Source organism: Cyprinodon tularosa, unplaced genomic scaffold, assembly GCF_016077235.1.
Source record: "Cyprinodon tularosa strain WSP-4 unplaced genomic scaffold, ASM1607723v1 ctg585, whole genome shotgun sequence".
Lineage (NCBI taxonomy): Eukaryota > Metazoa > Chordata > Actinopteri > Cyprinodontiformes > Cyprinodontidae > Cyprinodon > Cyprinodon tularosa.
This window is the reverse complement of record NW_024039324.1, coordinates 245,716-389,894: the sequence shown is the minus strand read 5'-3', so window position 1 is coordinate 389,894 and position 144,179 is coordinate 245,716. Positions and strand designations below refer to the sequence as shown.

Genomic DNA, 144,179 nt, shown 5'->3' with positions numbered 1-144,179 from the left:
AGCCCTGAGGAATCAGCCCATCACTTCAATCAGCCACAACAGCACACAATGAATTTGTAATAGCTGGATCTGAGTGAGGAATGAAATCAGATGGAAACTGCGAGTGAGGGGGAGAAGAAAGGATGGGGCTGAAGCGAAGAGGCAAATGACGATTGAATTTCAGTTTATGTCAATGACCACTGTTGTGGGGGAGAGGGTTGTTTGTTTGTGGTCTGAAACAAACAAGAGATAGTTGAGGAAAGAGGAGATGAACTGTGACTTTGTTTGACAGTAAACTGTACAGTATTGGTGAGGCTTCATATTTGTACCGTATTTCTTTTTTGTTTGTTTTGTATGCGCCCTAAATCCATTTAGCACTGGTTCACATGCATTTAAGCTGACAATAAAAAAAAAACTTTACATTTTAAAAAGCATTCACTCTCCTTAAACTTTTTGAGATTTTGACAAACAAACACCAACAACTCTGTGTCTCTTAATTGAAATTTATGTGAGAGAACCTGACAGAGACATACTGTGGAACGTGTGGAAACATGCTGCCATCTTGGGTTTTTTTAAGATAGCAGCGCCTAAAGGCAGCAGCTAATAACTAAGTAATTATCAAGTGTAATGTGTAATGTAAATGAATTATGATTACCAAGCATTTGAAGAAAACAAAACTCTGAGCAGTGTGTCATACTTTTATATTTGCCTTTCCTTTACCCTCATACCCTGAAATTAGAACCATCATTCCAAAATTAAAAGATTATGGCACAGTTCTGGTTACAGTCCAATGCAGGAGGCTATTTGCTATAAGTAATATAGCAGGGGACATCTTTCTAAAAATGTCCTCTTAATGTGTAGTACATGTTAGGTGTAACATCATGCTGTGAGGCTGTTGTTCTTCAACAGAGGGAGGCAAACTTGCAAACTTAAACCTGATTAATGGTTCACCTTTTAAAGAGGAAAAACTTTATAAAGAATGGTTCTAAGAAATGCTATAATGATCTAGTCAAAATCCTGGTCTTATTTAACTGAAAACTTTCAGCAATAATTAAAATTGATGTCCACAAAACTCTGCTAAACTGAGTTAGGAGCAGCTATTTTGCAAAGATGACAGTGCAAAGGATTTAAAATCTGGATTTAGAAAACTGGCATTGATTTCTAACCATCTGTTATTTTTTCCCACTAGAGTGCAATACTAACTGAAAAATAGGCCGACAGCCTAGAGCATCACTAAAATACACTGAAGTTTGCATTTGTAAGATGACAAACTCTACAAAGGTCCAAGGGTTCTGAATGCTTCTATAAAGAGATGTGTGTGGATCCTTAGGTTTGTGTTCTTAAGTGTATTTATTGCCCTCTCTGTGAAGAGGAACAGTAATCTTATCATCATTCAGAGGGTAAGTACATGTGACAATATATATACAAACTCCTGATCCATATCTTGTTAGATTGTCAGGTAATGACTTTCCATGCTGATAGTTACTTTAGTTTTCTTGGCTTGTGTGCAGACATGTTGACAGTTCAAAAGTTGCTCATACTCCAGTTTGAGCTGGGATTCACTGACTAAACTCCCTCCTCTGTGCTCCGCTCCCAGTGCACAGCCTCTGACCTTTGACCACATTAACTGGTGCAATCAGACTCATCTCTCTGTCTTACCTTATCACCTGAAATCAAACATTAAAAGAGGGAGGGTGCCAGAGTCGCTCATAAAGTTGTAGAAGCAAAGGCACAGAAGAAGGGAAAGAAAAGATGGACAAAATCAGTAAAGAAAGCCCAACAAGGCTTATATAAGACAAATACTGATAACTGAAAAAAAAAAAAAAGGATGGAAAAGAATGAGAAAGAGGGGTGAAAACAGATTAAGGGACCAATTATGGCACTGTGGACGTTTGGTAGTTTCCCCAAGTTTGGTGCTTAAAAGATGATGGGCGGAGCCCAGCTGTTAGCAAACATGCCGTTTTACGAGTACCATTCTGCAATTACCTGTTACCTTGACTGTCAGGGTTTTAAGACCGGCCTGGCCTTGGAGTTACCTGGATACACCTGGAGGGGAGCGATACAACGAGCAGCGGGTGTTAGAAACGCGATGGGACTGATCTCATATCTATGTGGCCGCAGTCTGCACCCGAAACTCCATCTGTCTGACTGGCGCCCACTGACACACACCCTGTCTGTGTGTCTGTCTGCCTTGATGTCTGCACATCTGTCTGTCTCAGTGTGCACAGATTCATAAACTAAACCCGAATCCATGCCCCCCCAGCATGCAAACACTCACACACACAAATGAGAGTTCAGGATTTCAGAGGGTTTGCAGACAGTGATGGGTAGGAAAATATTTGATGTCCCCAGCTTACCCATTTAAAATTCTCAACTCATGCTCTGACCTTAAAGACTGCGCATACATGCATACAGTGTGCATGACCCTGTAGGTGTGTGTGTGTTTGTTCACTTAGCTTTTAGCCCTCAGTTAGCCTGCCAGCCTTTTACAAACAGATACAAAGACACACAGCAACCTATTACGAGGACTTATCAAGGCCCATTTGACCTCCACCTTCTCCCTGACCTCCAGCCCCATCCCTTGGGAGATCTATGGTCAGTGGGGAGAAAGTGTGTGAGTGCATATGTGTGGGATGGAGGGGTTGCTATACCGTCTGACCGTGAGCAAACACTGATGGTCAAACACACTTCCTCCACCCATTGTGTTTTCACTTCCACTGCCATCTCCCTGAATCCAACATTGGTGATGTGATTTGTATCACGGTCATGTTCCCATTTTCTGTTCACATGCAGAATAGCAAAAATTGTTTAAAACGATGCAAAAATGATTTGAATGCAGAAGAATGTAATATATCCCCCTGCAGGCTTACAGAGTGTTTAACTTTATCTAATTGCTGAATGAGGATTTTTTTGTTTTTAGGTCAAAAACCCTAATCATTCCTGCTCACAGACTTAGACAAATTAGGTAACACCTCAGGTAATGGTGTGAAAAAATCACAAAAAACTGCATTTATCCTTAAACTAGATGAAATAAGCTCACAATAAAAAGATGAAAGTACTCACATTTTTATTGTTTAATAATAAAAAAATCTAAATACACTCCTGCTCAATCAAACAGAAACTTACTTTTGTCCATCCGTGTTCCCTCTAATATTATCTCCTCCTTAAGTCATCCTTTAGGTTTTAGTACACAACATAGATCAGGAGACTAAGTATTCCATAAGGGGGTAGATTTTGTATATGGTAAAACACTGTTGTGTTAATTTGTCCAAATCCTGTTTATGACAAATGAGCCACATGGACTTTGAAAATGCTTTAAAAATGTATTACATTTCTTTTGACATTTCAAGTTCACAATTTCATGCACTCTAAACATTTTCCCAGGTGCTTTTAAAGAAAACCCACAACATGACAATACTGGATAGGTTTGAGGTGTTGTTCTATAAATTTTATACATTATTTTATACCAAGCTCACCTGGACTGTTTGTTGCAGAAAGGTGACGCATTTTCCACATGTTACCATTTTGCATTGTTTTAGAGATAAAAGGGAAATGTAATTTGATGTCCCTCTGATGCCAATGATGTATGTTGCCCTTTAACCTCATCTGACCAAAGCATGAGGAGATTTGTGATGGTAGGACAGGATATACTTTTTCCATTTAGCATGTAAATGCTGTCTACAGGGTGTTGTTATATCTTGTTGACTCAAAGATGCCACTCCTCTCTATAGTTAACTTTTTTTTTTTTTTTTACTCACTAAAGACCCTGGTCATTGTCTATGGCAGTGCAGATAATTATGGATCCTGTTCAAGCTGTAGGAAATCATATTCATATCTCATTACCACAAAGTCATAGGTTATTTATTAGAAATGTGCAAAAATTCAAATAAATTTAGACAGCAAATAAATAAATGAATCACTTGTTTCAATCTACCTTAAAGGTATAGGATGTTGTTTTTCCTGGTGGATCATCAAAATAAGTGGTCCACCTAATTGTCAATCATTCTGGTGATATGTTTACAGAAGGCCGTCCTACGTGCTCATCCCCATTTTCTTTTTTTTTTTAATAACATTTTTATTGAGTGCATTTCAAAGATCTTATACATTCAACACATCCATTTCCGACATAGACTTAACATAACCAAGTTAAATTCACAACCATTCCATGGATGAATTAGATGACAATTATATTCTTGGTAATCTTACCATTTTATCCTAACACACGTGCCTTCATGTGAGAAGGAAAGAACACCTCCTTTCCTCCTTATTCATATCTACAAGTGTCCACTCCAATAGAAATACACTTTTTTTTTTTTTTAACAAAAAAGAAAAAAAAAAAAAAACAAAGAACAACAAAAACAGATAAAAGAAACAAAAACTATACAACACTGTGTGGCAATAGGAGGTTCTCAGCCCTAATTTTAATCATACAACAAAGTCTGATCTCACTGGTGATATGAATTTCACCCAGTTTTCCCAATTTTTCTTGAACTTGCCAGATTCTAACCTCAAGGAAAAAGTTAGCCTTTCCATTATATAAATATCATGCATTACTTCAACCCAATCATTCCTTGTTGGAGCCTCTGTTTTCAGCCACTTCCTAGTTATAGCTTTCTTACTGGCTACCAACATGATCCTGAAGATATATTTGTCCTCTGAGGTTGTCAGCTTATCAATTCCTCTTCCCATGAATAAAGTGTCGAATGTTGGAGGAAGTTTCACTTTCAGGACTTTCTCCATACATTCCTTTAGGTCCTGCCAGTATATATCAATACTAGCACAACCCCAAAATACATGAAGGTGATTGGCTCTTTCTTCTCCACAGCCTCTCCAACATCTAGCATCTTGGTTTTTCTTTTGCGCTGGAGAAAAGAAATATCTCACAATGCACTTCCAGCCGAATTCTCTCCACGATGGGGAACATGATGTTTTCCAGTTTTGCCTAAGTATCCCCTCCCATGTCTCCACCGTCCACCTCCCTCCCGTCTCTTTTTCCCATCGTTCTTTTATATATAACGTATTTCTTCCTTTCAGGTTCTCCACTCCTGAATATAATTTTGATATTACTTTTTTGCCCAAATTTGATTCATATGCTCTGATAAACATCTGAATTATCCCTGTTTCCAATTCTTCAAAGCTTATCTTTTTTTTAATTTCCTCAATAACATGCCTTACTTGCAAATACCTAAAGAGGTTTTTATTTTCAAGGCCAAATTTTCTCTTTATATCTTCGAAGCTTATTACTTTCCCTTTTTCAATCAGTTCCCAATATGATTTCGGACCCCTCGCCCACTCTCCAAATGTTTTGTCCATTGTGTTCGGTTTAAAATCTGAATCATGGGCTATCCATCTTAATAGACTAGTCTGCTCTGTCAAGCCGTGCTTTGATATCATTTCATGCCATGTACTAATTGACAGTTCTGTCCATGGATTCATACCCTTCTCTAATTGTTGTTTCAATTTGCTGTCGTTGATTATGGCTTGTAGAGGTATTTTGGGTGACATAGCACATTCTATGTCTTTCCACTTTGATTTATATTGAGGATCACATATATTCAGAAGAGGTTTTAGCTGTGCCGCCTGGTAATAACTTTTCAGACAAGGAAGGGCTAAGCCCCCACGATCCTTGGCCAGCTGTAATGTTCTAAATTTAACCCTTGGTCTTTTCCCTTGCCAAATGAATCTCGAAATTAATTTATCCCATTCTATAAACTCTTTATCTGTCACCCCAACCGGAAGAGTGGTAAAAAGAAACATTAATCTTGGTAACACATTTGTCTTAATCATTTCTATTCTGGAGGAAAAGCTTGTAAATGGGATTAAATTCCATTTCCCCATGTCTGATTTTATTTTGGTAATTAGGGGGTTGTAGTTGCAACTTTTTAAGTCAGATAGGTTACGGGGCAGTTCTACTCCTAAATATCTCAGAGACTTTGATGACCAGTCCCAGTTACAATTCTTTTTGATCACTTCGTCCGGAGTGTAGTTCCAACATAGAACCTGGGTTTTCTTTACATTAAGTTTGTAGCCCGACAAGAGGCCAAACTCGTCCAAGATCTTTTTTAGGGCTGGGAGCGAGCTGTCTGGCTGAGAGAGGTATATTAGTACATCATCCGCAAACAAAGCTATGTTTTGTTCCCCCCCTTCCATATGTATACCCTTTATATTTCTATCCTGTTTTATCCATTGGCTTAGAGGTTCCAAATATATTGCAAATAAGAGTGGACTGATGGAGCAGCCTTGGCGACAACCTCGTTCTAACATGAAGTGGCTAGATAAACTCCCATTAATTTTTATCCTAGCTGTGGGTTGGTGGTATAACGATTGTATTGTCTTGATAAAAATTTCACTGAAACCAAGTTTTTTCATTACCGCAAACAGAAAGACCCACCTGACGGAGTCAAAAGCCTTTTCTGCATCCAAACCTAATATAACCCCCTCAGTTTTCATTTTAATTATATTTTCTATCACTAGTAATGTGCGTCTAACATTATCTTGTGTTTGTCTCTGTTTTATGAAGCCTGTTTGGTCTAGATTTATTATGTCTGGCAAGATTTCTTCCAGGCGTCTAGCCATTATTGCAGTGAATAACCTATAATCTAAATTTAACACACTAATTGGTCTATAGTTGGCACATTCCAGTTTATCTTTTCCATCCTTAGGAATAACAGATATATAAGCTTCTTTCCAGGAGATCGGTACCTCCCCACTCTTCAATACCCAATTAAAAGTATTTTTTAACAGTGGGATCAGTGGTTTTCTAAGTAATTTATAAAATTCCGAAGTGTATCCATCCGTTCCAGGAGCTTTATTGGTCTTCAATCTTGAGATTTCTGAGTTTAATTCTTCTTCTGTAATTTCCCCTGTCAACATTCGATTTTGCTCCTCTGTTATCCTAGGTAACTTTAATTTCCCTAACAATGTTTGGATTTGGTCTTCATTTTTAATCTGTGTTTGCGAATATAATTTTTTGTAATATTTTTCAAAACACTTATGAATCTCTACTGTCTTATATTTTACAAGATTTGATGCCGGGTCCCTTATTCCTTTGATATTACTATTAGCCTCCTGCTTTCTCATTCTATACGCGAGATACTTAACTGATTTACTTCCGCCTTCATAAAACCTTTGTTTTGTATATAACAATTTCTTTTTAATCTCTTCATCTAAGATGCCATTTATCTCAGTCTTAATTCTTTTAATTTCTTTATTTTTCCCGTCATCCAAATTATTTTTATGTTCCTTTTCTAACCTCTCTAGCTCTGATTTCAGTTGAGTTAGTTTTCCTTGTTTTAGCTTTTTTAGATACGCCGATTTGGCGATTAACTTCCCTCGGATAACTGCTTTACATGCATCCCACAGTACAGTGGGAGAAACCTCACCGTTATCATTCTCATTCACATAAGTATTTATTTCTTCCTTAAATTCCTCCAATGTATTCCCCTGTAGTATTCCTGCATTGATCCTCCAGAGGGTTGACCTTACTTCCTGAGATATTTCCAACGTCAGATATACTGGGCTGTGATCCGATATATCCCTTATTCCAATATCACATTTTTCCACCCTGTGTCTATCCTTATTAGACATTAGAAAATAATCGAGCCTAGAATAAACAGAGTGAGGTGAGGAGAAGTAAGTGTAATCTCTTCCTTTAGGATTTAGTTCTCTCCAAACATCCATTATACCAAGTTCTACCATTAATTTCCTAATCTTTTTACCAATTATAGATTTTTTCCACCCTCGATCTGAACAATCAAGTTGTGGGTTCAGCCTTAAATTTAAATCTCCACCACATATTATAATTCCCTCTCCCTCTATCGCCAATAGGTCCAACATCTTTCTATAAAATGCCCAGTTAGATCCAGGGGGTGCGTATATATTCAGGATGGTGGCCAGCTCACCTTCCAGTCTGCCCTTAACCAATACAAACCTCCCATCTTTATCTATAATTTCTGAGGACCTCTCAAATCGGGTTCCACCTGAGATGAGGATGGCTACTCCTCTCCTATGTCCACTTCTATATGATGAATGAAATACTTGATTAAAGCCTTGTCTCTGAAGCTTGGCATGTTCTTTGTCCGTCAGGTGGGTCTCTTGTAGCATTGCCACCCCCACACCTTCCTTTTTCAACTTCCCCAACACTTTTGACCTTTTTATTGGGTTGAGCAGACCATTCACATTAAATGACACTAGTTTTGTTAACCTTTTCTTGGTATTCATTTCCTTGTTTCTCTCTGCTATCCCCGCTCTTCTGAGAACCTCTGTGCCACTGATCTCCCAAAACTGGGTTGAACACATAAACAAACAAACCAACTTTCACTAAAGAACTAGTGAATAACAAAAACAAAATAACCTCCTCATATGGGGTCCTTGTTTTGACCCTTTTTGAGATACGATGGTAAGTCTGATCATAGGGATGGCCTCTCCCTTCCAGAGGTGGAGGGCCCTTGATGTTGGAGCAAATTTTTTTCATGCGTTTTTCATAGATCAAAAACCAAACAATAGTGCTCAAACACATATATAAAGAAAAAAAGTGCTTAACCTGTGGGAATGCCCCGACCATTTATTTATAACAGGGAAAATTACCTCGAACAGTCAGGAAAAAAAAAAAAAAAAAAAAAAGAGAAGGAGCCCGAATTGTATTCATCCTGGTTCATCCTTTTAACTCAAACACGAGAATCAAAGTTTTTCAACAAAAATCTTTAAACAGTTTTTTTCTTTTTTTTACTTTTTTATAACTTGGATCAATATTCCCAGCCATGAAACGGAGTAACACCACTTTTACCTTACAGATGTTCATTCCTAATCCTGACCTCTCCTAAAAGACTGCAAGCGTTGTTTGTATCCAGGCAACGCGTCTTTAGTTGTTGATCCCTTCTGGGCTCCGCTGGTCTTCCATGTCAGGCGTCTGATCTTCTCCAGGCTGCCCTCCGTTGGTTTTATCACTGACACAGGGAGTCCCCTCTCTGCCATATCCTTAGTCGCCTCCTCTGCTGAGTTGTAGACTCTCGTTTCTCCCTCGTAGAACACACGCATTTTGGCTGGGAATGGTGTCTGGAACCTTATATTTTTCTCTCTCAAAACTCTTTTGGCCTCTGCGTATTCCCTCCGTTTCTTTAGCACCTCCGGAGCATAATCATGGTCCAGAAACACTTTATTTCCCTCGTACAGAAATCCCTTCTTCTCCCATGCTTTTTTCAGGATCTCTTCTTTAATTCTGAAGCTTGTAAACTTTACCACGACGGACCTCACTCGCGTTCCCGGGGAGGGACGCACCGCCAGAGCCCGGTGAGCTCTCTCTATCTGGATGGGAAGCGATGGCGGCAACTCCAGCTTTTCTCTCAAAAGGCTCTCAATAAAATCCGCCACTGACCCCGCGCCGTCCTCCGCTCCCTCTTTGAGACCATGGATCCTAATATTGTCTCTCCTCGAACGTCCCTCCTGGTCCACGAGTCGTGCCTCCAGGCGTTTCTGTAACTCAATCAGCTCCACAGACGCCCGCTCCACAAGCTGCAGACGGTCCTCCGCTTCCTGAATCCGGTTTTCGGCATGGTCGATTCTGTTGTTGGCGACTTTAATCTCGTTCTTTATTTCTTTGAGGTTCTCTGAGTTTTCCTGCCGAAAGTCCCGCAGCTCGGTCAGAATCGTTTCCAAATTTGCCATATTCAGGGGAGACTGGGACTCGTCGTCTCGACTTTTCAGGCTTGATTCCGCGCCCTCTGCTGTACGTTTTGGCTCTCTGTCCAGGGTAGCTAGCTCTGCATCTAGCTTCACCGTTTCGGGGCTCGCTCTGTCGTATCGGTCCGATTTTTGAGATTTTCTGGCGCTTTTCCCTTTTGACATAATTAAACGCCCTATATCGGTTAGTGTTTATCTGTTTTTCGTTCCTTAATTGACAAGAAAGGGCTGAAAAAAAAAACTTCGGTCGGGAGCTCGCACTCTATGCTGCCTCCATGTTGGAGTCACCGGAAGTCTCCCTCATCCCCATTTTCACTTACCGGTGGTGAGTCTGACATAGTGGAAAAATTGCAAATCATCTTTTGGAAAGTAAGATTATATAGGTGCAAACAGCAACTTTTAAACAGAGCGAGCATGAGGAGAAATGGGTTAGTGCAAGCTCTCACACCTGGTTAATAGACGTTCCCTCTTAGGATTGTGCATGTGAATTTTTTTATTAAGTGGGGAGGGCAGATCTTTTCAAAAATTAGCGAAAATCATCCATTATACCTTTAAAGAAATGTTTAGTCCAACAAGAAATGGTGCCATTGATTTTGAAAAGTTAAATAAATATATAATCAAAACGTTCATTTTTTGGTGGAGATTAAGTCACTACAGTAAAATAAAACAGCTTCTAAAACATTTTACAGTATACATTAAGTAATGTCAGTGTTTCGCTAACAAACATACCAATGTTATATTTTCCTTATAAATCAGTCATTAACCGCCTCTAATTACAGTTTCTAAGTGGTTGATTTAGCTCTGACATTTCTTATTAGAGGTTTGAATCTTAAGCGTAAAATAAAAGCACATTTCATAAATATCCTGAATTAAAGGTAAGAAGTGATTGCTTCTATTTAAGTCTATCACTCCTGCAAGCAGAGGCCTAGCCAGCACATTTTAATAGGGGTGTTAATAACCAATGTACACTGAGGGGTGGCCAAAAGGGGATAGGCACCAGAACCTCAGCCAATCTACTCTGTTCCAACAGGAACGGAGACAACTTCAATATTTTCTAAATAAAGACAAGCTATACTTTCCTACAGCCTTTGCCAACAAATATACTTAAACATCCATGCTGTCTAAATAAAATGTATAGTGGACAGGATTTCTGGGGCAAACATCTTTTCCATTGTCATTACTTTTATTGTCATTACTACTTTTATCAAAAAATTGTTCTGCATAAAATTAATATAACATGTGCTAATATCTACATTAACATATCAAATAATATATAATCTCATAATATATTAATATATATAATATCTAATATTAACATAACCAGTGCTAATACCTACATTAAATGTCTTTTAATGTTATTATTAAAGTAGTTATTTATCTATGATTTCACTTCACCTTGATACACTTTCAGAGACACATAATTTTCTACCCCATATAACACAAAATCTAGTTATGAAAAGAGCATGAATTCTGAATGTATCAACTTTAATGTTAGTATTTTTATGTGCATAATCAATCACAATGTTTTAGTTGTCAAGTAATTTTTTGATATATGAAAAATTTAAATGTTGTGAATTTTCTCCTTTCGAGTATTACTGCTGCCACCGTCTGTGTTAGAGGGGGAAAAATATGATAGGGGTGGTCACAGGGGTGGCCAATGATTGGCTAAGGGTGGCCATGGCCACCTCTGGCCCCCATCTAGCTCCACCCCTGCCTGCAAGTGTTTTCACCAACTTGACATTTGGGGTGTTGCTGGAGCCTTTTTTTAGACCTGTTGAGTTTAAGATTCCAGACTGTAAATTTCTAATTAGGAAAACATTTAAGTTTCTGCAAAGAGTCTTGTCTGAGTTTAAGCAACACAGTTAGTCCTCTCTCTCTCCCTCTTTTTTCCCCACATCATTCACTTCTGCATTTAGGCAAAATCGGGAACAATAAGGATCTTAATCACAGGACTTTACACCTTTGCTTTTTTCTGGGATCAACTGATGGCACATAATGGTTTCTAGCAGGTAAACAACATAAAAATATGTTTATGAAAAGAAGAATTAATCACAGTGGGTATCTTTGGATAAAGTCATATTTGTTTTTTACACCCTTTCCCCCAACCGTGTCTAGGAGGGCTTTCATGTGGCTGTAATTACCATATTTCATTAGCGCATGGAGTGTCACCGCTGGAGCATCAAAGCAGTTGGCTCTTGGTATATATGTGCAGAAACCGCTGCCAGGGAAGTACACAACTATCTGTTTTTCTCTCCCCCCAGAATAAATTCGTCCTCGCCTGTTTTTGAGTGCACTCTCTCCCTCAAGCTGCTGTCGATATCAAAGAGAACCCATTCCGCATGTGAAGTGCCCCTTGTGCAGAATAATAAAGCAGTGCATCATGGCAAAAAACTGTGAAACACAACACTCTGGCCATCATCCCTCAATGCACAACCCAAGGACACACATGTGTACACATGGACTCACAAGCACACATGGTATTCCTTTCACCTTTGTAGCATCTTTACACTCCTTGGTACACATTCACTTTTTCTGGCCCGCTAGTCAAAAACATGCTATCTTGTCTTGCCGGGTGTTCTATAGAGAACCCCATGTATGGCTGTTTACCTTTGTCATGGACTGCAGCTATATTGCCAACAAAAGGTTATTATTCTATTTGTTAAAATATCAAAAAGTAATTTACTATTTATTTTTTTAATCATCACAATTTTTTTTTTAATCACTGGCAGCTTTTTTGCCCTTTGATGAACTGGGCATTATATCTCTATAATGTGCAACGTCTACCTTTTCTGACTGAGATTATGCAAAATTAATCAACTATTACATTTTTAAGTAAAATTAACCAAATGCTTTTCTAAATGTGTCCTATAAAATTAAATACAATTGCATTTTTTTTATCATAATTTCCTTCTGAAATACAAATTTGTTACTATACTATAGTTTAGAAACCTGACCTGTGTTTAGGCACTAAAAGGCCATTGGGCTCAATTTAGCAGCTTAAAGCCACAAAACCTTCAATAGGATTTGGACAATGGGAGAAAATAATATCTCACCCAACACAAACAGAGATGAGCTTCGAGTTTGCTAAACCCTCCAAACAGCCCTGCTTCACACCGCTATCAGAGGGATTATCTAAAAAGGGGAACAGCTATCTGCCCTAGGGCTAAACACACGTTTTGTTTTCCCAAAGCTTTATGGCTTCCCTCTCGGCTAGACAGACCATCAGAGCTCTCCTTGGTACGCAGGACAGGGTAGAAAGGCTGTCACCGAGAGGTTTAAGGATGCATTGTTTAATTAATAAATGAAACCTTATCATTCATTTTTCAGCAGCAGTCTCTGAGAACTACAATGTGGCGCTTTGATAGACATGATTTACTAAGAGGAAATAGAGAAGGGAACCGACACTTGTTGTGGGGACTGTGATAGCAAAGTCCTCTGGAGAATATTGCTGTCATCAGTGTGTATGCTGCAGCTCAACAGTCAAACCAACACACTCTTGAAATGCTCTTAACAGCTACAGCTACCTGAAATCGATGCTCTCCTTGGCTCTAGTGACACTTTATCAGGTATTGATCCTGTTTTAAGCTATGCCACTTGTTCCATCTGCTACTTTGCATTTTTCATCACTGTGTCCTTTACACCATATGCAAAGCCAGGCAGACAAACTATGTATACAGCTACACAATTTTTTAACAATTCCCTTTCTTCATTTTGTTAAAATAAATTCAACACCAAACCAACCAAAATCTTTTTTTATTATTCAAAATAAAAAATAAAAATTCAAAAGTAGATACTAAACTTTGCTAAAGCACAGCTGGAATTTGAAGTGTAATAAAAGCCAAACATAAAGAAAACCCTATTTGAAATATAGTGAAGAAAAGCTAAGTTCCACTTTTGTTGCAGTTTCCTGCATAGATCACGACAATGCAGACAGGACATTGGCTGCAGCTTAGGCCGGGCACACACTGCAATAATTTCAATCGCACAGTGTATGCCCTTCAGAACAGCAGGGGGGCCACCAAATTCACACACAAAAATTTATTGCAAAATCAGCTTTATTTTTTGAAAGTTCTCTTCCACTTTCTAATACTAAATAAAAAGTTTAACTGCTGATTTTAGTAAGAAATTCGCCTTTTTTTTTTTTTTTTTTCAGAAACTGAAAAATTTCCTACTTTTAATGATCCCAGCAAAGTGTTATAGGACCTGTTATGAAATGAAAAATTATCCCCAAATGGAAATATCCACCGGCTTCTTATGTGAAACACTTGTAGGGAAAAAGGGACTCTTATATAGTTCCTTGAAGGGTTTAGAAATTTTATATAAATTTAGTGCCCATTTAATACTACCTTAGACCAAAGCAGAGTGCCTATTGTTTTTTTCTTTCTTTTATACATTTATTTATTTCCATAAGAAGGAACACATTTTTAGTTGGGATTATATATTTTGGCTTATATATAAAAGAAAATGCTGACACTTTTGTAATAGCATTTATAGTTATAATTCGATGCTAAAAGGTTTTTTCATTATGTTTAGAAGATGTATTTTATTGTTATATTCCATTATTATATTTCTTGTATTCCTTTTATTATGATGTTAAGATTAGTGAGTTAGAAAGCCTCTAAACATTGCATTTTAATTCCTAATCCTTTTAAAAAGGTGATCTTAAACAACTTCCTGGTCTCCTTAAAGTGAAATTAAAGCTTGATCCCTATTAGGTTTCGCAAGGCCCACAAAGCCTTAACCTTGGAGTGACAGACTCCCCCCACCCCCCACCCCCCCACCCCCCTCCATGGAAGTGGATATGGAGAAGGAGGTGCTTTGGTAGGTGGGTGGATGGGGTCTTTAGACTTGCCCGTGTCTGGGGTGTACCAGAAAAAACCAAGGACCTGCCACATTATATGCTCCAACATGACTAGCAAATCCACCACGGTTAAACAAACTTAACCTTAATTTGTGAAATGGTGCAAATCAAAGGGCAAAAACGACTTGTGCAAGTAATTACCATGGGGGAGCAACAGGGTAAAGGAAGGATGGAGGAGAGGCAGGAGGGGAGGGAAAGGGTTGAACAAGGTAGGTGGTGGGGATGTAAGTGTGGATGGTCTCGGGAACAGCTTGCCGTTAACAGGTTGAATGCAAGGAAATGGGAATCATTTAAGGTGAGGGGCATTTTTAATGAGTTTACTCAGAAATTGATTTTCCACTGTAATCTTTTATTTATATGCGGCCAGCGTTGTGTCCCCAGTGGAGGGAGGGTCAGCCCTCAGAGCCCCCTGTCAAGGCCCTGCTCCCTCAAACAACACCCCAAAGCCCAGGGAAAATGGTATTCTAGCTAAGGTAAATATTGCCCTGTCTTGGCTTTAGGGGCTGTTTGCTCTATAAAAGAAAAGTTACTCTGCTCCTGTTTTTTCCAGTTTAACAGAAAGAAAACCTCTGCTGAGACATTAAATGTTAATGCATCAGTCATAATATATTGGAATTTTGATATTATTTAAATAAAACAATATCGATAGGATTTGAACATTATCATTGTAAGGTAAAACAAAGCTTAATCTATAACATAGTTTGAACTTTTTATTTATCTTGCTGGATTACAATGGTTACAAGAACTGCTTAAATGTTTTTTTTATATATATTTTATATATATTTGTTTATTTATATATGTTTGTTTATTGGAATTATTAAATTTTCAATTAGGTTAAATATTTAATTAAATCTGTTTTTAAGGCTCTAATTCACAAAAAAAATCTTCTTAAAGCACGTTATGAATAGTTAAATTAAATCCTATCATACAGAAATATTTCAAAATACTTTTAAACATTAAAAGTAATTTGAAATATATTTGTACACTTTCAATATTAAAAAAGTACAATAGTCACTACACAGCACGGTTCAGTTAATTTCATTATTCATATCATTTATTAAAGTTTTCTACTAAAGGAAATCCAGTAGAATTTATTAAGTCTTGCAGTATTACTTACCAACTCAAACTAATTGATGGTTTTTGAAAACTGATTCATATTTTGGCTGTAATATTTATTCAATATTATCGTGTATGCACATCCTTGTTTTTATTATTGTCTAATATTTCAATATAAAAATGCATGTTAAAAGTTATGATTTATCAACAATCTAAGCATTTGAGATTGCAATGTAAATTGACAATACAGTAAAAAAATAAAGCAGATATCAAACTAAAAATAACATTCTATGAATCTTTTCTAATTCCCCTTTTTAAATTCTTTCTATTTTTTCTAATGAGATTTCATAACACTTTTTTATGTATAATGTATTTTCAATTGTCTTATGGTTGAAAAAAAAAAACTTTAAAATTAATTCTGTATTTTGCAAATACCTAAGCTTAAAAAGAAAACTCCAAACAACCTCCAAATTAGGTGTTTATAGCTTTCTCTGTGCGCGAGGCCTCCAGCTTAGTGGCTGCTTGTTTCTGCAATGTTATTTCTAGACTACAATGACATCTACTGGCGAAGATTATAACTACAACAGGAGTTGCTGTGGGACAGGTGTTTTCAGTGATGATGGACTAAGTGTGTTTGAATTGTTAATGTAGAGATTAGAAAGGCGATATTTAAGCCGTTATTAATATGGCTGCTGTTTTTTTCAATTTTCATCATATATAGAAAATTTTAATTAATAATAAATTAAATTGTTGTTTAGAATGTGTGAATTGACTGAGTCTCTTATATATGTCTCTTATACATCATTGTAAATTAACTATAAGAACATTTGTTACCTAAACTCAGTTTTCTACAGATTGTTAAATTAATTTTCAGTTTCACATCTTGACTGAACATCATAAATCTACTCTATCAATAGACCTGGACTGGGTTCATTTTAGACACACATGTATTTCATTCATTTGTTGCACTGGATGTGTGAGACAAAGGTAAATCTTAGTCTCACTCTTAAATCATACATATGATATACACACACACACACACACATATATATATAAATTTTTAATGTTTGTCAATGAAGCCCTGATTTGAGGAAAATGCATTTAAATGGGTGGTTGTGATGTAACAAAATTTAAATGAGTTGAAGAGCCAGTGGTAAACACTTAACCATTAGTACTATGGTAGGCTTAGCTTTGTGTGTGCAGATTTGTGGAGAACATGACTAATTGTTCTCCAAATCCTTTCACCATGAGCTGTTAAACCCTGCAGCTCCTTCATAAATACAGGTGCTGGTCATAAAATTAGAATATCATGAAAAAGTAGATTGATTTCAGTAATTCCATTTAAAAAGTGAAACTTGTATATTATATTCATACATTACATACAAACTCATATATTTCAGATGTTTATTTTGTTTAATTTTGATGATTACAAATGACGACAAATGAAAATCTCAAATTCATCATATCAGAAAATTAGAATATTGTGAAAAGGTTCAAAATTGATGGCCCCTGGTGCCACACTCTAATCAGCTAATTAACTCAAACCACCTGCAAAAGCCTTTAAATGGTCTTTCAGTCTAGTTCTATAGGCTACACAATCATGGGGAAGACTGCTGACTTGACAGTTGTCCAAAAGACGACCATCGACACCTTGCACAAGGAGGGCAAGACACAAAAGGTCATCGCTAAAGAGGCTGGCTGTTCACAGAGCTCAGTGTCCAAGCACATTAATAGAGAGGCGAAGGGAAGGAAAAGATGTGGTCGAAAAAAGTGTACAAGCAAGAGAGATAACCGCACCCTGGAGAGGATTGTGAAACAAAACCCATTCAAAAATGTGGGGGAGATTCACAAAGAGTGGACTGCAGCTGGAGTGAGTGCTTCAAGAACCACCACACACAGACGTATGAAAGACATGGGTTTCTGCTGTCGCATTCCTTGTGTCAAGCCACTCTTGAACCACAGACAGCGTCAGAAGCGTCTAAAGAGAAACAGGACTGGACTGCTGGTGAGTGGTCCAAAGTCATGTTCTCTGATGAAAGTAAATTTTGCATTTCCTTTGGAAATCAAGGTCCCAGAGTCTGGAGGAAAAGAAGAGAGGCACTTCATCCACGTTGCTTGAAGTCCAGTGTAAAGTTTCCACAGTCAGTGATGGTTTGGGGTCCCATGTCATCTGCTGGTGTTGGTCCATTGTGTTTTCTGAGGTCCAGGGTCAACGCAGCCACATACCAGGAAGTTTTAGAGCACTTCATGCTTCCTGCAGCTGACCAACTTTTTGGAGATGCAGATTTCATTTTCCAACAGGACTTGGCACCTGCACACAGTGCCAAAGCTACCAGTACCTGGTTGAAGGACCATGGTATCCCTGTTCTTAATTGGCCAGCAAACACTCCTGACCTTAACCCCATAGAAAATCTATGGGGTATTGTGAAGAAGAAGATGCAATACACCAGACCCAACAATTCAGAAGAGCTAAAAGCCACTATTAGAGCAACCTGGGCTATCATAACACCTGAGCAGTGCCACAGACTGATCGACTCCATGCCACGCCGCATTGCTGCAGTAATACAGGCCAAAGGAGGCCCAACTAAATACTGAGTGCTGTACATGCTCATACTTTTCATGTTCATACTTTTCAGTTGGCCAACATTTCTATAAATCCTTTGTTTTTATTGGTCTTCAGTAATATTCTAATTTTCTGATATGATGAATTTGAGATTTTCATTTGTTGTCATTTGTAATCATCAAAATTAAACAAAATAAACATCTGAAATATGAGTTTGTATGTAATGTATGAATATAATATACAAGTTTCACTTTTTAAATGGAATTACTGAAATCAATCTACTTTTTCATGATATTCTAATTTTATGACCAGCACCTGTACAATGTTCCTCTTGGCTGCTTCTCTAAATAATGCTTTCGTGTTTTGGGGCACAGCCACGTCATAGTGGGTTCATTGTTGGATTAGGCTATTTCTATTTTCATCATCCAACGATCATAGAAGACTGCTCCATGAGATGTTTAACACTAGAAGACCCAGAGAATTTCAGTTTTCCTGCAAGCCCCCCTCCCCTCTTCAAGTTTGTGTATTCACTCTACCTTCCTAAATGTCCCTATTGTAATGCAAATAGCCTGTGATATGACCAGCCCTTCTACATGAGACTGGATGAAGGCTGAAACAAACTGGCATCAGAACCAGAGCATGCTCCAAACACTTTTCATTACCTTCCCCATCAACATCAGACCTTTTTGCAGGAATAACTTGGTAATTCATATCTAAATCTTTTATTTAGGCAAACCTATTGAACAACCAGATATCATACGGGTCCTAGTTCCTATGCTGAGAACAGGTCATAACCATGCTTTTCCAACAAGGCAAGGCAGAGCCTATTTATATTGTCCATTCACCAACAGACTCAATTATATTGCAAAGCTCACTATGTGAAAGAAAGAACGACTTAGAGAATAATTGTATTTTGTCTTGTCTCTCCTTTTCGCCTTTCGTTCAACATTTCGACTTAGATAATACAATTGTCCCATTTAGCAGTTTGCACAAACCCAAGGTGAGTTATATTCACAACTTATATTCACCAAAGACATAAATCTATCCAGATAAACATTTTAGAACAACTGTTTTCCCTTCATGACGTCAACTGTCTGGAGCTCACAACAGAAGGAGGATCTGAGAACCTTGAACACATTAAGGACATGTTTATCCTTGTCTAGAGTAGACGGGCAACTGCTTTTTATCACCCCTGCTTCAACTGCCTACATTGCAGCAGACACTGGAACGTTACTTTTATTTAGGCAAGGACAAGCAGCCAAACAGGAACAGACGAGATAAAGCTACCATTGAGAGAACGTGCAGATTTATTTATTTATCTTTTTATATAAGCACATTCCTAGGCAGACACAGCCCAATTAGCCACCCAGAAGAACAAGGGATGGTTCTTGGAATGATCCTAGTAGGATGGACCTTCATGCTACTTAAATACATTAGCAGTCCAACTACTGATTGCTCTGTTGCAAGCCGACCAAAATGTCTAAAGCCGGGCATACACTGTATGATTTTCAGGGCGATTTTCCAGTCGTGCGAGAATCTTTCGATTGGGTAGACTTTCAGCTTCATCGTGTGTCGTGAGTTGGTAGTGTACAGGGGGTAACGAGGGGCGATAAGCCTCTCACAACCACCTCCCGATCAGGAATCGTGAGGTCAGGTGAAAATCAAACATGTTTGATTTTCTCCCGACCGTCGTGGGCGAATCGCTCAGTGTGCATGCGAAAACAAGGATTCTTCTGTAAACACAGAAACATGGCAGGGATGCAATGAGTGAAATGGAGTTATGTCTGTAAAATTGACAGACCATAGTAGCCACGTTTGCTCAGTCATGTCTTTTTCCCAAACATTTCGCCGCCTTTTCTTTTTAGGGCTTTCAGCACAAAATTGCACGATTAGCTAAGGCAGCGCCTTTCACTATGGTGACCTTCATATTCCCCTTTTATTTGTTTGGCTTCCAGATAGACTAGTCAGAGCAGCTCCATGTCACTGCGGAGCTGAGTCCAACGTGCTTTTTAGTCATGCAGTGTGAGCAGGTAGATCATATGAGAGGGTCGTGCTGCACATATATCGTGAGCTGTGAACTCAGATTGTACGACGAAGCCCGCACAGTGTATGCCCGGCTAAAGACTCCTGGATAGATGTTGAAATGTCTTCAAATAACTTAGTGAAAGCCAGGTTGCTGTCTGATTTAAGCTTGCTTTGTAATTCAGCACTTGGCTTTACTCATTAACAGCTACCCAATCATTTATACTGGAAAATTCATATATGGAATGTTTAGAAGCCTTTTGTGTAATTTTATAATATTTTTAGAGAGATTACTAAAAATAAAACTAATGTAAAGGACAACTCTTTCCCTCAAGATGTTAAAAAAAAATGTTACACCAGTATGAATATTATCTTGATAACTGAAACCAAATTCTCTTCTTGACATAACCCTCTCCTTTTATCTGGGCTTGGGACCAGCACCAGGAGCACATTAGGACTGTGGGCCCCTTGTGGCAGGATTATTATGTGTGTGTGTGTGTGTGGGTGGGTGGGTGTGTGTGGGTATGTGAAGTGTAATGGAGGTATGCGTAAAGGTGTTTTGTATTTTTTTTTAGAATTTTTTAAAATACATTTTTGTTTTCATCATCAATAAATGTTTGTATTTATAATAAATAGATATTTTTTGTGTAAAAACATTTGAGTGTGACGTAAGAAGACAAAGTAAGGGTGGGCTAGCCGGAGCACCCGGAGAGAACCCACACAGGCACGGGAGAGTATGGCAGCTCCATGCAGAAAGGTCTCCTCCTTCTACAAGGGAACAGCACTGACCACTGCTCCACCGTGCAGCCCCACTCTGTTTACCAGGATCTAATCAATACCAAGGTAGGAATCTACCTCAGAAAAAGACCCTGGTATGGAGGCAGTGCTTTTTTATTTAAAGGGAACCATAGAGTTTTATGGAGGGTGAGGGCTAAATATTGTGGACTGGATTATGGATTTAGTGAATGGGTCTGGGGAGTTAAGGGTTAAAGGAAGGGTTATGGAAGTTAAGGGTAACGGTTATAGGGAAGGGGGGTGGGGGTGTTGGGGGGGTAATTGTAAAGCGTGTAGGTGATAAAGGTTTGAGATCTGGGGCTCAGTAAATATTTTTTCAGTTTCTTGAGGTTTAGCAGAAATTATTTTTCTGACTGATGGCTTTTAAAGAGGTTGAAAATTCTTTTCCGTAAAGATTTCTTTTTCGGTTTTCTTTCTTGGGATCTTTCAATCTCCTGTTGCAGATTTTTGAACTCCTCCATAAGGCTCTCTGTTGATCTTTTCTTCTCCTCCTCCATCTCTGTCAGAGCCTTCTTAGCGTTTGCCACTGTCTCTTGAAGGCAGGACTTCTCTGTTTGCCACAGCTGCCTTTCACAATGCAGAACCTCCTGAAGGTGTTTCATAGCTGCTTCCATATCTCTAAGAGTGTTCTGCTGCTCTGTCAGGAGACTGGACTTTTCCTGGGCCCAGAGCTGTGTTTGGTTCTTCACATCTTGTTCCATCTTGAGCAAAACAGCTTTTATGTCATTGGTTTCCTGCTCTTTCTCAGCTAAGCAGATCTCAGCCTCCTTTGTTCTGGCTCTCTCAGCAAGCAGACTAATTTCCAGATCCATGACTTTTCTTGCAGAAGCTTTCCCCTGCTCTAACTCAGCTTCCTGTAACTCCAACTGCTTTTTCAGCTGCTCACACTCATCTCTTTGTTGTTGGTTGGACATAAAATGGGATTTTTCTTCCTCCAACTGCTGCCGCTGTTCCTCCAGATCTTTCTGCGTTTTTTCCATTGCAGCCTTGATTTCACTGGTTTCCTGCACTTGTTGGGCTAAGCAGATCTCAGCCTCCTTTGCATTTGCCGTCTCAGCAAGAACAGCTGCCTCCGTTTTCTGAGGCAAGACAGTGAGATTCTTAATTTGTTCTAATAATTTGGTGTTTTCTTCTTGAAGTGTTGCTACCCTCTCTCTTGTGAACCTTAACTTGAGCTCAGCATTCCTTAACCATTGAGCTGATAGTTCAGTCTTCTCACTAAGTGCTGCGATCTCCTCATCTTTTAAGCTCATGCAGATCTCAGCTTCCTCCACACTTTGCTTGAGAGCAGTTACCGTGGACTCCAGCTCTCTAGCTTCCTCGTCGTTATATTTTGGCATTGTTTCGTGCTCAGCATGCGTCTTCTGGTTTGTTGATAATTTGATGTTTTCTTGTTTAAGTGCTGCGATCTCCTTATCTTTTGAGCTTATGCAGATAGCAGCTTCCTGCAACCTTTGCTTCAAAGCAGTTGCCGCAATCTCCAGATGCCAGGCTTTTTCGTTGGCATCTCTAAGCACTACCTCCATGTTGTGAAGATCAGCAGCTTGTCTCTGCAAGTAATTTGATAATTTAGCATTTTCTTGTTGAAGTGCGGCGATCTCCTGATCTTTAGAGTTAATGCAGAAACCAGCTTCCTGCAGCCTTTGCATATTAGCATTTAGCACAGACTCCAGCTGCCAGGTTTTCTCGTTGCCATTTTTACACACTGCCTCCATGTTGTGAAGATCAGCAGCTTGTCTCTGGCAGATTTCTAATAATTTAATATTTTCTTGTTGAAGCACTGCAATCTTCTCATCTTTAGAGTTTAAGTAGATTTCATTTTCCTGGGCCTTTTTTCTTTGAGCGGTTAGCTCAGATTCCAGCTGCCTAGTTTTTTCGTGGGTATTCTGATGCGCTGCCTCCATTTTCTGAGGCAAGGCAACAATACTTTGGATTGTTTCTGATAACTTGAGGTTTTCTTGTTCCAGTGCTGTGATCATCTCATCTTTTGAGCGTAAGTGGGTCTCTGCTTCCTGCACCTTTTTCTTTTCAGCAGTTAGCTCCGACTCCAGCTGCCTAGCTTTCTCATTGGTATATCCAAACCCTGCATCCATTTTCTGAGGCACAACAACATTTTTCTTAGTTGTTTCTGATAACTTGATGATTTCTTGTTGCAGTGCTGTGATCATCTCATCTTTTGAGCATAAGTAGGTCTCTGCTTCCTGCACCTTTTTCCTTTCAGCAGTTAGCTCCGACTCCAGCTGCCTAGCTTTCTCATCGGTATATCCAAACCCTGCATCCAAAGACACAGCAACATTTTTCTTAATTGTTTCTGATAACTTGATGATTTCTTGTAGCGAAGCTATGATCCTCAAATCTTTTGAGCTTAAACAGATCCCAGCCTTCTGACCCTTTTTCCTTTTGGGAGTTAGCTCAGACTCCAGCTGCCTAGCTTTCTCATTGGTATGTTGACGAGCTTCCTCTAATTTGTTGAGCTCAGCAGTGAGATCATTGATATGTTGGGCTAAACTCCTGTTTTGATGTTGAAGTTCTGTGATCAACCAGTCTCTGGAGCTTAAGGCTCTGTGAAACTCAATCTTAGAAATCATATTACGTCCGGTCTTTTTGTCAGCTCCATGTCCTCCATGAACAGCTTTCTCACTTTGAAGTTGTAAAAGTGGATTTCTTCCTGGATTTTCAGGCTTTGCAGCTTTAGCTGGTCCCTCAACACGAGCTGGGGCTGGTTGCAATGGCTTAGAAGCACAAACTTGACTCAAAGTGGGTCCCGCTGCTATTTTTGGAGCATTTTCTGGCTTTTTCTTACTTGTAAGAACTTGAGCCCAAGTCACATTTCCAGAAGGGTTTGTAGCTGTGCTACCAGATGTAACTCCCATAGTATTACCTGATTTAGATATGGTTGACATGGCGGCTATAACGTTTAATTCACCTGATTTGCAAATGAAAAAGGACGAATTGGTCAATTCCAGCCTTAGTTGCTGATTCAAGTCAGCCTCCTAAGGAAAACAATAAAATTGTTGGTTGGATTAAAACACAAAGCTTTTTTTTAAACTAAAAGCTTCTTTTTCTGATAACTGGGCAGATTTGTTCTGTGGAAAAGTCTTTACTTTTCTAATTACAAGGAGTTAACTCAAGAGATGCACACACTACAGGAGACTTCCGGAAATGGAATGCTTGGTAGTATTCTCATGTATGTGATGATGTCATGGGTCATGTGATCAGAATTCTAAACTATGTGGGCGGGGACTATAAACTCCGCCCACATAAGTCAAGCCTGGCTGTAGGTTTTTTACAGTTCCCTGTCTGGCAATGTGGCAATAAGAATAATTGTCTTGATGCCAAAAAGAGCAGTATAGCAGTATGGCAATTGCCATATAGCTCCACTTGTTTCATGCATATAAATTGCTTTATTATAATTATGCAGGGAGATTTACAGATTATATTGACACTGCAATGTAAGTAGAACAGAAGAGGAAAAACAGAAAAAAAGGAGAAAAGATGAAAGAAAGAGGAGATAAAAGGGAGATAATGATAATTATGATGATGATATTTATAATTTTTAAAAACAAACTGGAGTGTCTATGACGTCATCCGCAAAGCGGAGTGTGTATGACGTCATCCGTGCGTGCCGGCTACCGTTCATTCATCTTGTCCGCTGAACTTCTGCTAGTTTTACTCACATGCCTGGAAGATGTCTAGTGCTGCTACCACAGATGATCACGCTCTCGAGATGGAATTGAACGATTCAGATTAGCTAGAATGAATAGAAGGGGTAGAGCGTAGCCGGCTGTTGCCCGGGCTGCCTGTCACAACTCCAGTCTGGCGCGAGGATGACGTCATACATGCACCGCTTTGTTTTTAAAAGATATAAATATAAAAAATATAACCGCGGATGTCTGGGGGACAGTGATTCGCCGACATGTTATTAAGGCAGGCGTACCATAAAGAATAAATTCTGAGCAGTTTAGTTTGTGCCTTACAGTCGTTGCCCATAGGAAGATGTTACTTGGATATAACAAAACCTAATGTCTTCAGAACAGCTCCAAATGACACAAAACTCATATGGATGAGTAAAACATGATGTAATAATGTCAAATCAAGGGGCCAATGTAAAAAAAAAAAAAAAAAAAACGCTGTTCCCCTTTAAGACCAAAGCTTTCACTTCGATAAGTGGGATCAATTTCATTCAACACAGATGAAATAACTATTCAGCTTTTAAAAGACTCTGTTCCACAGAAAATAACTGTTGTTGTGTCCACATTGAAAAAGCAGAACGTTTAGTCTTCAGTTTAAATCCATTAATGCAATGAGTTAGGTTCATCACAATTGAGGTAATATATATATATATATACACTATATTGCCAAAAGTATTTGCTCACCCATCCAAATTATTGGAATCAGGTGTTCCAATCACTTCCATGGCCACAGGTGTATAAATTCAAGCACCCAGGCATGCAGACTGTTTTTACAAACATTTGTGAAAGAATGGGTCGCTCTCAGGAGCTCAGTGAATTCCAGCGTGGAACTGTGATAGGATGCCACCTGTGCAACAAATCCAGTCGTGAAATTTCCTCGCTCCTAAATATTCCACAGTCAACTGTCAGCTGTATTATAAGAAAATGGAAGTGTTTGGGAACGACAGCAACTCAGCCACGAAGTGGTAGGCCACGTAAACTGACGGAGCGGGGTCAGCGGATGCTGACGCGCATAGTGCGAAGAGGTCGCCAACTTTCTGCAGAGTCGATCACTACAGACCTCCAAACTTCATGTGGCCTTCAGATTAGCTCAAGAACAGTGTGCAGAGAGCTTCACGGAATGGGTTTCCATGGTCGAGCAGCTGCATCCAAGCCATACATCACCAAGTGCAATGCAAAGCGTCAGATGCAGTGGTGTAAAGCACGCCGCCACTGGACTCTAGAGCAGTGGAGACGCGTTCTCTGGAGTGACGAATCGCGCTTCTCCATCTGGCAATCTGATGGACGGGTCTGGGTTTGGCGGTTGCCAGGAGAACGGTACTTGTCTGACTGCATTGTGCCAAGTGTAAAGTTTGTTGGAGGGGGGATTATGGTGTGGGGTTGTTTTTCAGGAGCTGGGCTTGGCCCCTTAGTTCCAGTGAAAGGAACTCTGAATGCTTCAGCATCCCAAGACATTTTGGACAATTCCATGCTCCCAACTTTGTGGGAACAGTTTGGAGCTGGCCCCTTCCTCTTCCAACATGACTGTGCACCAGTGCACAAAGCAAGGTCCATAAAGACATGGATGACAGAGTCTGGTGTGGATGAACTTGACTGGCCTGCACAGAGTCCTGACCTCAACCCGATAGAACACCTTTGGGATGAATTAGAGCGGAGACTGAGAGCCAGGCCTTCTCGTCCAACATCAGTGTGCAACCTCACAAATGCGCTTCTGGAAGAATGGTCAAAAATTCCCATAAACACACTCCTAAACCTTGTGGACAGCCTTCCCAGAAGAGTTGAAGCTGTTCTAGCTGCAAAGGGTGGACCGACGTCATATTGAACCCTATGGATTAGGAACGGGATGTCACTTAAGCTCATATGTGAGTCAAGGCAGGTGAGCAAATACTTTTGGCAATATAGTGTATATATATATATATATATATATATATATATATATATATATATATATATATATATATATATATATATATATATATACATATATATATATTTATTAGGGATGGAACAGTTTATGAAAACCGTCCGAACCGTTCGGTTCGACTGTCTCGGTTTGATTCGCGTGTGTTTCGTTCGGTTCATGCGCTGCTCCTTTTTCTCATAGGCGAAGCGTTTACACTCCCGAGCAGAAGGTGGCGGTACTGCGACCAAAGCCAACCACCAGTACAAAACAAAAAGAAGAAGAAGCGAAGCAGCGTAGCTGAACGTAGCAGAAAAAATCAGTTGTTGTGGAGAATTGTGTCGGTATGGCGAGTGGGAAAGAACAGGAGTTGGAAGTAGGGTGGCCAGATGTCCAGCTTTAGGGCGGACAGTCCGGATTTTCATTGCACTGTCTGGCGTCCGGCGCCGCATCCAGCCGGACGTGTATTTGTCTTTCTTTACCCCCAGATTCCACATACTCCGTCAGCGCTCCACTCCGCTCACGTACGTTGTGCGGAGTACTTGTCTGTCATGTAAATCAATGACATCTGTTCCACATCCTCCGCTACTCCTCCGCACGTCTCTGTCCACGTAAGTCTTCTCCGTCCTTCACCGTCAAAATATGGAACTGAGCTATTTTTTTGCTCCGCTCCGGTCAGTCCAGATCAAGACCCGCAATTGGTCTCCGCCAAGTGACATCAATTGTTTACCTCGGGCGCGGTACACTATGCCTTTTCCACTTAAAATGGCGTCTTAGCAACAAATGTCACGTGACTGGCGGAGACCGACTTTCCTAAATCCGCCCCTGTTTTCAGGCTTATGTTAACTGTAATGACTTATCTTGGACAGGCTGCTATGTAAACAGGCCTTTAGTCCTTCGTTTAGCTATGCTGCGGTTGTTTACACTACACCTTTTCCAACTAAAATGGCGTCTTAGCAACAAAAGTCACGTGACTGGCGGAGACCGATTGCAATCACACCAAACAGGAAAAAGAATGTACAGAAGACCCGGTTTGTCAAATTAAGGATGCAGCAGTTAAACGTTCCTACTATAGCTGTTTGTTGCTGTTCTTTATTATGTATGTAGGGTGAAGTCAGATGTCTCGGCACTATATGTATTTAGAGAAATAATTAGTTAAATGCTTTCATGTGCAGAACAGCTCGTAAAAAAGTCATTATGGTTGTAACTTATGCAAAGCTGGTCCTTTCAATGCAATTTCACTTCAGTTTATTTTTATAGCTCCAACTGACAACTATGTCATCTCAAGGCACTTTACAGTTCACCAGATCATCCAGTCAGATTGATTCAAAGTTTTCTAAGTAAAACCAGTTGACTGAATCAATTCATTGACTCAAGCATGCTTGTAGCGACAGTGGAGAGGAAAAACTTGTCATGGAACGCGGACAGAAGGACCCAGTATTCAAGGAGAGTCAGTAGGATGAGGTTGGTTTTTCTTTTCGGATTAGTTTTTCGTCCCAGTTCTGGCATGCGGGAGACTCTGTGTTTTGGGTCTGTGTCTCCCGATGTCAGAAGCCCGTGTTGTGTTTTATTTTTTTTTTGTTCAAACGTTTATTAAACAAAAACTAAAGTGGAGCTGTGGCTCGCGGACACTGCAGGCGGGGGGGCAGACACTCTGGTTTAACAGTCCAGACCACGAATGTCACCAGTGCTGCAGTACCAGAGGTCATGCTTGAAGCCGATCCTGGTCAGGGATCCAGAACAGACAGGAACAGACAGAACAGGCAGGATCCAGATCAGGCAGGAACAGAAACAGGTGGCAGGATCCAGACTTCCAGGCATCCACAGGCTCCCAGGAGGGACCAGAAGCATGACCAGGTGGTCACGCACAGGAGCAGACAGGATCAGGTGCAGACAGGCAGGCTCAGTGGAAGAGGGTAGCCAAGACAGGACGTGGAACCAGAACTTGATGCAGGACTTTAAACTGGTCTCCTCCCTGGAGCCAGGCTTACTGGATAAAAACTGAACCTCCCCACATATAGAGCCAAAAAACCCAGAGGACTCCGCGGGGGAGGAACAGTGGACGATCAGGAGACGAGACAAACACAGGACACAAACCAAGGAACAAAACTAACAGACAGGCTAACAGAAAGACAAGTAATGATCTGGCACTGAATGCTCAGGCTGAACTGAATATAAACCAGAGGAAACAGGTGAGAGGAATAAATTATAATTGAGGCAGGGAGCGAAAAATCACAGGTGAAAGGAATGACTAATTAAGGGAGAGCAAACAGGCCAGATCATGACAAAACTCCCTTTTAACAGGAAGAAGCCAGGCTCAGTGTGAGCGGCCATCTGCTGAGGCCGACTGGGGTTCAAGGAGACAGATGCAAACATACAAAAGGCAACTGTGAAAGGCGGCCACTGGCTGCCATTCGGCTGGCGTTTGACTGGGAAGGGCCATTTTGATTGGCTGCTACCGTTAATCATTACATCTGAGTTCTGAGGTTATTGAAACTAAGGCCGCCCTAACCCCTAAATCCCTCCATCACTATATAAAAAGGGACTATATAGTGGGCTTTATAGTGAACTCAGTTCACTTACTGTTCGGATTGATGATCACTACTTTTCCCTCCGTGTTGGTCACACAACTCCGCCTCCCTGCAGGCTGATTGCGCCATCTTTGTTATTTGTTGCCGTCACATAAAATCCCATGATACTTTGCCAGAATAGCTCTTGCAAAGCATTCTGGGATATTTCTGCTTGTCTAATAAGCTAGGATGATTGCAAATTTTCTACCTAAATTGCGGGAAATTTCGAGTCCACTACTTTTCATCCACTCATTCAAAATGGCGTAACCACTATATAGTGATCAGGGCGGACATTCGGACACACCCTAAGCCACCCGAGTTCACTTCTCCTCAGCTGTTCCTCATTATCCTCCACACAATATTTAAGTTCACCATTGGCCCTTGTTCTCCCGCCATCCCGTCATTATTCATCTAACTCACCATGCTGCTCCTGAGTTCCAGTTTGATGCAAAAACAAACCCTCCCAAACTGACATCCTGCAGTCATTCTCTTTTTATCCAAATCCCAGAGGCTTTGCAGTTGTGTCATGTTATCTGTAAACTTCTTAGATCTTCCTACAGTAACATTTTATTATTCGTAGTTTTAATTTCTATTTCAAGTACAGAAATAAAAGTATTCACACAATATTCATTGCATTTGTCAAGTATACTTACTATATAAATTGCATATCTTATCCTAAAATATCTTTAAAGAAGAAAATATTCTTCTTCCTATTTAAAGCATCACATATTATTTTATACTCCTACCTGCTTTTAAAAACACTTGTGTTCTCCCTAAAATCCTTGGTGCCTTTTACAGATGACTGCATGATTGAATGACAGACAGGTTCAGTGTTACTGACAAGGATCCACCTGTGTGTCTTCACAGATAAAAGTGCATTATTAGATGTGGATCCTATAAGGCTGAAAAAGATTTTATTAAGTAGCAGGATCTGAATGCAAATGCCTCCCACACTTTTCAGTATAAAATAAGATGTTGAACCAAGTATAACTTTTTAAACCATTGTAGTCAGGAAAACCAATTTCATATCAAATCCCTTCATAATATTTTGATATGAGTGCTCATTTTCATTTACTTACTTTATAAAAGTATTCACTCAGGCTGTCTCACACCTGCAAGGCTCCGCAGTGTCTGGGTTGGAGGAGATGTTTTATACAGAACCGAAGACAATAGAACAGAAGGTATATTTTCCAATCACAGTTTAGACTCCTAACTCTCAAGCTTTATTTAATATTTTACTGTTTTTGTCCACCATCTGTAACTTGTTGATTAATTGTATGTTAATGTATGCAGGCTTTAAGTAGTTAGTGAAATCCTGTTTGACCAGAACAGGCAGGAACATTGGCAACAATTCTATCTGTTTTCCCTTGCAAGGTTTAATAAATGTTGGCTTGAACGAAGAAACACAAAATCTTAATTTCTTGTTAAATAAGACTCAGACTTTTTTTGTCAACACCACTGAACAATATTTCACACTGTTTGATGTTCTGTCAGTCGATATCTTTATAACTCTATATGATATGTTTATAACCTGATAGAACTAAAACTCTATGCTACTTTTCAAGGAAAGTACGATTTTATTGTTTTTTTTTTTTATTAATAGCCCCCAGTTATTTCTGATGCCTTTGCAGGTATCAAAAACAAACCAAAAAATGTTTCAAATGTCAATATTTGTCTCAACCCTAACCAGCAGAGGGCAGACCGTGACCAACTTTTCCACAAGTTTTCCTTTTCAATTTGAATAGGCTAATAGCTCTCAGTCTCTCTTTGGTTAATCTTTTTGCACTAATGAACTATATCCAAATCACTAGACAAAGAGTATTTTCTGTATCCTGAAAAAAACAAAACAAAAAAAAAAGCCTGAAGCTTCAGAAATCTGTAGTGATCATTTTCTTGTATCTTAAAAAAATATAATATATTTAGAAATCAATCAGGAGGCATGTTTGCTTTTGTTAGGATCCCATTTGTGAAACAGGCTTTTATGTATTCTTTTATATAAAAATTTCCATTCACAATTTGTACATCCACTGTAAAGAAGAGCCCACACTTCATTAGTGTTTTGTTTTCTATTTATGAAATACCAAGAAAATATACTCTGCTTTTAAGAATTAATAAATACAATGCAATTTTTCTGTATAAACACATTCACAATTTACAAAGCGATCCCTCATGCACACCACTGTATGCAATGAAGTTATTCAGCACAGCGCTGCAACTGTCTCTGATCTGTTCAGATCTCATTGTTAAAGTAAATAATTTCTACTCAATATTACAATTTTATTAGCTTTAATATTCCAATTCTTTAAGTTAGTTCACCCTTCTATTTATTATTCAAATAGTTCAAGAGGCTTGTAGACATTTTCTACGGTCCATTCATTGATTGTGACATCATTAACAACTTCTTTCCTTGTATTGGACGTTGATCACTGTGGTGAAGGCTCTCTGAAGACCAGGCTGGAACTTCTCTTCATCTCTTGTCTTTACTTGCTGATGATGACCATCCTTGTTTGCCTTTATCAGGTACATTTGTCTGCTCCGCTATGGATGTAGTGGTTTCTTGATTGTCTGTCTGTGAGATAACTGTTTTATGGTCAGGAGGTGAGTAGCATGTGTGATAAAAACCAGGCTAAAATACAAGACAGGGTGAGTGACGTGTGAGCCAGCGGGGCTGTACTGAAGTTGTGCTCTTTGTCAGCGTGTTGCTCTGTAGAGTAGACATCCAACTGCCTCTGCTGTTCTTGACGGGTGAGCGGAGGCTCCACCGTTATATACCCGTTGATTATCCTCACATTAGGTGGTGGTGTGCTGGTGGAAGGATAAAAGAAACAGCTCATTAAGTCATTTGTTTAAAGATTTGTTTTTTACATTTCTTGCCAAAAATAAATATAAAATAATGGTTAATCTTTTGGAGTTTTACAAAAAATATACCACTTAATGATGTACATGTGCAACTACAATGGGCTGTTGTCTGTATTATAACAAACATTTAGTAAATGTTTGAAAAGACAGAGTTTTTTTTGTGCTGTCTATACACTGTGTGCAGAATTATTAGGCAAGTTGTATTTTTGAGGATTATTTTTATTATTGGGCCACAATCGTGTTCTCAATCAACCCAAAATACACCTTAATATCAAAGTTTCATATTTTTGGAAGTTGATGTGTTTTTTTTTTTAAGATTTGGTCATTTTATGAGGATGTCTGTGTGTGCAGGTAAATATTACTGTAGACAATTATTAGGCAACGTAATAAAAAACTAAATTTCTACCCATCTCACTTGTATTTTTTCACCAGGTAAACCAATATAACAACTCAAAATTCAGAAATAATTCAACATTTGCAACATTCAAAAACAAAACAAATCGGTGACCATATATAGCCACCTTTCTTCACCATGACGCTCAAAAGCCTTCCATCCATAGATTCTGTCAGTGTCTTGATCTGTTTGCGATCCACATTGCGTGCAGCAGCCACCACAGCCTCCCAGACTGTGTTCAGAGAGGTGTACTGTTTTCCCTCCCTGTAGATCTTACATGTCATGAAGGACCACAGGTTCTCGATGGGGTTCAGATCAGGTGAAGGGGACCATGTCATTATTTTTTCTCCTTTTAGACTTCTTCTGGCCAGCCACGCTGTGGTGTATTTTGATGTTTGCGACCGAGCATTGTCCTGCATTAATATCATGTTTCTCTTGAATGATGCCGACTTCTTCTTGTACCGCTGTTTGAAGAAGGCATCTTCCAGAAACTGCCAGAAGGTCTGGGAGTTGATCTTGACTCCATCATCAACCCGAAAAGGTCCCACAAGCTCATCTTTGATGATACCAGGCCATACCAGTACCCCACCTCCACCTTGCTGGTGTCTGAGTCGATAAGGAAGTTGCTGCCCTTTACTGATCCAGCCTGATGCCCATCAAGACTCACTCTCATTTCATCAGACCAAAACATCTTGGAGAAATCAGTGTTCAGATATTTCTTGGCCCAATCTTGACGTTTTGTCTTGTGTGTTTTGTTCAAGGGTGGCCTTTTTTCGGCTTGTGATGACCTTGTGCTTCTCGGCACTCCAGACATGTTGCAGCTCTGAAATATAACACAACTGGTGGCTAATGGCTTCCTGGCAGCTTCACTCTTGATCCTTCTCAATGCATGGGGAGTTATTTTGCATCCTCTTTTTTCAACATGCTTATGGCGCCTCTGTTGGCTGTTTGCCATGAACCGCTTGATTGTGTGATGATCCCACTTCAAAAGCTTGGCAATTTTCAAACTGCTGCACCCCTCTGAAAGACATCTGACAATTTTTGACTTTTCAGAGTCTGTCAAATCTCTTTTCTGACCCATTTTGCCAAAGGAAAGGAAGCTGCCTAATAATTAAGCATGGCTTATATAGAGTGTTGATGTCATTAGGGCCACACCCCTTCTTATTGCAGAGATGCACACCACCTGATTTACTTAATTGGTAGTTGGCTTTCAAGCCTATACAGCTTGGAGTAGGACAACATGTATGAAAAGGACTATGTGGTCGACATACTCATTTGCCTAATAATTCTGCACACAGTGTAAAGTTTTCGTATAGGTAATATTATTTTTAGTAATAAATCCAATATAGTCATCCTATTTAAAAGTGTGCTTGGGGCATTGTGGTGGTATGGGGTAAAGTGAACGACTAATTTATGGAGGTTTAATCCTTGACAGACTGTCCTGGTCCTTTGCCACATATCTTCTCTCTCTCTTAACTCCACTTCCTGTCAGCTGCGTTTATAATATGGGTCACTATTACAAGAAACATTAAAAAGATAAACATTAAAGTATTTTCTTTTTTTTATTTTTTATCCAGGCTCTGTGGAGGCAGCTATGTGTCATAATACACCGGCTTCAGAATTGTCTCAGTTTAAAAAATCCCAAATGCAGTTTCCAGCTATCAAGTAATAAGAATGGTAATACTGTATTTCACTTTCTGCCATCTTAAAAAAAAAAAAAAAAAATGACCTTGAATATTTATTATTATTCATAGAAAGCCATTTACTAAATGAAATATCTATAACACTGTAGACTAACTATTGCAGAGCTGAACATATTAAGCTAATTAACTAGAGTAACAATCTGGTTTTCAGACAACTGGTTGTTGGAGTTAAGGTATTGCTTTTTATAACTGAACCACACACCAAAAAAACGTCTAAACTTTCATTTTAAGACCAAATGTATTTAGCTTTTGCATAGCCTAACCCATATTTGATCCCCTTAGTTCTTTTACATCCTGTAAAAAATGTGTAATCTGAAACATTTCAATCAGGTTATGAGGTTATTAAAGCATAGAAACATTGCTGCAGAAAGTTACCACAATATTCTCATAGCCTCAACCACCTAAGTTTGTGCCTATACTATTCAATAAAGTTCAATTTTTGATAGAATTGATATTATAAAATTCTTCTTTAAAGGTTTATGCTGTTCATAAAAAAGCATGAAACTATTTATTTTTTTGCTGATGTTGTAGATTTGTTTTTGTGAATAATAACTTGTGTTAATGGACCAGAGTCCATTAAACGGCCTGAAACATGTGTACATCACTTTGCATGCAAATGTCATGATCTTATAAAAAATAAATAAAATAAAAAACTTGGGAAAAAGTGCAGTGCAGTCCCTGACCCATGTGTACATTTTATAGGCAAGCAAAACTGGCCCCACAGATGGGTGAGGTGGGGGACTGAAAGCCAGATTGCATCATATGTTCTGCTCAGACGTCAATTTTCTTGCCTAGGAATGGGCTGGTAAGAAAATCTAAAGGTATATTAACATTAAGCAAAGATATAAAAATTTTTGTGTATTATTATTATTACAGCTCTATAACTGAAATGTCTGAATAAAACAAATAAAATCTAATACTTGCAGAATTGGACTGATCTTCAGCATAATCTTTGTAGTTGTAGTTAATTTTAGTTTTTGTTAGAAGCTGTTTTTAGAACACAGATGTAATTTAATTCCCATATGAATCTCATATGAATATTCATATGATCCGGGCACCTACAAAAATTGATACATACACAAAGAAGTGGCAGAAATTACAAGTATTATCAAGTGTACACAAAGTGCATGGCTACAGATATGAAGCTAATAAATACTTTCACTTAAAACGAATCAAATAATCAAACATACATTCCTACAATTTTAAAATGCTCTTGTTTGACAAGAACAAAACCCTTAACAAAAATAGTCTGCCACAGTAACATGGTGGTAGCAGTTGTTTCACATGATGTTTCAAACTAAAGGTACCTTGTTCATTTTACAATGGCATAAACTTTACTCTGAATATAGCAAATGGCAAAGGATGTCGTATTATACTAGTTGTATTGCTTCCTCTGGCTGCAACTATGCAAATGCATTTGGACAATCATCCTCCTCCAAGCCAATGCTAAAATTTCCCATATAGACGACTTTAATAAGTTTCCAAGTGCAGGGCTGCGTGTAATGTGACCTGTATGAAAGGGCCGAAGCACAAGGAAAAGTTCAGTCCGCTCCCCACCTTCAGCTTTTATTTAACCTGAAGAGCCAGGAGCTACAGTACACAGAGGTTCACAATGGAGGGGTTATGATACCACAGCTGCTCACAACCTGAGCACTCTCACCCGACGAGATTCATTGAAAAATTGTTTTACTGCAGAAAAGGTATGATAGGAAACTTTAAGGGTTTTGAAGCTCTGACTTTTTTTAACTAGGGCCTCCCCTGAAACTGGTAACCAGACCATGTTTTTCCTCTATTCTCTTATGTGACATGCTTTGATTCATAACTCTACACGAGGACCTGTCATATAAGCAAATGTTCATAAGCCCTCTTAATTCTAAATCAAAGTGCATGAAATATATATTTTTTACCATTGCTCCACTCATCAGTAATCAACAGGATGACTCATACTACAGACAAACACATGAATGTGACAAGGAGTAAGGCATTTATATAAAATGCTGTAAATACTTCAATACCTTTGTCAGTTTTGAAAGTTACTGTGTTACATATTAACAGCATTTTACTTGAAAGAGTAATCTAACTAAATTCCTTTCTTATATTGGTAATGCCTTTACATTATTTGCAATCTAAGCGCTCTCTCTCTCATACTGCAATGGGACATTTTTACAGAAGGCAGAGCAGGGAGATGCACAAACATCATGTGTGCTGATTGGTTGAGCAGCTGTAATGTGGGCAGGTGTTCAGCAAGCCTTGGACACACTGAGAGGAGACATGATGGTGCAGAGACCCTTATGAAAAGGTAGGACTTTCTCTAAAAAAATGTGCTCACAGAAGAAAAAGGCTAAATGTTTCTGTGATTTGTTGGTAATGTGCTGGAACAAAGACTTCATGTCAGTTAAAAGCGATTTTGATCTAAAGAAGCAACCTACATCATCTCAAAACCCACTGACAGCTGCTGCTTTTATGAACACAGATTCTTTACTTTCTCCTTATTGTACTTAAAGGGATAGTTCGGTATTTTTGACATGAATCTGTATGGCATCCCCATCACCAGTGTCATGCAATCACACTGACTTACCCCTGGCAGCGTCCTGTGAGCAGAGTTCTCGTCCAGTTTTGGTCAAGCCAAAAGTAGTCCGGCAGGTTTGCTAGACCCAGCGAAATAAAACGTTTCTCTTCCCAAAACATTATGTGTTCAAAAGAGTGATATTTTTGCATCCCAAAAACGTTGTAGTGGAAAAAGTCACACGTCGTTATCACTTGGTCCTATTTTCTCTCTGTTCGTATCAGTGCACGCCGTCATTCAGACAGCTAGGGCCTACTAACCTGACAACAGCCAGATGCATGTCTCCCTCCGCCCAGCTAGGAGCTAGGCGAAGGGAGACATGCATCTGGCTGTTGTTGAGCTCGCTGTCTGAATGACGGCGCGCACTGATACGAACAGAGAGAAAATAGGACCAAGTGATAACGACGTGTGACTTTTTCCACTACAACGTTTTTGGGATGCAAAAATATCACTCTTTTGAACACATAATGTTTTGGGAAGAGAAACGTTTTATTTCGCTGGGTCTAGCAAACCTGCTGGACTACTTTCAGCTTGACCAAAACTGGACGAGAACTCTGCTCACAGGACGCTGCCAGGGGTAAGTCAGTGTGATTGCATGACACTGGTGATGGGGATGCCATACAGATTCATGTCAAAAATACCGAACTATCCCTTTAAACTACTTGCATGGTTTCATAAAGAAATGCTGTTTTTTTTACTTGAATAGTGTAGAACTGTTTAATTCTATTGCAAAGTATATATTATTTTTGGTAGATTGCTTCAAAATAATTTTTTCAGCTTTATAAATAATTTACAGCATGTTAAATACTGTCAGCTTGCAAAATTATAAAGCTCTTAAGCATTGCATTGATTTTATTGATATTTTATTATAAACTAAAACATAACATCAAAATTATTTTGCAACTCACTTGTCAATCTACACACCAAAATGATGCAGCTTTTTTGTTTTCAGATGTGTTATTCTTTTAATTAACAACTTAATTCAGTATTAATAACAAACATTGTATATTCCATTTTTGAAACTGCATTTGTATTTATAGCTCAGGTAATGGGAAAGTTTCTCTAACATTTTTGATCCTTAAAAGTAATGAAATTGTTACTTTGATCAGTAATTAGTTAAGATGATTGTGAAGTAACCCAGTTACTAATTCATAAACTTTTTGGAGAAGTAATTAATTACTATAACTATTTACTTTTTAAAGTAACATCCCAACACTGACTATTGTGACATTCGTGCATAATGTTGCACAATGGATGTATTTTCTCTTTTTATTATTATTATTATTATTATTATTAATAATAATAATAACAACAATAATAATAAAAATAATAATAAATGTAATTTGTAATGCATTTTACATTTAAGAAAAATCTAAAAGTCCTACAGGTAAAATCATCAGTAAAAGCAAAAAATTAAAGACTAAACATCATTGTAAAGTACATATGAATAAATAAGGCATAATTATAAAAGGTTAACAGTCATAAGTTCTGCTAAAAAGAAAAGTTTTTATCCTCTTTCAAAAGTCTGGATTATCTGTGGTCTCCTCAAATAATCACGGAGGGCGTTCCAGGTCTAGGGGGGCAGAGCAGAAGGCATGGTCGCCCATAGTATTTAGCTTAATCTTTGGGAGGAGGAGGTGGTTTGAGCGTTTTGATCATGGTGTAGTGAGAGGGGTTAACACTTCATTCAGGTATAGGGGCATTTCCATAGATGCACTGGTGGGTGAGAATAGTGACGTATTCAATTCTTGCAGAAACAGGAAGCTAGTGAATTGAGTGGAGAATGGGTGTGATCGACCTAAATCCTAATAAGTGGAAGAAACTGGATTAATTTGGATATAAATTTGCATTATCTGGATATGGATCCAAACTGTCTTGTAAACTGCATTGGGATTCTATCTGTTGTGCAGTGATGCTATGTAAATTAACTGAACTGAAAGTAATTACATAAAGTTTCAAAGATAACATGTCGGTAAAGTCTGCATAAACCTTTATCATAGTACGGCTCACCTATCCCCTATGCGAACCCACAGGTCACTGAAGAGTCGGGGCCTCCCATGGCTGTGGTGAGTTTTGTGGGGTCGTTTGTGTCGTCCAAACTCTTCCAGCTGGTTCAGGCTGTCGGGGAGCAGCATGTGAGTCAGTTCTTCCCCCTCTAGGCCAGGCACATCGTCTGGATCTTCCATCTCATCCTCCGGAAAGGTTGGCCAGGTAGTGGGAGTCACTATGCTGGTGTCTGAAGGCTGCTCAACAGACTTAGTTGCAGGCGGTTCTGGATCTCGTTTAGTCCTGGAACAGAAGAGGACACGCATGGAATCAATTAATGAAAAATTTCATCGTATAAACCCTAACATAATCAGAGGTTTCTCTAAAACAATTTTGTTCCACAGCTATTGGAAACTACAAGGTCTTTTGTGTGCTGTTGCACACTTTCCTGCAGTTTCAACCTGCAGCTAATGAATGTTATTTTTTAGTGGTTTTTTGACCACTCAGTCACTTTTCTCGTCAAATATCCCAATTTAAATCAAGGACATGAACACCACAAGGAAACTCTCACACTATTAATGATGCCCCGAGTGGCTTGCATTCAAAGCAGCCAAAATCAGGGAAAAGCTCAACATTCGCGGTTTCCATATTTTGTCTACCAAGACTAACACTTTGGCCAAAAAAAGACCACCCAGATTCTTCCTTAAAATCTCTAAGTACTCATCTTTCCTATGTCTATAACACACACATTTTCTTTTTTACAAAATCAATTTAGATTCAATACGACTTTATGTTTTAAAGTCAACAATTTCCCTTATAGTGATGCTTAAAACAATGATATGTTAATTTAATATCCGGTTAAATTAAAGACCTTAATTAAACCCTAAGGCAGTTACCATAGACGACCTACCCTAAATGCATATTGTTGGACCATGTAAGAAGGCCACAATACAAAGAGATAATCTTTTATTTAACAAGGAGATCATGCAAATTTAATGAAAATGGCCCCAATATTAAAAGAGCTATAACTGACCAACTATTTTTATAAAATACCAGAATAATGTAAGTTACCCAGTACAGTATATATAGTTTTAATATGTTTTGAGAGAGGTGATAATAAAAATAATCCACTATATGAAATCAAAGACCAGGCAATATGTCCTTCATTGAAAAAACATCATTTTTTTTAATTAAAGATTGTATTATGTGTTGCATGATTAGCTAATAATATTCAGATACTAGGAGGTGACATTAATAAAAACATCCTAATACTAAAATATATAGCTTCACTGTTTTCTCTACAACAGAATACAACACTGCTTAAATATAACACAAAATGGAAAATAAACCAATAACACAAAATGACAAAAAAAAATCAAATTGCAACTTCAAAATTAAAAAGAAACTTAAACTGAAGTCAACAAAGGGCAGAATCATGACAAGGGGTTTTAGCGAAAAATTATTTTTGGCCACTTGTTAATTTCTGGCCTAGGTGTAGAGCAGGTTGCTCAATAGACCTGTTTGATCCTTAAACATTGTTTTTTTTTTTTATGTAAATAATTGAAACTGAAAATTTTAACTGACTGTGGACCATTTGAGCCTTTAATTTGTATTTCAACTGAACTGCTTAACAGGTATTTTTGCTTTTCCAGTCATTTTAATTTCCAGTCTTCCTTTCAGATCCTGATGGCTGAATCAGTGTGACAATATCATCAGCCCCGCAGTCCAGCTGCTGTAGAGCCAAACTTAGCTTTAAATAGTGCTGTCTGCCGCACTGTAGTATTAGTCATTAGGTCATTTTTGGTAGTCAGTTTGAAACAATCCAGGGCTCAGGCGTACAGCTTTTATAAACACCTGACATCCAGCCATCTCAGACTGGTTTTATGCACATTTTGTCTCATCTCAAATCAGGAAGGTTCAAGAGTACATTTTGGATGCATGTATAATATTTTGTGACCACAGCGAGTCGGCCGGCTTGTCAGAATTTACAGCACAAACCACTGCTGGCTGAAGGTTTCAACTGCAAAAGAAGGAAATAGGGTTACTTTCAAAGTTTAATAATCCAAGAAAACTTTGTAAATGCTCTAGATTGATTGATTGCGATGTTTTTACTGTTGCAAAAATGATCATTCTTGATGTATGTTGCTTTAGTTTTAACTCTTTACCCTGAAGTAATTTGCTGTTGATATTGTTTTATGGGCAGTTCAGTGAAGGCCCAATGAAACAGGGAAGCTGCAGTGTGCCAAGAGCGAATGCCAAGAGGTAGACAGAGTCAAAGACTGGTTGGCAGATAGATCTTTCAGACATTTAGCCTAGCCAACTCGAATTTCTGTGTGCTTCTTGCATATAGTGAACATCTGGGAGCTTAAGTGTGTGCAATACTGCCCCGCTTTGTTCTTTGGCATTGTACATCATCCTACTTATTCCAACAAGCACGTGTGTGGGCATGTGTGCTGTGGGGAGAACAGTCAGAACAACTATTTTGCAGCTTTCTTTGGCAGCACCAGAGCAGAGGGTGGTGGAGAAGAAATAGACTACAGTTACTGAAGTAATGATGATTCACACCATAAGTATAATTTTATGTCATATCACGAGCTTTGCATTGCATTTGTCTGGTATGAAGTATTATTTATTTGTTGTTTTTAAATGGCTCACTGCTAATAATTAGTTAACTGGAACAAGAAAAGGAAAGTTAATTAAAAATGCTAAAACTGTTTGTAACCTTTGACCCAATTGGTATATTTTAACTTGCAGTAATACAAACTTTGAAGAAATGTGAAGTGAACAAAAGGTGATCCGTTTTTAAATAATTTTAAATATAATATGTAAAACTCTGAGGAACATTTGTTTGCCCTCTTTAATCATAGAAATAATATTCTCTTAAATAACTGCTGTTAGTGGGCCACTAACCCGAGTCCTAAATGTTTTATTTTAGGATTGACTATATCTTTGTTCAGCCTCCACCCCTTACAAAATAATTCTTTTGGTGTTTTCTTAGCAGAGTACCTTCCTCTCTGCAGCTCCACCATAGATGTTGTCCGGCCTTTACCAGTTTAGCTAAATAGTCAGGTCTTGGGTTTGCACTTCCGCTTCTGTCAGTGAGCCCCAGGGCAGCTGTGGCTACAATGTAGCTTGCCACTATCAGTGTGTGAGTGTGTGCGTGAATGGGTGAATGAATGTACAGTAGTGTAAAGCGCTTTGGTCAAGTGTCCTAACTTGAATAAAGGCGCTATATAAGTACATGCCATTTACCATTTACTTGTGTCACACTTTTCCATTTTTCTATAAGATAACATCTATAAGATGTTCAAATGTTAGAACATGGTTTTACAACCTGAACCCTCAATAAATGTGTTTTACATAAATATCAGGCCCATTCTTTCTACTACACGTTTTGGTCTCCCTGATACTAACCTCTATTTTTACTACTTTAATTAGAAGTTTATCAATTGAATGGGTATCAGAAAGCAATTAGTTGTATAGTTTTTTTAAAGAGTCTCATAGTAAATTTGGTTGAATAAAATCACATTTTGGGGCTTTTTCAACAATTGTGATTAAATATTTTGAATTATGGCAGCATTTTCTTTTCACTTGAAAACATTTTGGACTGTTACAGACTCTCACAATAAATTCAATTTGTTGTTGTAGCCTAACAAAATCTGGGAACATTTAAAACATTTATTGTTCTTATAAAATGGGGCTCAGGTTTTGTTTGCAACACAGCAGTTTGCCCTCTCTTCTCACTTACTCTGTAGGTTGCCCTTGTTGGTCAGATGGAAGGTGGACAATTTCATAGCCCTCCTGCCTGAGTATGTCCAGAATACTGTGGTTCCCAAGGAAGTGACCTAAAAGTGGAGAAAAAGAAAGAAAGAAAGAAAGATGTAGAACATTTACTTTATATGTACAAAGTTGAAAAGTTCTTCTCCATGGCTAATTAAAATGTGCTTGATGAAAGTTGAAAAACACTCACAACATATTCCTGCATAAAACACAGCCTGTATTTTTTCAATAACAGTGTTGATTATGATTAACCTACATGTTCTGGACACATTTGCTTTGTTTACAATAATAATAACAATCCCCCCACCACTTTCTTTGAGTCCTGGCATCTCAGTCCCTGAACAGATTTACTCTAAATGTAACGTCTTGTATACCTATTAAATAAACAATTATCAATTTTGCATTTTTGTACAAACTTTCAGTTAAAAGTCTATAATTCTGTGTTGCATAGATTTGTATCTTTTTTAATTACCAAGGTCATTTCCCGGTATCGACTTAAACATCCATCCATCCATTTTCCATCACTCTTATCCCAAGAGGGATCACGAGTGGTGGTGGTGCCTATCTCCAACTGTATACGGGCAAGGTGCTGGGTATACCCTGGACAGGTCACCAGTTCATCGCAGGGCAACAGAGAGACAAACAATCGTTCACCCACACACTCACACCAAAGAAGAATTTAGAGAAGCCAATTAACCTTAGAGTTATGTTTTTGGACTGTGGGAGGAAGCCGGAGTACCCGGAGAGAACCCACGCCTGCTCAGGGAGAACATACAGAAGGACGCCAGGCCGGGAATAGAACCCAGAACCTTCATACTGCAAGGAAGCAGTGCTACCCACTGTGACACTGTAGGTATTGTGTGCTGATGATGGTGGGTAGTGATGTCCTGATCAAGAAACCTTTAAAATATCTGCAACGCAGTCCCTAACAAAAGGAATTAATGGTTAGCTAATGCCAATGTGATGTCTGTAAGCTGTTGCCGCACCATATGTGGACATGTTTTACATGACAAATTCATCTAAAAGTCTATTTTCTTCTGCATGACTAGCAAAGGCTATAATAGGCAAAGTATATTATTTTATCAGTTCAAGTTTTTTTACTGTAGATTTCACATTGTTTTCTTAATTTTCTATACAAGCTGCCAATAGATAATAGACTGACACTAACAATCACACCATCTTAATTAACAGATTTTGCAGGTAAGTTGGATCCTTTGAAGCTGTTATACAGTATATATTCATCTTACCTTTTAAACAGTAACTACAGTGTCAATATTAATAGAGGAAGAATATAATTCCACTTTATTGTCATTACATTGTCACAAGAACAAAGCAACAAAATTCACTCTCTGCATCAAACCATCCCCTTGGAGAGCAGTGGGCTGCCATTGTGCAGCACCCAGGGAGCAGTGTGGAGGTTAAGGGTCTTGCTCAGGGACCCAGAGTGGCAGTCCGTGGGCTTCAACTCAGAACCTCTGGGATCGAAGCGCAATGCCCTAACCACTAGGCCACCACTACCCCATGATAGATTAGTTTTACCTAAAATGTACAATACAGCTAGCCTGATAAACCGGACTAAATGGGAGATGAAAGGTGTTATTTAGTCTGGCCTAGATGAATGAGACATCGGAAGATTGTTGATGAGAACAACCCGTTGTTTTTCAAACCGCTGTCTGTGCCTATTGGCGAACTCTCTGACCAATGAGCACAACTGACAGTGATGTAGTAAGCATGACAGAAAGCTGGTGGGGGAGTGTAAACAAACAGCCTGTTGGCAAAAGGGCCTGAGGCATTGATCAAGGCTAGACCACTCGCAGGTAAAAATTATTGTGGCCGCTGGCGGGTGGGGCTGGTTTACTAGGCTACAATACAGCACAATCTTTTGGAAAAATCCTATTTTACCATATGTCATCACTTTAATCAAAATAACATTCCAATGCACTGCTCTCTCAGGGTTCAGACCTCTTCAAACATTAAGGTTAAACATTATGTTCCTCTAGCTGAACACTGGCACTGCCAATGAGATCACGCTTATTCTGATCAAACAAATTATTGAAAATTTGAATTCTGCCTTTAGGCTACATTTAAACAATATAAATTCTGTTTTCAACCAGTCGTTATCTCTTGTTTGTCAGTAACAAAAACAACCTGTGATATATATTTTTTTAGAAGATAAATATTCACAAATCAAGAAGTTTGGTTTATTCATACTTTGTTTTAGCTGTGTAAGGTTGCATGTAAATAAAATGGGCTCAATTACAAGTTTAGTCTAGGTCACAATTATAAATTGCTTAAGTGTGACAAGAACAAGAGAAATGCATAGAAGATTTCAAACAAGAGATTGCACTATGCTTACTTCTTGTATGGTAATGATCCCATATTTTTTTTACATGAAACCTCTCGCCTCTTCTCCAGTTGTCAGTCACTTTTAGTCATCTTGTCTCTGATTCTCTCTGTCTAACATCAAACAACCAGGCCTAAGCCTCACATTGATGACGGCTTTTTTTTCTGCCGTCGGTCAATAATCCTGCATGTCACTCAACTCAGCAATAAGCGGTTCTTTAGCTTGACATCATCTTTATAAGCACACATACTTTATGAGAGGAATTCATATTTGTGCTCAAGCAAAGGAATTCTTACACTAACACTCGTCGGGTCTCCTACAGCTTATTAACAACATGCCGACAATATTCAAGCCTCTTTCTGTCAGGGTCATCTGCTCCGACTCAGCTCTTCACCTCCTGTCAATTTTATCATTATAATGTTCCTAATCATTCCTGAGAGCCAATGAGACAAGCATGCAGTGTTACACTTTCTTGGCAGCCAAGTTGAAAGGCAGTCCAAGGCGAGGCATTGGAGTGAGAGGAGGCTGCAAACAACAGTGTTGGCAGATAAGATTGGTTTAATCAGAAGGTCTGACGTCTGAGGGAGGATTCTTAATTTGCTGCACAGCAAAAAAATTAATTGATATAACTTTCTGAATTTTAGTTGAGTTTTATTTCTGAAATTCACAGCAAAAATAGGTAGAATCAGTAATTTTTTTGGGGGGGGTTTAAATTGCAAAGGTTTGACAGCAGTGAAAGCTGATTGTTTTCAAGCATAATGTTAAAACAACACAGCAAAACAAGTAGAGATAAAAGAATCTCCTAAATGAATGCAAAAGGGAAACAAAAAACTTTCAGTCTTCCAACACATAATAGCCATTTGGAAATAGGCATAGGCTGATACATTGGCTGGCCACTATTTTTAGACATTATTAGCGCACTTTTTCTTGTGTCGCACCAGCTAATATGTGCATGTATTCACTAAATTATTAGTGTTTTCGGTTCTTCCGTAAATATCTTTTGAAAAAAATCTCGAAAATATTTTTAATTTTTTTTTTTTTTTTTTTTTTTTTTTTTTATGGTGTCCTGTCTGGCAATGTGGCAATAAGAATAATTGTCTTGATGCCAAAAAGAGCCCAACAGATTTTACTTTCACGAGTAGAGCAGTAGGGCTATTGTCCTATTGTTCCACTTGTTTCATGCATATAAATTACTTTATTATAAATATGCAGGGAGTTTTACAGATTTTATGGACACTGCAATGTAAATAGCACAGAAGAGGAAAAACAGAAGAAGAAAAAAAAAAAAGAGAAAAGATGAAAGAAAGAGGAGATAGAAAGGAGATAATGATAAAACATTTTCAGTCTGCTTCATCACCTGCAACGAGATATAAAAAAAACAGCACAACCAAAAGACATGGTACGAGACATACAATAAAGCAACACCTTGAAACTATCGCTGAAGTAGTATTATTTAGTCTGACATGTACTCTGTGTTACCTGAAGATAAGAGTGTGGGCTTTCTGTATGGAAGTGAATCTCTGAGTACCTGGAACCAAGCACCTGTAGTTGTTTGTGAGGGTGTACTTGTGCATGTAAAGTTTATTCATAGAGAAAATGTTCAATAGTGGTTGTGGGGCGCCCCCCCAGAGCACTGAGTCCACCGCCGGGAGACCCAAAGCCCCAGACGCCCAAAGGGACCCCAAGAGAGAAAGCACCAAGAAGGGACCAGCCCAGGAAATCAGAACCCCACCAAGGGAGGAGGAGAGACAGCCCAGAGGAAGTTCCCCAGCCACCACGATGCCGGTGCCCTGGGGAGCCAGCCACCCTGAATTGAATCCGGCCCCAGGGATAAAAATATTTTTATTTCAATACATTGCTCAGTCCAAATTATTAAGGAAGTAAGGGCCAACAGAGCATCCAGAACCACTTTGAGACCAATTATACATGCAGTATTTTGTAGCGGCACTAAAGTTCTGTCAGAAATGCCTCCAGCAACTTGTGCAGACTCTTTCCCCCCCGACTTATATTATTTTATTATTGTTATTTCTGACAATCCAAATGTGTGGACTCTCTCATTTTACCAGTGTGTAAAAAAAAAAAATAATTTACTTCTGCTCTGTAGAATCCTATAGTAGTAGTATGTTTTAATCCATGCAAAATTTTTGATCTAAAAGATCAGGTATATAATGTTCTCAAGGCATGAACTGACAGACAAGGAAACAGCTTGTATCACAGAGCTATAACCTATATAATCCCTCAATACTATAAGAGAATTACAGTTCAGAGAATAGGGGAAATGCCATTCCTATGAAAAACCATCAAACTGTTTTGGGAAAGATGCTTAGTTTGGGGTTAGAAAAGGTTTAAATTTTCTACATAATAAAAACAAGCTGTTGTTAATGAAAAATGGTTTTCTCGACTTTTTCCTCCAGAACACTTCTGCATTCAGCCCCTCCAACACCACACCATCCCTTGAAGCGGTTTGTTATGTTCAGGATCATTAACATGTGCTTCATCCTTGAAAAAAACAGCTTTATTCATAAACAAAATAGGTAAACAATGCCAGGTCTTTGGTCTGGATCTTGACTCAAAACAAAACAACACTTGTACACAACATCAAGCTTTTTAGCTCCAAGGGAAAAACCTCACTTCTAAAAGTGTGTGTTTGAAGTTCATTTGAAAGATTGCATGGTTCTCCATGGTTTAGCCCAATTTGTCAAACTAAACAGCTATGTCTGTGATTCCCTCAGATCTATTATTTTGGAAAGACTGCACTTACAACAGTGGCGTGTGTATTTGTGCTTGCGTAGGTTTGTGGTTTCCTTCCTTTATGTGGGTAAGAGAGAGATAATAGTGCTTGAATGTCCGTGGGAGACTGAGGTGGTGTATTTGTTAGTGAAGTGTCCAGACGGTAAATTGTGTAGTGCTTTAGAAGCAGAGAGCAGACCCAACAAACAATTTTACTTGTCAAGATGTAATAAGAGGTCAGTTGATGCTATTGGCACTGTAACTCTCCTAGATTGATTGGAAAGATTAGCAAATGAAAACAAACTGCTTATTCATGTAGAAATGTCTTCATTCAAATATACATAGTTTTAATTTTCATCAAATAAATATTTGGGGTTACTCTGAGTCTTTGAATCTGTGTTGGGGTAACTTTAAAACTGAACATATGAACAAGATGTTTATAGTATAGTGACAAAACCCACTGGTTTCCCTTACAGAGTTGTGTGTAATATACAAAACATTTATTTTTCATGAAATTCTTTGGTTTATTTTATTGGGTGCTGGCATTTAAAACAACCTTCTGATTTTCCTGGGAGAGGCAATAGTGTATTTTACTAAATGATTTCAAAACACAATGTAAACTGTACAAAACAATGTGAGTTTAAATGAAATGTTTAAAATTGTTATGTTTAAGTTGCAACAGTTTCATCTGTAAAGAGATGGAACTGTTAGACAATGCCTTTCATGATACCGAGAAGAAAACTTAAGAAAATAGTAACATCTCTCTATTGTCAGGGTGGGGCAACATTGTTGTTGTCAAGTCCCAGCTTGGGCATTCAGTGTCATTGCGTTTGGGCAACACACTTCACCTGCATTGTCAACTGATGGTGGTCAGAGGGCTGGTAGTATGTACAACATAGTTTGCCACCTGCAGTGTATGAGTATGTGCGTGAATGATTGAATGTAGTGTAAAGCACTGTGGTCAAGTCCTCTGACTTGAAAAAGGGCTATATAAGTACAGGCCATTTACCATCTTGTCCATTTGATTGTGATTTCTGAATGTAGGTAGGAAAGGGGAGTGAGAAAGATTTATAGATACTCTGTCTTTTTACTAAATCAAATGGGCAAACTAAGTACATTTCACTCGTGCCTTCTTCTTTGCACTGATTACCCAAAATAAAATTCTGTTAAACCAGTAAGTTAGCATATTATATGTGTGACTGAAAAATAACCCTGCTTCATTGAATTGCATACCCAAAGTACAGTGGATCATAGTGATTGGAGTATGATGCTGCAGGGAAGATTTTAATCACCAGGTACAGAAAAAAAGTAAAATTTATTTGAAGTTCTCGAACAATTTAGTCAACAAAAATGTTGCAAAAAATTAAGTCATATTCCTGTTTTCAGTTTCCATCCAATATTTTATCTTGAGTATTTTCAGCACTAGTGGCTTGTTTTTTTGGACAGTAGGCTGACAGGAAAGGGGATATGAGAGAGGGGGAGAGACATGCAGGAAAAGACCACAGGCCGGATTTGAACCCGGGTCACCGGTGTCTAGGACTAAGGCCTCCGTACATGGGTCGTGCACGTTAACCACTGCATCACCTGCACGCCCTTCCATCCAATATATACTGTATCATAACACATTTAAAAAACACATTTGGTTTTCATTTCAATTCCCCTTTTGTTTTACATTTGCTAAACTAATACAATATATCAACTCCAAGCTAGTCTATGTGTGTATGCTTATCATTTCACTCAATTTATCTCTCTTGAAACCTTTCCAATGCTGAATCTACAAGCAGAAGTCAAAAGCTAGTGTGGAAGAAGTGAAGACAAATAGGATAGAAAGGAGAAAAGCATCATACATAAGAGGTTCATCCAAGAGTGAAGAAAACAGAGTGATAATGATGTGTATTTTGTTGTTTTTCAAAAAGCAAATCTGTTTGCAATTACACCATGTAAACACTGCAACAACTGATATGTAGTGTTGGTTTACAAAATCCCACATGGTTTGCACACAGACCACCTCACATGAATATTGCACAAACTAATGGCAGGAGAAGACAGACAGCCAAAAGGAAATAGCAGAGCAGAATTAGTGCTTCAGTTATCTGAGAATTTAAGACTTTGAAGATGTAAACAAAACAGAAACAGTATGATAATGAAGTGAGAGATAAATGCAAAAGTGAACATTGTTTAACACACTCCAGTACTTGTTGGGTGCTGTTGCTATATCATCATTCAAACAAACACCCACCTCTTGCCTCAGCAGATTTAAAGCAGGGCAAACATAGTAGGAACAGAAGAGGGAGACCAGTGAACAGAGGGGAAAAAAGCTACTTTAAACTTTAAATGGGTTTGCACCTCTTTAGTTTTGTTTGAACATGTGTCTCATCCATGTCCAGACAGATGATGAGGGGAAAATTCCTCTGATTCTTAATTGTTTCTCAATGTGTATGTAGGTGTTAAAGGGGTAGTAAAATAAATACATCAAATGTATTGGACCACCATGAATCAACAGAAGAGTTTAAAAGCTCCTTTGCAAATATAATTAACAAGTCTAAAGCTGAACAGGCATTGTAGCCAGCCGAGGCACTTTTTACATGCCTTCAATTACGTTTTGGACACTTGGAACTAGCAACATTGCCTTTTTTTAACACACCCCCTCCACACACACACAAATGTTATCTATCTATCTATCTATCTATCTATCTATCTATCTATCTATCTATCTATCTATCTATCTATCTATCTATCTATCTATCTATCTATCTATCTATCTATCTATCTATCTATCTATCTATCTATCTATCTATCTATCTATATATATATATATATATATATATATATATATATATATATATATATATATATATATATATGGTGTGCTGTTTAGGAAATTATTATAATATATATTGACATGAGTCAAACTTGCATATATTGAATGAAATGTGAAATATTTTGAATAAAAGTTTGAGTGGCCTGACAGAACTATGGGTAATGTAGTCTAAAAACAGATAGATGACTGATGTTAAATGGCCAAATAGGATCACCTCGTTCCACAGTAAGGGGAAAAAAGGGTTGTTGCATGGAAGTTATTTAACAATGCTTTTGTTTACACATTACTTATTTAGTTATTAACATTAATGATTTAGTATGATTGGTTAATCATTCATTTGAAATTGTAAACAAATGTAATCATTCAAACACCTGAGAATGTGTTAGGTGACCTTTAAGGTGGCCATTGTAGTGACCAGAGATGAAGAGGTCTCTACATTTCCACCTGTGTATATGGCCAACAGACTAGGAAAGTTGGGGAGAAAGAGGTGAGGGTAGCAAAGAAGTTCAAATAAAAATTGAAAAGGGCTAAATATCTGCAATGAAATCTATAATTTGGTCTGTGTAAAAAATAAAAATATTTTACCAGAAAACATTAATATGTGTGCAGGAAATATTACATCTGTTAAGATGCGTGCGGCAGACCAGAGTCAGAGTAGGATGATTAATGAAAATGTATTTAAGATGGTAAAAAAAAAAAAATGTATATGCTACCAAAGTTTTAATACTTAATAATATTTGTCCATTTTTCATTTTATGAGTTCCCTCAAAATATTAAAATGAATCATCCATCTAAGCATATGTATTTACAGTCAGTTAATGGCTTGCTGTACAAATTGTAGTAAAGGAAAGGTTATATTTTTTCTTTATCTTGTTCGTTAAAATTTTGTTTAAATTAAGCAAACCATGTAGGAAAAGCTGGTGATTATCTTTCTTTTTTTTAATTATAATTAATAAATAGATAACTTTTTTAAGTTTTTTATTGTGCAAGTATGGTAAACTAATTACTAATTAAAAACTAACTAATTGCTGGGCTGGGATAACAGCATGACAAGTAACACTGTTGCCTTACTACACAAAATATCAGTAACATTGTTCTGAGCTTTGAGGCCTCTATGGTGGATAACATTAAATACCCTATAAACAGATTTAGAAATAGCTTTTACCATAGACCTTTGAAAGCAAATTATTCTCCTTAAGTCAAACACTGATCTCTAGATAAAAGACCACTCCTACGTTAACACGCACACTGTCTGGCCCACATGAGGAAAAATGATTAAGGTGTGATGGAGGTTAGGTTAGGGTAAGGGTTACAGTAGTTATGTACTGGTAATGGGGAGGGTTAGTGTGAGGAAATGGCAAATGAATGGAAGTCAATGCAAAGGAAATTGGGACATTCTGATCTTGTTATACATAGTGAGGACTATACGTTGATTACAATTGACTTCCATGCCAAAACTGGACCACCATCTCACACAAACATACACACAGACCTAGTGCTGATCAAACAGACTCAGCGCTCAGACTATCTGCATTTCATGTACTTACCACATATTACATTTCTATATACATCATTTTTTATTTTACGTGGGGGGTAGTATTTTTTTACAAGCCTTTTAAGTTATGTATGTGTATCATGTGTGCCTTCTAAGATTGGCCTTTGCATGATTTCATCATGATTTCATAATGACAACAACCAATATTGATTCCTGAATGTGTGTTTGCTCCCAAGAATTTACATACCTTTGCTAAACTAAAGACTCCCTGCAGACATTTTGCCTTTGCTTTTTAAAATGCACTAAGACTGTAGTAAAATCACCTAAAATGTGAATAATCTAGGGTGCATTAAGACCACAGTAGACAGTAGACCACATGTTTTGAGCAGTAAATGGTGGTTTATTATCACTCTGGAAACATCTCTTGGTTCTTAGTGCTGCAACTTAACTGGTCCTAAACAAGCAGCTGAACCAGACAGTCAATGTTATTAATGCGCCATGATCAGTTTTCTGGCCAGGGGAGATCAGTCATCTAAAGAAAGTTGCAAGGTAGGGAGTACTTCAAAATAGTGCATTAGCTGATAAAATGGAAGATATTTCAAATCCAATATGTAGTTGTCATACAGTATGAGGTTTAAGCTTCCATATGACTCCCCACTGTCAAAAGTAATCCTGGTATTTACATTATCAATCAGAAAGAGTGGACACAAGGGGGAAAAACACTTTTAGAATTGTTGTTCTGCTTTTCACATAACAGGAGACACATTTATTCTACCTGCATGAATTTTGAACCCTACATGACAATGATCTTACAATAGTTATCTTCTATTGAGCGTAGTATATTAAATGAGTATAAGAATGATTGCAATTGATATAGCTGGCTTAAAACACATTTTTAATGTTTTCCCATTTTGCAAAAGCACAAGATGTGCTGTTAATGTGCTAACCTTAATGATAAAAACAGTCAATAATTTGTGCACCTGTTTGTATAATATGGGAACATTTTTATAGGACTGACCATGTGGAGCACACCCACACCTTCCTTTGCAGAACAAATGAGTAATGCAACAAAGATTTCCTAAATCCAGCATCCCTGAGTCTTGCTGTGAGCTTCCACTAACAGTTAAACAGCACCAGGTTCCTTCTATAAATCACACATCAGTTTTCCTTTTAGAAAAGCAGGGCTGTAGAAATAACTACCCCTGCAGTGGCAATGGTTTTCACATAATGTGTGAGACTACAATGGTGCCTGCTGGGTTTCTTTAAGGATATAAATGGGTGTCTGCCAAAAAGCTCACTGTACTGCCCTTCGTCTTTCACCCATATCTCATCTTAGTAATGACTTAATTTCCTTTCCATGCAGCAAGGTCTGTCTCCCTGCACTGCAGTAAGGGGCTCATGAATGACAACCACTGACAGAGCTGTACATGTGCATGTTCTGGTTGAAGTTCTGGTCAAAGACAGAGATCAGGGAAACTATGGGGGCATAAAACAGTAACATGTGGTGGTCCCGATGTTAGTCTATGTGAAAGATGTTCCGGGGTTTAGAAAAATTCAGCTTTGTTTAAATATTTAGACTGTATTAACTCACTGCTTCCATTTGGAAAGGGCTTCTTTTGTGCTGCTATTTTTAATAAGAGAGAAGGGAAGAGGGAAGGTCTAAGAAGAGAAAAAAACTTGAAAGAGCATTTTATAAAAACATACAACAACTATAAAACATTTTATAGTTATAGAAAATATATAACAAAACTACAAATATCTGAGTAAAATAGGAATTATCTTTGTTTCAACTTTGTAAAGTTAAAAAAAAATTGTCAAACAGTTGTGACATCCTCACAGTTTTTTTTCTCTTTTCTTTTCATTCAATCTAATTGGTTTACCTTATTATTTGCATTTAATGCATATATTAGCCAGGATTCAGACAATTTCTGTAAATAAATCTACATAGGTTTCTATAGGTGATGCTGACCACCAATGTAATCAAATGTAAATGTTTTATTGCTCCCAAGCTTAATCTGCCCTGGCTAAAACCAGTTACATAACCCATAATTTGGAATTATGGGTGATGTGGTTTCAAAACCTGCACACTTCTCTGTACTTGTCTACAGAGACTTAGGCCCCGTCCACACGAAGTCATAACGAACACGAAACGCTGATATTTTCCAAAACGTTTGCCGTAAAGACGGAGACGTAAAATAAATGTGAGCGTCCACACGAATGCATGAAAACGCTGCAAAATGTATGCCAGGCCTGTAAGTGGCGCTGTGGTGCCAAAGCAAAAATAAGCGACGAAATGTTGGGCATGTGCACTAATATTTATACATGGTTGCCCTGCGGGTCCATTTTCGTGGTTAAGTGAAATTCAGGTGCTGAACTATGTCGTCGATATTGCTCTGTTCTTCCTGGAGATATTCCAGAAGAAGAAGATTCTGTTGTAAGCCCGACAGCAGGGTGAGTAGCATTAGCAACGGCGCCATTGTTGTTGTGATACTGGTCGCGCATGCGTGTGTAGAGGCGATGCTATGACGCATGCGTGTAAAAAAAAATATGCGGTTAGGGCGTAAAGATGGAAACGCGAAAACGGCGTTTCAGAATCTTCCCACTCTGAAGGCTGAATAAAAAAATGATCGTTTACAGACCCCCGAAACGCCGGCTTCGTGTGGATGAGAGGCTGGTTTGGTGAAAAATTTGTGCGTTTAGGCCAGGGTTCGTCTTCGTGTGGACGGGGCCTAAATCGATCATTACCCAAGTTATGCTCCAATTCTCAGAGAGAATCAAAGAACACTCAAGGGACCAAATATATTCTTGTTTTGCCTATTTCTGTGGACTGAGCCAGCATATATATCACGGCATATTACACAACGAGCAACAGTAAGCAGAGGTAAGTGCAGAGATTTAGCCTTTTACCCAATCTTTAATTTTCTCACCAAAACATTTTTCATAATAGTCTCCTTTAGTTAACACTGAAATAATTGGAATACACTCCAATACTACAAAGTTTTTGGAGCAGCGAGCTTTGTTTACAGACTGGTCTGACCGAAAAGAACTCGAAGTTTACCAGGATGCTACCTTATCTCAGATAGGTGTCTATCATTTCCTGCTACATGTTATATATTTTTGTGGCTATCAGAAGTGGCCATGGATTTGTGACGGTTTGTCACATGTTTAGGCTTTGATTCAATAGATTTAAGATTCAATCCATATGTCTAAAGTTAATTTTTATATTATCTGGGCTCATTTCATATATTTATACACAGGAAATTATATGTACTAATGATATATAATAATAAAAATAACTTACTTAAAAAATGCCATATACCCATGTGATATCCCCTGAAGGGACTATATTTCTCGGCTGGCCTGGGAGCGCCTTTGGGTTCCCCTGGGAGCTGGCCCAAGTGGCTGGGGAGAGGGACATTTGGGCCTCCCTACTGAAGCTGCTACACCTGTGACCCGACCCCGGATAAGCGTAAGAGGATGGATGGATGGATGGATGGATGGATGGATGGATGGATGGATGGATGGATGGATGGATGGATGGATGGAGAAAAAAGAAACAACTTCCATCACAGGAAACTAAACAAAAGAAACTAAGAGTTTTAGCTTTACATGGCATTGCATACTGTATTATCTGTGTAGAATCCATGGCAGAAATCACTTCACTATCACAGATTAATAGAAACAAATCGCTTCACAGACAATGCTTCTTCCTGCCTGTGCTTTAAAATGTAATGGACTGTCTACACAATCTTGTCTTTAAGAGTTATGCAAAGCAAATGGCTTTGTTTGGCCGATCCCGTTCCTCGAACAGTGCACACTTTCCTGATGGGTGTGTTTAAGAGCACCTATACAGTTGGCGACTTTAGGTGGTGAGCACAAAAAAAGCAGATAAACAACCAGAAATAATAATGGTCAAGAAGAGCACAATGAGGAAGCCATATTTATACAATGGAGACATTTGCACTGGGGACTGGCATGAACTCTGATATCCTAACTTGTTAAATACATATTAGACAGTCATATAGGGTAAAGTTTGAAATTAGACAAGGGATCTTGGATAAGGGATTTTGGATATATTTGTTTTATTAGTGGTGTTTTTATATAGAGGTTTTAGTGTACAGAAAATGGTTAACAATATATTAATAGGTGTTTGGGTTTTTTGTGTAAAACACCATTAAAGCTAGCACCTATCCTTACTAGCACACCACTTCAAAGATAACAGAAGATTTTAATGGAAAGCAACTGTCACACCTTCCACACATGTCCAGATCATTGTGTTAAAAGATTCACATTTTAAATATATCACTTAGGAAATGAGTTCACAGAGTTTTAAGAAGAAGGTAATAAGCGTCGTTAGACCTATTTAAGGGTGGCTTCAGTCACCCTTTCTTTGGCATTAGCCACCCTATAATTATTTTGCGATTTAAAAAAAAATATTTTTTTTTTCTGTATTTATTTTTTCCTCATATTTTCCCAAAACAAATGCAGTAAAGCGACGAATAAAAGCCATAAAGAAGACAAGTTAATCTGAACAATCATAGGCGTAACTTCCTTAAGGACTGGTGTGGACATGTCCCCACCAATATTTTGTACACGTATTTTGCCCTCGGTGCTGTGTATATCTGATTAAAACCCCATTCATGCCGCTCCTCAGAAAGAAAATAAAAAAAGTTCTCCCCGCTGCTCACCGTCCACAAACCCCGACAAAAAAACTCAGAAAAAAGAATCTGTTGCCTCTCGCTTTCTCCCCATCACCCCCCTCCGACCTCTCCCCATAACATTTGAATTGAAGATATTCGCGGGTGACGGGTCGGGTTCGGTAGTCATCCTAAAGGGTTCGGGCGGGTGCGGGTTGGTAAAACTTGACCCATGCAGGTCTCTAAGCTACACTACATTCAGTATCGTTGCCATAGAAACAGACAACAGCGCCAATATATCAGAATTATACTAAAACACACGCAAATAATTTCCCACATAAAAAACAGGACTTTCAGTCCATTACAGTTTTCCGTTTTTAGAGGGTTGTTTATTTTGCGTTTATTAAGTGATGGCTGTGGTATATTAGCTTTCACTGCTATAAGCTTTCGCAGCAGTGATTGATTAATTTAAACACCTGCTCTACTGATGCTCTATCGGAGTTGGTGTTTAGGTTAAACATAAAGAACACCTTTTATTTGAAGCTTCTTGTAGCTACTGTTTTAATCCCGGCTTCACTTAAAACTTTTTCTTGACTTTGATAGTGTTGCCATTCAGTAGGAAGCACTGCGCACCTTTTTCTTTTATATGTACACGTACATTTAAGATTTAGCGTGTTAAGTTGACAACTCATGAGCAAGCTGCTTTTTGCAATCTAGCAGGGAGGTGTGACGTCACTCTGCAGGGGGTCCAAAGATAAAAGATTTAAACAATTTTGGCATTGGAATTTCAGATTTAAGGGAGTTAGAAAGTTCACTTAGTGAAAGTGCAAATAATAAATCTGATTACCGATTACTTTTAAGCTGGTTGAACATACTGCGACAGACTGGTGACCTGTCCAGGGTGATCCCACCTCTCACCCAGAACGTGGCTAGAGATATGCACCAGCACCTCCTGATCCCACTGAGGGATAAGGTTAAAGAAAATGGATGGTTTAACATAGTGAGCTCTCCCAGATTCTATCAAATCAGTATTGATACCCTCAGGGGCGGATTTAGGAAATTTGGGGCCCTAGGCAAAGACAGGCAGGGGGCCCCCTGAGAAGTAAACCCATAAAACAGACCCATTCTACAGATAGAGAAATGTTAATAGAATACACATCCATTATTTGTTCTAGGTTTTGTCCCTCTCTTCTTGTCCCTTTTTCCTCTCTATTTATCAGCGTTCTGATGGCATTTTAGCCAAAGGATTTTTATCAAAAACATAATTAATGTGCACAAATAAGGATTAGTTGTATTAACCATACATGGAAACAGAGTTTTATGGGGCCCCCAGAACTTGGGGCCCTGGGCAACTGCCTAGTATTGCCTAATGGTAAATCCCCCCCTGGATACTCTGCTGGTGGATGTTCTTGACAGAAAGACGGAGTTGCTTAATTATATTCTGCTTAAGGCCCCATAAGATCTTGTCCGAGTCTTGGTTTAAAAGTAAATTAATTTTAAAAAGTGACCCAAAATTGACTGTCAATAAATGTTCTACAAAATTGATATATTTATTTGATTTCTTTGATTTGTACTGTCTGTTTAGATTTATGTGATATTTTTTGCACAAAATATATAAGTGAATATTGTAACAGTTATGTTTTCAACTGTAAGCATTAAATTGATAAATGTTATTCGCATTTTTTTGGCTTTATCCTTTCCAACAAAAAAAAAAAAGGCGTCGCGCAGGTAGCTCCCTTTCCTTATGAGCCGTCCCCACCAACTTTCAACACAAAGTTACACCCTTGTCTTAGACAACGCCTTAGCAGGTGCACTGAAAAAATTCGGCGCGCGCATTATCTTCTAGGGGCTGAGCCACCCTTGTCTCTTAAACCTAGAGACGCCCCTGAGGTAAACACTGATACAGTTGTAGGATAGAAGTATCAGTGCTAATCCATCTGATTACCTGTAGTAAAAAAAAAAACTCAACCCTCAACAAAAAACTTGATCAAACAACACCCAGCTACAAAAATAACTACAAGTATAAATATGTTATGACCAAACTTTCATCAGGGAACCAATCATCATCTTTGCTATTTCATAAACTCATCTTAAGTTATTTTAAGGTAAAATGAAACAAAGATGGAAAAGAATAGAATACATAATCCCTTTATTGTCCAGCAATGGGGAAATTCTGGTGTTTACAGCAGCAAAAAGATTATAGAAAAAATGGTCACACAAATGTGGACGTTAGAAAGCAACAGCAGTGTAAGATAGTGATAGATATGATAGACAGAAGAAAGGGATGGCAGTCAACTGGGTGTAGCTGCAGGCAGACTGAATTTTCGACTGAGCCACAATGGCCGACAAACAGATGTAGGAAAAGACTAAAGGGTCAAATGTGGTCCAAGAGGAGAAAGAAGAAGAGTCAAAATGCGCCACACCCATCATGCAGGCTCCCTCCCTAAGTCATCACCTCAACACCACAATAACACACAGTGACTCCAGAGCACATGGGTCTAGGTTTGTACAATGAGCTATAAATAGCTTGGAAAGCAGAAAAAAAGATAATCAACTCTAAAGCCCCTCAGACTTGAAAACAAACAAAACTACACATGTACTTTGGACTGTGACTACTTTCTTGGCAATGAATATCTGCAGATCTTATGACTTTTTCTGTTGGGAACGTACATGGCAGCATGTGTAAGTGCACGTCAGGAAATTCCAGGGAATGTTTTCAATAAAGACGGGCTGCAGCAGCCAGAGAAGTGGCAAATGAAAACCTGCTGAAGCACATCACAGACCTCTAACAACACACTGACTGGCCTTGCAGTCATTCGCTATTTAGCACAGATAACTCACATGTGCCTGTGGGTAGGGTTACAGCTTCTTTGTGGCCTAAGGAAAAGGACATAGACAACTGAGGTCTGTAAAAACCAATGAAAAATGTTTATTGCATTTTGAGAATAACTTTGGGAGCCATGGATTTAACAACTATTATCTGATGAGACTGCTTCCTCGTACAGTCGGGATCTTCTGATCCCCCCCTTTACAGGATCCAAATATCCTAATGCTCATGGTGAACAGCAGTGACCAAATAGCTACATGGCAACAGAGACATGGAGGAAACTGAGCCAACAGCTGATATAAAAGCAAGATTAATATCAGACTGGTGACACAGTGAAAAGTAGTATTACAAATGTTAAACACAGATAAGAATTTTCTTTTAAATATTTTCAAGATGCATTCCCATATGGTGTCTCAGGTCTATAACACATGGTGAATAAAAGTGCTCTGTGGCTAACTTACTGTTGTTCAATCGATTCATATACTAGTGAATGAAGTTTATGTCATTATGTTTATGACAAAAGTCAATACTTACTCGGGTTGGGTGTTGCTGTCAGTTTTTAAGTTCAATTTGAGTCAGTGCTTTTTTTCCTCAAGTCCCGAGTCCCGCCTATTACTGTAACATCATTTGATCTGTCACTTTGACCATAGGAGAGACACACACAGTAGCAGTCGCTGAATATTAACTGACAGCTACTTAGATATATGTTTAAGTAAAAGTTAGGAGACGGGATAGTTAAAAAAATTTGAGATGACCCTGAAAAATCTGTTCATTAGAAATAAGGAGCTTTTTCAACAACAAAAAATGGCAATGGGGTGTATGTTTATAGAAGTTAGTATTGTGATGCAATATGCTTGACAAAACATAAAGTTCAAATGTTGTGTTCTTACTTACTAGTTAAAAAAGCTGGGCTTCTCAGAGGACCATTACTCACAGTTACGGATAGAAATTAACACATATTTGTGTTTTCTTATCAAACAGACAGAATCGGAGTGCAGAGCTTCTAGATATCTTGACAATTATTTTCTCTGGGATCATTATATTAGTGGACAGGTTCATAAATCTCATTTGAGGCAGAGCACAGAGACAAAGTAGAGACAGCTGCAGATTTAAAAATGAAACAGATTTACAGGGATATGCAACATGCAACAACATGCAATAGAATATATCCCAAAGTTCACAAGAAAATTTTTTTTAATACTATATTTAAATAAACTTCTTGTCTTTTGTAATTCAGCAAGACAAAGCGATAACTGTGCCAGCCAAATGAGGGACAGATGCAGTCAGACTCACAGGTGAGATCGACCTAACATAAAACAAAACAATTTCAATACATAGACTTCCGCTGTGTTTGCGATCCATTGTCGCTGATTTAACCGGAACTACGTCTCTCCAGCGTAGGTTTTAAAAACACTTGCTTCCCATATTAGCGTCCAATGTTGCCAGTGGCTCTGCACCACTAAAGGCTAGACAAAAGCTCTCCCAACTGAAGGCTACATAAAGTAGCAACAAAATCCCTCCGGAAAAGTGTGCGCTCGCTGGAACGAGCAGACTGCCTTTCCTGCAATTCAGAAGGACGATTCAGAAGACTGCCTTCCTGTGATTCAAACCGAGTGAACGCAGTGTATCCTGCTGCAGCTCCGATCGCTCCGACTGAGCCGTTAGAAACCGTCGGACCTGAGACGGAGAGATGTAGAAGTGCTGCGGAAGTGCTGCTAGAGGCTACATCTACAAACTAACCACCGTAGCTTAATCGTAAGACGTCCCGTGCTACCGTGAGTTATAAAATTAACCCGCTTGAAAATTGCCTCCAGATCTCTTTGAGTTGCTGTTGGACGAATGGACTGGACCGAAGATGGGTCTCCAGAACACTGGAGCAAGCCGAAGGCCTTCACTCCACCGAACCAAAAACAATAACCTCCTCCTTCCCCTCCTTTCCATCTGATGCTTAACATGTGCTCTGCTTAGGTGGACTAGGTAGAATATACAGTCATGTTGGTGTTTTTATGTGAAATAAGCTTTCTGATTCAACTGCTGATGTTTTAAAGGTTTAACTGAATGCTAATGTTCACTACAGACAGAATGAGTCACGTGTTGTTGAAGCTAACTGCTACAGCGTGAGCTAACCCTCTCTTTGTTTCAGATGGACCCGACCAGAACCAGAACCCCTGCGGCCAGCTAAGCTAACGGGTCTATAATCCTCATCACAGTTTAATGCTTTCCTGGGTCATTATTCATTTTTCATCATAAACTGAATGAAATTTCACTGTTTTGACTGCAGTTAACATCTCCGTGTCAAGGTTTATTCACACTTATCTGCGACCATAATAAAGGACACTTTCAAATGCATTTAGCCTTAAACTTCAAACATTCCTTAGACTTTGAAGGGACTCTTAAACCCCTATTCCCTTTTTATTTCTTTAATTTAGCTTATTTTCAGTAGTGTTTAGTGTTTTACTTAGTTATTAGATATAAAAATGTGTGATTGTAGCTAATAGAGGTACCATTGTATTTTAACCCATGGTCTTTTGTGTTCATTTTACACAGTAAACAATTTATCACTCAGGCTGGATTCACCGTTCTTTAAGTAGCATCCGAATGAATAGAGACACATTTATTTGGTTGGTGGTTAATAACATTGCTAAGAGCCATAGCCTAAATTACTAAATTGGTGAAAGATAACTGGATTTTTAACAGCTGGATTCCTGAGTCCAACCTTTAAGATAAGAGGCTTAAACCCTGGTCACTAAGCAAATTACAGTTTTAACTCCTGGTTCTAGTTATTTAATATATTTATAAGGTAAGCTTTCTAAATTAGATTTTGCTGCTTGTGAAGGAGGATAATCACTGATGCAGCTTAAAGAGAAACAATCCATCCATCCATCTTTCCATACATACATACATACATACATACATACATACATACATACATACATACATACATACATACATACATACATACATACATACATACATACATACATACATACATACATACATACATACATACATACATACATACATACATACATACATACATGCTTACTTCCATCCATCCATCAGTAATCATATCAAATTAACAGTTTGGATGTTTGTGAATCATAATATGCACAGCATTGTCCTAATACTATTTTTGTACCTTTTCAGTTTTTCATATTTTTCTGGATGCATAGAAAGTATCAAACTTGCGTACATACATTAATTTGTCGGCATCAGAATCGGCTGTTATTCATCAATTTTTTTATACATTAATGTTTTTGAGTCCTTTATAAATAATATACTAAAAGGCATCTTTTTAACTACCTATAAACATAAATATTAGTCTATTGAGGTAATCGTGTTCCTACCAATAGGAAAGCATTAAATAAATATATGTTTTAATTCATTTTTGGAAACTACAAATCCCTAATGAAAGCATTCGGGTTGAGTAACTATATGTCCATCAGACACCAGTATCCCTCACCATCCGGCCCCCACCTTCTTGCCGTGTGTTTCAAAAGCCAGCTGAATAGAGTGGACGACAAAGACAAGGACCTGCAGAGAGTTTTGCATTTATTGCAACTCAACGTAAATGACACCAGGGGGGAACGCTATCTGACGGGCGTATAAACCCCGTCAGACAGCGTTCCCCCTGCTTAACATGGGTGGAATCTGATGCGGTGTAAATATCATCAGGCTGCATTACCTCTACTTATGGGTGTGCAGTTTTTTAACAGGGCGGTCAGATCCGGTGAGTGTATGAAATTAATAACTGGGTACTGTATGTCTGAAATCCTGTGTGTTTGGGTTGTTATAGATACAGCGGAAACATCCACCTACCCAACTGACAGACGGAATCTTACTATACATCAGCCAATCTCATCCTCCCCTCTCTCATGACAAGGTGCGCACGAGTCCTATCATGAAAAAAGGTTCATTGTGCGACCTGAGTAACGCGCAGTAACGGGGTGTTAGCAATGGTAACTGCGTTATAGTTACAGTCAAAGTAATTAGTTAGATTACTCGTTACTAAAAAAAGGTAACGGCGTTAGTAACGCCGTTACTTTCAACGACGTTAGTCCCATCACTGTCAGATACCACCCTTTTCATCCCCACCAACTTTCATCACAAAGTTACACCCCACTAGGACGCTAAGTATTAATTAAAAAAAATCATGCTAACTTTCATATGTAATGAAGAGCTTCCAGTCATGAATGATGAAATCCTTCAGAGGTGCCAGTTAGCGTTGTTAGAAACAAAGCCACCTCATTAATCCTCCTACCTTAGTGCAACTCAGCAAGCTATATTTGTTACTCTTGTTACCAATGCACTCTATCTATGACTTCCTCCGTTTATTTATCCATCATTCAGATAAAACCCCACACAGATTTACTCTTCTTATGATGCATGGTAATATGTTCATCTTGGAATTGATTATTTTTCATGCCTTATTTTTGGCTCATTCAAGAGACATCAGTGACGCCGCAGGATGTTTCATATTTTTTCCCCAATCAGTTAAAGGAAGTGAAAAAAATCAATCAGAATCTGAATTTTGACAGAAGAAACTGAACTACATGTACAATATTTCAGTTTATGAAAGGAGAAATAAATAATTACAACATTAAAATGCAACCTATCTGTTGCTGACTTACAAAAGCTTATATATTTAATTTCAGTAGATATGCTTTGAGAATCAAAGTTATATTTTAAATAAATTTTTAGTTTATTTTTTAGAATATTTAAAGTTTTGTTAATATAAGAAATGCACATTTGTACTTAAGTTGAATATAAATTGAAAGGGTAGATTGTGAGATATATTCTGCTGGATATGACGCAATTAAGTGATCTGTAATACTTTAGAAAAACAACATGCTACTCTAGAGAACACTACTGATTAGCAGAAAGCAAGACCTGGTTACTAGTAGCCAAACAGCAAAAGAAATGCAAATTTAGGGGGCTACTTTTTTTTACAACCAGCACTTAGGAGGACATGGATTGTTTTTTGTGTCAGTAGGTAACTTTACACCAGAAACAGAAAATGTTCCAACCACTACAACTACTACCTACTTAAGGCTGGACTGTTTCAATTCACAGTGGATCATTTCTGATCTTTCATTCTTTTTTTAGGTACAGTGGATCCTTTGAAAGATGCAGCCCATAACTGTTGCAATATTTAACAACTTTTTAAATCATCTAGTGACTTCTCTCATACAAGCAGCTTGTGGAAAATATAGCAACATTATTCTATGCATTTCAGACTTTGTTGACAACACATGGAAATACCAATAGATCCAGAAAGCAGTGGGTGCCACTGTGAGCCCCTCCTTCTTCTAAAGCACTGACTGCAGTCGGTTTCAACAACCTTTTCTTGAGCAAAGAGTGCTTTGAGCCAAAAAGGAGACCAAGGCTGCATCTAAATTGGAAAAGTAAGGACCATTCAGCCAAAATGGATGTGCATCAGCGTTCCCCATAAGTGCTGTCCAAATAGTAAAGGCAGTAAAAAATAAGGAAGGAAAAGGAGCCTTTATGCTTGCTATCATAGTTCCTTATAGCATAGGTAGCTAATAAAACGTATAAGCACAGAACACCATTGAGCAATTAGCATAAGTACATTATTTCTTCTTATGTGTGGTGTGAAACATTCACATTTATGCACCTTGATCTGTTTTCCTTTTTGCTACGGATAGTTTTAGCCATTCACTTTTGTGACTTTCACTTTTACACACATTTTTTAGAAAGCTGTAGTACCATATTTGACTTGCATTATCCATGTATTTTTCTATTGATTAATGAAGTCCAGAAGGCTAAAGGCTGTCACAAATTGGCACAGTAGTCTGGACCCCTTTTTTTATCCATGATAGAGTTCTTACTGTGGATCCCATGAAAGGTTAAAGAACAGGAGCTAGGTATAGAAACTATATTAATAATTCAAAAATAATAAATATAATGTAAGTATACATTTTGACAAAATCTTTGTTTGTTTTTTCTTTCTCTGAAATAGTTGACCTAAAATATCACTATTAATATATTAACATATAATAGTTTTACTCATTTATTAAAGTGATTCATAAATATTGACCTTCAGGCTTTGGTTTTTCCACTTAGTTTGGACATTAACTTGTTGACACAAAAAATAATGGAGTCTTTAAGAAACTTTCTGCTGTATGGCCAAACTTTTGAATTTATTTTTTTCATATTATTTTATGTTCTGTCTTCTTGTCTTCTGTCTAGTACCGTTGAATTCACTGTGGGTCAAATAAACAATTTTATACCTTATCTTCTTTATAACTTCAGGATTTGTTTTCAGTTTCCTAGTTTATTATTTTGCTCTAAGAATTATTTCTATAGTACATTTTCCCTAAGTTAATCTGTATAAAAGTTAAGCCTGCCTCAGCTGCAACTAATCCCCCAATTAGCTCTGCCGGTGTGCTTTAGTTTCTCCAGTTAAGCATCAGTATATAAGCTCTGTAATTTCCACTGTTACTGTTACTGATCTCTTTGTGCTTACATTAAGGTTTTTGTAAATGTATTAATTTACAAAACCACAAAGCTGCATTTACAGTCTTGTGTTTTGGTTCAGCTCCTATGCATCACAATTCATTGCACTCTGTGACTTGCCCAAGTTTAAGTGCACCAATAGGGGAGTTCAATCCTACAAAGAAATATTATGCCTTATTAAAAGTTGCTTAGATTTTAATTATTGTGGTAATAAGTTCCATCCCTTAACCAACTCTTCTTTTTGCAAAAACAAAGTTTCACATTTTTGTTACCATGCATGATAAAGCCCCACATTTACTGGCATTCTGCTAGTAAATGTGGGAATTTAATGCCATAAACATTACTAAAACATTATTTCACCACCACAGTTAAAAGAGTGCGGAGTTGAATCAGAACTCAACATTAGCAGCTGGATAAAATAACAGCAGTCCAGTCCAAAAAACACAAAAAGCTTCAGGAGCATAAAAGCCCAAAGGACAAAGGCAGAGTTTCTACATTAATCATACACTGTTGCACATTGCTCTTATTAGCATTAACTCGATAACTGCTAATTTTGCTCCTGCACTTTTACAAAATTTGTTATCTTTTTGAAAAAAGAACGTTATTTTCCTTTCTTTAAACTAGCTTATCAGAAAGTGTTCTGTTAAACTTTGAACTTTATCATCAAGTTTTACCAGAAATATTACAGTCTGGATGATTACAGTCAAGTTTCTGTATAAAACTCATATTCATTTAAATTAATAACAGATCAACAGTTACGAAGGTTTTTATTTACAATATTAAAATGACACAAAATTAAAAGACACAAATCTCAATCTAAACAAAAAAAAAAAAACAAGTAAAAAATCAAACAAAATATTAACAATAGACAGCAAAGGAGTGAATGGCACTACATGTATTTTATGTCATCAAAAGGCAGAACCTTTGAATATATGCTCATATTGGCCGACGGCTATAAGAAAAAAAACAAAAAAACTAGCATCAACCAGAGGTATCGGATTGCCAATATATTTTATATTTGTTTTAAATTGGCCATTTATTTGATATAAATCTGCATTTGATCAGGTTTTTATTAATTTCCACTCGTCTAACAATGAGGCAGGTGCACCAAAATAAACAAGTTTGTACATCGGCCATGTCCACCTTGAAGTTACAGTAAAGCGACACATCGTACCTGTATGTTTTTGAAGTTCTGTGTAATTTGGCTAAATAAAGGCTTTACTGCACATACAGTATACATTGATTGCATCCAGTATTTTCCATTTCTTTCTGTATATTATGACACATTTAAAGGGCGGAATATGAGGTTCTATTTTCTAGGATTGTGCCTTAATTTACTCATTGAACTTGAACAAATTCATTTACAGGTTTGTGAATTTAGTTAATTTTTTGAAAATGTGAACTATGAATGTGAGCTAGTTAATTTTCATATGAACTAACACAACATTTGCCTTTTCTAACATTTGTGGTTTTGTCTGTTGATCCTTAGAGTCAGCTGTTTAGAGCAAATGCTTGTTGATTGACCCTTAGTGTGAAGGTAACCTAGAAATACAGCAATAAAGGCAAAGTAACTAACTTAGAAGTCTTCATGAAGAATTGTATTGAGACTAGAAACGTCACATAATTCATGTCATGGGTATCTTATAATCCACAATGACATAGCCCTATAACTTTATTTTCTACGGTAAAAACACAAATAGTCTAAGGGAAGCTGAGATTTTAGCATAAAAACTGGGTTTTATATGATCACCATTTTCTAAGATCACCTGAAAATGCCTGTAACCCATCTCTGCTCAATTTATTTTGGAATAATCTGGGATCCAGATTTCTAGAAAGGCTTTGTATGTGTATTCATATAATGCAAACCAGCATCCCTGTATCATAAATTTCACTGCTTGCTATGGCCAGTCGGAAACTGGGACATATAGGGACATTTACAGGACTTATAAAGATTTGTGTCAGCAATCTGAAATGCGAAAAGAGACATGAAAGAAAGGCAGTGCTTTTTAAATACCAGAGATTTCAAAGGGATTTTAATTATTCAAAACTATTAAAATTTAATTTCAAATACTTTATTGATGCAAAAGGCGAATAAAATGGTCTTGAAACCTTTAAAGTTGTTTTTATCTGTTTTTGTAAACACTTGAAACTAGTTTAAAGACAATGTTTTGGTTCTTTTTAGCAATAAAATGTGGTCATGTAAAATGTAGGTTTTTATTTGCCTTTAGCTTTAAAGGGCCTTCATAATGCAAGATCAACTTCTTTGAGTTATGAACGTTATAATAATGTTATAGCTTCATCACAATCATGCACAAAGCTGTATTTTACTTGATTCATGGATATTTGAGTAATCCTTGATTTCTGCTTTCTGAGCAGCAGTCCCTCCCAGACCTGTGAAAATGAGCAGATGGGGCATGTCTATATATAGCTGCTCACTTCATAAAGAATCTCCCATTGACTGTGCTGCACCTGCACTGAAAACAAACACCCACTTTCTCCAATCAGGGTGGTTGATGTGAAGCAGATGGCGATTAATCTGGCTCAAAGTTAAGACAAAGTGGCTGTTTTAAGCTAATATCAAGTCAGAAAAATGTGTTAAAAGGTAATGGACTTTAAGAGTTTAAGTTTAAGAAGTGGCATCAGGTATGAAATGGGGGTGGGGGAATCACTTTGAAGGCAGGTGCTTTTTCTTCTACGTTGAAAAAAAACCCCAAAAAATAATACATCATAAATTAAAACTCTGTAGGGCTAGAGGCATTATTTCATCATATATATATATATATATATATATATATATATATATATATATATATATATATATATATATATATATATATATATATATATATGCCTATAGGTGACCTTGAAAGTCTTGAAAAATATAAGACCCTTAATTTCTGCTGGCATACATAGGTTTTAGGTGACAGGGCCTATCTTTGAATATCTGTAAAATTACAATATACAAGTAATAATAAATAAGTATGTTTCCAATTTAAATTTATTAGTTTTTAAAGAAATATACCTTGGTACCTGGCTCCTAATTAGCCCTGGCTGTTTTAAATCAAACGCAAATTGCATGCTGTTACATGAGTGTTAGTGACTGGTTCTGCATCTATGCTCTCATGTGTGCATCTAGCACTATACTATTCTCTGAATGTAAAACTTTGTGTTTGCATGTGTGTAAGCACGCGTGTGTGAGCTCACTTAGCAGGCTGTGTGCCATGTAATGGTTCCAATCACTTCACACCAGCTGTCAGCCCAGTCAAGTGTAGTGACTGGAACCTTGCAGGTGACCCGACACATGTTCACCTCTAAAGCATGTGGTATGACACAATGAAGTTCTCCTGTCTTGAAATGGAAATGGTGGAAAACTTCCAGAACTCACTGCTGCTCTGCTGAAGAAGAAAAATTTTACCTGAAATCTACCAAGCAAATTCAAAAGATGCATTATGCAAAAATCAGGATCGTAATTGGAAATGGTGAAATTAATTAATTCACACTTTAAAGACCTAAGGCATGAATATCAAAGAATCCTGAAGAGGAGGAATAATTTGCATGAGCAAAGAAAAACAATGAACATGCAATAAAGCCGGGCGTACACAGTGCGATGTTTTTCAATCATTACACGCAGCTACTGCTCACACTGTATGACTAACTGCAGAGTTTAGTCGTACAGTGTGAGCTCACAGCTCACGACTTAAGTTCGGCTCGACGCTTTGGTGCGATCTACCTGCTCACACTGTACGAGTAAAAAGCACGTCGGACTCAGCTCCGCAGTAAGATGGCGCTGCTCTGACTTTTCTATCCAGAGTGAAACGTGCTCCTTGGCAATTTGAGCATTTTTGTGCTGAAAGCCCTAAAAAGTAAAGGCGATGACGTATTTGGAAAAAAAACTGAGCAAATGTGGCTACTACGGTCTGTCAATTTTACAGACAGAACTGCATTTCACTCATTGCATCCCTGCCACTCTTCTGTGTTTACATCTGAGAGGAGGAATAAAAAGAAGAATCCTTCTTTGTGCATGTGCCCAGAGCGATTTGCCCATCACAATTCCTGATCGGGAGGTGATCGTGAGAGGCTGATCTCGCGGCGTACGATCAAGCTGAAAGTCGGCCTGATCGAAACATTGGCGCACGACTGGAAAATCGCCCAGAAAATCGCACAGTGGTCATGTCGTGGGTGATCTACAAACATTGCATGGGTGAAACATAGGGTGTACAAACAGGTGCGGTTTTTGCCCTATTTAAATGAGCAAATTTCCTGTTCTACCGGTAGGTACTCTACCGGAGTGTCCATAAAGGTAAGACTAAGTTCTAAGCCATGGAGTTGAAGGTAATTCTGATTAAAATAAAAATCATGACAAGAAAAATAATTATCGTTATTTATAATGCATGTTTACAGTAACTTTATGTGTAAAAAGAAATAATGAAAAAATTTCAACTTAATAACTGATGCAGACACCCTGAGACAAATATTTTGTCACATTGTAACAAAACCATTTTACTGCCTTCAATTCAAACAGTTCCTCCCAACAACCTGCAAAACATAACAAATCCAAACTTTTTCCAACTTCCCCTTGTAGATGAATTGTGGTCCTAAATCGATGCTGTCTCCTATCTACCTGTTGACATTTTTCTGTTTCAGAAAAATGGTGTGTAACATATGAATTTGTTTAACATTTATTGCAAACCATAATTCATATTTGTGTAATAATGTGATATTACTCTCATCCAACCACCCCTTTACACTGGAAGCACACACTTATTAATCACTTGCAATCTTAAAGAATGTCTGTGCAGATGCACACTTTGCAGCTCGATATTGAAGCAGACACCCTGTCCAAAAATTACAAAAAGAACTAGGAGACAGAAAGCCTAAAGGAGGGAACCAGGTATTCTGTGTTAATCATACACTGTGATACACACTTGCATGCACTCACATGCTGGTACACAGACACATACGCAGTCCAGAGGGAGTGCCACGACTTAGCAAATTTAAAAACAGAGAAACACAGTTGTACAGTAAACAGACACACCACCTGTTTGACTGTGCTTATTTACATGGATACACATAAACACACATTTTTCTCTGAGCACACTACGTCATTCAGGAAACATTAGCAGCATTAGCCAGGAATGCTAACTGAAACAAAGAAGCTCATGGTTTCTTCAGCTGGCAGTAGCCTAGACTTCTGTGCAAGTGTGTGTCTGTGTACTATTGCAATTATGAACATGAGTTAAAGATCTGAGTCAAAGATCTGGGGCCAACTTGAACACTGTATTTTCTCTAGTTCTACTTTAAATCACAAATATTGGCAAGTTTGATAATCATGAACAGACATCAACACTGTCAGAAACACTGCCCCAAACCAAAGAAAACCTGATCTCCATTCTCAGCAATATGATACAAACACACTCTTTAAGTAAAAAACAATGTACTTGGAAATACTTCACTTAATGCAAAGACAACCAGACATTTTTGGTGTAATGACAGATTATGAATTAAGAGCAAGAGGAGCATGAGGTCGGCAAAAAGCAGTAACACATCCATGACAGTACTCATGAATGCAGACCTGCGATTCTGTACAAGGACGACAAACCTGCACCAAAAGCGAAGAAGAAAGTCTGGCTGGGATCCCTCTGCAGCAGAGCAGAGACACGTTGAGCCATTCGCTCGTTGCGTTTGTAGATGAGCTCTTGGCGGAAGTAGCTGTCAATCTGCATGGCAGTCATACGTTCATGTACTGGCAGAGAGCTGTTGATGAAGTGAGGCAGCTGAAAGAGAGAGAGGGGTTATCAGAAAATAAAAAGTTGCTATTTTTAAAGATTCTAAATAAAGAATACTAAACTTAAACGTGAATGCAATCCCATTTCGAGCCAACACAAGGTACTGCTTCTTCCTCATAAAGAATAAAGCCCCATGCACTTCTCATGGCATCTTGTTTAAAACACTAACCAGAAATATACAAATGGAACACATAATATGTTTTGCATTTGGTTCTCCTTGAACCCCAGTCGGTTTCGGCAGATGGCCGCTCACACTGAGCCTGGTTCTGCTGGAGGTTTCTTCCTGTTAAAAGGGAGTTTTTCCCCTCCACTGTTGCTACAAGCATGCTTAGTGGGAGGGATTTCATTTGAGTCAATGAGTCAATCACCAATGTGTTTCTATTTTTTTCTTTAATAACTCCTAGATAGCTAGTCATAAATGACAATGCATCTATATTCATAGACCTTGGCCAGTCTAAAAAATCACTACAAATGTGTTGTTATAAGTTGCATTTGTGTTTGTCAGACAAATGGGTACATGCAGGCTCAATGGCTACTTATTATATAGACCAGGCTAGCAGTGGATTGGACCCCCTTGTGCATTTAGTGGAAAACTGTCTGAAAGCTTTATAGCATAGATTGCATATCATAAAGAACCTCACATTTAATTCGTTCTGAAGAGAGTTCCTGTGAAGTAGCTGAAGGAACTTGGGGTCCTGTTCACGACTGAGGGCAGAATGCAGTGAAAATTGATAGACAGATCAGTTTGGTTTCCACTGTAATGCAGATGCTGCATTGGTCTATTGTGGCGAAGAGAGAACTGAGCAAAAAGGCAAAGCTCTCGATTTACTGATCGATTTACGTTCCTATCTTCACCTATGGTCATTAAATCTGGATCGTGACCGAAACAAACAAGATTCCGGATACACCCAGCTGACATTAGTAGCTTTCTCCGCATGGTAGATGGGCACGTCCTTAGAGATAGAGTAAGGAGTGGGAGAGGCTCTTAGAGGCACTTTGCCCCCATATCGAGAGGATCCAACAGAGGTGGCTTAAACATCTTTTTCAAATGCCAAGTGTTTGAAAAGCCTCTCACGCAAGATTTTTCAGGCACGTCCCGTGGGAGGATGCCCAAGGGATAGCCCAGGACAGGAGTCTAAGCTGAGACCTCTGACCCCCCGGCCCAGTCTCTATTAAGTTGAAGACAATGAGTACAGTAAATGTAATTGGTAAGTATATATTCCATGCTACAAACCTAAACGCTTTAGCAGCACGAGCTGCTAAAACAATTCGGTCAAACATATGTTGATAAGTCTCTTAATTGCTTCTGATTAAGAGACTGTCTTACTGCATTTCCAATGTGTTCATGGATAGCATTGACTGTACTCACCTCTTTGAATAAATGCCTAGAGAACAATACAAATAACAAGTGTGAATAGGGATCAAGATTTCACATGAGATAACCCACCCTGCAGTTCTCTGTGCTGGTGTGAAAGAAATGGAAGATTGGCAGCAGAATGGTTGTTTGTTTCCCATGTCGAACAGATGTGTTTATCTGGATTCTATTAGAGTGTGACAAGAACACACATGCAGGACATACATGGCTTTGCTGTCTACAAGTGAGATACAGGTTGACAGAACAGATGTAAATTGTGGATATAGACACCATAGTAAGGTGTCTAAATAAATGAAAGGATAAATTATAACAAGGTATCTGAGCATTAAGCCAAAGCCAGATTCTGCAATCCTCCAAATCTGTTTTTTATTTTTTTTTATTTTTTTTTTTTTTTTTTTTTTACAAGAATCTGTTTCAGATCAAGGCTGGACAGTTTTATCTATTTGTAAAATGTACATGTTTGGTTATTCGTTTTGCAAAAAGGAGTATAAGATACTCAAACCAAAAACAAATTAGCAAACAAATAGCGTCATGAACGCGCAGGTGCACGCTTTCAGGAAATCCTATACACTACTGTTTATGCTCTAAAAACATTCTAAATGACTTCGTTTCGAGTAAATTCTGGATGCTACCCACTCAGGACACTTGGATTACATTGGACGAGCAGTATGGAGGAATATTGAAACGTTTTTTGTGGACTTTTATGGACCTTTCTGCCTCGGGTGCTGGGCACCTCCATTATTTGAATGTCAGCAGACAGCAAGAAGCCTCCCAGATCTCCAGATGCATTTGAGATATCAAAAAAGTACTCCAGGGTGTTGTTCAGCATGGGGTTGAGTAGAAAATGAAGGCTAATCGTGTTTTGGGTGTACTATTCCTTTTTTGTACACAATAAGTTGTTGTTGTTGGCCACTTTACTTCACTTGGCTAAAAAAATTGAAGTAGATTTTTTTGAAAACCTCTTATACACCTCAGAATAACACATAGGCCATTGTGTAGAATGGCAAGCCTCTACAACTATGCTGTCTGTCTGAGAAAATGGAAAGTTTCTTCAGAAAAATATCATAAAATGTGTCAACTCTTTCTTAGAGGGAAGGGGAAAAACTAAAATCAATTGTTTGAAAAAGACTTAGCAGCAAAACAAAAGAAATGTCACTACTCTTTACCAACAATAATGCAAAGCTTCAGTAGTAATTTGGGTTTCTTAGCTTTTTTTTTATTTTTTTTTATTTGACCTTGTGCTCATTTTCAGTAGTGTGTAGTGCTTTCTTGGATATTAGATATAATAATACTGTAATAAGGATTATTGGGTAAAAAAGATACAGATATTTTAACCTGTGGTTGTCACTCATTATTTTAACAGAGAATGAATTATCACTCAGTGCAAGATCCATCCTCATTTGGTTAACACTTTAGGACTATGGTTATAAACACAGTTATTAATCACCAACCAAATGGAATTGTCTCTGTTTCTTAAATGCTATATTGATGAAAGACAAATGGATTTTAATAGCAGATCAAAGAGTCCAATCTTGGAAAAAAAAAAACTGAAGAACCTTGGTGAGTAAGCAGATTCTAATAATAATTGATTGGTACTATACTTGATTTGAATGACCAATTAATTAACTATAACTTTTAGCTCTAGTAATTCATTATATTTATAATCTACTGGTAAAATTGCAAACCACTCTATAAGAGTCCAAGTTTGGGAATAAAAAATGTTGATACAAAGCTGTCATTCTCTAGTGTGACAAATATTAGTGGAGATTATATCTCCATGGTATAGTGATTTGAGTTCCAACTGCAATGCAGGGGAACCTGTGTTTGAATCCTCTTTGTGGAAGGTGGCAAGTTTGACAAGCAACTCATAATGATTTCCTGTGGTGTCCCTTGATTAAGGGAGAAGCTCAACGGACACAAACATGGGAAAAAATGCTATAGTAAAAGTGTCACCATACTTAGGGAACAGTCTGCAGGGGGAGATGACTGCAAGTACTTTAAGGTACTAAGACAATTCTATTTATTAAGTCTTTATTTGATTTCCTGTCTGAATATCAACAGGTTTGGCTTTAAAATGATTCCAACCAGTGATGCAGTTAAGCATCAGCTTATAAAGAAACTGAATTTTGAAGACCAATTTAGTTCTCAGGGGAATTTGGGCTCTTTTAAAAACTGCATTTTAAGTCCAGAGGCCTGGTCCTGATGAAGATCACCATGCTGCAAAAGTGGGCTACATAGTAAATTATCCTTGTGTTCAGAAACTTTCATTCATTTTATTATAGCAGGAGGGGCAGGGGCAACGTGCTTTGATATAGAAAATTTATAGATACAGCTAAAGGCATTACTCCAGGTGAAAATAAAAGCTAACTAGTCCCCAGTGGTCTCCTAGCTAAAGAAAATGATGAGAATAACATGAGCAGGAGAGCAGGGGAAAAAGTATATACACTATATTGCCAAAAGTATTTGCTCACCCATCCAAATTATTGGAATCAGGTGTTCCAATCACTTCCATGGCCACAGGTGTATAAATTCAAGCACCTAGGCATGCAGACTGTTTTTACAAACATTTGTGAAAGAATGGGTCGCTCTCAGGAGCTCAGTGAATTCCAGCGTGGAACTGTGATAGGATGCCACCTGTGCAACAAATCCAGTCGTGAAATTTCCTTGCTCCTAAATATTCCACAGTCAACTGTCAGCTGTATTATAAGAAAATGGAAGTGTTTGGGAACGACAGCAACTCAGCCACGAAGTGGTAGGCCACGTAAACTGACGGAGCGGGGTCAGCGGATGCTGAAGCGCATAGTGCGAAGAGGTCGCCAACTTTCTGCAGAGTCAATCACTACAGACCTCCAAACTTCATGTGGCCTTCAGATTAGCTCAAGAACAGTGCGCAGAGAGCTTCATGGAATGGGTTTCCATGGTCGAGCAGCTGCATCCAAGCCATACATCACCAAGTGCAATGCAAAGCGTCGGATGCGGTGGTGTAAAGCACGCCGCCACTGGACTCTAGAGCAGTGGAGACGCGTTCTCTGGAGTGACGAATCGCGCTTCTCCATCTGGCAATCTGATGGACGGGTCTGGGTTTGGCGGTTGCCAGGAGAACGGTACTTGTCTGACTGCATTGTGCCAAGTGTAAAGTTTGGTGAAGGGGGGATTATGGTGTGGGGTTGTTTTTCAGGAGCTGGGCTTGGCCCCTTAGTTCCAAGGAAAGGAACTCTGAATGCTTCAGCATACCAAGACATTTTGGACAATTCCATGCTCCCAACTTTGTGGGAACAGTTTGGAGCTGGCCCCTTCCTCTTCCAACATGACTGTGCACCAGTGCACAAAGCAAGGTCCATAAAGACATGGATGACAGAGTCTGGTGTGGATGAACTTGACTGGCCTGCACAGAGTCCTGACCTCAACCCGATAGAACACCTTTGGGATGAATTAGAGCGGAGACTGAGAGCCAGGCCTTCTCGTCCAACATCAGTGTGCGACCTCACAAATGCGCTTCTGGAAGAATGGTCAAAAATTCCCATAAACACACTCCTAAACCTTGTGGACAGCCTTCCCAGAAGAGTTGAAGCTGTTCTAGCTGCAAAGGGTGGACCGACGTCATATTGAACCCTATGGATTAGGAACGGGATGTCACTTAAGCTCATATGTGAGTCAAGGCAGGTGAGCAAATACTTTTGGCAATATAGTGTATGTCTTTACCATGTTTTTGTGTCTTTCTTGGTGAATGATTAAGAGTCTCTAATGTAAACTTTTGCATAGAGGTAGCAAGGTGTGTGGTTGTTTAATACAATTTTAGGGTCAACAAGGGAGATTGACTATGCGGCACTATAAGAGGGGCTTTTTGTTAAAAGCAACAAGGCTCTAGTATGTGGATGTCTAGCTTTTACATCTATCTTTTATGGACCAAATAGCCCTTTGATAGGGGTTAACGTAAGGAAAATAGGTTAGAGAATAAAGTTTGCATTTACATTCAGAGTTAAAGTGTCAGACCATCAAGTAGCTCAAGGTTGAGTAAGATTAAAATGGTTGTTTGCATTGTTTTGGAACTGATGTGCAAGCATGATGTCTGAGGTGATTATTATGTAACTATAGCACAGAAAGTGCTGAGGTAAGCTGGAGTCCGTTATGACAGATTTTGGGTTTCAATGCTTTAATGCATATGCAGAGAAAGCCTGGTGCTTGTCACGTGTAAAAGCTGGTCCTCATACACTCTAGTCTATTTGATATTTGTGTCATGCCTGTTTGGGAAAGGGGAAGGAAAATCATTTATTAAGAGGAAAGAAATTGAAAAATGGCAAAAAAAGGTGGAATGAAGATAAAAAAGGAAGAAGGTTATATAAAGTACAAAAGTCAGTATTAAATAGAAATATTAATGAGAGAAACCGAAGGGAAGAAATAATAATGATCAGATTAAGAGTAGGTCATACTTATTTAAATGACAATTTATACTTATTAGGGAGGAAAAATAATGATAAATGTGAAGGATGTGGAGAGATAGAAAATGTAGAACACGTATTGATGAACTTTAAAACATCTGGACCTGAAAGGAAGAAATTGAAAAGAGTTGAAAGGACAGGCCAAGAATGGAGTCTTAAAGGATTATTGGGAAATAAAGGAAATATAAAAGATATTTATAGATTAAGGAAAGCATTATTTATTTATCTTCAGAATAAAAAACTAAAAAATAGAATTTAATAGATGTAAAACAATGTTGCTACACACTCATGAACAGTAGGTGGCGGTATGCACACCCCTTCCCTAGAGCCCGGTGGGAGCGAAAACATTTTGAATGGAAATCAATGGGGAGAAATTAATAAACTTCTGGTCCCAGTCGCTCTCTGTTACTGATTCCAGATATGCTGGTTGTGTATTTAAATTGTTTTGTTTTTTTTGAGTTCCTCTTTGGTCAAAATCTGGTCAAAATCCATCAATGAGATCGCACCAAACAGGAAGTTAAATGCACAAAGGATCCGGTAGATTTCCAAATAAAACACATCCGATCTTAACCCATGATCCTTTTTTTAACTAGTTTAATTAGTTTCTCCCGTATGCCACGACATAATGCATTGATCTGAAAATCTACCTCAGACGCAACGCAAGCAGTGGGGGGGGTTTGATCCGTCAGATGAAGTTAAATCACAAAGAATTCAATGTTGAATAGGGGCGGCTACTAAATGCTAGGCGATGGGTAGCAGCCAAAACGTTGCAATTTCACATAATCCTGTCGAGATCCGAAAACCCGTAGCAAAAACTAGCAAGCGGGTGATTATGTATGTTCACTAAGTAAATATTATGTAAATAAACCCTACACTTCTCGCTATAAATGTAATCAAAACCCATTTAAATGCAGAAACTGATTGAAATTATTGATTTTCCCACTAAAAGTTAAAGAAATCTCAGCCATGTTTATACCAAAACGTTTCTTGAAAAATCTTTGCAAGAAACGAACAAACAAGTGAATATGTACATTCCCTGAGTAAATATTCTGGCAACAAACTATACATTTCTCACTAGAAATGTAATCAAAACTCATTTTAATGCAAAAACAAACTCAAGTTATTAATCTTTCCACAAAAAAATGAGCGAATGTCGGTCATCTATATATATTTTTTTCTTCTCCCAGCCGGAATCTTGAAAGTCACGTGACTAGGACGTAAAACAATAGAAATCGTATAGGCAGAAGAAACGTAACAGTACCACAAAAAAATGGCCATTAATGTACCTCCACTACGTTTTGCAGTGTGGACCAACGTAGTGGGGGTACATTTTCCCATGAGACTGGGTTGCTACTACGTCTGTCAATTTTACAGTAAGAACTTCATTTCACTCATACCCCCACCATGCTTTTGTGTTTTCATCTGAGAAGAAGAGGAAGAAGAAGACTCCTTCTTTGTGCATGCGCACTGACCGATTTGCCCACAACGGCTGACATAATTTCAAACATGTTTGATTTTCTCCTGATCTTACAATTCCTGATCTGGAGGTGGTCGTGACAGGCTGATCGTCCCTCGTTACCCACTGTACACTATACAACACAGGAGGCACGATCAGGCTGAAAGTCGTCCCGATCGAAAAACTCCCGCATGACTGGGAAAAAAAGTGTATGCCCGGCTTTAAGCAAACCACATATGTCATGTATGATTGTCTGAACTTTAAATAATAACAAGAACCAGTACAGTACATATAGGACTTTTTTTTTTACCTTAATCTAGCATTCCATCAAGTATTCATATACAAATTAGAAAATTAGAATTCATCCAAAACTTGAATTTATAACTGTTAAATCTAGCAGGAAGTATTGTTACATTGAAGCTACTGACAAAACCAGTCTATGCAGGTTACAGAGTTTATTTTCTGCTAGGAAAATAAAAAACAAATAATCATCCCAAGCATGTAATAATGAATAAATGGCATGTTTTTCTCTCAATAGGCTTCTGATATTGAAGCCCTTACAGGCTGACAAACATCGACATGTAACATTTCAACAAAATTCTTGATGCTGTTTATCATGGTGAAAACACTGCATCAGAGCATGAAACTTAATTAGTTTTGCCAAGCATCTGCAGAAAATTAAGCTAATGCATAAGTTTGCTGATGGTATATATTATGGTGGAGTCTTCTTTGGGTCCGTAGGAATTGTTATCAGGTCAACCCGCCATTTCAGTCCTACCACTTAAGTACTTTTTAATCTAGCAGAATCTCATGGCAAGAAATTCAAACTGACATTACTTTTTATTTTCGAGTAAATGTTTTTTTGGAGCATATTGTTGTTGGACAACTTACAGTAAGTGATAATATGAGGCAACAGATTTTCTGTATACTGTCAAAATAAATAATCTTTTTTGTGTTAAACAGGAGTTTTATTATATATTCTGTAGCAAAGCTTAAAAAGTTAAACCCAGAGGATTTAACTGATTTAAGTTGCTCTGCAAAACAACTGAATCTAAGAACAAGCAGCACACCATCCTTTATTGTGATCATTTAGCTACAGAGTGATGAAACAAACCTGAGAGGTGTCATGGTTAAAAATTATAGAGTTGAGATCCCCACAGTTGTAGTGTGTGATGAGATCTTCTGTGGTGTAGGATCCTTGAAGGCTGCCTGCTCGGACACCTTCATGCTGCAGCAGTGTCTGGTTCAATGCAAACAAAACCTGGAAACAAAAAGACCAAATGATCTTTCTTCATTTACAGATTTAGGTGTCTTTAAGTCTTAGGATTTAATCAAAAACATAATGAAACATGATTTTAGAATCGATATAACCTTGGTTCTACAGTATTGTACAAAGTTATTCATACAGCTTAAACCCTTTCACATTTTGCCACTCTAAATACACAAACTGCATTATATGCTATTTTGATTTAATATACTAAACCATTACAAGCATATATTTGTGAAGTGGAAAGGATAAGTGGTTTATAAAGATTTTTCTAATTATGACTAAAATAAAACAAACATTTGAATAGAACATAAAAATTCCAGAATTGGCATAGTGCTTAAGATAAGGCTGGGTATTTTCTTATCCAAGTCTTCCCCTTTTTCTGCTAAAGAAAAACATAATGTTACTATTGTAACATTTCAACAGATTAACAATAGATTTATCTTTTAATTGTTTACACCCTGAGGTTTTGCCTACTACACAAAAAATATATTTTTTTTTATGTTCTAAAAATTAAGAAAGTTGAAAGCTTATAGAACGTATTGAAGATTTGCATAGAATTCATTAGAGGGATTATATATAATTTACCGTAAGTGTATTTATTATTATTTGATAAATATTTTAAAAAGACTGTGACAATATTTGAGGAATAAAACCTGCTTTAATCTCTTCATGGTTGTGAAATTTGCCATACATATATTAAACTTCTGTAGCTAATGCGGTGTTACTCTCTCCAACCTCCATCATAATGTCTAAAATTCAAACTTGAAGCGGTGTCCCCAGAGTATTTCAGTTAAGAGCAGAGCAAGCTTCATTTTATTACAGCACCTGGAAAACTGGGTCAGTCTTTCTGGGACAGCAATGGCTTTGTTTAAATTCTACTTGATGGACAGGGCATTTTATGTGTCAAAAGGTAACTTTACATCAGAGACCAAGAAAATCTTATATGGCATTTCCTAAGTGTCTTTCTTAAAATCCCTCCTATTCAATACTGTATCTACATGCTTCTGCTATAAGTTACTATAACTATGCAGACAACACACAGCTGTTCATTATGATGTTACCGCGTGACCATAACACCATCAAAGTGCCGGTAAAATGCATACAAGAAATCAAGGGATGTTTCTTTTTTTTCAGCTGAATCAAAACAAAACTGGAGCAATACATTTTGGACCAAATGAAGAGTGTTTAAAAGCTTCAGTTAAAAGTACTGTGGAGGATCTTCATGGATTTTTGAAAAGACCCGCCCTCTCCACTTTAAAAAGAAATGCACATGCACAACCCTGTACCCGCTCCAGATAAATAGAGAACGTCTATTAAACATGTGCAAGAGCATGCATGAGCCCATTTCTCCTCGTGCACGCTCTGCTTTAAAGCTGCTGTTTCAATCGTTCATACAGCCTTACTTTCAGAAAAAAGATTTGCAATTTCTCCACTGTGTCAGACTCAACACCAGTAAGTGAAAATGGGGACGACCACGTAGGATGGCCTTACGTAAATATATCCCTAGAATGATTGACAATTAGGAGGACCACTTATTTTGATGATCCACCTGGAAAAAGACCATCTATCACTTTACCTTTAATTCAGTCCAAAAACATTGGGTCTTACCTCCAGAAGTCTAAGAAAAAGATGGGGAAGACTGGCATTCTATATGTTACTGTACATCTTCTAGATTTTTATTTCTCAAATTATTTAAATAAATTGCATGTAACTTTTCTTCAACTTTCCAACTCAGAGCAACTTTATTGGGTTCCTGAAGGAAGAAAAGAATATATATACATATACTTATTTTATCCTATATATTTACACCTTTAAATTAAAATCCCCTTTCTGTGTCCACCAGTACCAGTTTGCCGTTACTTTATCCCACCCATTAAAACTAGAAGTGAATCCTTTTAAGAAAGGATTTATACTTTCCAGCTGCCAAAAAATAAAAAACTTCCACAGTTGTCTAAGACACAAGGGGCAAGCGTCCTAGCTTAAACTCTCTTCAGCCCGACCTCTTCTGACAGACCTTGCAACCAAGGCCAAGCTGTCAGTCATAGAAAAACTGTTTTATGCAAACCAGAGGTGTATCAGATGAAGATTTTATTTTTTTCCTCCATATTGAGTTTAAGCAGATGTGTATTTTGTTACTTCCACTATAATAGCCTTGTATGACCTGATTAGAATAAAGAACTTCACTCAATACAAAATCAAACTGAACCAAATGTACGTATTATAAAAGTTATCCTGCACTAAAAAATTGACTGAAAGAAAATCAGTATCAGTATCTGAACTAGTTGAATAGGGAACAGCTTAACAGCTGATACAGCTGCACACCTGGCTGACAGGTTATAACTCATGCAATAATGTTTCCCCAATTATAAATGCCAATACTTTGCACATTGCATGTTTAAACTCAGGATAACCTTTCCATTAGGACAACAGGAACCAAGTACTAAGCTTTACCTTGTGACTCATCCATCTCTCCATCTGAGATCATTGTGTTTTTTTTAACCAGTTCTGCACGCTTCTTGTTTTTGTTAATCTTTTTTCTTTCTATATTCCACAAAAAGGCAACTGCTGAATGACCTCCTTTCTCTTCCCAAAGAAGATATGCTCCTCTTTTTATTTCTCCAATACTGCCAGAACTCTGCTTTTGTTCATCCCATTATTTCCAGACCTATTTCACCCTATGTCTTTTCCTCAAGCAACAACAACAGTGTAAAACACATAAAGTTTCCAAAACTATATAATGTTTTAAGGGGAAAAATTCAGTGTGTATTATTTAAAACTGTAAATACTTAAAAGCACAAGAAAATTGTCCATTATTTTTATTGTTACTATGAACACAAACAAAAAAATTATGATTTACATTCTTCACCTTTTACTTAAATAAAAATAAATTAAACACAGTGCAAAAAAATGCCCCAAGAAATCACCTTAATATACCCATGTTTGCGAGTTTAAATATGCTATAAATACAGCTGCTCTATCAAACCTCAGAGATTAATTCACAGAGCACTTTTCAACTTCACAAAATTCCATCCTGTAGGGGACAGTGCCGATATGTGAAAGAAGGCTGTATAATTACAGACCACTCAGCTTAACCTCTGCGCTATAAACTCGCAACCCATGACACCCCTTCCAGTCTGCTACTCGACCTATGTAATTCTGACTCATGGGACGCCGAAATGGAGTCAGACTGCCACCTAGTGGCTATAGTAGTCACATGTTTTTCACACAATACGTGAAACACGCGGAGCGTGAGTGAAGTGTCCATTTCCAACCAGCGCCCACTGTAGATAAGACAAAATCAATTTAATGGTTTTTGGAAACCATGCACTTCACCCCTATCGCCCTCCTGTAAACATGCAGCAGGCACCTTTATGCTGTGGGATGATTGTCATCAGAAGGGACAAAAAAGCTAGAGCCCAATCCCAAACCGGCCCCTCAGCACTGACCCTGAGCACTAACTCTGAGCACTAACCCTCTGTGCATTCCCGCGGAGGGTCTGCCAAATTTAAGTGCCATCCCAAACCACATAGTGGGTAGGGCGAGTGGACTCTTCAGCCCTTAAATAGCAAGTCAGCATCAGTGCAGGCTTGCTGGAATTTGACAGTGGGTACAACTGCGAAGTAATGGCAGAGGAAATGCGTTCCTCCAAATGTAAGTTCCACTGGTTTGCTGCATCTTCATCACGCTGACAGAAAATTTCAAGTTAGGTATAAGAAAAAATGTAATTAATTCCAAAAGGGAAGGTCCTCTTTGAAATAGCCCTCACCTTCAATCAAGACGCCTTCCACAGCTACGAGTGAATTAAGAGAGCTGGTTGGAAGTTGTTTACACACAAATCATGACAAAACTTTGATTGAGGTTTAATTCCCAAAACCTGTAAGAGCAGTGAGGTCCAAAATGAGAACTCAGGAGCCAGTGTCCTGCGTTTTTTAGGTGTGGTTCTGTGGTTCTACACAAGAGGGTTAAACTAATGGGCCATTAGTGGGTTCCTTACAAGCTAAGAAAGATCAGCTTTGTCAGAGCAGGGGGATGAAAAACACCCAGGACACTTCCTCTAACACACGTGGGAGAGCTTAATTTCCAAGATTACAACAGCCCTAAACATAAAGCCAATTAAATTCATATCTAAGAATGACCCAAATAACTACTAGAAGATTATTTTGACTTTATTAGCTAGAGTCCAAATAAAGCTCTATAGAAAATGTAAAAAAAAAATGCTAATCACAAATGCACTCTATCCAAGTCAACTAAGTTTGAGCTATTGTGCATAAAGAAGCTTGGAAATAAAATGCAGTCTTATGCTGTGTAAAGCTGGTTGAAACAAATATTAAAGAACTATCTGTGACCCTTGTAGAAATTGTTTTACAAAGCACTGCCTCCACTTCTCAACTATGGGATACTTTTGTTGGGCTATCTAAAAATATATATAATAAGTTATAAAAGAGTTCTAATTTTAACATAAAAATTCGTGAAAATGTTAAGGTATATCTGCATTGCACAGTATAACAAAAGTTACCCTACAAGCGGCATATAATCTCAGAATGAATATTTTGCTTTTGGTTTCCCCCACTTAGATTTTTACAGTTTTACAGTTTTAATCTAGAAACTGGTTTTAGATATAAAATGTACAGCATTTTAGTTTCTGTTTCCACTTTTGTATTTGACAGAAAGATGCCAAACCTATAAATGGTACAACTATTGAGGGTCCATAAGAGTTATGTCGGTCCCGAGGTATCTACTGCTGATGCTAAATTTAAATTAATGTCTTCAGTTTTTTTAAGAGGAACCACTGGATTAGGACAGCCTCATGGTCAGGAGCTAGCAAATCGGATACACATGCCATGATTATTGCGACCATGACAGTTTTAGTAGTACCTCTTACATTGTAAATTCTCCTAAGACACGACAGACATGAGAGCACTGTGTCGTCAAGGGAGCTGCTATTTCAATATTGTCTGTCTCCTGGGAAAAGAACATCTATGCTGCTATAACTATGGTGACAAAGTTTGTGCTAGCCTGAATGAGGGAGGACATCAGTCACCGAAATTGAAGGCAAAGAAGAAAGAAGGAGGCATTAAAAGGGGAGAGTGCAAATACGTAATTCTACTACTACTGTGTGTGTAATATATCCATGCATTTGAACATGGGCATGTGTGCTGGCAGTTTGGGTTTTCCCATGCTGAACTGACACAGACTCTTTTGCCAACAGGCCTAATCAGAGCAACAAAAATCAACTTTTACAGTCTCACAACTACCACTTTTTTCTTCTCTCTAATTTTTCATTTCTTAAATTTTGTCTCATGCGTGAGAAACTCTGATTGTAGTTAAATAAAGTGGTTTATAAGAACCAAATCAGACTGCAAAAGAATACAGGGATGGTTTTGGAACCTGCAATCAGAACACAGCACTCCAGAAATTCATTATTGAGTGCTGGAAAGAAAACAAAGACAGAGCTGGGCAGAGGGGGAGACGAATAAAATCCAGAAAGTAGAGAGCTCTATTAAGTCTTTCAGCATTTTATATATACCACAACAATGCACCTCAAGGTACATTCAAATCTTGCTTTTGCAACACATTTGCATAGAATTGTTAAAAGTTTCAGTGTTTATACTAAATATGAACTAATAAGGTGAATTACAAGGAAAGGAAGCATTATTTAAGCAAATTACAATGCAGGAAAGGAAGGATGATACTGTTTAAGATAGGCTCCGTGTATGCACCCTGATGCTCTATTTTTCCGTTTCTTTTCCCTGAAAAGAGATCACTCGGCACAAACTCTTTACATAACACTTCATAACTTATATGTATTAAATAGCCTGATAGAAATTGTAATCTTACTCAGATCAGAGAAATTGCTTAGAATGTACAGAAGGCAGCTGCTCACCTCAGGGCTCACCTCTCAGGAAGTGGCCCCAATTAACAGTTAAAAAGGCATTTTATACATCTCTAGTCTGCCACATCATCTTATTTTACATCATACACATTAGCAGATGATTAGACATCCATGACTCCAGTCTTATCAAAATATTAGATTTCGTTCTTAGCTGAAGGACACCGCTCTCATTCAATTTCCAAATAATTGCCACGTACAAATTGAAGATTATAACTGTATATCCAGACAGAGGAACTGTCCAAATTAGATTAAAACGTAAGTTCTGACACGCGACAGGCAGCCAATACTAGGGTGTAATAAACTCACAGATCTTCGATGATAATTATCCTAACAATACCTTGCAAAAATGCTTAAACTTTGAAAAAACAAGACCTTTAAAAGTTTAACAAATGAATTGTATAGTTTGAATGTATTTAGCCACTCTAATCCAGTTTTTATAAGAGCTTTAAACCTCTAAACACTGAAATGTATATGCACCTCCATAAGAACTATGTCTTTTAAAGGAAAAGTCCAGTCATATTCAGAATTCAAACTTCTGAAAGTACTTTTAATAAGAAATTATTACATGCTGTTCAATAAATGATAAGTGCTATATCTGTTTTTTGTCAAAACGCGCTATTATCCAAGTCATCTTCAAAACATTCTTCTTCAAAATGTTGGCTGTATACTTCGTGTTTTTTCTCTGGCCAGACATTCGATGGCAAATCCTACCTCTTCAAGTTGGCAATCCAACTACGAACCTGTCCGTGTTGGATTATGAATTGGAAAGGTTAAATAACAAATTTATTTATTTTTTTTACTTACCCGATTCATTACAACATCCAACTGCCATGCGCATTGGCATTGTCAGTTTAACTATAGTTCTCGCAAATTTCAAAGGTAAAGTCCTCTCAAAATCTAAAATAATTGTTGCTGATTGCAGGCATGTCTAGTAGTTCCCCTTGATTTTTCTTGTAAAGTGGGGAGAAAGGCACTAGGCCTACCGCAGCGTGAGGTCACTGCCTGAAGATGTCAGGAGTGAGGTGTTATTATATTTGGGCAAAAATTGCCGTTCCCAATTGGCCATTACTGGACTCAGTGATCGACAAGAAAATTATTGTTTTTATTTTTATTTTTTTGATTAACTCTAAATTCATTCAATAACCGCAAACATATTAGTTTTAGGTATAAATAATGGTCCACTGATCATTCCTTGCTGAGCGGACTTTTCCTTTAAGTCTGAAATATTTGGCTGTACGTGTATTCGTTTCCTATAAATGGTTTTGTATCTTTTAAGGTTGTCGGACTGTTCTGTATCGAGTTCTTTCCTCCCTCCAATAAACTGTTATTGCTGTACAAAAAAATATTCCCACAGCATAAAGCTGCCACCACAATATATTATTTCACACTGTAGAAGACAAATAAAAAAAATGTTTTCCTCATCAAAAAAAGAGCACACTCTTCCTTGACTTCTTACTCTATCCACCTCTTAGCTTGATGCAAACTTGATACTTGATGCAAAATTACTACAAATGGCACTTCTGAGGATTTTCTTTCAACAGTAGCCTTTCTCTGGAGCTTTACCATAAAGGTGGCATCTGTGTGGTGGTCCTGTAAAATCAGACAAGTGAACAGATTCCTCACTTAAGCTGTGGAAATATCATTGGTTTCTTGTTTTTTCTCTAATTAAAGCTGTCCATACTGGCCTGTCAGCTGGACTGCCAGGACCATCAAAATCGACAGTTTTGCCAATACCTTTTACATTTGTCGTTCACAAAATAAGCCTCACTGTGTGGAGTGTTCAAAGCTTAATATAGCCATCCATTCATTTTCTTCCACTTTATCCGGGGCTGGGTCCCAGGAGCACCACCGCAGGACACCACGAGGGACACTATCGAAAGCCTTCCCCAGATCCACAAAACACATGTGGACTGGTTGGACGAACTTCCACGAACTCTCGAGTACCCAATGAAGGGTATAGAGCTGATACAGTGTGCCGCGACCAGGACAAAAACCGCATTTTTCCTCCTGGATCCGAGGTTCGACTATCAGACCTAACATCTCTCGTCAAGCTTAGCAGCTCCCCAACCACACTGTAAACAGTGTTGCTGAAGCACTACTTCCCCCTCCTAAGGTGGCGGACAGTATGCCCAAACACTTTCAAGGCTGACCGATAGTCCTCCTCCATGGCCTCTCCGAACTCCTCCAAGACCCGAGCTCTTGCCTCTGCAACAGCACAAGCCGCAGCACAATTGGCCTGCCGGGACGTCTCAGCTGACTCTGGAGTCCTACTAGTTAACAAGGCCAGGTAAGCCTCTTTCAGCTTGACGGCATCCCTTACTCCCGGTCATCAGGGTTCAGGGATTGCTGCTGCTACAGGCACCAGAGGACCAGACTTGTTCTTAGGAGGAGGAGAACATGGTCCTCTCTGACTCTTTGTCTCCAACATGGAAGCTTGATATGTTTGTTTTAAAAATTAACCATACTTTAATTTTTATTCATAACTCTATATGTAATGACTAATGTGTTCCTTGTTTTTATGAAGTTCTTGGTGTTCTCCAAGATTTAATTATACCCATTTCATTTGTTTTTTTTATTAGTTAGGTGAATTCTGAGGTAATAATGAAACTAGATATATTTGGGGATAACAGAGTTAAGCAGTAGAATACAATAGAGAAGAACTTTTAAAAACATTTGTGTTCGAAAAAGTACAAGATTGAATATCACCTCTCCTTATCCTTAACCTTCCACAACTATACACCGCTTTTCATTATTCTCTAATCTATTCACTCTATTGAATCAGGAACCACATCAGAAAAATTTCAGGGGATAGGAAAAAAGCTGAAACACACGATAGACATTTAAAGTATGAAACCGTAAAATGCATATATGATAAGAAAACAGGTGGAAGTGTAAATATGCAAAGATCAATAGACTTTGTAATCGCAATGTTATGGGATATTACCTCAACACTTTAATGGATGCATAAAAATCTTCAAATGCTTTGGATTCTGCTTTCTATTGAGTTCTTTGTCTTTGGTTATGTAATCAGCCTGCATTTGAAAAATAAAACATTCTCATGGTGTTTTGTTTTTTTTTCTTCCCTAAAACACTATATTTCCCCAACTGTCACTTGTGCCTCACTGCCAGAGGAAGGGAGAAGTTGAACCTCTGACCCAAAACACACATTTCTGAGCTCCTCTGAGTCTAGGTGGCCTTCTCTCTGAGCTTTCACTATACTAACTATAAAAAGGCATTGGGTTCACAACACCCAAGGGTGAATATAGGGAAGGAGGTAGAGAGTTGAAATAACATCCTGGGCAACCCAAGAATAGAAGAAGTGCAATACCTCATCTCAGTTTCCTACAGAGGACCCCAAAGGAGGTAGTTACAAGGAGAGTACATGTTTAAGATTGTGCTTACCTGCTTAACGCCAGATGCCAGGGCAGTAAATTAACACGAGAGAAAGTATTTTGTATCTAATTGGTTTTTATTTTCATTGTTTAAATGTAATATTTTTGGTAAAAATCCTAACGTTCTTAAAGAGACCTAAAATACATAACAATGACAAGATAGTGTCACAATCGTAACGTACAAATGTTCTGGTTTGTTGCATGTGAATTACCATCCTCTAGAAATGTACATCCTCATTATATATATTTGCCATTTTCCCATGCCTATTGCTTAATGGGAGCCACCCTGTAACTGATGCCATTTCCTATCATTTTCAACAAACTCCTTAATGGACTTTCAAGGCAACAGTCAGATATATTACTGTGATTCCCTCTCCTTCTGCAATCTGTCAAGGCAAAGCCTAAAAAGTTTTGAAACCCTTTGGATTATTTTTAAAGGAGATGGTTCTTGAGGTCATCACATCTGTTCCATTTGGTTTATGTTTGTTAGTTCTAGGTGCACACAAACACATATGCATGCATAATCAAAAACACCTAAGCAACCATCCATGTGTAAATGATTAAAAACACTGCAGCCCTGTTAGAGCCCTACCTACGTACAAACCACATGATGCAGAAATTACAACCCCATTGTTTGGAACGCAGTTTCTGTTTTGCCTCTGTCTCTCTCTTTTTTGTTTTCTTTTACTTTTTCTCCTCCTCCTTCTTTTCTCTTTTTACCCCCCCGCCCCATCTTGTTAAGTCCTTTGCTGTGCCTGGTCTACCTCCTGTCTCAGCCGAGGAAATCCAGGGATTACTACAGGGACAATCCATTTGCAGAGGCCTGCTGCTCTTAGCTTCTCTGAAAAAAACTGCAGGGGTGTATGATACCTCTGTATAAAAGAAAACATAGTTTTCTTTTCTAATTCTTTCTTGCTTAACCCTGCTAATATCCTTTCCTCTCTTTGCCTACTAATTTTCATGTACTTGTTTTTTTCTAAATGCAACAACAAATACACACATGAATCATCTCCAGAGTATCATATCTTCCCTCTTCATGACAGTCTCAGGAGACTCAGGAGGTGGGGGTCCTCACTATATACACTTGTCTACAAAAAGAAAACGCTGTTTGACTTGGCAGAACCTCTGCTGTGTCAGTCATCCTAGCTTTCCTGCTTCCCAAGAAGGCAAAGGGAGAGAAAAATAAAGTATCACTTAAATCAGAGTAAAAGCAAGGAGCTGGCCCCTCATCATGAATTCCCACTAGAATGTAATGCAGGATGTTGAAAATGCAACAATGAAAAAGTAAACCTATGTGAATTATTAGAAGTTGCGTTGTTGTAATGAAGAAACTAAGTAATGAAAAGTTATATCATTTAATTCGTAAGATTTGTTTCACTGTCAAACACATTCAAGTCCCAAATCGGAAGCCAACTTAAGCTGTATCTGTGCTTATGCAATTTTTATTATTTGGGTTTCTTTGGAGTTTTACTTGATTATTAAGACCTATTATTTACATCACTGCCACCTGCAGTCAATATTAGGTATATCATTTCCATAATTGTTGCTTGGTTAAGTGTTATAAGCGCTGACACTTGGTTAAGTGTAATAAGAGATGATGTGCTAATTTTCGAGGACTGACTTGCATGTGTTGAGGGCACTATTTCTTTTTCGACTTGGGCCTAGCAAATTACTGTGATTTATGTTTAAAACTGGCTCAAAATAATTGAACTTATTTCATACTATGCCAGAAGAATCATCATCAGTTGACTCCAGAACAGCTGAAGTACACTGGAAGGTGTATGCTGCAAGAATATGTCACAAGGCTGCAGCATGTAAGCAAAGAAAGGTCCAGCTTCCGAGGCCTGCATAGGATGTTACGATGTTGTCCACCAACATATGCAATGCTGGAGCTATATCCTCAGGAAATGATGTTCTTAGGTATTAAGATGACCCTCTTTTTCTTGGCCATGTTTAGAAGCTGTGTAATCTGTCCTTGTGTCATCATCCTCATCAGCCATTGCCAACTCCGGGGATGTTTTCTTCATTAAACTTAGGGTAGCAGGTGATGGATGGGATGTACACTTGCAGTCCTAGGTCACTCCTTCCACAGGTAGCTACCCTGTGGCTGGCCCAGAGGTTTCTTTCCCTTTTGTCAGCTGTATTTCCAAGCTGTCACTAGGTCTTTCCCTGGTTGCCAGCTACTTTCTTCACAGCTGTTACATGGTGGATGCAGATAATCAGTTCAGCATTAGCAGTAGGTGATTCCTTCAGTGATCTTGATGTCAACAGAATGAGCGGCACAGGAACAACAATCAGGATGGATCAAAGATGCAAGCTGGAAAGAAAAAAACAGGAGAAATTCTGTTCCTAAAGGGTGGCAGACGATCGCTGTTGGATTGGTCAAGATTTGAATGGGCATTATTGAGTAGGGAAAGTTGAGATGATTTTCCCAAATTTTTGGGGGACGGAAATCTTTACAGTGAAATAAGGTAAAAAATGTATATATGGTTTTGATGATCAGCTGGCTGAGGCAGTGAGAATATAAAAAAAAAAAATCTGGGACTCTTCTTGTGCTTACAAACTCAAGAACAAGTTTTGTAAAGTATGCAGCAAGCTTTAGTATTACTCTCCACTTTCAGTTGGGAGATGTTTAGGGATTTCTTATAAGATTTTTCTGGTCACCCACAGTATTTCAGTGTAATCAAGGTTGGAACATCTGACTCAGCCCATGACTTTCCTTTCCTCATTCCTAATCAAGTCCTTGATAAAATTTACTGGTACTGTATCCTGTTATTACCAAGTTGTAGGTCTAGTTCTACTCCAAGTTCTACTTCCGAGTTAATTTATTTTTTTCACAGACTGTATTGCGTACTATTTATTCACCCTTTGATACACTTTAAAATTCATTGTGGATTACATAATTGTGAAAGGACCAAGTTTTGCTGCTACAAACTATCTCTACTGTTTACCTTTTTGCGTCTCTATTATTGCAACATTTCTTCTGTTCTCATGAATAATCTAATTTAATGTCTTGCACAGGCAGACCTTGCATCAAATTACATTTACCTTCTCTCCACCAAACCTCTTATGCCATCTCCGCCATTATAGTTTCCTCTGATCCCAACACATTTCTCATCTACATTCCTTCCAAGAGAAAACGTTTTATTGAATTTAGTCGGATTTATCTGGCTTACCATTATTATGTGTGATGCTATGTAAACCAGATGAGTGAGGTCAACTCTACAACATAAAAGAGGAACAGTTTTGCATGTCTTGCTTATCTCTTTTGGTCTGCTTTTGTCAGGCCCATGGATTTAGCCAGACGATTACCCAAGGATTTGTTCATTGCATAGTCCGCGTTTAAAGGTTGACTGAGGCTTAAGAAAACTATATGTTCTGCAGCATAAACATACATTTGTATTCTAGCAAAATTAAAGAGACATGGGATGTGACAAATATATGACAGAGGTTATTTTATTTATTATAGAAAGAACAGAAAGAACCGAACTGAGGAGATGGTGTTTGGGGATCATACCCCACTTCATTTACAGGGAGGAGATCAAACAGGTCACCTCGTATAGATATCTAGGTATCTACCTGGGCAACCTTTTAAGATGGGGTTATCATGTTGACTACTTATGTTCTCATTTACAGCAAAGGATGTACTTTTTATGCAGACTGAGGGTGTTAGTGTAAGTCAGACATACGTTTTTTATTTTATCAGACATTGATAGAGAGGAGCATTGGGTTTGGGATGACATTGTGGTTCAGCAGTCTCTCCTAGCAGTCCAAAAGTTGCAGCACATTGTACAGTGTGCTATGAAGGTGAAAGGGAGACCTGAAAAGCTCCCAAAAACCAGATTGAAACGCTTTAAATACTCCTTTTTTGATATATATGGTATACGTATATGAATAAAATGCAGGTATCATAGAGTTACAGTATGTATATTTTCTCATTTATTAACATCTTAAAAATAAATTGATTAAAGAATATCCAGATAACAGTATTTTTTTAAGCAACAAGTCAAACCTTCTTACTTCGACCAATTTACAGCTGTTAATCTGTGAGCGCAGCGTGCACTGGATGTGAGGGTGAGGCAATGTTAAATGTCCTCTGCTGTTATAAACGGCTGTTTGAAGACTTTGTGATCATGGGTAGGTCGCACTTTATTATTTATATGTCCATGTATATATATTTATATATTTTTATAGGTTTTTTAATGGGGATAATTGCGAGTAACAGGTTGGGTTTCGGTTCTGAACTGTACCGGTGCGGGCAAATACAATTTTTAAAAACCATACCCCTGCAGGACTCTGATCTAGCTAATATTCCAGGAGTCCAGCTTTTTCAAACATGGTAAAAAAAAAAAAAAAAAAAAAAATGGTCTTGGCAGGTTTTAGGTTTTTTTCCACACTATTTTTTGACAATTAATTGAAAAATGCTTTGTGAGACTTTCAGTGCTTGATATTTTGGTTTAGAACTTTACCCTGTTTTTAAAGTATCACAAAATCTTCATCCCCAACCTGTTACTGTGTTGTTTGGGTTTTTTAATGTTGTTTGACTAATGATGCCTAAGATGTGTTTATGCAAAACCTGCCAAAATTTTGCTAGTGTTGTCTGCTTTAGCTCATCAAGAAATTTGCCTGGCCAGCAAAAGCATTTTGCACAGCAGGCAAATTCACCCGGCGGGCATAAGGCTACTACATCAATCTACTGGTCTTAGGTTTCACCTCATCAAGGCAAACATAGATTGACATAGTAACTGGTGGCGTTTTTACTTTTGAAAGCGGAACATAGCTGTTGGGGTTCCTAGGTTGACCAGATTCCGAGAGACAGAACTAGCATTGGGAATACCACCAGCTCCTTCAGAGGCTAGGTCTGGACAATGGTCTCTTTCAGCTGCATTTCTGCCAATCCATGTCTCAGTTCAGGGCCTTTCTGTTCCGCATTGGGGGACAAATAACCCAGACAACGGAGTGCTAGGTGAGATGCCATTCTGGAGCTCATACAGAGGCAGCGGGAAATCTGAAAGTTTTATAGCATGTTTCACAGCTTAAGTTTCATGGCTCTTTAAATTAAGATCACCTTACAGAGTGGATGATTTAAATAAAGTATATTATTTTTAACCAGTATACGTCATTTGTGAATTTTAGTATGAAATGTAAGTGAAAACAATTGATTGATCAGGTTTGTTAGGGGAAAAAAGCCAGGTCGTCCAAGCCTACTTTCTATTTTTTTGGAAAAGATTAGGCAACCACCTATGTCTTTTATCTATAGCACTTTTCATATTTGCACATCCAATCCTCATAATTAGATGCAGTGATTTTATATGTTGTTCCAGTAAATGTAAAATAACACATCCATTTGCAGTGCAAAGTAGGATTAATTCAACACCAAACTAGAATGGGAGAAAATAAAACAATAAAGAAAAAGTGCATTTCTTGAACTTTTAAATTAGCTTAAAATCGTCAATTAAATGTACAATGTCAAACATAAGAGTTCAAATCAGCTTCAGATTGTCCCAGTTGTATCTTACTCTAATTTGTGTATCTAAGCCTTATTTTAAAAAGAAATAAATTCAAAATTGTGCCAAGTTTTAAAGCCCTGATGCCTTGCAGCAAAAGGTTCAATTCCTGGCCTGGGGTCTTTCATCATGGAGTGTGCATAATTCCCTCTATACAGGTTAGGGTTCTCTCTGGGTACTCTGGCTCGATCCCACAGTGCAAAATGATAACTTTTAGGTTAATTGGTGTGATAAGTGGTAGACCATGGATGAGTTCAACATCTACATTGCACTTAGAATTTTATCCTGGGTTTGCAGAATTAATTTTGATTTTATAATTACCTTGCACACATGTATACATGTGTTTTGCACACAGTTATCAGAAAAGAAAGAGATAGCACTGAAAATGAAATTTCATCAGTGGGAAAGGCAAAAAAAATTTAAAGAGCCCCAACTGGGGGTTTAATCTATTAAATATCTTTAGAAAAAAAAACCAACAAAATGAAACAAAAGACCAGATGTGAACAGCTAACCCAGAGTTGTATGAGAGGAGGGTGTGATTTTTTTTCTCCTCATCCTCCTGGTCAAAGATCTGCAGCGCAGATGGTTTAGCTCTTTCCTAAACCCCATCACTCCTCTTTATCTTCACAAACACACTCCCTCTTATAAACTATCCACATCTAGCCTACTTCAAATCAACTCATGTTTATTTTTCATCCATTATGTTTTTTTTTATGCTCATCAGCCGTCCAACTCTTCTGTTCCCAAGTTATGTTAACAGTGATAAATTCGAAGTTTTACCTTTTCTCTCCCTTCCACACAACAAATCTCTCTAAAACCATCCTGCTTTGTCTGTCATTTCGCGGCGGATCCCCTTCCACCATCATCGATCTGTTTATTTGGCTTTCAAATCCTTTCTGCTTCCTCCACATCATACTTACACAGTCCAAAATGAGCGTTCAAGGCTCCTATAAATATGAACATGCATTTAGAATACTGTGTTTGTGTTTCCACATGTATCCATCTACACCAGAACATTTTTCTAAATTACACACAGCCCTGACTGTCTGCTAGACTTAAGGAACATAAGGCACAGTAGGTAAACCAAGCTTACTTTCTTTTCTTCCTTTCCTACAGTCTGGCCTGTGTTACGCTCTGAGCCGAAGCTGACAGGGTAATCCCACACAAGCACACCATTTCACGGCATATCAGCGGGAGAAATGTTCGATTTCATGCAAGTGTATTCAGCCGACAGGAAAACAGAGAGACACAGAGAGCGAGTGTAATTCAAAATCTTCAGGCACAGAAGAGGCACAGGTTCTGAATGGTAAGTCCATGTGTGTATAAGAGTTTTTTAGCAATAAAATCGCAACCCTAGTAAGGGCGATTTTGGTTGATCATTTCAAAACTGTATGAAGATATGTATAAGGGAAAATCTTTGCACTTAAAGTCTGCTTTTAATTTTTGATTTTTATTTTACTTTCAATGTATTGATAAAAATAAGCTGATCTGTGTAAAATCAAACTGAATTTGGTTAATTGAAGCAATTGATTGAAATAAATCTAATCAAATTTGCTTTTGGGGAATATGTTTGCTTTACTTTACTGCATTAATTGACAAGACATTTTTCCTACATGCTTGAGAGCAGAAATTTTAATAGAAATGTGTTTGCCATCACATATGCTTTATTACTGTGATCAGCTGTAAATGAAAACTAAATCAAATCATCAAGCTTGAACTGAATTATGGACTTGGGAGAAATTAATCAGGTTTATGAGTCACCCATGACTGGGTCTGCCTGCATCATCAAAGCTGGAGGGAAGCTGGAGAAAACACACACTGGCTAGTGGGTTTAAGCATGTTTGAGTTTGACACACACAGAAAATAGAGACAGAGGGGGAATAAATTTGACTATGTTGAAAAGGGAGAGTAGGCTAAAAAATAAAAAGCCCAACAATGACAGGGCAAAGAAGAAAAACTGCAAATCTGATAGATGACCGAGAAGGTAGGAGTAAAAAGGGAATAAGAGCAGAGATGGGATAAGTGAGATAACTTTTATTTTGCAATGGTTTTGAAGATTGGGAGGGAACGTCTGTAGAGCATGTGATAAAGGGGATACAGAGATGCCGGGCCTAGATTAGTAGACCTTCCTCTAGCATGCCTTGATTAAAAGCGGAGCTGGCTATCACATCAGAGGCCGGGCATTTAACTGCCCTCGTAAGACTCTCATTATTTCATAAATCTGCAGTTTAGGCAGTCAGCTCTGTTGACTTGAGTCCCAGCCAGGGCTTAAATAATGTTTTTTACAGTCTTTTTAATGTATTTACAGCCTTGAAATATATGTGTGTGCAGCTGTGTGTATGAATACCTAGATGTTAGACTAAGAAACAAAAAAACAAAACAAAAAAAGCTTAAGAAGGTGAGGGAAACACAATCTGTCAATATCTACTTAAACCTTGCATGGTCCCTAGGATGCTGGCAACTACTTTTAGATAACAGGCGCAACGTAAACCATGGGTAGGCGGTAGGTGGTCAGTTCATGACAAGGCAACAGAGAGACACACACAAAAAAAAAACTTGTACACCCAATGTCGATTTAGAATTGGAATTTAACTAGACATAATGAACAAGCTTTTGTTTGTTTTGGAAGATGGGAGGAAGCAAAAGTACTGAAGAAAAAGACAACGCTAAACACAGAGAGCAATTAAAATACATAAAGGGACCGCAATTAAGAAACGTATGAGATGTGATAGTACTTACAACATTATTACTCTGCCTCAAACCTCCCTGCATAAATACTAAAAATGCATTTTGCCTCAATAGCTGCTTTCACCATTAGATGCATTTTTACCCGTAAACCTGGAAACTAGACTTTTAGCTAATTTTCTATACATATAGACCAAGACTAGATTGGAAGGACACTATCTGTGAAAAAATTTGTAGATTGTGACAAAGTTTTCCATTAGATTTAGGTTCTGGCCTTTGACTGGGTCATTATAACAAAGAATTAGATCCATTCCATTTATTTTTAGTTGTGTTTTTATGTTTAGGGTTTACAGAAGTAGTATTATCATCCTGATAATCCACCTAAATGAAAGTTAAGTGCGGTTGACTTCATCTTTGCTTGCATCTTTGTGCACCATCAGATGGAAGCTGTAGAGTGACAAATTTTGCAAAGGGCCACCACATCTGGTGTGCACATGTAATTATTATTTGATGAAATTGCAATGCGTATTTCATATATCCAAGTCACATTCCTGGCCTCTTCTTTATCCTGCATAATCTGTGTTATCAGATGCCCTTTCCAAAACGGAACAGACTGTCTGCTGACGTATCGTCTACTAAACTCAAAAGACTGCATCACCATGGTCTCAGATGTAAATAATACCTATACTAGTTAATAATGTCGACACAGCTCTAGTTGAAACTATATAATTTGTTTTGCCAGCCTTGCAGAGATCCCTGCAGCTTTGAATTACTGCTGCTTTTTTAGATTTTTTTTTTTTTTGCCTTAATCTCCCTTTCAACCACCCAACATTCATTCTCTAAGAAAAAGTGCTTTGTATGAAGAAATGCAGTATTATTACATCTATAATTTCTGGTTCTAATAGGTTTAGCACCCATTTCCACAATAAGGAAAAACAGACAGGTTTGAACCACAGCTCAGCATAAGCTTATGACAGAGAAGATCAGCCTGTAGGAAAGACCTATAATTCAGTGTTTGAAATTGCATATGTAGATACAATAAATCAGAGCTGTATCTGAATATTCTATACTAAGTTTTTTTCCCCAGTCTCCTCTTGTGTTGATATTAAGCACAGAGCTCATGGTGCTGATGGGGGTTTGTGGTCAACGTGACCAACAGATCACAGAATGGGGTTTTAAGTGGATCGCAAATCATCAAAGAGGCCACGCCAATGGAGAGGAATGCCAAAGCAGACAGGGGGAGAACAAGATAAACACCATTATAACCACTGCAGTTTGTCAGGAGGCAAAGACCTGTGAAACAAATAAAATTCTTAGAGCAGATTACAACTATGTGCACAGATTTCAGTTTTATCGGAGGCAAACGTTCTTATAAAGTATATACCATAGGATGTTTAACACTCTATTTTGGTTAACGTCCTTGCAGTGGTTTCACCATGGGGTTTCCGGTTTATTTGACACATTTCTATAATCAGAGTTACAGAAACAGCGAGCAGGGATTGGGTGCAGTATAATCAATTGATAGGCAAGCTTTGTTCTTCCATCCAAATGCAAAAAGCAGCAGCCATTAGTAATTTTCCATTATATCACAACTGTTAGACTGCTGTTCCTTGTTATAGGCAGCTATAATCAGGACCTTGTCAACTGTTCTGGCAACTGCAAGTCACACCTATGATCTTAAAAAGACAGGCGCTTAATGGTGGACGTTTTTTTTTTCCCCCCGAAAACTTAAGAAATAAAGGTATTGAAGTTTTTTAAATATTTATTAGGTTAAGCTTAACCCAAACTCTGCCTTATAAACTATGAAGGTTATTTTAGTTAGGTGTCTATTTAAGGATGAAGCTCAAATTCCCCTATTGTTTTCTTTTTGCTGTTATTACATTCTGCTTGGGCTTAGGTCACAATGAAAAAATAGGTTTTATGGAGTGGTCTGTGTGTAGTAATTAATGTAAAAGGCGACTGCCCATGGGCAGTAAAAAAAACTTTGTGCTTAGGAACCACTCCATCATCTATCTGTGTATTGCATTGCCACTAGTTGGGTGTTTAAGATAGGATGCATTTATTATTACATAATGTTGGTGGTCCATTTTAGTGTTTCTTGAATTTTGCTAAAACTTTTTTGTTTCCTTTTTAGGGTTTCACAGAGGCACAGTAGTTAGCAATATTTTCTGACATCAAGTTCTTGACTTCAAATGACGGCTAAGTGTTAGGAATCCAGTTTGTGTGGGTTGTGTTTTTGTTTGTCTTCCCTCCTTCCCTCCTTCTGGTTGGCCTCCTCACACACCTGCGGATGGTTACCTCATTAACGGAGGACTCTTAAGCTGCTGACTGCCACTACCTCGACGCCAGAGTGTTTGCCAGTTTTGGGTACTCTAGCCAAGCTGAGTTTTGCTGAGTCAAACTGAGTTTTTGTCACCTGAGTTTTAACCTTGCTGTTTTTGTCTTTGCCTCTCGGCAGGAAGTCATCCTGCAAACTGGATGTTTCGGACCTTCTCCCCCCTGGAAGGTTTCTCTGAGCACCAAAATGAGCTGAGGATTCAAGGTTGTGGTTTGGATCAACTTTTCCCCTCAAGGATTGTTTTGAGATTCTCACTATGCAGGGGATTCATCTCCACTATAACCCGTTCAAGTACCGCAGGAAAACTAAGTGACAGTCAGCTTCTCCGTTAACCAAGGAAAAACCGCATTCTGGGTAAAACCCTGTCCGCCCTCCAATGAACAAGACGTTCACTGGTACAACCCACACCGACTGGATTCAATAAGAGATGCCTTTTTCTGGAAACGTGAGTGTGCAACCTAATTCCTCTTCTTCAAGTCAAAGACACTAATTTCCCACTGAGCCTGAACTAACCGCAGTATCTTCCCCTTCACTTTCCAGTTCCGGTTCGACAGTGTTCAGAGCAGCACTGGACTCATCTCATTTATTCAAAATAAAAGCTGTTAAACCTTTCCCTGGTCTGTCTGTTTGGTCTTCTGAATGTGGGTTGGAGCACTAGATAAAATCATGACACTAAGGTGTTTTGTGTGGAGTTTACATGTGCTCATTGTGCACACCTTTTGAGTTTTTCTTTTTTTTTTCTTTTTTTTTTTGGGGGGGGGGATATTAAAGCTTCTTCCAACTTTCTAAATGCTATCAAGATCAAGAGGCCACTCAAAATTGTTTCCTATAGACTATTTGTCTGCCAACAATGCACCACAATGTACCTTGTCTCATAAAAAACGAGATAGCAAACAGTACCACATGATTCTGCAAATTTAGGTAAGCATAGAACAATAAACCAAATGATGTATAGCATATGCATTATCAATCATTTAGACTTTTGAATCTTTTTTTTTTTTACCCATTTTGAGCCTACCTGTTTCGACTTGTTTCTTATCTCATTATTGTTTCTTTTAACATTAAATATAAAGCACTGGATTAATTAAACCAATTTATTTTCAGGTCCTGCATAAATCACAAAGTTGTTTCTTCGTTCAAACATTGGAAGGATTTCCATATTAATTTATTTATTCCTATCTCATACATACTGTATACTGTATAACTGGAATGTGCTGCATTTATCTTGGGAAATGTTTAATGATTTACCTAATTTAGGAAATGCCTATGGAAATCAATAGGTAACACGAATCAGGTTGATTTTAACCCTAAAACAAAACCACTATTCAGTTCTGTATAAAGGACCACACCTACAGATAAGAAATGAAAAAAACACAAACATCACTGCTTACACACAGTTTAAGTTTAAAGTTATCTCTCCACTGATCACTAACAGACACTGGTGGTCATCTCCCAACCCAAACTGGAGCAGAAATGCACAAACCTTTTCTCAAAGTTTTTCATTTTGCTGGTTTAGTGGGCCAAGTGTTACCACAGCGGAAGCAATGTTTTATTCAAGCTCATGTGGATTTTCTAAACTATGACATTATATTCAAGAGATACCCATTTCTTTCTTTGTTTCTTTCTTTGTTTCTTTCTTTGTTTCTTTCTTTCTTTCTTTCTTTGTTTCTTTCTTTCTTTCTTTCTTTCTTTCTTTCTTTCTTTCTTTCTTTCTTTCTTTCTTTCTTTCTTTCCTTCCCATCCATTAAATCAGCGCTGCTTTACATCAGCTTACATATTAATAATAGCAAACCTTTTTAATTAGCACAGAGATTTTACTACCGGTGGTGATTTTTCAACAAATTAAGTGTTAAAGCTGAAAAAAACATTATAGCGTGTCAACAGAAATAAGGTGTCATACAAACATGATGTTATTGACCTAGCTAAAATCACATCTGTCAAAGCCAGTGAGTAGAGCTTAGCCACAAGAGGCAAAACCACAGTCTAAGAAGTGTGAGTGAGTGTTCTGCAGTGTTGATCTATTCTTCAGCATGCATCAACGCAAGTAAGCGACCCAGTCGTTATAGTGTGGTTATGGGTGAGTAGCCGTGGTTTCGATGGCTCCTCACACACACACAAACAAAGGGAAGTGCTGATAGATGCCCTGCACAGTTAAGGCTTACACACCAAAAATGAAAAGGAATCAATGTACACTCCATGTTCCACAAATAAATACCACACTAACCACAGCCATTGTTGTGAAACTATTATAAAAACACACACCACTAAACACACACAGAAACACAAGCTGAAAGAGACAGATTTTTGAGGATTTACTTGGTAATTGAGACGTGATCAGAGGACGCTCTGCATTAGATTGTTACTGATTGCATTTCCACCAGAACCCTCTCAGAAGAGGTTAAGAATTCAGCTATGTAGATGAGTATTTCTGATGGTTAAGAATATTAATCAGCAAAGATCTGAGGTTTTGAAAATGTGAGTCAACCTTTTTTTTTTTTTTTGTACCACATAATTTTTCTAGTTCTTCAAATAAATATATCAAGATATAAACTGACTAAATACAGAATGCAGTTTTTTAATCACAACTGTATTTATTTATGAGCGAAACTATTTGAAACGAATGGGCAAATTAACCATATCGTTATTTTCTATAAAGACGGGCCACTCTTCTACACAGAATAGTTTGTTTACCAAGATTGGGAAAAAAATCTTTACTGATATACTGATATCTTTGAACTAGGTATGTGATTCATTGTGTGTTTCTTGCCAAAGTCCTAACCAACGACCACTAACTTCCAAATGACCTGCTTCAAAACCACTCAACATTTTTGAATTTCTTACCATACCGAAGTTAATGTTGGGGTTAACTCTTCCTCCCATCCTCATTAAACCTGATTCTTTGACACGGTTTATTTTTTAGGCTCATGTCACACATCCTGCGGTCAGACCTGTTTTGTCCTGATGTTTCTTTCAAGATAATAGACTTCATCCTTGTGCTTTTTTCAGATTGTCTCACAGAGAAAGAAATTATGGCACGGGGGACCAAGAATTTCTTACCATAAAACTTTCCTTTGAAGAGTGGCATCACTTGCTGGAGGGCACTAAACAACCTTTGCTGGTCTGGACAGATCATAAAAACTTGTCTTACCTTCAGTCATGCTTAAACTCCCACCAGTCCTGTTGGTCCTTGTTTTTCTCCTATATCAACCTCTACATCTCTTACCACGTCTTGCTAGACGCTCTTTCCTGCCAGTGTTTGCCTGAGGAGTCTCCTGCTCCCATACTAACTTGAAATTGTACCACTGGCTCAATAACCTGGGAAGTAGAAGACATTCATCCTCCACTTTAAGCCCAACTATATCACGAAAATTACCCATCAAATAGGATTAGTTTCATCCTCTGTCCACTTCAGACTCATTCATTGGTTGCATTATTTAAAATGATCTGCTTATCCTGTCTCTAGCTGCATCAACAATCTAACCTCTCATCGGTGCTGTTAGCCCTCCCCAAAAAGTATTTGGGTGCATTTGTGCAAAAAAAAAATAAGCCTTCACACCAATCTCCAGCTAGACTTGTTGGACCCCTGGTAATACCTGGTTTGCCACCTATTGAAGTCTTGCTAGGATATTAACCACCATCTTTCTTTCCAGCCAGTGGAAAGTAAATTTCTGTAACCCCTGTTTAGCATTACATTGGCCACTGGAGACCTCTTTGGTCCAACACAGTCTCCACTCTAAGACGCACCATGGAACAGAATTGACAGTAGATAAGAGGAAAATAACTTAAAATTGCATAAAAGCAAGTGTGCCTTACTTCTGTTATCTATTGGCATGATTTTATATTAGTTTCGTTTAAGCAGGTCATAAGATAAGGAATTTATTGATTTTTGTTTCTCAAGAGTTCTTGGTTCAAGATTAATTGACGGTCCCTAACTGCACCACCGCATGTGGGAGGAGGGAGCAGCTTAGAGATGCTGGCTGACATCAGAGTCCCTCAGTCGCTTCAATCATTTGAGCTTGAATATCCAATATCCAACTTCAAACAAACTTCACCCCGGAGCTGACGGCTCGGTTCTGCTGCACTGTAGTCGACCAAAATCCTGGACGATTTTGAAATTCCGCCCGGACATTTTTTTAGGTATGAAAAGTAGGACATATCCGAGAAAAAGAGGCCGTCTGGTCACCCTAAGGAAGGTGACAAAAGAAGTAGCCCTTCATGTTTACAAAGGAATCCCTATTTAGCTTAGCATCCAGAGTCTGAACTATAAGCAGAGGCCTGCTGGTAGAAAAATGTGGAAAGCCCAACATAAAGCAGGGTCTTATACTTTACAAAGTATGATCCCAAGTTATATTCAATAGACATTAAGAGGAGGTAGAACTGCATCCAAATTGTACCAAATTAAAAGTCCACGTTTGATTGCTAAGCATACAAAAGAATATCATTAAAACTCTTTTATGACTAACCTAAATCCAGTATTCAGAGTGTTAGGTAGTATTAGTAAGTACTAAAACATTAGTATACTTACTGGTACTTTGGTTGGAAAATCTGGTACAACATCTTACAGCCTCACACGATTAGGCTCTTTTTCAGGAAGACAAAAAGTCTGAGACCATTTATGATAAACATTTATGAGGACTATTCAGATATGCATGAATCAAGCAAACAAACAGTTTAGTAATGTTTTTAATGAAAGAAGAGTAAAGTACCATATTCTAAAGGTAAAAAAACAAAACAATTTTTCACTATATAGGATCTTTAAAGTGCAGATTACAGAAAGCACAGAAATTTTCAGAAAGCATAGCCAGTTTCACATTTCTCAGAAATAATAATGTAATTTACAGTTATGTCAGCAGCATATTTCTTAGCTTCAGACTGTGAGCATACACAAAAATGTAATGTTAGAAACTAGTAGCGGTTTGGACCAAAAACCAGAAAAGATTAAATACTTCTGCATCAGGGTCGTTGCTGTGCTGAGAGCATCATGGTTTTTGTCAGTTGACACCCCTGATGGATATTTCGCTGCCTGTTGCCAAACTGGTGAATGAGGTGTCAAGTGTCTAAGCATGTATCTTCATCCACACCATGTGTGTCAGGAATAGCTGTCTATAACAACGCACAACAAGACACACAGTCTCACACAAACACACAAATGCATAAATAGAGTCCTGGGATGGGTGACACAGACACATGTTTATCATTGAGGGGATTGGCTGGAGTCCTTTTATCTGAAAATGGCTGTCTGGTCCCTGATTCCAATCCTGATCCCTTGGCTGCCTTCATCTCTCTCTTGCCGGTTCTTGGTTTCTTCCATCTCCAACTTTCTCAAAGGCTCTCTGTCTATAATGCAAATTTCCATCTCTTGTCTTTAACTATGACCTATTGGCCTTCATCTGACTCTATGCCTGTTTTATTCCCCCTCATGTCTTTCACTCAGTTTCCCTTTGACGATCCTAAGACCCATCTGCTTTCCATCTGAGCCGAGATTGACGAGTGGAGAAAGCTGGTGGTTAGGGCCTTGACGTAGTAAAGTTAGAATGGCGAAAGGGAGGGAGACATATACCTTACATCTCCAATCAAGTTCCTAAATATTATTATTGCAGACTGATTGATGTGTGCGGAGCATGTGTGACTGTATATGTAGGTTAATCAGCTGCATGTGTTTACGCTGCCACATTCCTAGCATGCACGCAAGACAAAACAATAAGAGTTATTAAGACCTATCAGGGATGTTTGCATTCTCAAAAATGTGCGCAGATATTTGGCACACTTGGATAAAAAAAAACTCCCACAGACATATGCACGCAACAGTGTTTAGTGCAATGAGTTGTCAGTTAGGTTTGGCAATCCCAAAAGCAGGAGTTTTAGATCCCTTTCAAACAAGGTGAACCTAGGACCTTTTTCCCTCAGCACTTCCAGGGAATGTCAGGAGCATGTGTAAAAAGAAAGGAGCTAACTTAGAGGAAAGAGCACAGACAGGAAGTGAGAGCCAAAGAGCTCTCCTGAAACCAGAAAGTTTATATCTAATCATTTGTTCAAATAGCTTCAATGCCGTGTGAATTCTCACATTACTCGAGGCCCAGTACTTATACATGAAAGCACCCCCTCTGTTCATCTCTGATAATTGGGTTTCTTATGAAAACCACACGCTCACCCTTGTGTGTATCAAAAGCCAACTGTGATTAAAAAAAAAAAATCCAGCTCAGGAGAGCAAATTTACCCTATGAATAATGTTAAGTTAGATTCAATACATTCTTTCCAAATGAGGCCCCAGACAATGCACGGTTGATTAAAAGTAATGTATTTGTTTTTCTTTGTGAAATAAATTGAAGTGCTTTTTTCTTTGTTGTTAATTTTTATCCCTTTTTTGTTTTACAAGACCCAGATCAGCAGGACTCTCTGGGTGGGCAATGGTACCCAACAACAGCCAGATATCTTTCAAAATGACTGAATCCCTAGTTTTTGATGTGCTAATGGCTGTAGCAGATCCAAGATAAGCATTAGGTGTGTGAGAAATCTCTCAGCATAGAGAACATCTACTATTTCAACAACGGTCCCAAAGCCGTTTTTTTTTTTTTTTTTAACTTAATTCCCCCTATTCAAATTGCTGATATATATGTAATTCAAAAACATCCATCCATTTATTTATAGGCATACAGTATTCATATTCACAAACCTATTCAGCAACGTACAGCTCAGTAGGTACAATAATTCTGAGTTAAGTGTTTTGGTCGGAGACACAATCAAACCCACAACAAAGATAAAATAAAGATGTTTAAACATGATCATGGCCCAAAACAAAACTCCATGTAAATCCCAAAAGCTAGGTACTACTTAAAGGTTCTAAGGTGTAAACATTTAGTATCTGTGAAAAATATATATATTTCTCTCTGTACTTTCTAACAGGTATCATTGATAGAAATTTCCTCAGACATACAAAATAAATTAACCAAAAATATTTGAGTGAATATTTCAGGCCTTTAGATGGAAATCTAATGCAGAGAGGGGGGATTGCACCACCCAGTCAAAGCTTGCTGCGATGTTGTATGAGCACAGCGCTACAAAGATGCACTATGACATCATCATTTTCAAATAGTTGAATATTTAATGCCCCTGGTGGCCCTCCATCATTTGGGGTTTAACAGAACGAATGACAGAGAAGGAAGGGATACACCTGCAGCAATTGGTCTCACAAGCATCATCTCTCCAATTAAGCCAAGGGCTCCCCATATAGGTTATCTTAACAAACATTAAGAGCTTAAAAGCTTCACCAGCTATAAGGTTACAAGTTTTGCTTGCAAGAAAATGTTTCATTGTTTAAAAATTAAATAGAAAACATATTCTGGCCAATTATCTTGTTAACCTAGAAGTAGACAAGCATAATTAATATTAATGACACATAATATAAATATTTTATTCACCAAGTGTATGCTTTTATATTACTGTAGTCCTAGTCATGAACAATGCCTATAAAACATCAAAAAAACTATTTTAATGTTAAAATAAGGCAATATAATCAATGTATTAATCTGAACAGTCTCATACTCATCGTCTTCCTCTTATACAGGACCGGGATCATGTGGGCAGCAGTCTCAGCAGAGACTCTCAGACTTTGTTCTCATTGCACACCTAGGTGTTCTAGGTCATGTCCTCGCCCTCCTCCTGGTGGGATGTGCCTTGAATACTGGATCTCCTGAGGAAGAAGTCATGAAGGCATCTAACAAAGATGTCTGAGCTACCTCAGCTGACTGCTGAGTGTGGAGGAGAAGCTGTTCTACTGTACACTAAGCCCCTCTGAGCTCCTCGCCCTATCTCTTACAGAGTTCCCCACCACCCTGAGGTGAAACCTCGTTTTAGTCGCTTGTATCAGGGATTGGTCATGATCCAGATTTCATGACCATACAGTAGGTGAGCATATAAACAAAGAGCAACCGGTAACTCAAGAGCTTTGCCTTTTCCCTTAGCTCTCTTCACTACAACAGACCGGTACAGTGTCCACATTATAGCAGTAGCCGCACCGATTCTCCCCCCACTCGTGAACAGGACCCTAATATACTCAAACTCCTCCACTTGAGACAGGAACTCTCCTCCAACCTGAAAGAGACAAGTCACCTTTTTTTTTGTTTGATTGAGAACCATGTCCTTGGATTTGGAAGATCAGATTCTCCTCTCAGCTGCTTTCTTAGCTGGATTCTAAGAAGGCCTTTTATTGCATACTGTGATTTGGCCCATAAACAGAAAAAACAATCGGGGACCTCCCTGCTACCCAAAGGCTAAGGAAGACAGCCAAGACAGCTTAGCTGGGAGGAGACACACAGACAAAGAGCAGTTCAAAAAGCCCCTATGAAGCCAAAAAAATAAAATAAAATAAAATAAATAAATCAAAGCACATTATGTTGCCAGGAATTGCGGAGCAGGACTGGGGTTGGGGTTTGTAAACATGTGCCTGGTGGTCAGGTTCTTCGATGACCTTGTAGAGCCTTTCATCCCCTGTGCGAATTACTGTTGCTCACGAGGTGAATTTCTTGTAAAATGTCAGGGCAGGAAAGGCATCCCAAAGCTGTGAATTTCTTTCCCTGGTTTGATATTCAGTGTGGATACACCATTAACTCTGTTGTGTAATAAATCTACATTGGTCTGCTTATTCTTTTTTTTTTTTTTTTTTTACAATTCACTGGTTCAATAAAAATAAGATATACTTTGATTAATTATCTAATAAGAAAAAGACAAAGAATTCTATTTAAACTTTTGACCCAATCTTTTTGTATGGTACAGCACAAATTGGACCCAACTGTATTAGAAAGCTGTTATTTTCTCACAGTTCTCACACATTGTTTTTATTATATGTCTTTAGCAATGTCTATATTTACTTTGAATTATGTTAAGATCATTTTTATTGATGATTTATAAGTCTGTTAAAACGTAATATTACGTGCCAGTACGTGTTAATATCTTCCCAAGCAGTTTATCTAATTAGTGTCCGATTGGGTGGAGGTTTGAAGAGGACCAAAATTCAGAGACTGACGCTGAAGTGGTTTCTTGCAGGTTTAATAACAAAAAGGGTAACAGAAGCAGAAATCCACAAACATAATCCACAAAATCCAAAAACTACTTAAAACCAGGAATACTCACAACAAAGGGTGCGAAGAAATGAAGACAAACTAGAACAGTGACTGAGCAGGAGGTGCATACTGTATATGGGAGACAGAAACAAAGACCTGGCTAATCAGCAGATTGGGAGCAGATGTGTTGTTAATTGTTAAATGTAAAAATATACTTATGTTTGTGCAGTTGTTTTCAACAGCCAGATCCAGCTCGATACAAGCAGCTATTACATACAGTGATGATGGATGTATTAAATGAATTATTTTTGGAAAAAGGACACCTAGATGCCCTTCTTTGTTAAAGGGATAAAGTTAAATACTCATTCAAGCTTACTTTACAAAAGATTTGCCATTTTTCCTCCATGTCAGACTCATCACGCCTAAGTGAAAAAGGGGATGAGCATGAAGGACAGCCTTAGATAAACATATCACCAGAATGATTGACAGTTAGGAGGACCTCTTATTTTGATGATCCAACCAGAAAAAGAAAATCCTCCACTATACCTTTAATAGAGTATCAAATTAGTTAATTCGCTGGTAGTCCAAAAAAAAAAAAAGTTAGACGATACTCGAAGCAGAGGCCGCTCTTTGGCTATGTTCACACTGCAGGCCTTGATCCTCAATTCCGATTTTTTTTGTGAAATCTGATTCATATACATGTGATCTCCTGTGTGAACTGCAGTCATACAATGCAACTGTCCAACATGCGCAGTAGAGGACGCAATTACGTCACAGGCCAGCGCGCTCTACTGTAAGACCTTTTGTTTTCCTTTTTTTCGATGTAACATTTTACCAGAAAATTATAGCAAACTCAGACACTGCTTAATCTAAAGCCAGCTAAGCAGTCATGTAGAAATCGAAGAATAATGAAGGCAGTTGCTGTTGTAATTTCTGCATTATTGTGTTCTGTTTTTTGTCATTAAATGGCAAAATAGCAAGTCTTAACAAAAACAACCAAGAGCCATGAGGCTGGAGTATGATAAAAAAAGCATCATGTTAAAATATATAAAACTAGTAGCAGCAAACCCCCAAATTAATTAGGAAATATATAAAGCCAGTGTGATGGGCAACAGATAGCGTTAATGCTACTCTTAGCCACTTCCCATCTCTTCTATTCGTCATCATACAACATTATCCATCCTCGCATGTCACTAAATACCCTGGTTGTTAGTAGGCATTTAAAAGCAATTTGCACCAAGACTGAAGGGCTTCTAGTGGCCATCACCATGGCTCTGTAAAGGGACTTTAAGAGGTCCTAAACTCTGCCTCTCTCTCTCTCGCCCTGATTCCCTTTCTCTGAGTCTGCCAAAATGACTCCTCTACATTTAGGCCTTTCTGCATGTTTATATATATAATTTTTTTTTGAGATCTTCTGCTTCCATGGAATTGTATTTAATGATTGATTTACACAGAATAAGAACCATGGATTATCCAGCTATATGGTCATTTAGGTTTGTCTAACTCCACTACAGCAGATAATAACCTATGGATAGATATTAATTTCACCAAAATCATGTATTTGTTGGGTTATGATGGACAACATTTTATGTATAGACAACTATGTTTGCTTTTCTAATTTGGCTGTCCTGATCATTGCTATTAACTAAACAATTATAAGGTAGAAAGATATCTGAATAATATGAGACAAATAACGCCCATGCAGGTTTCCAATCTTAGATCACTAGATATTTCCTCTATAAAGAGTATATGAAGTGACATATGCAGATTCAAAGTAATATGAAGCTAATGTCTCAAAGATGCTATGGGTGTGGTAGATCCACAATCTTAATAAAACCTGAATTATCAACAATGAATGCCTTCCAGATGCTTTTTTAAGAAACACCCATGCAAAATCATGAGGAACAAGGCACTCATTATAAAATGTTTATTTATCATGGAACTGGAACCCATTTAACACAAAGAAAAGAACAGGCAAGCTCAAAGAACAAATGACTTTTCGCATACCCAAAAATCCCTAACAACCTGAGTAGGAGACTTACTTTGTAAATGTAAGACGAGAGCAATATGGAAAGCATGGATGGATACTGCCGATCATCAAGTGAAAATAAAACTGCTGGCCCGCAAATGGACTAACATTAAGAGCTGATTGAAACGCAGAGGGAATTTGATGGTTGGAATTCAGCACTATGAGCTTCATTGAGACATGGTTCCAGGAATGCAGTAAGAAAACTGATCCCCATGCTTTAAAGACAGATACTGAACTTCTAGACGTCAGTTGCACGTTTTACAAAGCGAGTTGAAATTTGTTATTTTTGTAGCTGTGTCTGTTTCATGAAGCGTCTAAGGACAAAATTTAAAAAAGTAAGCTAGATTTTTTCATGTCCTTCACGTGTAGTATACATGGCTCTAATTTTTTAATTAACTTTTATTCTGTCACTTAAAAAGCAAACATATTTTTTGAGTATTGTACTTTAATTAACAATTTTACTTATAACATATGCTGCATTTTTTGAGTATATAAATATAATAAAATATTGGTTTCCTTCATTTAGTTCAATATAGACTAACCTTAGAATGACAGATTGTATTCTGAAAATTCCCCCTCAGACGTATTTTTCTCTGGATTTTGATAAACTTGTACTCTCTATGTAAAAGTATTTTTAGAAACTTTTTTTTATCATCATTAAAGTTATTTTTATAATTTTATTATTTTTTTATATTCTATTTTATTACATTTACATTACATTAAATATAATATATGCCAAGATCTCACAACCTTCCATTGTAGTTCCTTTTCAATAGCAACCATCAATAAAATAAATCACTGGCTAATCTAATTTTTTTTTCATGGATTTAAAGCTTTTTTAAATTGAATAGCTTTAATCATAAAAAAAAAATCATTATGCATTAGCAGTTTAACTCACAGGTAAATTGTTGATAAAAGCAGTGTGCCATATGTTAATTATGCATTTGTTATTTTTTTGTTTTTTTTAATACCAATAAAGCACACCTCCTATCTCCTAATCTGGACCGATTACCTTTAAAGATAATGTCTAAGAGGGTTCATCGCTTCCAAGAAAATAACATTAAGTAAAGCTTATGAACTAGAAGTGCACCTAAATTGATATGGCAGGCACTATACTCGAAAATGCAGTTTTAATGGATATGAATATCAAAACAAGTTAATGATGGTATTACAGGTGATGCAGATTGATTTTTTCTTTACAAAATACTACCAGGCAATCATCATCTTGTAATTCTAGCATATGTTTGTTCACTGTAAACACCTGAAAATGAAAGGCTCTCTGAAACATCATTGAGTAACACCAACTTGATTTTCAAGACATAATGTGAATGCCACCCACACTAGGTAGTATATGTTAAGTGAGGTTGTTGCCAGCAGAAAGCAGGTGGTTTGGCATTGAGCTGACAGAAGCATCAGAAACCAATAACAGGGTTTGCTTACACAGCTATTTCTTCAGCCAAGTTAAACTCAGATGTGTGAATGGACCGTACATTGCGTCCATGACATTCCTTTTCTAGCTGTTATTTTCCTTAACACACTCTGATTGTCTGTCTCCAGAGCTAAGTTCCAGGAATGCTTGCTTTTTGACGTCTTTTTTTATTCCCAGAACTTACTCTACCTGAGAGCATTTCTGAACTTCATAGGGTAATTCATTTTTGCCCACTGATGCCATATTTGTCAACGTATCAACATTGTATGAGGTCCCTAATGTAACCTATTGACATTTTAAGGATAATTTCCATTGTTGGAAATGAGTTTGACATATGCTGCAAGGACTATTTATTATTGAAAGGCTTATGTAAACATAGAAGGAACCAAATGAAAGGTTTGGCAAGTGTTGTAATGGAAATTAGGGTTCTCGTATTATTTGGCAAAAGATCATTTGTAATTTTGAGCTTTACAACTTTTAGGTCTTTTTTTGCCCAACGTTTTTAGGGACCAAAAGGAACTATCTGCCTCAAGAAATGTCTTGTTGATAGTATATGAAATATGACAACTGATTATTTAATTAAGCTTTCTAAATGTCCAACACACAGTCTAGAGTAAGGAGTTGTGGCTGCAAAAATATCATCATAGCCCATAAGCAGAGAGTCATATATTTATTTTCATTTGATAGTTCACTATCATACTTTACTAGAGCCTAGCAAACACCAAACCAAACACAGTGAGGCTGCTTTTGTTGTTATGGGTGACTTCAAACACTGCAACTTGAAGACAGTCCTCCCCAGATTCCACCAACATGCCTCGTGCCACACCAGAAGAGACAAGACCCTTGACCATATCTACTCCAACCTGGCTGGAGCTTACAAGGGAACACCCCTCCCCCACATCGGGCAATCAGACCATCTCTCCCTGTTCCTCACACTTTTGTACTCAACACTCATCCAACGTGTGAAACCTACTGTGAGGACAGTCCCCACAGCAGTGTTTCGCAGTGAGCTTGTCGCAGATATTTTTGATTTATGTTCATTATTGAAGCGTGGTCTGCGCTATGTTATTCCACGCCACAACCCAAGAGGGACAATCACGAACTAGCTGTGGGTCTAGATACGGCCAAGGCGGTGAGGATGTGGGGCAACGTTTATGCGAGAAGTATAAATCAGCCTTAAAGGTGTGGCCAAAGGGCTCAGACACTGTGGTCCAGGACTCTAGGTCATAGTCATTCCAAAAAAGGTTATAAACAAACCCCTGAACTGTTTACCAAGTTTGAAGACGTTAAGCTTCCCATCCAGAAAGCTTTTTAATTCAAAAAGTCTGGAGTAGTGTTGAGTTCAGGCTTTATAGTTACCCAAAAAATGCCTTGTTATGGCTCAGAAAAAATGAGCATCAATTTGCATGAGGTGAGTCCCTTCTTCTACTCCCTCCTCACCAACGACTGCAGACCTGTCCATGGCTTCAATGCCATCATCAAGTTTGGAGATATTCATGCCTCATCATGTCTCATCAGAGACAATGATGAGGCTGCCTACAGGGAGGAGGTGGACCATCTGGCTGAGTGGTGCGACACAAACAACCTGCAGCTGAACATCAAAAAGACCAGGAAGGTCATCGTAGACTTGAGGAGGAATCCTGAACCACATCCACCCATCTACATACTCCAAACTCATCAAGAAGATGCACCAGCGTCTGTTCTTTATGAGGTCCTTGAGGAAGAACCATCTGTCCTCAGAGATCCTCACAAAGTTCTACCTCTGCACCATTGAGAACATCCTGACTGACTGTATCACAGTTTGGTATGGGAATTGCTCTGCCTCAGACCAGAAGGCATTGCAGAGGGTGGTGAAAACTGCCAAGTGCATCACATGGCACTACTGGCTGCCATCAAGGACATCGACAGGAAACGGTATCTGAAGTGGTATATACCATTTTTAGTCAATACATACACAGTATCTGTGCACATGTAAATAAATATTTATATCATATTTATATTAGTTCTGGATAGATGCAAACTACATTTCGTTGCTTTGTACTTGTGACAGTGTAATGACTGTAAAGTTGAATTCTATTCAATTCTAAGTGGGTTTGCACTGGACATATAATGCAGGTTTAGTAGTGCATAAACAGACCTTTATCTTTCTTCCATTTTTTTAACTGTCAAGGATAAAAATAATTATCTGCCCCACCTGCTCACAATTAATACAGGCCTTACTTCATCACACAATTTCCCACACTACCCCACATCTGTGACTCGCACAACTCACATTCACCTCAACAGTCTCTCAGGATGACATGTTTCCTTGCTAATCTGTTTGCACAACTCCGGTGTGACCACAGGCCAATTATACACGGTCACATGAAGCTCACCCACAAGACTGAATGAAAAAGAAAAATGAGTAAAAAGCCACCCACTGAGAGACCCCTCTTTCTCAATTTCTTCCCCTTCTCACCCTGTTTTTCCTTCCCCTGAACCCCCGCCACAACCCCCACGCTCGCTCTTCTCCTGTCTCCTTCCCTTATCCCACTCAGTTTGTGGGTGTAATTACAACTGCTCGTCTTTTAGGATGTCCCTTAACAACAGCACCCCTACATCCTCATGTGGACCTCAGCACTGCCAGGGATCACTTAGTGTATTTATTTATTTTTTTATTTCATTTACATTCCGTAAACTTTACCATGTGTTTGATATTATATTTAAACAGTTCCAGTGGAAGCCGAGAGAGTGTGTACCTTGGGAAAAGTAGAGGAGATGTGCTAGAAAAATTGGTCTAATGAATGACTGGTGGGGATGTGTGTGTGTGTTGGAGGGAGGTGGCAGTAAGGGGTAGTAGGGTTAAAGAAGATAAATGGTAAACTCTTACAGAAGCATCTTATCTTTTTATTTCATTTCTTTTGTTTCTGCATATTGCTATAATTTGAGAAGATATAGCAAAAGTATCCCTGTATTGTTTTGCCTTAGCTTGCAAATGTCACAAAATTACCTATATCTTTTCACCAATCTCTGGTCGCACTTTTCTTGCTTTTTCTCTGCTTTTCTTAACATAGATTTACATTACCACTCTGCTACACACTTCGCCATTCATTTTTGTCCTAATTTGCAATGTATGTGCTCTGATCAGCTCAGCAATGAAGTCACGATCCGAGAAGCATGCACAAATCGCACAATAGATCCCCGTTGATTGATGTGTAAGGAAGGCCAAAACATTTGGTAATAAATAAGAGAACACTTAAAACCATGCCTCGCTGCCATGTGTACACCATATAAAAAGAAGAATTTTTTTTTGCTTATTTTAAAGCATTTTATTTTATATTATAAAGAACAATAATTGATTACCTTAGACACCATAGATGTATAAATACATGTGAATATTTGTTAAAATAGGAAGGTTTTAACAATATCCATTCTGTCTTAATTAAATTATAACTAAAACACTGCTGTTGAGCATTATCAGTTCCTGTTGATGCAATATAATCTGTTTAGATTGCCCCAGCATCTTCCAAATATAGAATCAATTTGAATGTTTGGCAGATGGATATTTGTATGCTGGTACAATCAACTCATTGGTTTTAATAAGTACATATGTAGTGCAATGTTTGCACTGCATCAGACCTTATAGAACTGTAAATTTATGGTAAGTCTTGTATTTAAGCATTTGTCTATGCTCTTTAAGCACAAGCAGTACATGGGAATTTAGGCACGCAGTGGGGGAACAGGCCACAAAACTCTTACTTGTTAACAATTGTCTTAATGTTGAATACCCACTAAGATATTTTTCTTGAATTTACTACTGATATGCTCACCAAGCTTCTTAGATCATTAAAGCCAAGGAGACAATAACTAAGCGACTTAATTCTGCATAATTATATGAGACTAAAATGTCATGTTCAACTGCAGATCAGGGAGGAGGTCTAAGCTAAAGGAGTGGGGTCAACCAGAGGGTAAGTGCAAGACTAACTCTCTCCCACTACAGAGAGACTAAGTTCTTCAGTCTCTAGTTTGAAAGGCAAAACAGGGGCCTCTAATCCATAGGAAAGAACCACCAGTTTGACAGAAGCATATTGGTTGGGGATTATAGGGATAAGTCAAAAAACACAAACCCTAAAGCAAAAATGCAGCTCCAACCAAAATGAAATGCTTCAAGAAATTGAATATAGTGTTTGGTACCATCATCCCAAACCCCATCATTCTTTTATGTATAACAATTAATCACCTGGCTATGCTTTATATCTATGTTAAAAAACCCCAGGGAGTCTACCAGGGAGGATGAATGTCTAGGTGAAGGCTGGTATTTTACACATTGAGCTCAGTTTGACTTGTGGAGTTCTGTTTATGTGATTTTCTCTGTAATCTCTAATGTGATCTCTCAGTGCAAAACTGTTAGTTGTACTCATACTAGAACCTCTGATGTTGTGTTAATAGTAATAGAATCTTCCCCCGACTTCCCTCCCTCTTTCTCTGTTGACCTACCTGTGAGTTGGCTTGCTGCCTGACTGATTGTGGGCTGCTCTTCCCATTTATCTATTGACGTACCGACCCTCAACACTCCAGCTTCAGCTAAGATATTATGCTTAAAGTAGAGGTGCGCAAAGGGAGGCCTTATACTTACTTATAGTGGTCAAGATAACACAGGAAGATTTATGTGCTCTGCTTTAAAGTTTGTTTAAAGCTTCATTTCAAGACCTCCACCAACTTTTATTCACTCTCTGCATTTAACCCTTCCCCATGGAAAGCAGTGGGCTGCTATTGTGTGGCAGCCCACTGCTTTCCAGCCCAATTGCAACCTTCTCTGAGCACAAGCGCACTGCTCTAACCTCTATGCCAAGGCTCCCATTTTTTTTTACATCTTGAGGAAACAGAAATTTGAATTGATTTTAGGTTGAAACATGTTTTAGAAAAAAAGTTAGAACCCCACAACCACCCCACTTAAGCAACCCTTAATGGAACCACCTTTTGCACAATTACAAGTTCTTCCAACAAATAGGTTGACTTGTATAAAGACTGAAGTTTTCTATTTTTTTTAATAAAACAGTTTAAGGTCACACAAATTTGATGTTACCAGTCCGCTTCTGTCACATATTCGAAGGTAGAGTTAGACCTGCATTTTGACTGGTCTATTATAACACAAATATACTTTCATCTAAAACTGGAGTCTTTAACCCTGGTCATCAGGATCCACTACCCTGCATTTTTCATATGTGTCCATGTCTCTGCAACACCTTTATTAAGCTTCATTTTATTGAGAGGTTTTAAAGAAACAATTGAATACATACAACAATAAAGAAGGCCTGCTCTGCTTTAGAAACTCCTGTGCAAAAACAATTCATCATTAACAAGACTGTCATACATCGTATTGAGTAACTTCATTCAGAGCTTCTTTCGGAGCTGCTGTGAGACAAACCACTACAGTATTAGTTGTCCTCCGTGTAGAAACATGCACAGTTTTAGGCAAAACATTTACATTTCCTTCATTTAAATTCATTTCAGGTACTATTAACATTTTTATTTAATTCTATGTGTTTATGCACTACTTTGTGTTCTTCCACCACAAATTCTAATAAAACAAGAACAATATAAATCTGTGGAAGTAATGTGATGAAATACAAAAACTGTATACTTTGCAGGAGTCTGTTTGTAAGGACAGAAAGAAGCTTGACCTTAAGGTTTTATTTTTGCAATTGGTGGTGCGAGGTGGGGGTGTTGTACAAGAAGTAGTAGACGAGCAGCAGAGTGTGAGGAAAGACAAAGTGCTGCACTGGGTAGACAGATGGAAACAGGCATGCTGAAGTGAAGCACAGGTCACATTAAAAGTGGGTTCAGTGAAATGGCTCATCTAATGCTATTTAATCCTAGAAAAGCCTGGAGCTCACTATACTCAACATGCATGTGGTTCTCTATTTTTGACCATTGAACTGCTGTGTATGTGTAGTTTATGTCACATGCAAACCAGGAAACTGAGTTTATCATGGACCGGGAATCCAACATGGAAACTTGCATGCCATGGCGTGCTGACAATCCCTTTTCCATGTTCACCTACTCTGACTGATAATAATACACTATGCCCTCTGGTTAGTTACATGCCAAGTGGTGCTTTATCACTCGTTCACACATGCAAAGTATTTAAAATAAATACAAAGTAAAATTTGTAAAAACAAAACACAAGGAATACAAATAAATGTTAAATTGAAGAACAGCTGATAGGGGTGCCAGGTTTAAATTAAAGCTATACATTTCATTTATATGTGCATGTATATATTTTTTGGTGAGAGGAAGTACTTAAAGTGACTTACAGAGTCAACAGGGGGAATTCAAGGTGGGTTCATGGGTCAACAAAACACTGGACCTTAATAATAACAAACAGTTACTTCCTGTTTTTGATGAACATTTTGTAACACTAAAGAAAAACAAGTTACAGTATAATGATAATTGCTTTATTCTGAGCCTACATTTAATTAAACTACAAGCTGTGGAATAAACATGTTTGCAGTTTTCAAAATACCAGAGTTGGATTTTAATTCTATAAAAAAAACAAAAGATTATCATATACCGGTTACACTGGGTTACTAAAACAGGAAAGATGTAGGTAGAATGGTATAATTTATAGAAATGGATATTAAGTATTTCTGGCTTCATTACTTATCGCCTCATTCCATTTTGGTTCAGTTTTTTTAGTTTTTCAAGAACTAGTTCTAAATAAAGTTCAGCCAGGTTAAAATGAACTGATTCATGTTGCTAGTTTACCACCAACAAAAGCTGAACTTAGTTCACAGCTAAAATCTCAGCTTGTTTTTGTTCATTTACCATGTTTTTAATAAAGAAAAAAAACACAAAGTTGAGGTCATCATTCACACAATAAACGTTTGAATTACACCAGACACTCAGATCGCAAGCAGCTCTTTCTCAGTAAAATATCCAAATTTTTTATTTTCTTTTAATTTCATTTTGCAAAACCAGAGTTTGAATAATTTATTCACCTCCAAACAGAGGCAATGCATGTTTATTTCTATAGTACAATTCAGTACAAATACAATTTCAAGTGTTTTACACGAACTAAACAGTAAATACCAGAAAAATAAAAACCAGCAACAAAAAAAACAACACAAAAATAGCAACAAAACAAACAAAACAAAAAAAAACAGTTGGACCACAAACTTAAACTAATGATGCTTCAGTAAAAAATTTTACTACAACAGTCAAAGGCAGCTCTAAAGAAATGGGTTTTTTAGTTTTACTTAAAAGAACTCAGGTTTTCAACACTTTAACAGTCTTCTGAGTTTGTTCCTTATAAAAGGAGAATAGGAACTAAATGCTGCTTCTCCCTTTTCTTCCAAGTAATAATAATGTTAGGAAAAGGTAAGTTATCTTGATGTTTCTAACTTACTGCACTACCTGTCTGCTGTATTACCTATGTTAAGAATAGTAATTAAAAATCGTGTCAAAGAAATCTGTAGCCTCTGAGATCCGTGTGGTCAAAGGGATAAGGATAGGTCTAGAAAACAGGGGAGTAGGGCGAAAAAGTATCGATTCAAATTGGATAATTTTCTCGCTTGGTGCTGGCCTCTTCTAAAGAATTCCTTGACTCAGCAAATAAATCTAAATAAATACCTATATTGACCATGTATGTATTCAGTAGAGGTTGTTTTATCAGACAGAAAGCGAATATTCCTTTTTTTCTTAAATTTTTTTGGAAACTAGGCATATATTAGCTCTCCTTCTTTAAGCTCCTTGCCTCAAACAATGGTGATCCCTGGTTAAACAAAGATTATAAAATAGCAATGTCCAAAAAGACAACATTCCAGAGGGGCCATGAGGGTCCCTTAGGAAATCAGTAAGTCACATTCTTGTCTGTGATCAATCAGCCTCTGGCCCCAGCCAGTGGGGTCAAATCAACCCATCTTTAAAACTACCTGCCCCAACACACACAAAAGACGATATCCGATCTTTATAACTTTGAGGCATTTTTGCATTTTTTTGTACAACTACTGTATCTAAAAGTCAAAAATATAACCCAAACAAGACCACCTGCCTACAACAAAACACTTCCAACCATCCTTTACAGCAATTTCCTCCTTCTCTTTAGGTTGACACAATAATTACATAGAAACTGACTACTGTGTAGGTGTGCTTGGCAGCTTTGTTTCTCATTTGAAGGGAAGAAGTATGTATAAAGATGAAGACAGAGAGGTGAGGCTGTTACAATTTAAGCAGGAAGGAACATTTGTTTTCTCTGTGGGCGAAGGAAAGAAGAAGGAAAGAGTACGTCAGCCTGCCACGCTTTACTCCCAGTCTCAGCAGCACTCGGCTTCAATGGAAAAAAGAATAATCAGATCTTCACCAAGAACATAACTTAGTCCAAGTCAAGTTATTTTTTTTCCCGAAATTTATATGGAAAAATGGAACAGAAAATAATAGGTGCAAAGAAAAACTTAAGCTTTCACATTAACACAACAATAAAAACAGACATAAAGCATGTAACAGAAAAGAAAACCAAATGGTTAACAGAAATGTCCAAACTGGGCTGAAAGTAACTTGAAATGCATGTTTTTCAAGAGGCCTCAAAATGTAAAGTAAAATTGACAGCCTAATATTTGAGCCTTTTCCAAACTTCTTGTGTCATAGACTTCTTTTCTGAGCCCCAGCTTAGTTTATGAAGTGTCCAAAAGTAGCTGGCAAGCCGAAATAAAAGCTGCAATGGAACATAACACTGAAGGAGATCAGAGAGGTACAATGGAGCAAAACTAACAAAGCATTAACCTTTTCAAATTTATTTTATGGCATGAACAGGGTAGGAAAGGAGGACAGAGTTGATAAGATGTGTTTATGTGTAAGTATGTAGAAGCATTTTAACATGCTGGAGGCTTAGCAAGGATGTTTAACTGAATTCAGCACAAAATGCATTGAAGCAGGTAAAAGGAGTCTGGGAAAATGTGTATATTGTTGTATATTCATACCAGGTAATCATTTAGTTTACTCCTTTAATTCAAACCAAATGAATATTTTGTTTTTTACTTTGTTCCTGATTGTACCTTTTGCAAATGAACTTTAACTTATGATAAAGCCAGATCTGTATATAAAGAGAGGACAAGTATAGTATAGTAATAATTGTATAATAATTTAAACTGCAGACCATTATAAGTATGAAAAGTAGCTCATACAACATAAGTTCAGCAGATTTAACACATTTCATTTTCAACTTAGGTTTTTGCAGTAAAAAAAAGAATGTTTACTGCATGCATATTGAGACCCACTGCTTACTAGAAGCAGTGATAGTAAGACAACTATGGTGGCTTTAGCAATACATTCAACGCTAATTTAAACTTAGTATTGAAATCCAACAACTATGTCGCCTGCAGCCAGGTCAGCTCAAAGCCAGTTCATACAAAAAATACTGTTTAGAAGTGGACCACAATCAATTCAAAAAGTGGGTCTTGGCCACATTCTTTGGTCCGCACCACTTAATTGCAGCAATTTTGGTCAATTTTAAGAGGACGAAACATAGCAGCTTTGCTTACCATCTAGGTCTCATTTCAACAAAACTGACAAAAATGATTATCTGAAAATATCAGGTTTGATGGAAGTTAGTTGAGGACCCAAATGCAGAGATGAGAAGGCAGAGATTAGTTTCACTGATTTAATGTAGGAAGGCAACACAGGCAAAATCCAAGAACTAAAAATACAGAAAACCAAAAACCAATAGATGCCAGGGGAAAAGACACAAGAGAAGCTAAACAGTACTGAGGACCTGCACAGGGAGAGTTTATATGAGAGACAGAACAAAGACTGGGCTAATGAGCTTACAAGGAACAGGTGTGGATGAAGCATCTACAAGGGAGCTAGAGGAAGGAGACTGACACAAGGGGCAACAGAGGGTAAACAAGAAATACATAAGAACTCAAAAAATACAACCAAAATTAACTAGAATAATACAAAATGGAAATGAAATAAATACAAACTCAAAAAGAAAACTTAAACAGATCCAACACAATGACAGAGAAAAAATAGCTATTTTTATTTAATTTGATTGACAATATGAATATAACCATAAAGCCACAAATGGCACTGGGCAACCAGTCGCAGCACCGCTCAGCCTATCGCGACCGCAGGAGCAATGTACCGGCTTACCATGCCGATGCCAGTGTGGTCTACATCTGACCAGCCTTTTGTTTTATGGCAAAAAGAAAAAAATCTGATGCTTGACCACACCCACATTCTTTAATGTAGAAAAAATCCTTTGATAACTTTTTCTCCCAAGGTTTAGGGTTAGGGTTAGGTCAATGTAGAGTGAAGTTTCTAATTCATAAGCTCTAGGAGGAGCTTGCTCAGATAGGTCATGAAGGTAAAAAAAAAGAAAGTGATTGCTTTGATTCAATGGCAGGCTTACTGTGGAGTTTGGACCCATCCATCCATTTTTTGACATGTTTAATTCCAATTTACAATTTGTGTTATTGCAAACAGACCACATTTGACGCTTGGTCACACCCACATGCTTTGATGTAGACAAATTCTTTTGATAACTTTTGATCTCCAATGCCTCAAGTCAAGGTGGAGAGAGTTTGAAGTCTGAAACTCAAAAGCTCTGGGAGAAGTTCGCTCAGATAGGTAATGAAGGTAAAAAAGCAAAGTAATTGCTTTGATTCAAAATAGCAAAATTTTGTGCAGATCGAATGATCTGTGGGGAGATGAGTGCCAAAAGTATGGTCATGGTGAAACGCCTCACTTTGCCACGTCGCTGTGGCAACGCCATTAAACTAAACCTCTCTGTGCCTTAAACAAAGTTAGACCAACATGTTTTCTGCCTTCTGACTTAGTTTCAAGGTGATGACGTTAAAAATGACAGAAAGGGTCCCTCCCAAGTGAAAAAAGTGACTTTTTTCCCTAAGGGGGCAAGCACTTTGCTGCTCAGGCCTAAATACCCCAGAGCTTCTTTACATTGAAGAAGTAAGAAATTATCTTTGCAGTTGGGTTTCTTTGTTAAAAGGCCATGGTTTGATAAAAAACTTTGAAGTTCAATTTCATATTTATTACATTTTGTATATGAAATGTTCAAATAAACATTAAGGTGAAAATATCTGTTCATATTCTGGAACAAATAAATATTTAACATCTTAATGTGGCATAAATAAGTAAATTAATGGCCATCCAAAACAAATTTTTTGTGTTTAGTAACAATATGGTGGAGTCATTACTTTCAGGTACTCAAAGTGAAAAAGAACATTGCCTCAGCTGATGTCTGGAAATGGAGACGCCACTGAAAAGTTCAGAGAGAAGCACGTATTTTACAGCCATTTTGAATCTACTGAATATGATTTATAAAAATAGTTTGATGCAGTTTCTTTGAAGGAAATAAAATGGAGCTCTGGATATGCAATTAACTTTAGTATTAGAACTGTCAATTCATTTCTTCCATCTTTGTTAAAATGGAAGAGAGTGAAGTGTTGATTACTTTCTGAAGCCTGTCTGAACTCCTACCTGATGCATTCCACAGTAGATCTAAGGCATTTACTTACTTTCTCCTAAAATATATATTAACCGGAATTGTTGACATTTGTTTTACCTACAGTGTACAGTGCCACTGCAACCAGTTCCATCTCTCCTACTGAGTGCTAGCCAAGATGTAATGCTCTAAGTGCTTCTGGATGGTGCTGAGCTATTTGGTCATTAAAAAGTCCATTAAGTCATTAGAGTAACAGTGGGACTGCCGTCTGCCTGCCGGAGAGACCAGATGATCATCCAGATAGGTTTTACCTTGCAGTTTTCCACATTTGCGCAGATAATTATAGGTTAGTTATGAAAGGCCCTCAAATGTCACGCCTTAAGAGTTAATAGATGTCACCAGCACACTTTAAAGGTAATCCCCTTCCTTTTGCTTCTCTTTCTTTTTTTTTCATTTGATGTGGGTGTATTGATATTGTGGGTTCAGATGAGCAATGAGTCAGCAATGAGACAACCAGACCCTTGGGTCATGTCAAACAAAAGAAAGGAAGCAGGGAGAAGGAGTCGAAAGGGAGGGACAAGGTCAAAGCAAACAAGAGTGGAGTTCAGAAACAGAATCGCCTTTTACAATCAGTCAGAATAAGGTCAGATCATCTCTTTAAATCTAGATTTAGTCACCCATTATTTAATATAAATACTGTATTTAGATTTCAGCATAGTTGATTGTGATTGAATATTAAATATTTCTTGTTTGACTGAATACAGTCCAATGACAACATTTTCTATAACATTTTGTTCTTGCCAACGTAGTAGTTGTCCAGGTAGTGCAGAAATTTAAGGTCCTGATCTACGAGTATCATACTAGCTGCTTAACATAAATGCTTGTTAAAGATTCTGTTGAAATGTTTTTACTTGTATCTTATGAATTTTGCTTGTAGGATAAAGTTCCTGCAAGGAGATTTCCTTATCTTCTCCTTGTACCATTCAATTTGACAAGGGATAATTATCCAAAAATCCATTAGCCAGGCCCAGGTACAAACTGATTCCAAATGCTATTGTACCATGGCTTTTACTTCATCATCCAAAATGGAAAACAAGGTGATAGGGATCACGGGTCCAGAGAAACAGCCTGGGTTACTAGGGCAACACAATTAGTTCCATGCAACAGTAGCTGCAATTCCATTACAAAAGTAGGCAAAACTATGTTGATATTTGCTCATTTGAAAATATTTTTTTTAATATTTGACTTATTTCCATTATATGAGAAACACAACAAAAACTGCCCATGAAAAAGTTGTTCACATCTAAAAATAACATGGCAGCACTAATAAGTTATTTTTGTGTTTTTATTGAATTCAAGAAAACATACAAACTGATAGTAAAACATATATATTGGAGAGAAAAAATATATAATTCACACTGATAGCACAACCTGATGTTATTTGAGATAGATGCAAAGGTTTTGAGAAAAATTATTTTGTCATTCAATAAATAAAAGATAGATTGACATTTGGAAAATGACTGACAAGTAAAAAATTCTCTGAGAAATATAAATTTCACTTTTAAAAGGAAAGAAAAATCCTAAATCAAGAGCAAGATAGGTTTTGAGAGAGAGAAGAAAAAGTTTGGAGAGAAGTCTATTTTTTTAGAGAAAATGTTTTCACTCTGATTACAAAGAGAATAGGAGATAAATCTAAACAGTATTTCAGCCACGGCGCTAGTGCTTATTGCACTCATCATCACGAACCACATGTAAAAAAAATCCTCATATATGTGAAGCATATTTGGATTCCTCATGAACCCAAATATGCTGCACCATCATCCTCCAACTACTCCCAGTCTTCCTCTTCCTCATTTGATACAGCAGTAAGGTCCAGTTGCACATCGCATCACTCATGTGATGTGAAAAAAAGTGTTTCCATTTGTGAAATATAAGAACTTCAATATGAACGAAATACCACCGCCTCGAGCCAGAAAGCTTGTAAGGATAAATGTGAGGTTTTGTTTGTTTTTTTAAATAGCAAGGTTTCCCTTTAGCAGATTTATTTTCATAAATACAATTTGAACAGTCTGATGGTTACAGCTACTAAGGCTACTTCTTCTACTACATTCTACCTTTAACTTTAAACCCTAAAGATTTTTTCAGCAGACAATATGTCATGATTGTGCCCTTTGGGGACTTTAAGTTTCTTTTTGAGTTTTCAGTTACACTCTGATTTATGTCTCTCTGTGTTTCCTTCCTCATCAGTTTCTTTTCAATTTTGTGTAAATCTAGGTGTTTTCCAGTTATATTTAAATGGGTAATAGAATGCAAAGCGGTGTTTACATTGTCATAGATGAATAACGATAGTTCAGTGGGTGAAATAGACATACAGAGTAGTTCAAACCCCAACGACACCTCCTTTCTTCCACCATAAAATGGGTGAATCCAAACAAAGCCCCAAATTGACATCAACTCGGGGATGTTGCCATATTGAAGTGTTGACTGCTGGGCTACTGACTGGACCGGCCCGTCCTCAGCGGGAGGAGGGGCAGCAGGCAGGGGGGAAGTATGGGGCCGCCTGTGACCAGCCTACCGTCAACAGGTTGGTTTCACTCACTCCATCCCCCGCTGGCTCCCTACCCCTGTCCGCCGGGTTTCCCAGACCAGCCCCAGAGCTGATGGCTTGGTTCAAATGATCGGAGTGTTTCGACTATGTGCTGGACTGTAGTCGACCAAATTCCATTTTGAAATTCCTCTGGACATTTTTTTAGGTATGAAAAGTAGGACATGTCCGGGAAAAGGAGGACGTCTGGTCACTCTACCATATCAACAATTTCAATATTTCAGTGAGTGAGTGCTTGTTGCTATGATGCGTCTTTGCTCAGCAGCTTTGCTTGCTGTAAACTAGTGTTGCACCGATACCGATACCAGTATCGGACGGGGTACCGATACTGCCCTAAAATGGTGGTATCGGCGAGTACCAACAAATAGGGCACCGATACCATTTTGAGAGCCATAAGTTTATTCAACTATTGTCACCCACTCCTGGTAGGCAATAAAAATTTCTACTGGATTCACTTTGTATTAGATTTTTTCCTGCTTCACATAGGCAGCAGCTTGACAAAGCCATGATGGCAATTATTTTACATTATTATGGTATCGGTATCGGCCAATACTGCACAGCCAGGTATCGGGTATCGGGTATCGGTATCGGGGCCAAAAAATGGCATAGGCGCAACACTAATGTAAACCAACCAATCAGCGCACAGCTCATCTATATATTCATGAGCATACCATAGAAGAAAGAAAATCTGTTGCTTCATTCTAGGGCCTTTAACCAGGCTTGCATTAGGGCTCATTATTTTTTTTAGCCCATCCAATGTTACACACGCTATTCAGAGACCTTAAGGAGCAGCACCAATACCCTATATAATCATTCTATGACCCCTTTAAGCAGTGTTGTATTTTTTGAGTTACTCTCTGTTGCCCCCCCTGTGGCAGTCTCCTTTCCACTAGTTCCCTTCTAGTTACTCCTATCCAAACCTGCTCCCAATCAGCTGATAAGACCATTATTTGTTCTGTCTCCCATATATACATCTCCTGTGCAGCTCCTCTTTGCTGGATTATCCTCATTGCTTTATTTCTTATGTTAGTTTCTCTGAGCGTCTCACAGTTTTTGATTTCCAAGTTGCTTGCCTGTTGTTTCTGGATTATTTGCTTCTTTGCTATCAACATCTTCATTAAATCTGAAAGAAACCATCTCTGCCTCTCCGTCTCTGCATCTTGTAAACATATTTTGTATGGTTTTTTTTTTTTTTTGTTGTTGTAGGATAATCCAGCCTAATCAGGAAGGTAGTACACTTAAAGAAGCATTGTTAAACAAAAATGGATTGAGACCAAGAAGAGACCAGAGATTATATCACCTAGCATTCTCCAAACCTTTAACCCTATTTAAGTTTCAGCTATTAAGTGACAAATGATTCTTTCACATGTCCCCATAAAAAGCAGCTGATGGAAACTCAGCTTGGTTCGAAACCTAGCTGGGTAGTGGTATTATGGGCCAGCTCAGCGGTGCCCAGACTTAACCCCAGGAGACTGCCAGTCTCCTTACTGCTTCACTGCTTGTGACTCCACCACCACCTCCTACCATGACCTATGACCCCTGCCCAGGAGAAAGGCGCCACCAATATGATGTAATTTCTCCTCGACATGGGCTACTGGCCTCAGCTGAAATGTGACCCTGGGAAAATAAATATGTGTTTGCTCGGCGGAAGAGAAAGAAGCTCACAAGCCAGATCTGCAATGATGCTTTCCCAAAATTGGAGACATTTCTTACTGACATTCTGTAAGCTGAGTATCACAGTAAAAACCATTCATTAGAATGTGGTACTGCGCATCACAATTACATAACTCGATTGGTATTTTAAGACAGCTGGGATTATTAAAAGGAATGTTTTCAAGCTGTTGGAGATTTGATCAAAGAGAAGTGTTTTGCCTTTGATGCAATTATGAGACATTTGACGGATGCATATAGTTAATAAATGCTGATGGAACTTAAATGACCCACCCTTGTGGGAAAAAAGAAGCCTTTGCAGGGATACCAATATACAGCTTGCACTCTTTGAACTGACTTAACTTTCTCCAGCCTTTTCCAATCTGCACTCAAAGCATTTGCTCCTCGCTGTCCTGCCCACCTGTCAAGCTGCATCAGCCCTCAAAAAGCTAGAGAAGAACCATGCGCCATGGCCTGCCTTTATTTCCACAGCCTCTAAACTGCTTCTTACAGATATATTCACACCTCTTTATGATCTAAAGAGACCACTAAGATCTTCTATGTTTTACAACTGTTCATTCACAGCTTCATGATGAAAAACTCACACTTTTAGAATTTAAATGCTTTTTGTTTCTTTTTCATTTTTACATATGACATAAAAGGATACAGTTCTACAAAAGCAAAAATATGTTTACATCTTGAATGGAGAAGTATTTAACCTCCTACATCTCCTTTTTTTAGCACAAAAGTAAAAAAATGCACTGTATTTACCGAATTTTGTTATGATGCTCAAAAACATGAAAATTAAACGAAAATAATTAAAAGAAATTACTAGTCTGATAAGTAGATTTTTTTCATGATTTTTCAGATTTGGAAAAATACAAAAGAAAATAAAGCATGAATACTTAGTTGTAAATTCAAACTATTATTTATCACCTTCTTTAAAAGCTAGATCCGTCCATCCGACTTTAAAAAAGGAGAGACTAAAAAAGTCGGGAGTCATGATATAAAAAACAAAACAAAAAAAAAACTGTGTTGAACATTGTATAGGACCAGCAGGTGAGGAACCCATTGTGTGGAAAATTAGTTCACTTTTGTAAAAAAAATGTAAAATCTACACAATTCAACTGTTTCAATAAGATAAAAAACACGTGAACCCTGAGGTTTGGAAGTGTTGTAATTTCAGTTCTTCCTTTCCTAGTAATCACTATTAGTAGTGAAATGGTGCATTCCAGTATCCCAGTCCCCATCTAACCACTGTTTCAAATAACATTCTATCCCTAAAAAGTGGGTCTTTCACTCTTTCTCGGTGCTTTACTTTTTCTTTAGTTCACACCCACACAGTTTCCCTTTTGACCGAGGTCTATCCATTCTCCTGACCTCATCTTAGTTACAGTCAAGCGTAAAAGGATCCAATCAAGCATGATTTCCAGATTAAACCACATATTATTGTAAATTGCAATAATGGTTTCCATATCAGTTTCCGTACAGCTCTGTGTGCTTCTTGTACCTCTATAGAGAAAAAAAGGTCTAGGCTTAGGAGTTAGGAGCTGCATGTGCACAGGTTGGGTGGATTTCAGGTTAGTCGTCTTTTTATTTGCCAGTAAAGTCTGGATTTGAACACCTGCCATGTGAGTTATATAAAAATGTTGCACATTAAAACTGAATGCAGCTTATATGTCCTACATTTATGGTGCCTTGCAAAGATAGTCATACTGTTTGATCTTTTTTTTGGATCAGTATGAAGTGTTACATAATTGTGAATAAAAACAATACTAAAATAAAATAACACAGCAATTGAATGTATTCACATTAGTCATAATAAATCGATCATTGAAATAATTGTAAACCTCTTTAGTAACTAAAAAACCATTAAGTGGAATATATAGGCCCTAAAACATGCCATTTGCTGAAAGAACAAGCCGCCAAGAGCAGAAATAAAGCCAAAGCTGTGTAAAAAAACAAACATACTGTAAATTGGATGTTAAATAAATGATTCTATTTTACATGGACAACATAATGCTTTTTGAAGTTGACATAAGAGCTGTGCAGTTTTTTCTCTTTTTTAACTGCTGATGTATCCCTTGTTAACAATGCCAGTGCACACTTGATTAGAAGGAAAATGTTACTGCATTATAAGCAACAAAATGTTTATTCTGTTTTTGCATTGTTATACAATCACTAAATGTATGTTTATGTTTTTTAACAATATTTTGCAGTTTAATTATAAAGATAAAATCTGTAAGAGTTTGATAACTTTTTGTCCTTCTTTTTGGTTTGTTGACATTTCAGGGAAAAGATGTGATGTAACACTAGAAATCCTCTGCACATTAAGGGAATGGCATGTGTACAGCATAAAACAGATGACTGCTCAGCACACACAGAGCTGGTAGCCTTTGCCCTCATCATCACTGAAAAACGGTTCTCCTTGCAGCTGCTTGTTTCCAGGGCCATCAAAGTTCCCAGGCATTTGCAGTGCATGCAGTGCCATTTTGACAGTGTAGTTAGAAAGTACTAATAAAAGAGGAGAGGCTCAAAAGGCACTGCCGCTCAATTTAGCTGTGAACCAATCTGTGCTGTCACATGGACTTTTAGCCCCCCACAGACTACTGCAGCCCACCGTAAACATGCCTGCATGGAGTCTCTGGTCTCTGCTCGGCTTGAGCTCTTTGCAATATTTGCAGTGAAGAGCATCTCCTTGCTGCTCAGCCCCATTGCTGGGTTTTTTATCAGCTTGAATGAGTTTTCAAATAGATACATTTCTTCCTTCTCTATTGTATAAAACACTAAGCTTTAGTTGTCTTGTTTTACTTATCAGCCCATTAATGCTTCATTTATATTTCAGTGTCAAGTTACAGTACAAGTCTAATAATTTGGCAAAGACAAAAAAAAAAAATCTATAGTCAAGGAATAGAGAGCTACATGCCGTCCTGAACTTTGCTGATCTGTTCTCTTATACACCACTCACAATGATACCTTTTTCTGCAGATTAACCTGCTGAGTGTGTTTGTGTGGTGAGGTGGAAAGGCGTCCATAACCCTAAAGCTGTCTCCATATATACACATTTTAGTGCTTATGCATCTCAAATTGTCCTCTCCCTCTTTCTCACTCAGTCTTTTGAAATCTGTGCATATACACTAAACTTTTATGATCGACTATAAAGCCCAGCCTCATTCTGCTTCAGAGGTACTTAACTATACACAGAGTTATGACGGAGACAGAAAGAAATATTTGACTCAAGTTCTCCAAATGTTCCAGCTGTCTCAAATCAAAAACAAAACAGTAAAAGCAACAGGAAAGATCATCCTTTCATCGTTCTTACCTGAGAGAAATTGAGCCCATTAAGAGGATGACACTGCTCTTCAACCCGCTCTACCGCGCCTGTCGTCTTTCCCATTTGTTCTGCCTCTTGAGCCAAAAATAAGTCCAGCACTGGAGTTCCTCTGGACCGGATGTCCCACTCTGTCAACGAGTTTACCATCAGCATCACCCATACGGGCCTCTTCCTCTCCCAGTTCCCTGCAATAGCATTAAAAAGATAGTCGGCGTAAAGGCCACGGCCTCTCTGATCCGCCGTCATCCAGTAGGGCATCATATGTTTAATATAGTCCAGGTGGCGCTTCAGTCGACGGTACAGGTCTCGAGGCAGAAGGGTCTGCAGGTTTTCTCCATGGGGAAGCAGCTGGCAGCTGGTAAGCTTGGATAAAGTCAGAGGATCCGTGAGGTCCAGTTCAAAGAATACACTACTGCTTTGTTGGAAGGCTTGCTTGGAGCTATTGGGGATGAAGTCCCAGACTCGGGTGTAGGGAACGTGGATAGTACCAAACAAGTAAGAGGGTGGTTGAGGAGGTGTGCGGTTTACTCTCCACAGAAATGAGTTCAGCTCGCTTTGCTGTGGAAGAGGAAAACCAAAAGTGTCACTTTAGAGGAGTTAAGCTTACATAAAAAATACAGCTGAAGCATTTTTTTTTTCTCTGCGCTCAGAACAAAAAGGTAAAAATGAAAAACAAAAAGCACTTTTACATACACTAAAAGGGAAATATAAGGTCGAGTCATGCTGGGGTTAAAGGAGTTTATCGTGAGGCTTTCTGGCCTGTAAACAGACCCTCTGGTAATGCTGAGGTATATATGTCTGTTGCCAAAGCCTCCTTATAGCCTGTGTAGCATTTTCAGAGCAACAGTGCAAATTTAGTACAAGGTTGATGCTCCAAGAAACAAAAACCTGAAATAAAACTTGCTATCCATTTTGACCTCACTGTGATACTATTGTTTGCTATGTTTTTCTGCTCACCACAAGACGGAGATGCAACGCTGACAGTCCTAAACCCGGCATTGTGTTTTTCTGTGGTTTCCATAACAGGAAGCATTTGTCTGTTATGTTTATATTCATAAAAACAATGTCACAATGGAAATTAAATAATCATAGTCATTTAAAATGAACATCAGACCGTGTTACGTTTTAAATGTGTTTCTTATTAAGAGCTCAGCCAATGTGCTGTGCATGTGCTATGACTTTGATGTTGGCATTATTCAAATATGAAAAAAGGATTTGCTTGTCTAAACAAGTTCAAACTCCTGGCCACTGAAACACAGTGTAATCAGGCAGCTGAGGGGATGAAACCCATTACTTTAAATAAAGTTATTCCTAGAAAATGTTTACTTCTACAATTAAATCAAGAAGATTTCCCTTGTCTGCTCTCCAGCCATATTGCACATTGCCAAGTATGTCTTTAAAATTTTAAATAGCAGCCAAAATGAGTAAAGTCTTCTTCTGGGATGTTCTCTTTAATTAATCGCAATGAGCATCCAGTATTTTTCCTGGCAGCCTCCTGCAAGGGCAAACTAAACAGACCTGCTATGGTCTGGATGATTTCATAACATTGGTTTGAAGTCTTCACAGATAAGCTGAGCTATTTAAGCAGAGTAGATTTTTAGTTTGGCTTTTTTTCATATATATTGGGTGGATTTGTACAGTACTTTCTCAGCTCATCATATTTCTGATAAGTGGGGCTGATTTCTAAATCCCACAGCAACACTAACCTCCCTTTTATATAGCGTATCCTTGGTGACCTCTGAAAATGGATGGAATGATGAATTTAAGCAAACTGAATATATGTATTTTCATATATTTATAGCCGAAAAACAAAATAAACCCTAATACCCTTTCCGTGCTACTTCACAAATATCCACTACTTGGTTTTTAAGTTATCTATAAAGAATTGAAATAAAAAAAAAAGTATTTTTTAAGTCCCTAATTGGCAAAGCACTAGTGCACACACATTATCTGGTAGTTGTACTGCATCTAAAGCATGTTTGTTAACTACAAGGATGATGCGCTGAATACTTTAATACTGTAGCTTAATCTTAATGCCAAGCATTTATGTACAATAGATCTTTTTAATCAGAAGAAAGCCCTCGAGTACATAAACGTTACTGAATATGACTGTCTATATGCCAAGTGTGACTACAAAAAGGCTCTCCCTTGCTTGCTTTTTTTCAACAGCAGTTGTCTGCGTACATATTCTTTTAGCTCAGTCATATGGAGTTTAAATGATTTAATTACCTTACATTTGACTCTTGTTACACTAAGTTGTCTCTGGCATGCGTATTGCCTCCCAGGCAAGTACTGCTAAAGCTGCCTATATCTCAGATCGACTCTGTTGAGCACTTTGGTCTTCCAAGAATTAATCATTAGAAAACCACTTTAAAAACAGGCAAAAACCTTGCCAAATATTAGGGCGGATATCAAAGTTAAATAGAGCAGTTACAAAGTATGTTTATAATGTTATATATCGAATTGTTAACAGGTGAAAAACAATCTAATTTAGCTTTTAAATGTGTGACACATGGTTTCTAATGTTTCTAATATTTCTAAACAAGGGAAAATGTTGATATTTTAGATAAATATAAAAGCCCTTATTTTGGGTCAGGGTGGGAGACCCAGAGTGGCAGTCTGTGGGAGTGGGTTTCAAACTCACAACCTCAGGATTCCAAGCTCTATGCCCTAACCACTAAGCTCCCCCCGCTGATCATTTTGTAAAATTATCACTTCCTTACGCCTTAAAGGGTTTAGAGGATTTTTTGGCATCGGGATTTTGGCCCCGCTTGACTTGTAAGCGACTGGAGGCGAGATCCCCTCTGCTGAGGCAGCGCTGACTTTCTGGAGAGCCTTGATGCGCGGTGCTCCTTTTTTTATGAGGGTAATTACTCCTAATGCAAAACAGAGACCACTGTACTGACGCATACAAATCACACCAAGTCTTCATCCCGAACTCGGAAAACAAAACCATTTCAAGAGGTAATGATATAATGACATAATGATAATAATGGCAATGCAAATACTGGGATTTTGAAGCGTCATCCACCTGTTTCTGAAGCGACGCATTTTGTTTTTCCTCCTGTCAAAAGTGATTTGATTTGGGCACCTGTGCCCGCAGAAACTAAAATGATTTTCCCCTAATAATAACCTTGAAATATTTTAATAAGACCTACCATAGGCTGATCTAGGCTCACTTTGGAAAGGTCAATGACCTTTTGCAAAAGAAGTCAAGTCAACCAAGGTGGGTGTTCCCCCACCTTGTTACATGAACAGCCCGTAAAATTGGCAAGCGCGTAAAATGTATTTAGCCAAACCCGCTAAAGGCTAACAGATTTTGATTTTGGGATGAAAGTTTGTTATATTTGTACATGTTTTTTCTTTTTCTTCTTATTATTATTATAATAATAAAAATTATTATTATTGTTATTATTATTACTATTATCATTATTCTTGAATTATTATTTTTAAGAAGTAAAGAGGAATAATAATATCGAGTTAAAAATATAGACTAATTCAACTTTTTTTTAAAAGCCCTAAAGTTTGTTTAGATATTAAAAGCTCTAAACTTGTATGTTTGTTTATTGAACTTAATTTATTATTGCTTCAAGCAATGTTCTCCAAAATTAACTTTAGGTTTTAAATTCTCCAAGCAGTCAAAATGCATCACAAAGGGAAACAGGAGTCTACAAATCTGACATGTGCCACAGATTATTTAACGTGCTTCTGCGTAATAAAGTGTCCCATTAAAACTCACCGACTTTGGTGGGTCGCATTGCCTTGGTCTGCCCGTGCGCCCTGCGCCCCAGGGTGCCACTGTTCGCAACAGACCGCCCAGGAGGACCCAGCAGAACACCGGCGAAAAGAACATCTCCCCAAGGTGACAGGACACTTGTGGCAGCAGGGGGGGAAAAAAAGTTTCTCTCTTTCTCTTCCTCTCTGTGTTAGTGCGTCCGCTCCTCTTTCTCCCTACCCTCTGAATTAAGAATAAAAAGAAGCGCTACCGGTGGCCTCTGGGCTCACATGTGCAGCTCGGCTGGAGCACCATCCCGCCTCTTCACGCACCCCGCCTCTGAGTTTGTTTTGTTTCTGTCTGGAGTTTTTCTCGTGTCTTCGCTCCTGAGGAAGGAGCTGAAAAAGTCTTTGGGAAAAGTTTGCTCTGAGCGAGTTTGGACGGTGAAGAGAGAGAGAGGGAGAGAGAGAGAGAGGTGAAATGGTATGAGTACACCCCTCACCCCTCCACAACATTACTCACAAAGTATGCACCCACCACCACAGCTCTTTTGGAGAGGAGTGAGCAGCAAGTCCCAAGAACAGGTTTGCATGAGAAAGGCCCATAAAGATAAGACAGAGGGGTCTAAAACACTTGTTTTTGGAATTTCACAAAACTCCTAGTTTGATCTTTCTGTGTAGCACTTAACACTCCCCCAATTATTTCAGATATACAAACCTTATAGAGAAAGTAATGGCTGGATGGTGTAAACATTTGTCTGCTGCAGGGTCAGACAGAAAAAAATGACTTTGCAGCTTCTTGCTTTGAGCGTCAAGAGATCTAGAACTCACACTGGAAACGCAGAGTCTAGTTTTTGGAAATTGATGTTCTGCGGCCTCAACCTCCCACTCTGAAGTCACAACCATTACTTACACCATACATTTGCATTTTGCAGAACACAGCATATTTTAATATAATGGAGCCTTTTATATTTAAAAGACCAGCAACAACATTTTTTGTGATAAAAATGCTTGCCATTCTTTGTGTTTGTCCCAATGGATGCTAGAGATAGGCACCAGCTCCCCTGCAAGCCTGCAAGGATAACAGTGTATAGACTGTGGATGGATGAATTAAAAACATTCAAATGTTAAAGGGGTGTTTATATTTTGAGAGGCATGTAGTATAAATTTGTTCTTTACTGTTTTTAAAGCCCTAAATAATATTCTAAATCTCAGTTTTTTTTTCCTATTTGAACAACAAAGTGGTCCCCCTGGTGAAAGGATTTAACTCTGACTTTGATGCAGGGGACGCAGTTTTGAATCCTGGTTGTATCAGGAGGGGCATCATGCAAATTTCTGTGAGCAATTTGTAGTCTTGCTTTGGCGACCTCTGAACATGGGAGCAGCTAAGATGGAACAAACACATCTAATTGACACATAAAATTTTTGCTTTAACATTTTCTTTTCTCGCTTTCTGTTGTTTCTGTTTTGATATATCTATTTTGCACTGTTTCACTTTATCAAAAATGCCCCTAAACCTTGAGGTTGTCTGTTGTGCCCCTGACTTTACAGTTAAAGTGCATGCTTCTCCATCTGCTGCTCCACATCTCAGATGGCTTGTTGCAGCATCTGCTACAAATTATGGAGACTACTATGTCACTAATGCTGTTTTGCAGAAAAAAAAATAGTTGTCAGAAGTTTATGACATTGATCTTTTATATTAAAAGGTCATTTAGGATGCAAAATCAACTTTGTTAAGCTTTAAACCATGTTATGATGCTATTACTTTATCAAAATCATACCCAAAGTTTTCCAGGGCTTGATTAATGCATGTCTAAGTAATCCTTGTGAATTCTGCCCTTTGACCAGTAGGCCCTCACTATCCTTGAAAAATTTTAATCCATCACCATTTTAACTAAGATAGTAATTTTCTACTTCCTTCAGCAAGTAACTACCTTGATCGTGCCACATCTGCAAACATGTCCACTTTCTCTGATCAGCGAGTGGTGATGTGATGCAGAGAGCCTCAAAGTTGAGACAAAGTTTTTAGTAGATAATCTCATCAGTGACAGCAGCCGTTCTTTTTTTTTCAGCTAACATCTACAGTAGTCATTATGTGCTTCTCTGCTATGAGAGGTTTCACACTAGGTTTAGCCCTCCTAAAGAAGAGTCTAATCGCCAAAAGTTGCAAGAAACGGGGAATCAATGAAATGAGCGGCACTCACCTGGGGAGAGGCGGCATTGCGTTGAAAGAAAGGGTTGGAAAAATAAGATTTCATAACAAATAAATAAGCTGTACTGGTATGGGTAATATTTAATCATACAGAGCCTTTAATAATTATATTAGTGTCTGTGCCTGTTTTCACTTTTATTGTATTTATTTGGGCTCCATTGTATACTAACCCTCACACAATCTGAATTCTACACAGTATTCACCTGAAATAATGGAAAGTTTTCACAAAAAGGAGGGATATTCAATATAATTCTTTGAGCTAATTGGGTAAAACACCAAGTGGCACCTGCCTCCAATGTCAAGCTTTCAGCCAATCACAGCAGTAGTAGCAGCTGTAACGTATCATATGTGTACATATACAGTATGTGTTTTATATTTACTTACCATTTGTATATGGTGTGTACTTCAGCCATGACAATTCCAACAATGTTTTGTTACACCTCGGATGAAAACATGTCTCTCCACTTAGAATTAGAACAACTAAAGGAGACACAATTACGAAAAACGATTCCTCTGCAGCTTCTTGATTTGTTTCACAACAATTAGAGTTAACTAATAAATCGAACTCTTACCAAATCCGTTTGGGAGGAGCATGCAAACATCTTTCACATCGACAAAGGCACACATCAAATTTATTTATTTTTTTTGCCCATTCTTGCTTCTGTCTCCTTCAACTCCAGTCGGCCTCAGCAGATGGCCACTTACACTGAGCCTGGTTCTGCTGGAGGGTTCTTCCTGGTAAAAGGGAATTTTCCTCTCCACTGTCTCTACAAGCATACTTGATGTGAGGGATTACCTTTGAGTCAATGCAATCAACTGGTTTTTCTTAGATAGAAAACTTTGAACCAGTCTGACTGTATGATCTGGTTGAATTTTCTCCGTAATGTGCACTGAGATGACATGTGATGTAAATTGGCGCTATATAAATAAACTTAATTGAAATTGAAATAAAAGAAATAGAGTGTATTACAGCCAAAACAGTCTTAAAAGTTGAGTCTACATGGACACCACCAGTGCAGACATGTTTGTTTTGCTTCAGCCTGCCACTTCTGGTGATGTCATACTTGTCTCTGCATTTTATTGGATCAAAACATTTCTGTATTTTAGGCTAATGCATCTATACATTCTGGCTACTTTGCTTGTAAGGTAATACTAACCCAGAAAGAGGGCTCATTTGTTGTAAATATAGCCACAAGTACACTGCCTGCTGTGTGCTTGATAGTTACCTCATATTTTCCCTTTGCCCTAAAAATCTACGAATGAGATGCTGGAGAACTGGAGCATTCAAATCATTGTTGCATCCCCATCACAACTACTTATTGCTAAGAAAAATAGCTTGTTAAAAAACTTGACAGCTGACAAGCTGCCGCAGCCTGCAAAGCACCTGGCTGTAGGCCGGCTACCGAAGCAGATAGTCTGATTAATAAACCCTCTAATATCTGCTTGTTAGTATCATATTATTATATGAAGTATGAAAAAGTAAAAAAAAAAGAAAACAATAAGCTTTTGCGTAAGCGCCTTAAAATAACTGATTATTTAGTGGCAATAAAGTAAAAGTAAAGTTTAAGTGAGCTAAAATTAGTTTTACAACAAGTCAATTTAATAGATAACACATTTAGAGCTAAAGCCAACATATGATATTAATTAAGCATTGGTATAACTGACTGTGTCCTGTTTGTGTTAGCTGAAAGTAATCTGATTTTTCTGTAAAGGAACAAGAAGTAGACCTATTTCTTGCAGCTGACTTGCAATGCACAGCAACAGTACTATGTTACTTTATGCTCTACATAGAAGACAAAATCTACAGGCACTCAAGCATTTTCTCTGACTTCTTGTTTAAATCACTAAAACCGTAAATTTTGGCAGATTTTAACCAGTTCCCTTTCTTATTCGCTGTTATATGAAGGTAGCAGATATTAGCCCATTACAGCTTTTTTTTTTTTTTTTTTTTTCTAAATGTAAGTCCTCTTTTTTTAAAACACAGGGTACACTGCAGGGCAGCTGAAAGCTAGGTTTGGCCTTATTTTCATCACCTTCATTTTAAAGATGTAATTACATCATATATCAAATGGGGCCAAGTGTTGTCCTTGAATACTTGTTAAGTATTAAAAGTGCTTTGTACAGGGATCCTGTATGGGCAAATAACCACAACTCTCGCAGTTATGATTAACTAACACAAATAAATAAGTGCAATTAAAAGGCAATGAGTGCATTGTTAAGTTTATGTTTAACACAGATCTCGTCTAAAGATGCATTACTCATGATGTGAAGTGGGCGGATCAGAAATAGCAGGCAGTGTTGAGGAAAAGTGACCCCTTTCCCCACTTAGGCTAAGATGTCAACGCTTCACTACTCAGCTGTGACCTCAGTTATTGTTCAAGTGGCAGACTGTGTGACAGAGTCAAGTAGTGGAAATTTATCATGGGGACTCCCTCAAACAAGTGGCTTCAGGCCCCCTCCTCGCCATGCCGCTGGTAGAAAAACCTCCAGACAAGCATCTCTTTGTCCTCGGCCGTGTTTTTCCCCGTCATCTCCACTCCTCTTCTCACCACTCAGCATTCACGTCTGCTCCAGAGCTGATCTGCTCACAGCTGACTGTCCCTCTACACCTTGATTGTGTTTTCCATTCACATAAGTGCTGAGTAACTTTGATCTAATTATCTTTTAAACATGTTTATAAAAATTGGACTTGGATAACCATTACAGGCTCCATTCACCAGTACAGTATAATCAAAGAGTGAAAGAAGTCCTTTTTTTTCCTTCCTCAGATAAAAAGCAAAAATACAATAAAAGCATGATGATGAATTCTAATGACTATAAACTTACTTGGCTGTTTTTCCAATTTTGTAGCTTCTACTCAAACAGGTGTTGGGTTTCACTTATCTGCTTCAACTGCTCTAACCCAGCCACCTGCCTAACTTTAACAACACCTTGCAGAAGGTTTTCTCTTTGAACGAGCTTTTGCATTCTTGGCCTGTTAGAAGAGGGCTTATGAGCGACCTGGCTGCGGGAGATTCCTGGACTGGGGCCAGTGCTTACAGCATGTAGAGCCAGGGACGAAAGAAGACTTTACAGTTAATGTTCTATAAGCAGATTGCGGAAAGGCCCTCATCTACAGAGAAACAGATTCGGGGAAGGCGTTGCAGAACAGGAAAGCCTCCCCCTGCTACTCATAAAGGTGTTATTTTAAATGTTGAACAATGCAAGTCTGTAGTTGAACCCTGTTAATATGCTTTTCAGCACGTTCTCTGGTTATTAGATTCTTCATGAGCAGATAAAGAGGAAAGCACACAGTGATTGGGGAGAATGAGACTTTGTTCTTGTCTGCTTCTCCTTGAGATTGTCTGCCTGTCTGATGCTGTGCAGGAATCCCCAGAAATCTCTAGCATAGCTCTGCAGTTTTTCTGTCATTAGGTATTCAGTATCAATTGTTATACTCTTGTTACTTTATAAATGTGTTCTGTTAATTATACATAAACATTTTATTTACAATGAGGAGATAGGCAGAATTCTTTTGTTTATGTATACAGGGACCCCTAGTGGTGTGAAGAAGAAAAAACAATATATATATATATATATATATATATATATATATATATATATATATATATATATATATATATATATATATATATATATATATATATATATATATATATATATATATATATATATATATATATATATATATATATATATATATATATATATATGTCTACAGTCTGGAATCAACAGATGAAAATCATTTAAAGAAACTGTGATTTCAATGAAAAAGAAGCAGCTTATTATTATAAACTACCCACTGTTATTTTCCTTCATCCTTTCCAATGTTGGGGATGTTACTTAAAAAGTAACTACATTAAGTAATTTGTAACTCCTCCCAAAAAGTAATTACTTAAAGTAATTAATTACTCTGTGCAATAACTCTGTTATTGCACAATTAGAGTATCTCAATGAAATTCGATGATATGTACAACTTCAAGCTGTATCATATTGTTGACGATGAGATGATGTGAGGAGCTTCATTCGATCAGAGCTTTGTAACTGAGTCTTTTTTCCAGATATAATGAGCAAATCACAGAAAAATTTTTCCTTCCACTTCCAGTTTAAGAGCTCTATCACTGAATTCGCAGAGCTTCCTTCATCGCCTTTCTCTCAGTCTGTGTATGCAACAGTTAAGGAATGATGAAGACCCTCCCACATTACTTTGATCAGCCATTCTGCATCATTTGTGACCTGCTCCATTTATGGTGTAAATCTTTTGCCGCTGCATAGTGTGCTGATGAAAAGCTGCCTTTGATTGCATTACCAATGTGTGAAATGTTATTTGTTAGATTACTTTTTGAATAAAAAGCAAAGATTTAAGACTGTTCATCCCAACACTGATTCTTCCTAAATATAATTATAGTGCCATGCAGAAGTATTCAAATTCCATTTTCTTGAAAAATGTTACCTTACTGTTACCTTACCTCACAGACATTTTATGTTATTGAGCAACTCAAATAACATAAAATACAATTGTGGCGTTCATATGGATTTGTACTTGCTAACCTAAAAATAAATTCTTATTACGCTCATAAGTCAGAATATTACTTTATGAAAGTGCACTTCGTTATAATTAACATTTGTGTAAATCCAGCTGTTCTAAAAAGGCCTAGGAGGTTTTTCTGTGATAATTGGTATGCAAACAACAGGAAGACCGAAACAAAGGTCAGGAAGAGAGTTGGGAAGAAGTTTGATAAAGGGCTAGGTTAAAAAAAAAAAAAGCTTTAGAAATAATAATAAAATAAAAGTTAATGCCCCATTATAAAAGTCATCAAACTTGAAAGGAGCAGGAGAGACCCTTACTGTAGATGGAAGAACCTCTCATCAAGACAGCATTAGTTGAGCAGTCCACAAATCTGACCTTTAATAGTAGAGTGTTATGAAGTAAACTCTAAAAAATAAAACAATGAGAAGTCCTTTTTGCAGTTTGCAACAAGCAATGTATGAGGCAGAGGAAATGTGTGAAGAGAGTGGCCTTGATCAGATGTTTTTTTTCCTACTTTGCCAAATGCTCTCTGCTTTATCTAAATGAATGCTGCACATTTCTCTGAGCAAGTCGTTTCCACAATCAAACATTATGTTTGCAGCATTATGTTTTGGACATGCTTTTTTTCAGCACTGACAGGGAATTGGGTCAAAGATGATAGACAGTTTAATAGATCACAATAGAAGGCAATAAAAGAAAGCCAGTCAGAAATTGAACAATAGTTCACACTTTGTTACATAGGGCCAATGAAATGATACGGATAATCATTATTTAAAAATTTTTCATTTGGACCAAAAACTATCTAATAAAAAAATAATCACTAAAGAAAAACAAATGGGTACCAAAGTTTATCTAGAATCAAAATATCTACAATTTTCCACTCCAGTATTTTGCTCTACTTTGTTCTCTATTTAAATCACCGCCCACCACCACATTCAGTGTAAACCTAACCCTAGTTTCCACCATACCTCTAAACTGACTCCCGTTAAAAATGGGGGTCCTCCACATCAGGACCTTCCCTTATGACCCCGTAAGGCCAGTTGGTTTTCAGAAGGTTACTAAATATACCAAAACATTTCCTAAATAGGTAACATAAACAAGTACACACACACACACTCATAATACATCTCTCTCTTCGCGGGGCCTTTCCATTCATTTCTATTCATTGCATTGGGCCCCACAAGGAGAAGTCGGTCCCCACAACGTGCCACTTTATCAGAAAATGTGAAACAACAATTATAAAATAAAAGACCACACACACACACAAACTTTCTATATGTATTGAGGACTCTGTATTATCTTCCATCGACTTCCATTGGTTTTTAGTCATTTTCAACCCTAACCCTTATTAGTGCATATTTAACCTAAACCTAATTGTACTGTAGCTCTAAGCCTAACTGTAGGCTAAAAAGAAAGCAAACACCAGCCAAATGTCCTAACTTTGTTATAAGTGGTCCCTTTGCTAATGAAATCTATAAAATTGTCCTCACTCATAATTTTTATTTTTTTTTTGCCTCCACCCTCTTCCGCACCTCTTGCTCTGGCTCCAATATCCTCTATCCTGCTTTGAAGATGTGGATGAATAATATTGACTGAGCCTCTAGTGAAATGTTATTGTGGTTTCCCTTCTCAGGATGTCATGAGAACAGAGGACTCATAAGAAAGGGGTAGGAGGAGGAGGACAATGATGTGCTCTAAAAAGTGTCTCTGAAATGATTCAAAACAGGGATCATGTGAAACTAAGGTGGTAATAGGTGAAATTAAAGTTTACTTTCTGCTTTGTTTTATTTTCACAGAGAAACTTTGCAGCATCTCTGTTTAGGTGTTTCCCACCAAACTGTCAGCCACGGCACGTCAACACATGCAGATGATGGCTTTCTGTCTATTCATCTTCATCTTCATTTTCATCTTCCTGCTGGAGCAAAAGCAGGGGAAGAAAGATTGGAGGAGGGGATACAACGGAGAGGACCACAGCCAGGGTTGTTTTTTGAAGTCTCGGATCCAGTAAAAAAAAAAAGAAAAAACCAACAAAAAAACCCATCTTTCATTGTTTCAAGTACGCTAAGAGAGGTAGGATGTGGTTCTAAAGGCACAGCAGTTTTTTCTTTGTGCTTTAGACGGGAGGAAGCTTTCATCAAGTGGTGATGATACAGATAAAAATAAAATGTGATGATGATGTTAAACAAATTTTGATGGCTGATATTACATCGTAGAAAGTATCCTCGGAAGAAGGAATGGATTCAGTTAAAAGACAAAATTACATGAGAAGCTGAACAAGTCTGTTCTGGGTTGGATTCCCA

The 144,179-nt window shown here is 37.9% G+C and overlaps 1 protein-coding gene across 1 annotated transcript; it reads right to left on the bottom strand.

Moving 5' to 3' along the window:
• Positions 1 to 31,167: 31,167 nt before the first annotated feature.
• trabd2b (TraB domain containing 2B) lies at positions 31,168 to 135,589 on the bottom strand. The gene is made up of 7 exons (XM_038306568.1): positions 135,162 to 135,589; positions 131,411 to 131,980; positions 79,906 to 80,052; positions 71,335 to 71,509; positions 42,373 to 42,469; positions 38,649 to 38,927; positions 31,168 to 31,921 (listed from the first exon to the last, which is right to left on the bottom strand). The coding sequence occupies exons 1-7, from the start codon at positions 135,273 to 135,275 to the stop codon at positions 31,708 to 31,710; spliced, it is 1,596 nt and encodes a 531-aa protein (XP_038162496.1). The 5' UTR covers positions 135,276 to 135,589; the 3' UTR covers positions 31,168 to 31,707.
• Between the last annotated feature and the right edge of the window lie 8,590 nt (positions 135,590 to 144,179).

Coding starts and splice junctions, on each gene's coding strand:
- trabd2b (XM_038306568.1), bottom strand. CDS start 135,275: ATGTTCTTTTCGCCGGTGTTCTGCTGGGTCCTCCTGGGCGGTCTGTTG. Junction 71,510..79,905: donor TTAACCATGACACCTCTCAG/GTTTGTTTCATC, acceptor TCTCTCTTTCAG/CTGCCTCACTTCATCAACAG. Junction 42,470..71,334: donor CTTCTTCGCTTTTGGTGCAG/GTTTGTCGTCCT, acceptor CTCCACTTTTAG/GTCACTTCCTTGGGAACCAC.